This window comes from Hydractinia symbiolongicarpus, chromosome 11, assembly GCF_029227915.1.
Source record: "Hydractinia symbiolongicarpus strain clone_291-10 chromosome 11, HSymV2.1, whole genome shotgun sequence".
Lineage (NCBI taxonomy): Eukaryota > Metazoa > Cnidaria > Hydrozoa > Anthoathecata > Hydractiniidae > Hydractinia > Hydractinia symbiolongicarpus.
This window is the reverse complement of record NC_079885.1, coordinates 21,944,075-22,087,929: the sequence shown is the minus strand read 5'-3', so window position 1 is coordinate 22,087,929 and position 143,855 is coordinate 21,944,075. Positions and strand designations below refer to the sequence as shown.

At 33.6% G+C, this 143,855-nt stretch overlaps 11 protein-coding genes, 1 long non-coding RNA gene, 1 other non-coding gene and 1 pseudogene across 14 annotated transcripts; 6 read left to right on the top strand and 8 right to left on the bottom strand.

The window, feature by feature from the left end:
- Window positions 1-3,619: 3,619 nt before the first annotated feature.
- On the bottom strand, window positions 3,620-4,597 carry LOC130613527 (formimidoylglutamase-like). Its single transcript, XM_057434858.1, has one exon. It carries the CDS (start codon window positions 4,595-4,597, stop codon window positions 3,620-3,622), a length of 978 nt encoding a protein of 325 aa, XP_057290841.1.
- Window positions 4,598-19,362: 14,765 nt separating this feature from the next.
- Window positions 19,363-20,358, bottom strand: LOC130613526 (formimidoylglutamase-like). The gene has a single exon (XM_057434857.1). It carries the CDS (start codon window positions 20,356-20,358, stop codon window positions 19,363-19,365), a length of 996 nt encoding a protein of 331 aa, XP_057290840.1.
- A 973-nt stretch (window positions 20,359-21,331) lies between these two features.
- LOC130613911 (uncharacterized) lies at window positions 21,332-30,518 on the top strand. 2 transcript variants are annotated; one of them, XR_008975766.1, is made up of 3 exons: window positions 21,495-22,654; window positions 23,142-23,235; window positions 28,437-30,518. It is a non-coding gene; the product is annotated as an uncharacterized LOC130613911 (long non-coding RNA). The 2 variants fall into 2 exon arrangements; XR_008975765.1 differs by lacking the exon at window positions 28,437-30,518 and having other exon boundaries at window positions 21,332-22,654; window positions 23,142-23,243.
- A 3,125-nt stretch (window positions 30,519-33,643) lies between these two features.
- On the bottom strand, window positions 33,644-33,725 carry Trnal-aag (transfer RNA leucine (anticodon AAG)). Its single transcript has one exon. It is a non-coding gene; the product is annotated as a tRNA-Leu (tRNA).
- A 594-nt stretch (window positions 33,726-34,319) lies between these two features.
- Window positions 34,320-51,190, top strand: LOC130613909 (organic cation transporter protein-like). Its single transcript, XM_057435268.1, has 10 exons — window positions 34,320-34,504; window positions 36,582-36,921; window positions 37,312-37,415; window positions 38,345-38,668; window positions 39,083-39,298; window positions 39,645-39,779; window positions 47,377-47,465; window positions 47,757-47,865; window positions 50,191-50,390; window positions 50,851-51,190. The coding sequence occupies exons 2-10, from the start codon at window positions 36,604-36,606 to the stop codon at window positions 50,958-50,960; spliced, it is 1,605 nt and encodes a 534-aa protein (XP_057291251.1). The 5' UTR covers window positions 34,320-34,504; window positions 36,582-36,603; the 3' UTR covers window positions 50,961-51,190.
- A 7,064-nt stretch (window positions 51,191-58,254) lies between these two features.
- Window positions 58,255-60,330, top strand: LOC130613525 (angiopoietin-related protein 1-like; annotated as a pseudogene).
- A 2,147-nt stretch (window positions 60,331-62,477) lies between these two features.
- LOC130614235 (mitochondrial import inner membrane translocase subunit Tim21-like) lies at window positions 62,478-68,005 on the bottom strand. The gene is made up of 6 exons (XM_057435657.1): window positions 67,411-68,005; window positions 66,668-66,730; window positions 64,959-65,056; window positions 64,387-64,460; window positions 63,021-63,120; window positions 62,478-62,733 (listed from the first exon to the last, which is right to left on the bottom strand). The coding sequence occupies exons 1-6, from the start codon at window positions 67,613-67,615 to the stop codon at window positions 62,641-62,643; spliced, it is 633 nt and encodes a 210-aa protein (XP_057291640.1). The 5' UTR covers window positions 67,616-68,005; the 3' UTR covers window positions 62,478-62,640.
- Window positions 68,006-68,885: 880 nt separating this feature from the next.
- On the bottom strand, window positions 68,886-69,985 carry LOC130614236 (actin-related protein 2/3 complex subunit 4). The gene has a single exon (XM_057435658.1). The coding sequence runs from the start codon at window positions 69,893-69,895 to the stop codon at window positions 69,389-69,391; it is 507 nt and encodes a 168-aa protein (XP_057291641.1). The 5' UTR covers window positions 69,896-69,985; the 3' UTR covers window positions 68,886-69,388.
- Window positions 69,986-70,247: 262 nt separating this feature from the next.
- Window positions 70,248-105,854, top strand: LOC130614228 (CCR4-NOT transcription complex subunit 1-like). The gene is made up of 52 exons (XM_057435651.1): window positions 70,248-70,561; window positions 72,763-72,867; window positions 73,143-73,241; window positions 73,395-73,463; window positions 73,629-73,683; window positions 74,830-74,886; window positions 74,998-75,269; window positions 75,575-75,630; window positions 75,970-76,046; window positions 76,144-76,193; window positions 76,361-76,618; window positions 76,773-76,900; window positions 77,015-77,147; window positions 83,483-83,590; window positions 83,907-84,041; window positions 84,510-84,632; window positions 84,810-84,955; window positions 86,477-86,645; window positions 87,202-87,487; window positions 89,910-90,083; window positions 90,168-90,480; window positions 90,657-90,767; window positions 91,099-91,240; window positions 91,374-91,521; window positions 92,304-92,365; window positions 92,752-92,886; window positions 93,162-93,341; window positions 94,201-94,317; window positions 94,486-94,536; window positions 94,652-94,711; window positions 95,274-95,408; window positions 95,611-95,695; window positions 95,802-95,920; window positions 96,246-96,386; window positions 96,605-96,760; window positions 97,589-97,729; window positions 98,141-98,245; window positions 98,371-98,544; window positions 99,058-99,264; window positions 99,391-99,642; window positions 99,967-100,130; window positions 100,238-100,391; window positions 100,501-100,698; window positions 100,905-101,036; window positions 101,581-101,862; window positions 102,120-102,221; window positions 103,024-103,197; window positions 103,486-103,638; window positions 103,984-104,164; window positions 104,431-104,563; window positions 105,085-105,219; window positions 105,544-105,854. The coding sequence occupies exons 1-52, from the start codon at window positions 70,448-70,450 to the stop codon at window positions 105,620-105,622; spliced, it is 7,335 nt and encodes a 2,444-aa protein (XP_057291634.1). The 5' UTR covers window positions 70,248-70,447; the 3' UTR covers window positions 105,623-105,854.
- Window positions 77,156-82,135, top strand: LOC130614230 (uncharacterized). The gene is made up of 2 exons (XM_057435653.1): window positions 77,156-79,317; window positions 80,447-82,135. The coding sequence occupies exons 1-2, from the start codon at window positions 79,209-79,211 to the stop codon at window positions 82,084-82,086; spliced, it is 1,749 nt and encodes a 582-aa protein (XP_057291636.1). The 5' UTR covers window positions 77,156-79,208; the 3' UTR covers window positions 82,087-82,135.
- A 708-nt stretch (window positions 105,855-106,562) lies between the features above and the next one.
- On the bottom strand, window positions 106,563-109,819 carry LOC130614234 (uncharacterized). Its single transcript, XM_057435656.1, has 4 exons — window positions 109,442-109,819; window positions 108,244-108,348; window positions 107,277-107,546; window positions 106,563-106,803 (listed from the first exon to the last, which is right to left on the bottom strand). Exons 1-4 carry the CDS (start codon window positions 109,802-109,804, stop codon window positions 106,576-106,578), a joined length of 966 nt encoding a protein of 321 aa, XP_057291639.1. The 5' UTR covers window positions 109,805-109,819; the 3' UTR covers window positions 106,563-106,575.
- Window positions 109,820-111,522: 1,703 nt separating this feature from the next.
- LOC130614231 (DENN domain-containing protein 11-like) lies at window positions 111,523-124,714 on the top strand. The gene is made up of 9 exons (XM_057435654.1): window positions 111,523-111,719; window positions 119,665-119,764; window positions 120,009-120,167; window positions 121,067-121,220; window positions 121,990-122,128; window positions 122,528-122,653; window positions 123,162-123,312; window positions 123,438-123,494; window positions 124,098-124,714. Exons 1-9 carry the CDS (start codon window positions 111,611-111,613, stop codon window positions 124,288-124,290), a joined length of 1,188 nt encoding a protein of 395 aa, XP_057291637.1. The 5' UTR covers window positions 111,523-111,610; the 3' UTR covers window positions 124,291-124,714.
- LOC130614233 (hydroxyacyl-coenzyme A dehydrogenase, mitochondrial-like) lies at window positions 116,670-118,102 on the bottom strand. Its single transcript, XM_057435655.1, has one exon. It carries the CDS (start codon window positions 117,812-117,814, stop codon window positions 116,819-116,821), a length of 996 nt encoding a protein of 331 aa, XP_057291638.1. The 5' UTR covers window positions 117,815-118,102; the 3' UTR covers window positions 116,670-116,818.
- Window positions 124,715-124,863: 149 nt separating the features above from the next.
- On the bottom strand, window positions 124,864-141,074 carry LOC130614229 (splicing factor 3B subunit 3-like). The gene is made up of 23 exons (XM_057435652.1): window positions 140,818-141,074; window positions 138,867-139,037; window positions 138,473-138,787; window positions 137,714-137,826; window positions 136,999-137,061; window positions 136,304-136,378; window positions 136,102-136,205; window positions 135,235-135,406; window positions 135,015-135,110; window positions 134,802-134,874; window positions 133,073-133,224; window positions 131,945-132,256; window positions 131,216-131,356; window positions 130,911-130,975; window positions 130,460-130,517; window positions 129,759-129,913; window positions 129,104-129,278; window positions 128,679-128,890; window positions 127,880-128,483; window positions 127,533-127,676; window positions 127,201-127,305; window positions 125,881-125,976; window positions 124,864-125,286 (listed from the first exon to the last, which is right to left on the bottom strand). Exons 1-23 carry the CDS (start codon window positions 141,041-141,043, stop codon window positions 125,242-125,244), a joined length of 3,672 nt encoding a protein of 1,223 aa, XP_057291635.1. The 5' UTR covers window positions 141,044-141,074; the 3' UTR covers window positions 124,864-125,241.
- Between the last annotated feature and the right edge of the window lie 2,781 nt (window positions 141,075-143,855).

Sequence of the window (143,855 nt, the reverse complement as noted above, 5' to 3'; positions counted from 1 at the left end):
ATTAATTGTGTGTTATTGTTATTGTTAAGTAAGTATCTTAAAGGTATTTAAATATTATGAGATCTAATAAAATGTCTAGGTAAAAGTTTTTGCGAAGAATCTCTTTAATATTATTGACATCAAAGTGAAAGCGTAATCAAACCTATAAGGGTAGGGAGCGAAGCTTAAGTGGTTAGCCTGTAAACGTTTTTTTGCGAAAAATGCTGATTATAGTAGATTTTGAAAAGTTGTTAATAATATTAAGAAATGACAAACTTTTAGTAGTCTCATGGTTCCATGGTGAAGGTAACGTTAAAGTGCCTGGCGATATTTTTTTCGGTTTCAACAATATCTCTTCCGCGTTCACAAATGCAAGTAATGCCAATTCACTTTTCGATTATATTTATAAACTTTGTAACCTAATGACGACAATCAAAATTGTCGAAATGTGTCGTTAAAATTAAAATAATGTGTTTTATTCTTAAAAGTTAATTGACAAGTTATTTGTGCTGCTTAGATCTTCTTCTTGATCCAGAAACGCAACAGGACGAACAAGGAATTTTGCCGCATCACTTTTTACGTTATCTCAAGGTGTTAGAGATTTCAAATAAGCTGTCGATTTAATCGGTCACCGGTAACATCAAGCACACGTAACAGAGTATATTTCTTCACAACTCATCGCTTTGAAAATGTTGACATTTTTAGAGGAGAAAAAAATCGCAAGCAAAAATATTTGCTTCATAAGAGAACTTAGGTCCAGGATTGTTTCTAATCCTGCGGATTCTTTCCCAACCTAAGGACTAGTCTCTTATATTAATATTGATATTTATATTTATATTCAAAATGGTACCCATATGACTACTTTGCACTTAAGATGCACAAAATAGCTATGCCCGGGATATGAACGACTGCGATATGATGACCAGAATACAAACAGATCACAAATACGTATACCTTTCCACGGGTTAAGAACTAGTCTATATTAATAATACCCCTATTCAGTCCATTCATTCAACAAAATGATACAGAAGTAGCAATATCTCTTATTATCTTGCCGTCGTTATCTATATTAATAACAGCTGTTGTACTCTCTGCCCGATTTTAAATAGGGCCATGGGGATAGTGTTACAGGAAATGTTACGAAAATGCGATATACAAAGGACGCCCAAACTCGTGGGTTTTTCCACGAGCTAACTGTTTCATCAATATTAATTTGTATCAAAGTGGTAGTTGAATTCTTACTTTGCGCTTTTGATACAACGTTCGGAAATCTGATAATCGGGGTTCCCGTGGATTTTTCCCGTGAATGAATTCCTATGATTTTTTCCACTGACTAACGGCTTGTAATTTTTAATCCGGTTTTAGATAGAGAAGGCACACTTTTCATTGCGTTAAAGTTTTCTATTGAGCGTAGCCTTTGCATACACCTGACATGATATTTACCCAAAATTAGATTTCAATATGCAATGAAATTACTTCGTGTATACATGAGTTGATACATTGAGTAGTACGAACAGCACATGAGTCATAAAATATTGACAATAGAGTTTTAAATATACGCAAGAATGTTATTCTGGGTAAATTGTCTTGAAGACAGATGTGTCATTTTAATAGATCAATTAATGTTAAGAGTATACATTTACTACTAATTCTAAACGTTACGGTTGATTCCTGTTATATAGAACTCGCATCTGACCGGAAAATTGTTAAAGGTATAGAAAAAATCGAAATAAAGTAAACAAATTCTTAAGAGTGACGGAAATAGAAGATGTTCGAAATAAACAAAGTTTATATTGACCAGTTGTTTGTTTTAATTTCAATAGTAGTTATCAACCATGCTAATGCTTAAAGTGTCGGTAATTCGCTTTAGATTTTTTACCTATATTTTTGAATGTTTTGTTTTAACCTTGTCGGGCAAAAGAGTTGGAAAACGATTTTGTCGATCAAAATATACTTGCAATTGTCAATACCGCACGTAATTTTATGAACATGGACAAAATCACGTTTGAAAGAATGCTATACATGGTTAATTTGATTAGTTGGAAACGTGATCTGGGACATGAACAAAGTTTTTGTCGAACAATTTGCAATTGTCAATACAATTATAAAATGCTTGTTGTTGCGTCCTTTTAAATTCTGTCCTCTTTCCGAATATCTGGGACCGTAGACTCGAAAACATGTGTGGTGGAGCAAAGAAATTTACTTTTGTAAAAATAATCAAACCTTGTCCGTAAATCTAATTAGATTTTTCTTAAATAAGGAAAGAAGGAAATGGGTTCAAGTGAAGAAAGTCTTGGAAGGTTTAGAGCAAATATGTACAGCACTCAGAAAGTTATGTTATTGCTGGGTTGGCGTGATCATGAACACGTATGTTATTTACAATATTTTTGTTGTTATTGTTCTTTAATTCTGATATTTGTCTGCTTACAAACTTTATCAAATTTATATACAAAATTTATTACCATTTTTAAACTCCCTAACTTTATTTCTACGTTAATGCCCACAAGAAGACTGATATATGATAAATATATATTTACAAAAAGAAATCATGACTATTTTGCCGTGCCTATCATTTTTCGTTTCTGCTATTTTTTATGAAGATAAACACAATTAAAAGCAAACAAGAAGCCCTGGGGGCTCTAAGAATTTCCGCACGCTACCAAAATATTTGATGAAAACCTGCTAATTCGTTGTGTTATTGTGCCAAACATTCCAAGGGGTTTGGTGCATGAACCTCTGAAGATAAAGCACACCAGTGACATATCTTACAACAAACGCAAACAAAACGAAACGTGTCATAATAAACTCACATTTTAAAAGAAATTGCTAACAAAAAATACAGCCTATCATTCATGGTTGAAAGTCTTGCGATTGAAACGTTTATGGTCTTAAACGGCATTAGTTGACAAAAATTCAAAATTTTGATGTGACCATCATTTTCAGCATACTTTTTTTATTAACTGTGTCAATTTTTGTCGAAAATAAAGCAGTTTTAATTTTTGGACCAATTTTGGCCTAAAATGACATTTAAGGTGGAAAAAAAACAAAATTTTGATATCACCATCATGTTCACCATACTTTTTTTGTTAATTGTGCCAAAATTTGTCAAAAATAAAGTAGTTTTAATTTTTGGACCAACTTTGCCCTAAAATGACATTTAGGTGACAAGAAATCAAAATTTTGATGTCACCATCATGTTCAGCATACTTTATTTGTTAACTGTTCCAAATTTTGTTGGAAATAAAGTAGTTCTAATTTTTGGACCAATTTTGGCCTAAAATGACATTTAGGTGACAAAAATCAAAACTATTATGTCACCATTATGTTCAGCATACTTTTTTTGTTAACTGTGCCAAATTTTGTCGAAAACAAATACAAATTTTGGCCTGAAGCGTCAATACTAGACTTCCCAGTAGTTAAGGAGCGTGGGTACGAAGTTTACATCTGTGACGACGTGAAATCCCAGGGTCGATTTTTTCTCAAAAAATGCTCCGAAAGAAAAAAACGACGGTTTTAAAGAATTTCCTACGCCTTCGGGCGCGGAAATTCAATTAAAGAAAAGAAAAGTACAAACATCGCAGCAATTGCAAAAAGTAAAAATATCCCGTCTTAATCCGAAAAACCTGTAAATATAATCGGGTTAATTCCTGGATGCTACACCCATCAAGAAATAATATATTAGGTTTTTCATTAACCACCCTGTTCGGGTTTCTTCAATTTCTGGATTGTACTCACTTATGTCGAATACTCTAGTTTTCGAGTGGCGACCTGCTTCTAAAGCGACTGATAATATTTCCTCTGCTGTTAGACCTCTGACAGAGGACCATCCACCTGGACATACGCAACCTTGAATTGCATCGATATCAAGAGACACAAATACATCCTTGGTGTCGAACCAATTCAATACTTCCCTGAAGCTTTCAGTCACGCCTTTCTTCTTTAAATGCGAAAGCCAATAAATCCTACCAGATTTTTCTTTTACGTATTTCACGTGGTCTGGATCGCATTGATTTCCTTGACTTGCAAACTGAGAGAATTTTCCTTTAAAAGCTTTGTCTTCTAACAGTAGTCTAAATGGTGTACCGTGATGAACAAAGTTATCTTTTCTTACTTGGTCGACATCCATATGTGCATCAATATTAACTACGCCGATATCTCCACATTTCCTCGAATTCATAAGTCCCTTCGCGTTACAATAGCTTTGGTCCCGACCACCTCCGACAATAATAGAAATGTAACCTTGATCACATAAAGCTTGAACTTTATCAGTTAAGTATTTGTGATTTAAATTTAAATCGTTTGAGATATCAATATCGCCATGATCTATCAAGTCGATGTGTGTCAAATCGATTCCATGCTCCACGTTAAAAATTGGACCAAGTTGATAGTAGTACCATGGATTACTCGTGTCCCCTATTTTCTTCCGGACAGCTGCTGGTCCGCGTTTTCCACCAACTGCAACACCGTTTCTTTCAACACCTATATCGCATGGAAAGCCAAGTAATGCAACTTTAATTGATTTTCTTGTGTCAATCTCGAAAGTATTATATCCGTTTGTGTTAATCTCGAAAGTATGACATCCGTGTGTGGCAATTTCCATATCTATGTTACTGATCATGGTGAATGATCACTATCAAATGTTGGTAACTAAAAACTGAAGAGAAAAGATGCACAATTTGGTTATATATATTTATTATCACAACCGGTTTGACTCGTTATTCACCTTTTTTGTAAAATAATAACTATTGTTTTCTTAAGCCAAGTGGTTTTCTCTAAGTGCTGCTTACAGACACGTCAGATAGAACAAGACCTATGTCACAAAAGGTCTCTGACGTATAAACTTTCTCACGTCGAATGGACTGTCTAACAAAGCATGAACACATGTGTGAGACATACCTATAAAGATAATTACTCACTTATAGTATAACTGTGTAATTATTTGCACGTGTTTCTTTTAGCGCTGCAATGTCCTAAATTAAATTAGTTTTAACAAACTTGTTTAGCCAGCAATGCAACTTGACGAACACAAAATGTTTTGGCGCATCACTTATATTGTCTGAAGGTGTTAAAAAACTCAAATAAGCTTTCTATTTAACCAGTAATTGTTTCTAATTTACGGAGAAATGAAGCTTTGGGTTGTTCTGGCGTTCGAGCATTAAAATGCGTTCTTTTTTAAGAATGCCAAAATTGCAACCAGACTGATCATTGTTCTTTTTTTTTCTATTGTTCTGAATAATAGACCTACAGTTTATAACCTAAAACTTTATCCTGATATTCTTATGAAGGGTTCACTAACAGGCAACAATAAGGATTATTAATACCGCATGGTGTTTGTTCAAGCAAACAATTTTTTGCTTGAACAAACACTTAATTGTTCTTTCCAGGTTAGGTTCCCTTCACGTTCTTCGGTGCTCCTTTGCTTACCTTTTAAATCTTGTTTCTTTGTGCATTTAGAGCCGGCTAGGTCTATCTAAGCACTGCTGTTGTTATTTCGTTTTACTCTACTTCCTCTTATATTTCCCCTCTTCAGGTCGGTATGTTACTGGCTAATACTTCGACTTTTTAAAAGCGTTTATGCCTCGTGTTGCTCAAAAATTGTTGATTATAAACTAGCGCGTAGCAGAGGACGTAGAATATATATCATAAAAACTAAAAACACAAAATTTCAATACCGAAAGGTTCAAAATTAAAGATCGTAAGCAAACTGTCATATTTTTAACACAAACTTCTCTAAAAGTTCTTAAAAATAAAACTATACCTTTGTTAGACTAATAAATAGCTAAAGAACAATCAAGGGAATTGCCAATAGCAGTCTATTGCTTGTTTTATTTTCTCTTTTAAACACACATTGTGTTAATACTAATTTTAGAGGACAGTGGGTATTCACATGTTTGTCAAAATCCGTAAAGCAAGAAATCAATCATACTTAGAAACAACCGAAAAAAAGGAACGGGCAATCAAGCTAATCTTTACATAGAGTACAATGTCATGCACTGACGATAAGCATGCAGATTAGATTAGACCTCTTTCTAAAAAAGTAAAATTTTGATGAGGAGAATTAGCATCGCAAAAGCTACCTGTTAAATATTAAAACAGGTAGCAGTGTCTCCAAAGCTACCTGTTAACTATTTAAACCGGGGACATGATTTATTTTTCCAGTAGTGAAAAGGATACATTTAGCTAAAACAAATCAATGGTCGGTTGGAGCTTGGAGGAAAGAATACGGAAGGAGAAACAACTCTTTTAATTCTATTGAAACACTGCGTGAGGTTCTAGCAGGTGTCTGTATAGAAACTTAATTTGAAATTTTGGCGGTTGTGTGACTAAATTATTCGTGAATAACAATTCGCAACTATGATTGGTTATTAGATAATTTGATGATGAATTTGATAATAATATCAAAACAAGAAGCCATATTGAAATCGGTAAAATTTCTTTTGTTTTTATGTTAACATAATTAGCGAAGAAGCACATGCTCGACGCTTTTGTAAACAAAAAGGAAAAGTTTATATCTCGTTTTAAAACGACGTTCTGTTATAAGAAGTTATTTCTTTAGTTAGAATAAACATTAATCCAGCACACATTTTGTCGGCACTCGTCCGGCGAATATCTATCTATATTGTTTTTCATGATCAAAGTGGTATACTCAAGCCTGCAAAAATTGGTTAATATCATGGTTAAATGCTTATTTCCAAACGTATTGTTGAAGTTTTTAACAGCAATGTTTACCGACCTATATTAGGCACACTTTCCATACAATAATCACGTGCCTGCAACGTGTTACAGTCAGATTTCAATAGAAAAGAGTTAGCCCCTATTAAAGGAGAATATGGAATTTGATCATTTTTTTGCGAAAAAGACTCGGTCGAGCACCTCACACACTGATTCTTTTGAAATTAAAAACAATAGAAAATTCAATACATTTAAAGCGTACAGAAATGAAGTTGTTTCTCCTTCCGTATTCTTTCCTCCAAGGTTGGAGGTGTAGCAAAGGAGTTTTGAAGGGCATTCCACAAAAAAAATTAAACGCAAATATTGTGAAAGCAAACATTAGAAATAAAATGGAATTTTACTGGTAATAAGCTTAAGATGCTTTCACAAACAAATCATAATATGAAATTGATCAGTGAATGATTTTTTCTTTATTTTTTTTATAAGTAAGCAAGTATACTTTTTGTGTTTTCAAGTGTTTCACACAGCCTGTATCAACAGTAGCCGATAAGCATGCAGTTTGAAAAGCTTTGTTTTTTCATTGTGTAAATTTAGTCAAAATAGAAAGAGACAGTAACACGCAAGTAACATTTTTGGACAATGAAATATAAACGCGAGATTTAAACACGAAAATAGAAGACGGGAAATGTTTTAAAACGCAGTGCATGAGCTTTGTAACAACCGTAGTTCTTATTATTGCCCGACTGATACAAAACACCGGTTAGTATAAAAATTTGATGGTTTGATTGGTATATGGCTCTTAAAACAGGCCTTTTTATGTTACCATACTAATTATCTGCCTGTAAACCATTTTTACATTGGTATTATAAAAAATAGAAGAATAAAAAAGACTTTGATTGCGCACTAGGATCTGTTCTTCCGACCTCAGGCTTTGCAATTCATAATAGAGCAACAAAACTGGTCAGTATCTGTTTAGTTATAATTGATTAACCACGATTGTTAAATTTAAACATTACTTGGAAAAATAAAAGGCACGTACCTACCACCCTCTCCAATATTTTGTTGCTACGGGCGAATTCCTGGGAAGTGTAAAGGAGGGACGAGAAAACCATAGTGTTATCGCACCCATAATCATAGTAATAACACCGTCCAAGTAATTTTTATTACTTCATGCTAACAGGTGGGCAAGCTTGCACCAAATAGACTTGCAGGAAATATGCACGACGGTTAAAATCTAAGAATCGGCGAATCCGTAGATTCTGTCCCAGCCTAACGACTAGTCTGCTATATTTACATTCATATTAATATTTAAAATGGTAACCAAATGACTACTTCCTATTGAAGATGCACAAAATAGCTATGCCCGGGATATGAACGACTGCAATATAACGACCAGAATACAAACAGATTACCAATCTGTGTACTTTTCTACAGTCTAACAACTAGTTTCTATATTAATAACACCCGTATACTGTCTATTCGTTCAACAAAATGGTACAGAGGTAGCAATAACTCCTATGATCTTGCCTTTGGTCTTCACGGAGATAGTGTTACAGGAAATGTTACGGAAAAAGCGATATATAAAGGACGCGCAAACTCGTGGGTTTTTCCACGAGCTAACGATTTCATCAAAATTAATTTGTGGTACCTGAATTCGTACTTTGCGCTTTTGATACAACGTTCGGAAATCTGATGATCTGGATTCCCGTTGATTAGACATATAGAAAAAAATTGATATGAAGCAAGAAAATTCTTAAAAGTGTCGAAATAGAAGATGTTCGAAATAAACAAAGTTTACATTGACCAGCCAGCCAGCGTTAGTGTGTTTGTGTGTTTGTTTATTTGTTTGTTTTAATTTCAAGAGTAGGTAACAACTATGCTAATGTCAGAGTGTTGGTAACTCGCTTTAAACTTTTCACCTATATTTTTGAATGTTTTGTTTTAACCTTGTCGGACAAAAGAGTTGAACAAAGATTTTTTCGAACAAAATATACTTGCAATTGTCGATACACACGTAATTTTATCAACATGGACAAAATCACGTTTAAAGGAATGTTACACGCCATGATTACTGTGATTTAGTTACAAGCGTAATCTGGGACATGAATAAAGTTTTCGTTGAACAATTTGCAATTGTCAATTATTAATTGCTTGTGGTTTCGTCCTTTGAAATTTCGACCACTTGCCGAATCTCTGAGGCTGTAGACTAAAAAACAGGAAAATCTGTATAATGAGCATGCTTCCCTCACCCGTGCGGTGAAGCAAAGAATTTTACATTTGCAAAAATAATCAAACCTTGTCCGTAAATCTAATTAGATTTTTTTTTAAATAAGGAAAGAAGGAAATGGGTTCAAGTTAAGAAAGTCTTGGAAGGTTTGAAACTAGTATGCAACGTACTCAGAAAATTATGTTATTGTAGGTTTTGCGTGCTCAAGAAAATGTTTTAGGCGATACGAACAAATTGCATGTTGTTGTTTTTAATTCTGATGTTCGTCTGCTTACACACTTTACCAATTTATGTACAAAGTTTATAACTATTTTTTAAACTTCCCTAACTATAATTTTACGCTAATGCCAATAAGAAGAATGATATACGATGCATATATATTTACAAAAAAAATCGTGGACATTTTCTCTCGTGCCTATCATTTTTCGTTTCTGCTATTTTTTATAAAGATAAACACAATTAAAAGCAAATTAAATAAAAGAAAAGTACAAACATCGCAGCAATTGCAAAAAGTAAAAATATCCCGTCTTAATCCGAAAAACCTGTAAATATAATCGGGTTAATTTCTATTCATATCTATGTTACTGATCATGATGAATGCCCACCATAAAATGCTGGTAACTTAAAACTGCAGAAAAAAGATGCACTTGACTTTACTTTCACAACCGGTTTGTCTCGTTATTCACCTTTTTTTGTAATACATTATTGTTTACTTTTATGTTGTTTTAGGTATTTTGCTGACGTCAGCAGTGCATAAACAAAACAAAAATTGGCAATTTGTTGACTCTGTGCATGTATTTTCAAGAGCTTGAAACCTTGATAAATTATTGTATAGAATTATGTACTTTAGATGTGATTTATGTTTCGGACATTTATGTTCAACATAATTTCAATTTCTTACAGTTAAATTTATAATTTAAACGTCTGAAATTCAAATACATTTTTTTTTTATTTTATTTCTTGGCATTCATAATTGGAATAAAAAAGCTACCATTAGAGGCCAACCTCGTCCCCAGGCCCATTTTTCTCTTTCTGACAATCTCGGACAGCGAGAAGAAATGACCCTGGGCCACACTGGTCAGTTTCGAGATCTGATTGGTTTCTCAAGTTTCCGTTAATTATGAAGATAAATTAATTTATGCGTAAAAAATTGAATAATAACAGAAAAACAATAATGGCGGCTAAGTTTATGTGCGAAAGGGACGCTGGAATGTTTATGTTCTGCTGGACTGAATTTATTTTTGTGAAAAATAAAATATTTGGCATTGTTAGTATAGCTTAACGTGCAAACAAAATTAAATAGCTTTTAGTTGTGCTTAGAGGCTGTTAAAGTAAGCTTCTGTTTTTTTTGAAGTGCAGTTGAGGAGGTAGCTACTAGACTAGAAAGCTAGCTATACTAGCTTTTGTGCACAGGGTGTAGTAAAAAACACAATGAAGGTTTCTTTGAAGACATGTTTAGCAGCTATCTAGCTAGCTCAAATACAACACAAGGTATACCCAGGTATACACAACTAATCCTATTTCTCCTTAACAGACCTTCTTTTACACTCTAGCTAATATTCTTTCGAGGCAGAACACATAAACAAAAAAAAATCATATGCTGTTGATTTGGTTGAAAAAGATTACTAAATAGTTATACGCTTTATTTAATCGATTTTTCAGATTAAATAACAATTTTCTCTGACTGCATGAAATGCAACATCCTATGTTTTATGACTTTTAATCTCTTAGAAAAGCAAGAAACATAAATTCATTAAAAAAAGTCAATTGGTTTGACCATAGTGGCCATTTAGTTGTAAATGAGTTTCCAGGAACGCGTTTGATGAAAACCGAAAGTGTAATATGATAAAAAAAAAGGATGAAAAAAAAGATATTGAGTTAAAACTTGTTAGTAGATGCTTTAAGGCTGGTCTGATGGGATTAGCATAAAAAATGATTCTGTAATAGCTATACTTTTTGAATTTAGGCATTAAAAGCAGGGCGATAATATTTTTTTAAAGACAATTATAAATTTTGACCTAACAATTGTAAATTTTTTTAGACAATACAATATATTTAGGTGTATATGCACGTTACGACAATGGCTTTAAATGCGCTAGGACCCCCTTTGCAGGACCCTTGTTGATAGCAGTACCAACAGGAACTGAAGAGGCTAATCTCGGTAAATAATTTCAATAATAAAATAATAATAAGCATCTTCAGTAATTCTAATCACAAAACCCTCTGAAAATTCTGTGGCTTGGAAGCTAGCTATTGCTAGCTAAAAGTACTTTCACTCTTAACTATAATATGAAATAAAGTTCCTAAAAATCATAATTAAAAAAGTGTATAGCTAGCTACCTTGGTTTGCACAACCTTTGTAGCTACAAAGGTACGTCTTGGACCTTTGCTAGCTAGTTAGCTATAGATGGCTGAAACCTTTAAAATAAATATATATTTAAAATTTGTATGTAGCCAAAAAAAGCGAAGGCAACACTGCAATCATGTTTTCTCGAAGCAAAAACTCAAAACACTTTAACTAACTTGTTTCTGATTAAAAATAAAACTCTATCCATGATTTTGATCCAAGATTGTTTTGCATAAATTATTGCAATACGGTGTTCTCGTCGGTCCGCATGCAATTCTTAACAAAATGACCAAATTTTGAATAAATTAAAAATCAGCACGAATCGTGCTGATTTTAACCAGCCTGGCCCAGGGTCATTTCTTCGCGCCGTCTTGGATATCAAATAAGCGAAAAATTGCCCTGGGAACGAGGTTGTATTAGAGCCATGTCCTCTGGGATGTTTGCAAACTACAAACCAACATCATACAATGCAATTTAAAACAATTATGACCTGATAGAACATTTGTTAGTGAACTCAAAGAGATATGCACACGTTTAACATCATTAGGGCGAATTAAGTCACAAGAAATTGAACTGTCTGGACATCTAAGAGAATCCTCCAAAGGTTCTCCCAGCGAATTTGAAGCTCTCATTTGAGCTACTTAAGTAGCCAAACGCTAAATAGAAAGGGTCGACTCATGTCTCTGTCAGGGAATGAACCCACAACCTTTTGTACTAGAAAATGAAATTGTAAGACGACCCTGAAGCTAACACTCAGTCGTAATACCTCCTCCTTCTTTCTTCTTCCACCACTGCCTAGTTACTGATGCTGATGATATTCTGACAGTCCTATTTAACTTTTACCAGTGGCGAGCATATTAGAGAAATTTCCTGTGTATTAGTTCTTTCTTGAATTGGGCAAACAGCATTAATTGGCCAGTTTTCTGTAGTCGATAGGAGGTAAAGTTCTACTTTTGCAGACTTTTTCAACAATGTGTGCATTATGGAACAATCCGATGTAACAACCAGAAAATTCAGAAATATCGTAGAATTGGGGCGTGCTGACGCCAGCAAAGATTAGCACCCATGAAGATTTGGAATAAAACTAAGTAACCTAAGACTCTGTGAAAAAGTTGCTTCGATAGAAACGGCTTTTTTAATTGCTTGTGGTTGCGTCCTTTGAAATTCATCTCAAGGTCAGTGTGGTCACGCGTTACCCTCTTAAATAATTGAAGAATTTATTATATTTGTTTGGATGAGTGAGGCCATTCGCGCTCAAAACAAAGGATTTCTCAATATTAACCACGTGAGCATTGAACAATAGAATTAGTCAACCAAAAGCGTTATTTGTTCCACCTTAACTAATCCAATATCTTGGCGGTAGAAACCTTTTTCTGGCTAATGAATTAGCGTGATCAAGAAAACGTTTTAGTTAAAAATGTTTATTCTTTTATGTAGGTGATACAAATGAAATGTTATTTACAATAATTTTGTTGTTGTTGTTTTTTGAATCTGATATTTGTCTGCTTACGAATTTTACCTCTCTAATATCTCCGCATTGCTGCATGATATTCGTGGGTAGACAGCCCAACAAGTCAATACAGAAATAAGAAAAACAACAGACATATACACCATAAAAAATGCTAATAATCCTGCAATTGCAAATTTCAAATGTTTTCAATGCTATTGCTATGTCCAAAGCACTTTTGTGTGTTGTTTATATTCTGTACTGGTGGCTTGGTTTGTTCTTGGGGAGCTGCCACAACATTGTTTCATCCAATGTTTTCTCTTTCGACCAATATAAAAAATAGTGCCACCTCTAATGATCTGAAATTTTGGGGTTCAATTAATTGATGTGTTACTGGGGTTTTAGAGAGAATACAGTATACATATTTATACAATTTATACTTTATTTGAAAATCAATTTATAGGTCACTGAAACAGTAATAATGTGATAACATTGTCAATAAATTTGTATTTGATATTTTCAGATTCTTTGAACAGAAACAACCAGAAATATTCAAGTGTCTCAACCAGTTCTACTGTAGGAGGTAAGTATTTATGTCCTTTGGTTGAGTTAGGAAATATTTCATGTTCTAAATTTTATTTGTGTAACTTATACTATAACACCTTTTACTACGCAAACTACAACTGGGCTTCAAAGCAACTTGATAATGTGTGTGTGTTTGTGTGAAAATGTAAAGCACAAGTTAGTTTTGCTGATATAATATTCTCGATAGTTCATGCGTTCTGTGGTTTCACTTTCCTTAATTTTTGGTTATTCTAGTACCTTTATTAACCACCAATTCTACAAATGGAATTTCAACCTCAACAACTACTACTGTCGGAGGTAAAAATTTGTCATCTGATTTATGTAAAGGAGAAACTCAAATGTAATTTTATGTTACCATTTCCTGCAGTGTACAATCTTCCTACCCATGTAAAAACAAACACGGATCACAGTAACTTTACTTTAAGGTTAGTTGTTTTTGTTATTCTTTTTTGTTTCTATAATAACTAAGCTGTGTGTTTCTCCTTATTTGTTACTATGGCTATAATGTTTTGTTTATAATATTAGCTAATCAAAATATTGGACTGAGAATAAAAATTTCATATGTCGATTAAAAAGGCTTGTTATGATTTTAAAATATCCTGATTGGTTAAAATTCTCGAAAAAGCGGAAATAGCGGATCAACCGTGACTAATATAATAAACAATGGGTTTGTTCTTTGATCGCTGATTTCGCATTTCTGTATAGAAAATGCAGCAAACACTTTCAGTATTCAAAAATGTATTATACTTTTTAAGCTACGGGGACACGGCAACAATTTTCATGCGATTGCAGCGAAAAAATTGTTTTGTTGCAATCGCATGAAAATGTTTCACTGTGTCCCCACATCAAATATCCTCACTCTGCAACATTTTTCGCTCAACATTTTTGTTGCTGCAACAAAAAAAAAATTCAAATCAATTTGAATTTTTTTTGTTGCTGCAACAAAATTTTCATGTTGCAAATAAGGATCAGGAAAAATTCCTCGTGTCCCCGCACTTTGAGGAGAATTTTTGCAACATTTTTTATTTTAACCAATCAAATTCGTTTAAAAACAAATCAAAACAAAAGTTTTTCAATCACGACAAATTAGACAAGACTAGACAAGACTTCCACATGGCGGAAGATCAAGCGAAGCAAAAACTTTCGGAAGAAGAAAAAATGAACTTAATAAATTTTATACCGAAAACATATCGTTGTAATCATGGCCTTGTCCAAATAGATCGTATGGATTGTTTTTTCTTTGTTTCTTCTTCATCAAGAAGAAGTGCAATAGAAGCGATTATTATACTTCGATCAACTGCGACGGCCATCATTAATCACTGTCACACATGTTTTGGTTTCATTTTTATAAATTTTGTTTCATGTGCTGGAACTCATGCGACACGGAAACAACTTTTCATGCGATTGCAACAAATTTTTTTTTGTTGCAATCGCATGAAAATTGTTGCCGTGTCCCCGTAGCTTTAGGTACAGCAACGAGAAAGATGCTAAAGAAACTCAACTCTGCTGATCAAAATGTTCAAGAACATTTTTTAGGAGGAAGATGTATTATTAAGATTTGATTAGAACTAAACGATACGGCTTGATATTTACCTTATGTCGGACCTTGGTTTTAAAATAAAAAAATAAAGCATTTTTCATTTCAGTCTCTCTCCCTAGCGATGATTGAAACAAGTTTCTTATTTCAGAAATAGACATAGAATGTGGTAGTAAAAGTTTCTTAATTTTTGAAGATTTTACAAGTAGGTTTCTTATAAACATGTTTCTTATAAAAAAGGGGGGATTGTTTGACCTGCTAATCAATTACGTAATATTATCGCTTATTAACATTCGATTGTTTTCTCGGCCAATGAAATTTACTGAAACAGACACGCGCTAGAATTTAAAAAGACAACATGAATAGATTTGCAACTGATCGCATCACGGATGTTGGTGGATCACTAGTAAAAAACTTAAAAACTGAAATGAAAGGTTTTATCCATTTATTTTGATATGCTCTTTTTCATCATGTTGAAATATTATGATTCTAGCAGAAAAAAATTTAACTTAACTAATTAATTATGCGTATAATTAACTAGAAAAATGACTACTTCTGTTCTGCAGTAAATAACAATCTCTATTGTTAAAAAAGTGTAGCAGAACCTTTTTACACATCATCCAGAAGGCCTAATACATGTTCCCTAACAATATTTAAGCAAAATAACAAAAAATGGGTTATGCATATTTAAAATCATATATATGAAATTTTTGGGAATGTGAAAAAATTAAATGATCCATAAAACACAAAAACTTATGTTACATGCAAAAAAATAGTTCCGGGACATGCTTTCTAATAATAGGAACAAACCCTGAAAATTTCAAACAAATTCATCAAATCGTTCAGATTTTATTTTCTGCAGAAGCTCAAAGAATGTGTAAACGCAGCAAACCTTTTTTAAAGAAATAAACGATGAAGTTTAACATCCAGGAGTCTAAAAACACTACATACTGCCAAAAAAGGAAATTAAAAACCAGTTTCATAGGATTTTCTTTTTCTGTTCCTTATTTTTGTCTGTCCACTTTTTTTTATTGACCGGAGGTCTTTGCGCCTTTGTTTTAAGGCTGGCGTTGCCCTGTGTAACTTGACACGTTTGAAACGCTCCATTATGTTCTCAGTTGATTTCTGTTGCACTTCACCAATTACTTAGTCCAATCAACTTCATTGCATCGTAAATGCCATCCTTGCCATGATTGTACTCTTGCACAGCACTGGAAACACCGATTTCCAAAATTTTTTCCCCAACGTATCAGGTTTTGGACATTTCGTCCAAATCATTCCATTGAGCGACTCATTCACATTATGGGTTTTTCCGTGCAAACACTTTGATAAAAGCGATTCATCTCGTAACTGATCAAACAACTGCTTGATTTTTGGCTCATCCTTTATGTTCGTTGGTAAATTCAATTTGAATTCAGATTTCTTGGTGACATTCCAGTACGAGCACCAAGAATCTTCAGTTTGCGGACACCATTTATGTCGTTGTTCAGCAGGCGTTATATCTGAACAATGAAACAGTATAGCTCCAACATTCTTTTTTATCTGGTAAATATTGTTTGTGTTTTGCCTGATAGCTATTCCATAACAGTTTTGTATATAATTTATAGATGCATCGGTTAATTTTCCCTTTCCAAACCTTAGTTTACGGCGGTCTTGGGTAACTCCTTTCTAATTTTGCATAAGTTACTACCAACTCGTTTCTGTACATGGCCGATGCATTCACCTTTGGCCACAGCAACACCAGAATAGGGATCTTCTTCAACCACAGTTAAATAAGCAGAAGAGTCTCCATCACCGATAAATGTTGTGTATCGCAAGTTACGTTTCTCGACTGACCGTTTAAATATAGATACAATCCCTGTTGTTTCCATTGAACCGTCAAGTGATGCCGCTATATTTGTGGTATCATCATTTATACGAATTGCAGCTTTGAGTGCATTTTATTAATTATTGCACTATATTCAAGATTTGTCATTGGCGGTGGAATATTCATCAGACGGTACAAGATTTCAATTGACTGCAAACCTTGACCAAATTCACGAAAAGCTACGTACGAAGGTTTTTTCATTGCAGGGTTAATCGACAGTTCAGCGGTGTTTCTTTTGCAGTTAGGACATTAGCTGATCAACTGGAAAATAGTATGCAATATTGATATATGTTCAATATGAAATTCATATCCATTCCAGTACCTTTTTCATCAGCCACAGGAACAGATGTGGTTGATGTTCCTGGAGCAGCATCTTGGGTGACCGCTTGTTGTTGTTGCTGCGAATCATTTTCAATAACTGCTAGTTGCTGAACCTCCTCCTCTACGTTTTGTTGTATGGCATGGCTTTCCAGTTTCTTTCTCTTCTTTTCTTAGTATACCTGGCTTTATACCTTCTATCAGAACTTCCCATTTCTGCAAACTAGTTTTAATATAGACAGCAATATAATTTTTAATTATAATTTTACGATTCCTTGACAACGGCGACCCTGCGTCAGAAACGCCGAGGGGAAGGAAAGAGAGAGAGAGAGGAGCTTTGAGGAAAAAGACTCACTGATTCTCAAATTGTGGTTAAAAATGGAAATGGCATGTACTATAAAAAGGTCTATATTTCTGAAAATATAATTTTTTAGATTAAAAGACTTACATATTTAAAATCTACGATAAATTTTGAATATGAAATGTTGTGTTGCATGTATTTATAAAAAAAATTTAAATCTTAGTGATTTTTACCAGAATAGAAACAAAAGAGATCAATCTTCTTCTTTATTTCTACCACCATGGCAAGACTTAAACTTACTTCGGCTTTATCTACTTTAATTTCGATGTTTTTATCAGGCTACCTTGTACTAAATGACTTATTAATATTAAAGTTGCAGCAGAATTCCTAGCGCTTTTGATACCACGTTCGAAAACTGATAATCGGAATTCCCGTAGAATTTTCCGTGGTTGGCTTGCTGTGATTTTTTTCCACTGACTAACAGCTTGTAATTTTTAATCCGGTTTTAGATAGAAAAGGCAAACTTTTCATTAAGTTAAAGTTTCTTTGTTTTCTATTGAGCGTAGCATACACCTGACATGATATTTACCCAAAATGAGATTTTAAATTGCAATAAAATTACTTCGTGTATACATGAGTTGATACATTGAGTAGTACGAACAGCACATGAGTCATAACATATTGGCAATAGAATTTTAAATATACGCAGTAATTTTATTATGGGTAAATTGTCTTTGGATATTTTGAAGGCAAATGAAAAATTTTTGGGTCAATTTAATAGAACAATTGATGTTGAGAGTTTTTACTTACTACTAATTCTAAACGTTACGGTGAATTCCTGTTATATAGATAGAACTTGCAACGGACCGGAAAATTGTTAGAGATATAAAAAAATCCTTAAACGTAACAACAAAAATAAAAGATGTTCGAAATAAACAAAAATAAAAAAAACCAGCCAGGGTTTGTTTGTTTGTTTGTTTTAATTTCATTAGCGGCTACATGACCATGCTCGTCCATAGAGTGTCGGTAATGCGCTTTAGATTCTTCACCTATATTTTCCATTGCTTTGTTGTAACCTTGTCCGAGAAAAAGAGTTAAAGATTCGATCAAAATATACTTGCAGTTGTCAATACGCACGTAATGTTATCAACATGGACAAAATCACGTTTGAAAGAATGCTATAGCTACATGGTTAATTTGTTTAGTTGGAAACGTGATCTGGGACATGAACAAAGTTCTCGTTGAACAATTTGCAATTGTCAATTATTAATTGCTTTTGGATGCACCCCTTGAAATTTCGTCCTCTTTCCGAATCTCTGGGGTTATAGGCATGTTTTCCTCACATATGTGATGAGCAAACAAACTCACTTTTGTAAAAAAAATCAGACCTTGCCTTCTATTAAGTTTTTTTTCACCACAACCACGGGTGAGAGTGTTTAAAATGGAATGAAAGTTCTGCGGAGGTAACAACAAATTTAATTATTGCGCCGTATCGATCAATATCTTTTTCAAAAAGTTTATTTAACTGTTGCCTTAGTGTCAGGGTTAAAACCGTTTCGGTTTCTTGTTTTAAATAAGTAAGGAAGGAAAAGTTAAAAAGATCAGAGAAGGTTTAAAACAAGTTTTTAAAGCAGCCAAAATATTATGTTATTGTTGCTTTGGAGCAAGGAGGGGAGTGATCAAGAAAAGGTTTCAGTTAAAAATTCTTATTTTTCTCTGTAGACGATACGAACAAACTGTATTTTATTTACAATAGCTTTTTTGCTGTTTTTTTTATTCGGATATTCGTCTGCTTTTACAAAATTTACAAAATTTATATACAAAGTTTATAACTAATTTTTAAACTTCCCTAACTTTAATTTTACGCTAATGCCACCAAGAAGATTGATATACGGTGAATATATATTTACAAAAAAAATCGTGGCTATTTTCTCGTGCCTATCAGTTTTCGTTTCTGCTATTTTTTATAAAGATAAACACAATTAAAAGCAAATTAAAGAAAAGAAAAGTACAAACATCGCAGCAATTGCAAAAAGTAAAAATATCCTGTCTTAATCCGAAAAACCTGTAAATATAATCGGGTTAATTTCTGGATGCTACACCCATCAAGAAATAATATATTAAGTTTTTCATCAACCACCCTGTTCGAGTTTCTTCAATTTCCGGATTGTACTCACTTATGTCGAATACTCTAGTTTTCGAGTGGCGTCCTGCTTCTAAAGCGACTGATAATACTTCTTCTGCTGTTAGACCTCTGACAGAGGACCATCCTCCTGGACATACGCAACCTTGAATAGCATCGATATCAAGAGACACAAATACATCCTTGGTGTCGAACCAATTCAATACTTCCCTGAAGCTTTCAGTAACCCCATTTTTCTTTAAATGCGAAAGCCAATAAATCCTACCAGACTTTTCTTTTACGTATTTCACGTGGTTCGAATCGCATTGATTACCTTGACTTGCAAACTGAGAGAATTTTCCTGTAAAAGCTTTGTCTTCTAACAGTCGTCTAAATGGTGTACCGTGATGAGCAAAGTTTTTTTTCCTTACTTCGTCGACGTCCATATGTGCATCAATATTAACTACGCCGATATCTCCACATTTCCTTGAATTCATAAGTCCCTTAGCGTTGGAATAGCTCTGGTCCCGACTACCTCCAACAATAATACAGATGTAACCTTGATCGCATAAAACTTGAACTTTTTCAGTTAAATTTTTGTGATTCAAATTCAAATCGCTTGAGATATCAACATCGCCATGATCTGTCAAGTCGATGTGTGTCAAATCAATGCCATGCTCTACGTTAAAAATTGGACCAAATCGATAGTAGCACCAAGGATTATTCGTATCCCCTATCTTCTTCCGGACAGCTTCTGGTCCACGCTTTCCACCAGCTGCAATAGCCTCTGTTACAACACCTAAATCGCATGGAAAGCCAAGTAATGCAACTTTGATTGATTTTCTTGTGTCAATCTCGGAAGTATTATATCCGTTCGTGGTGATCTCGGAAGTATGGAATCCGTTTGCGGTAATCTCTGAAGTATGGAATCCGTTTGCGTTAATCTTCATATCCATGGTACTAATCATGATGAATGATCACCTTCAAATGCTGGTAACTTAAAAGTGAAGAACAAAATGCATAATATCTTTTTAAATGTTCACTTACAAAACCTACGTAAACTTGTTTGACTCGTTGACATGTTCTTTTGTAATACAATCTGCCTGGTTATTGTTAACTTTTGTTTTCTCATACAAATGCTGTTTATTCTACGTATGCTTATTGACCTGTCAGACAGACAGAACCTGGACTATGTCACAGTAGGTCTATAATTCTCACATTACATAGGCTGTCTAAGAAAACAACGGACACACGTGTAAGACATACCTGTTAAATGAAAGCATAACTGCAAAATAATTTTCACGTGTTTTTAACGGTGCAATGTGTTGCATAGGTTTGTTCAAAGTTTTTTTGAGACAGTCATTATTTACACTGTTGATAGAGTTTTAAAGGCAAAATAAATGTGATTGGTACATAAATAAAAGCCAAAAAAAGCTGAAGTTCATGTGGCATAAGTTTGTCCCTTTTCCATGCTAGGTTTTCGCTTAATCGTTCTTTCCATAGTCTCGCGTAATCGAACTTTTCAAGCTAAACTGTTGCTTATTCGTTCTTGTTGACGTTCTACTGGTGTTTCTTTGCTTACCTTTTTAATTTCGTTTATGAGTACATTAAAAACCAGCTATTTTTGGGAAAGTATTGCTGTTTTTATCTGTTGTACCCTACTTCCTCTGATATCTACCCTCTTTAGGTCGGGGGTGTTACTTATATTTTTAACACACGCTCTTCTAAAAATTGGTCTCGAGAATAAAACCATGCCTTTGTTAAAAAATTAAATAACTAAAGAGCAATCAAGAGGATTGCCAATAACAATTGCGTGTTCTATTTCCTATTTTGACAACGCATTGTTAAAGTAACTTTAGAGGTCATTGAGGATTTACAAGTTAATCAACAATCCGTAAAACAAGAAATAAATCATACTTGGCAGCAACCGAAAAAGAAGAACGTGCTATCAAGTTAAGGGTTACGTCGAGTATAATGACATGCACTGACGATAAGCATGCTGATTAGGTTAAAAAAATTGACTAAAAGGCTATTCAAATCCTTATCAAAGTGTTACTTTTTTACACCTCTGTCTAAAAAAGTAAAATTTTGATTAGGAGAATTTCCAAAGCTACCCGTATTTAATATTAAAACAGGTAGCAGTGTCTCCAAAGCTACCTGTTAACTATTTAAACAGGGGACATGATTTATTTTTCCACTATTAGAAATGACATTTTTAGCTAAAGCAAATTCATAGTCTGTTGGAGGTGTAGCGAAGGAGTTTTAAAGGGTGTTTCACAAGACAAAACTAAACCAAATATTGTGAAAGCAAATATTACAAACAAAATGGATTTTTCCTGGTATTTAGTTGAAGATGCTTCAATAAACAAACCAAAATATGAAATTGACTACTGAATGATAATCACGAAAAAAAAATTCAAAAGGGAAACGATTCAATTTTTGCAAAAAGGAATCAGTTCATTTTTATATTTATTTTTTACTTTTTTTTAATTATTATTTTTTAATCATATTTATGTTGTCGCTTATATTTTTAGATAGAAAAAGAACACTTTTCGTTATTAAAGTTTCTTTGTTTATTTTCAGCTAAGCTCGCCTTTGCATGCGCCTGACATAAGAATTTCAAATTGCAATGAAATTCCTTCGTGTTTACATGGTTTTTATTTCGATAAACATCATATGCATTAAATTGCACGGGCTTCATACTTACCCAAAAGTTCAACTAGCACATCGATTTCCTCACTCGCCTTATCTTATTTTTAAATGGGAGACTGATCTTTAAGAAATTGCTATAAAGAAAAGTCTTTACCACGTGAGGTTTATCACCTTCAGTTATCCTCCCAGATTTTGGGACCAAGTAATTCGTTTCAAGCTAACACCAGTGTCAAATACATCGATCTACCGTTCTTCTGTCTTCAAAATTTCTTAAATAGTTCTTAATTCACCATCCTTAATTGCAACTTTAAAGCTCTTTCAGGCGATATAAACTATTCGGTAAATTATAGCTATGTCAAGTTTATTTAAAATAGAATACTTCACGGAATAGTTAATAGTGTATTATACTAAAAATTATTAAAAAGTTTTTACCAAAAGCAAAAAAATAGTTTGGTTTAGCTACAAATAAAAAATAAATCATTTTGATTTTATTCAGCAATAGGTTAGCAAAGAATACCGACATACTATAGTACAGAATTATCATGGTGTAAAGTTTCATAAAATGAGTGAGAATGAACGAAGCTTTGACAAACTTAACAGGTGAGGAATAATTTATTGAATAAATAATAGTGTATTAAAACTTTAGATTGTTACAACATTTTTCTGTTATCATATTTAGTAACTTGCGCGAATTATTTATCGTCTGAAAGAGCCTTCACAAATCACATCATTTGCAAAAGCATTTCGCCTTGTTTCCTGCGGTTTTACTTGAACTTTGCTAAACTATTCAGAATAAAATAAAAAAAGATTAGATTTTATTCGAAACTAAAGTAAATTATATTTCTTCTTCGTTTAATAATTTTTTAATAGTTTATGAAACAATACACGATAAACTATTTTGTAGACTATTCTATTTTCAGTAACTTTGTGGAATACTTTAGCGAATACTTTACCGTCTATTAAGACCTTAATGATTTTAGGAGTTATGAAAACCAAAAGCAATTGGTATTAGAATTCCTGGAACAAATGATTTCAGTCCAATCCTACAATGTTGTAGTCATGGGAGATTGTTTTTTGTTATTTTTAGTTATCTAGTCACAAGATGTAATATGGAATCAATCAACAAATTTATACGAATATGTATACATGTATTTTTTAATGAATATTAAGATTCTAACAAGGTTGGTCATGATTCTTATTTTTCTATTGTTCTAAGCAATTTACCTAATGTTCTTAGCCTTAAACCGCAGCCTAATACTTCTATAAACCATCTTCTTGTAGCAGCAGTGTAAGTGTAAAACTTGCTCAAAATAATGAATCGTCAGATAAATATGGCGAATAAAAATTTCCAGGAGCATTTTGACTGCTGTCATATGTACGAAAATATCAAATACTAACTGCTGTGTATTTTCATGTCCTGTTGATCTCATATTAAATTCCTAAAACCACACCATAGCAACGTTGTCTTGCAAAGTTGTTTGTTTTTTCAGGAATTTCGTTAATGCGCGTTTTTTAATAAACAAGGTTGACTTGTAAGAGTTGTTTTATTTTTTTAAGGAATTTTGTTGGCGCGCTTTTTGATAAACAAGGTTGACTTGTTTTGGCAATATTTGGATAACATATTATTTCAACATTGTTCTATTTTTGAAAAAGTCTATCTTCTAATTTTAGGATATATACGTTTCACATGGATACACTCCTAAAAAGTCTAACAAAAACAAAATTCCAAAACGTAAATTCCAATAATAGAAAAAGAAGTAAAAAAGGATTCTAAAAGAACTTACATTTCGTATGTGACTTATGCGTACGATAAAAGGCTGTAAAATATTCTTATTGCAAATCGAAATTATTTTCCGTCCGACATAGAAATGCAAATTTTCGTAGAAAAAGTCATACCGAAAATCTGAAAAAATTAAAAAGAAAATATAATCAAATTTTACTCTCACTTGAATAATTTTCAGCCTCTTTCTTTAAAATTCTTAAAAACAGTTGCTGTGAAACCAAATTTTACATATTTGGGCATTAAAGACATTCTTCATTAACAACATATTCTGAAAGGCATCCACCCAACCTCGTCCCCAGGGCATCTTGTATCTTTTCTGACCCTGGGAGCATGGCCCTGGAGGAGGCTGGTTCGATATGAAACCTGATTGGCATGGATATGTCAAATAGTTATTGCGTCATACAAAACATTTTGGCGAGGCGGCGAGTCTGTGACCAACAGGAGGAAGCTGTTCGTATTAAAATGGCGGAGGAGGTGTATCAGCAGTATCAAGTTTTTTTCAAAGTGAAAAATTTAATAAAAAGCATTACTAAGCAATGAGAGTATAAAATAAGACATCATAAAGTAATACTGCTTACATGGAAATATTTCAATAGCTGGGAATGTTTAATAAACTAGAAAAGTATCTAGCTAGTACTATACTATACCTAGCAAACTATCAAGCTAAGAACAAAAGAAAGAAACTCAACTTGTTTCCAAGTGACCAGGTTTAATTTGCAGCTTTTTGCAAAGAATGACGTTGCATAAAATTGCCACCCATGTCTTTTATAGACTAAATAATTTTGCACAAAATATCGAAAATGTTTTTTTTACAAAATATGTGTATCATTACGTTTTAAATTATATCAGGTTGTTATTAGTGGGCATGTTTTATTACTTTATATGCTTTGGTTACTATAAAAAATTTAAAAAGCCAGTAGGTTAACCGTCGGAGCCATTTTATCATTGACGGCACATTTGCCCGGCCTAATTCTAGAAAATTTAAAGTGCAATAACTTCAGTAAAAAAATAAAGTTATTGACTTGAAACTTGTTATGGAGTACTTTTAATCCGATAAAAGATAATTTTACATAAGCCATAAAAAAATTACAAAGCCATTTTGAGGAAGAGAAAAAGGTAGGAAGATTTTCTTAAACTGATTCTTGCTAGGCCTTTTTTAACACGCTATGAAGAAATTTCAGAAAATCGAACTCAATCAAATTTGATTTAGCGCTCAATCAGGCATATGGTTAAATCCAGGATGTACTGAAGATGGTGGTAGATATTTAACAGCTCACCACTGTGATATATTATCTCAAGAGTTTTAATACAAATTACAAAGCAGTGAACATAAGAAATAACAAAAAAGTCTAAACCGAGTATATAGTTTATATAGCGTCCCATAACTTCAGTAAAAATTAAAATATTGACTTGAGATTTGGTATGATAGGGTTTTAGATTGGTTTGATGAAATTCAGTCAAAAAATAGTTCTATTTTCATCATACTTTCTGAGTTTCAGAATTTAGCCCTTTTCGGAGACGCCAATAAGCCGTTTTGACAGCATATCAATTTTGACCAAGATACAGATTCAGAAAATTTTAAAATTCTAACCTCAGAAATAGGTCAGATAAGATTGAACCTAAAATTATGCCAGTAAACAAAAAATTTAGTTGCAAGGAATATCTCTTTGCTGATATCTTTTTGTGATAGGATGCTCTTATGAGAATACTGAATTAATCTTCACGGTTAGCTAGTTTGGCATTTTAAATATTTTCCAAGCAGAATGATAACAATAAATAGATGTATATATCAATAAAAAATCGATTTTTGAACAGCAGCAGAATTTTGATGAGCTCTAAAAAGTGAGAATTTATGAAACTAATTTTGGTCCAAAATCCCCAAAAAAATTTCCTCAAAAAATTATTCCCGAAAGACTTTTTTCTCAAGGTAGCAATACTTTGCTGTTGGTAAAGTCGTATACCAATCCTTTCTAAACTATTAAGGCAGTGATACATTAAATCGAGAAAGCAGATCACACATAGACTTGTCGATTTTAATTTTCAAACCAGCATAATGCTTTTGATAAAATTTTTGGATTATTTATGTTTTAAACAGAAAAAAACCTTGTATTTGTATATCTGTGTGTGCAAATTAAATGTGAGCTTGTTGAGTAAAAAATAAAAAAGCTGCAAGGTGTTTTAAAAACATGTTATTAAGAAAAGAAAAAGCAGAATTTATCAGTAATGGGTGGCTTTTTGTAAATGTTAAGGCCACAAATGTAAAAGAAAAAAATACTTCTGAAGTAAATACGTTTCTGAAGCCTTTTTCACCCAATATGACTGCAAGCAGTGAGTCCACCATATATGAATTCAGTTTCAGTTAAGTATTGTTTAAATACAGCAAAATCTTTGTCATCATATAAAAGCAGTAATGCAGACACAGATATGAACTCACGGTAAATGAGAATTCTAAAGTTCAGCCAAAATGAATAAAAAATTTAAATGTTAATATGAGTTTAAATTTTTGCCTAGCTACTTTCAGTCAGGCACCTAGAATGATACGAACATTTGAAAATTATGTAGCCATTTTTGCACCTTAGAGAACCAACGAAGTGCTATGTTCAGATGGGCAAATCATTTACTAATTCCAAGTTTCCCCTAGCTACAAGTTTTGCGGCCCAGTGCTTGCTAGTCAACCAATTCAGTGAAATACACATAACTAAATTGCTTAAATTTCTTCAAGTAAACAGCAGCCTAAATAACATTATTGTATATTTATACATTTACACAAAACAATAAAGGGCAATATGCGAGAAGTTTGTGTGTTGCGATGAGAGGAATCAAAACAAACTCGCCGCACGTATCTGTAACGTGAAACGCCGATCTCGCTTAGCTCTGCAAGGTTATATATAAAACTTTGGTACATTAAGACAAATCTCATTAAATATTACACACAGAAATAGTGTGTATTGGAGGGTCACGTGACGAGGCCTCCTCCAGGGCCATGTTCGTATCGCCGTCCCGGGGTCAGAAAAGATACAAGATGCCCTGGGGATGAGGTTGGCATGCACCACAATGATTTTCATCTGAAACATTTTTTGGCATGACCATAAGCGCCCTCCTTATAATATTATCTATATTATAATAACCGTCTACGTCTGTCCGTCTTTCTGTCACGCAAAATGGTAGCTTAGCTGCGCAGGTAGCGAGACGCACGCAATGCGGTATAAAAAGAAGGACCGGCGAACCCGTGGATTTTTCTACGGGCTAACGACTAGTATAATATAAAATGACATTGGAAACATCTTTATAATTTCTCTATTGACAGTAGGATGAGAGTCCAGTTTTGTTAGGCCAATTTTAGAAATTATGTCGGACGGAATTTCTTTTAAAAAATTAAAATATATCGAAAAAAAGATGTATATATTTTAAAAATGTAATAAACTCCACAGCTCATAAACGAGATAGGAAGGAATATTTTTCAACTCTGGAAAACATTTTTTTGTATTGAAAATTACAACTTTTAGATTAAATTTTATGTCGGACGGAAAATTTTCAACTTTTTTGTAAAGAAGGCTTTCAAAACTTGTTTTTAGAAAAAAAAAGGATGACTTCTTTAACATACTGGTGTTGTTTTGAAACAAGGACAAAAAATAATTATAATTTTCCGTCAGACATAAATTTATCATCGTCAGCTAACAATCGTGGTAAAAAAAATTTAAGAATTAAGATTTTGTGACATTTTCTATTTTAAACTAAGAAAAGATAATTGTTATGCACTGTTAAAAACCTATATTTTGCAAGATTAAACAAAGTTGAATTTTTTTTTATGAGGTTAACCTATTTCATAAGAGGCTTTGTTTTTTTAAATACTTTGTTTGCATTGCAACTTACTCAACACATTTGTCTGACACGGAATTTTAACTCGTCTGACTATATCGTACGATAAATATTGGACAACGGAGTTAAAGTAACTTAACAATGTCACAAGAGATTGCTTGAATTTCTAAGCCGTTAAATTATTAGGAAAACTTAGCAAATTTTAGGCATAAGCAACTAAGTCAACAATTTTTTAAATTGCAAATATTTTGAAATGGTCAAAGCTCTTTAGACTTTGTCACATTCTCTGCGATACCTACGCAACAAAATAATTAACGTAGTGTTCCACGAAGGTCCCAAAAGAAATGAAAAGTAGTCATGCTGACGTTAGCAAAAATTAACAAATTTTAAGACTTCGGATTTGAACGAATAACCTAACTTCTAACTCCATTCTGGACATTGATAAATTCGGAATGCATGAGTCTGATATGTGCCATGTGCTATTAATTGTGATGACAAACCTTGAATGTGGTCGTTAAGTCTTGATATTTCTAAAAATGTCATGAGTTACTGCCATTTTAAGATCGTTTTAACTGTGTATAATAGGACTTGGTAATAAGGTTGTTTTCAAGTAAAGTAAGTAAAGTTTGGTTAAATAAGCTGCAACATATGATAAAGTGACCCTGCCCCCTCGCCAACCCCCTACTAATGAAAAATACTAGTCGTTAGCTCGTGGAAATTCCTCGGAAATTTGTACATCGAAGCAAATTCGATAAAAATGTAGCGTATTTGTTTTTTTAGATTTGGTGTGTAGTTAGCACGACCTGCTTTTGGCCCAGAGACAAAATACGGCTGTTATTATAGAGACGTGACTTTCTTTAAAATGGGACCACGTTATCTTGAAAAAAGACTTTATTTCGTAAAAGAGTGTTTGGAAGGGCGCTCATTTGAAAATTATCAATTAACGACTTTTATACAGCGCAGTTTCGGTACAAGTGAAGCGCTTGTGGGGACAAATTTTAGCTTGCTTTGTTTGACATAATAGCCCAGTCTAGTTCCTTGGTCACATTCTCACAAATAATTATTGTGTCATACGGAAAATAGGCAGAAATGTGTAATCTTCTGTTGCCCTTTTCTCAAATCCTTACTATTATATTAATGTTCAACGCTAGTCCTATTTATGGCATATCAACTTTATTAAAAGGCTTCAAGTAAGAACAACTCACAGTTATTAACTTTTATAAAGTTCAAAGTTGCAAAATGGTACATGGACATTTATGTGGCTGCAGAGGCAGTGAGCATGGACTGAGGTACTTGTTATAAAATAGATGACACACTGGTAGATATTAGTACACTTTTCCTTGTAATCAACATTCATGGTATAAATTAAGTATAGCTCTGGATGGCTGGAAACCACCATGTTTGACTATTTCTACCTAAAACAAGGACAACTAAACAAGAATTATAGCTAGCTAGTTAATTGTAGCGAAAGTAAAAGAAATGGATAATCGAATATCAAGCTTAAAGAATCAAGATATGGGTAATCATTAAAGACCATTGTCAAGTTAGGACAACAGATCGTAAAAATACTAAAAATCCTAATAGCATGATTATTTGAAAGTGAATATTTCATTCCACGGACTACATACCTTTATGGTTTAGCATCTCTTAAAATAACTTTAAAGAAATTGCGAGTGAATGGGATGTCGTGCCATATACTTTTGCGGATGACGGATTTTATTTTTTTGGTGAATCCAGACTTAAGGTAGATGTAACTAACAGCTAACAAAATGATCATTTAACAAAAGCATTTACAGTTCGTCATAATTTTTTCCCTGTCCCTGTGCACTGGTAAGTCAAACCAGTTTAAACTATACCCACCTTTCGTCAGCTATTTAGCTAGCTACACTTGCTAGTTTTTAAATATGGTGGTAGTAACTATTGTTTTAAAAATGACAATGAAAACTAGCAATATGGGGCCAACAATAACATTTCTTTCTTGTTTGACACTTGACTGTTTAGCTAGGCTAACCATATGACAGATATCAACAGTTTTTAATCCTTAACAACTTTGAATTTTGTGTCGTTTGGATAAAATACAGTCCATAAACCATTAAAGATTACCCTTTCTTTGATTTTAGTGTTATAATAGTAAAGATGTTAAATTTTTTGTTAATGTTGTTGTTTTCGTCTTGTTGCGCTACCATTATGAAAATTTGTCCCTACAAGCGCTTTACTCGTGCCCAGAATTTACTGTATGAAATTTAGTAATAGACTCAATATAACACAACCAATTTACCAACACCTATAAGTGCTCCTGGGTTCAAATCAGAAGCACCTTGGGCGTTCTTTATCATATTTTATTGCAAGGACAATACTATTCTGTCTAACACTATGTTATTTACTAACGTCTTTTTCCTTCTTTGATAAATAAAGTTCCTTAAACGACAAGCCTTTTAAAGATACTGTTTTTTTGAAGAAAAATCGCACATATTGGTTTCAACAAACTATTACATTCCCATAACAGGATGTCGTGGCAATTATCATACCTTTTTTATCATAAACAAAATCATGGGGTACAAGATTGAATACCCTGCAACCTTCAAACGTTTTCGAAATTCTCTTGTGGCTATAGATCCATAGAAATTCTTTATAATTGTTCTCAGATTTACGTTCGTCGTACATATTTCCCGCATTAACACTTTGTGTATTTTTATCCGCTGCGGCGCAACCATTTTAAACATGGCCAGACTATTATGGAGCTTCACACAAAGAATACTAAGGAATGTTTTTCGTATTGCATGCTAAACATGAACTAACTCTAAATACGAAGATACAGGTGTATGTACTAACACAAAGTAGAAAACACAGACACACGAACCACAGTACGAAAAATAGAACATAACACCGACGCTGAAAACCACGTTTATCGCTAAGGTACTTAGGTGAACAGTGTCGCATATCCAGGTGAGGTTTTTAGAGCAAATATACGGTGCGTCCCAAAACCATTGGAGAGTTCACAGTGATGGGGATTTAAGATGTAATTTTTTTATGAAAAAATAAAAAGTTTTTCGCAGATAAAATAAAAGCACGGCCTATAATATATTGTCACCTGTGATAGCCAAAAATAGCCGCTTAGCTCTTTTTTTATATTACTGAATAATTTCACATAAAAGTTCAAAACTTAATCGTGAGAGATGTTGTAGTAAACACTAGCCACGAAACAAATTTTTGTGATGCGCTCTGGGGTACGGGGTCCGCCTTGATTTCTTTTTCAAAATAACTTTCTTACGACTTTAGTTTAAATAAAAACACGGACAAAAAAGGACAGCCTGTATTTGGGCTGCTGAATAATTTGCACCATTTTAGCTATTTCAAGATGTCGATTTTATCAAAACGCAACGAAATTAACATTTGTGCATTCATTATAATTTTTATTGTTTACTAAACAGAGGATTTTTGCCCAATCCTAAAATTTTCATTGACTGACTTTTGTGGTATCAGGTGCTACATGGCTAGAACGTTTCTTTTTCTCTTTGACCTATATCTTGTAAATTATCAATAAAGTGACAAAATGTTCAGGACTTGGTAAATATCAGTTTTTAAAAGGCGTTTGCCAGCACTTTTCAAATTAATTTTAGTAGAAGTTTCAAATATTATTTTGGATTTTAAACAATTTGGTTGTTGGAAACGCAATATTTTGAAGCTATGAAATCAGTGTAGTGTTACACAACAGGTTGGTGAAAAAATAAAAAAAACGGAAAACGGAAAGGGAAACAAAAAATGGAAACGAAAAACGACAATGCATTTCTCCATGAACGGGCGAGTGTCACCCTAGCATTGTTGACCGGATTTTGAAATATGATTGGCTTTCACATTTTCGCATAATTATGATGATTTTTTTTTCTTTAGTTAGCACTTTTTAAGGTTAATAATAAAATGGTGCAGGAAGATCAATTTTGTAAATAAACGTTACAGAGCTGGCAAACTTTATGAAAAACATTTAGGTGTTACTTTGTTAGATTTATTAAAGTATAACTGACTTAGACTTGGTGCTGTGTTGTACATTAGGAAAAAATAGTAGACCGCTAAAAACACAACAACCCTATCTTTTAGTAAGTGCTTGTAGCCGGCTAGCTAGCTAAAACAAAAATGGTTTTTAATATGCTTAGTACGTAGTGGGTGACGAAAAACGGACGTGCTGATAACATCTATCTTTGTGTATTTTAGGTTGGTAATTTGTTTATATTTAGCTGTTAACTAGCTCAACTTTTTCATTGTCTGCAAATGTTTGTTTAAATGTTTGTTTCTTTTATTACTCAAAAAATCGAAATAACAACATATTTATTTAAAATAAGATGCACAAGAACAAATGATATGTATATGTCTGGAGTCCTTTTTCAAAAACTTATCAAATATTTACTCCAATTGATGAATCTATTAAAAGAAAAAGAATATAATAAAACTTGGAGAAGGGAAAATCTAGTGTCCCTGAGAAATCCATGAGTTGTATTAACACCTTAACCGTATTAATGCAAAGGCGGGTAAAATCAACCAACTCGCAGCTTAAAAAACGCTGTATGGTAAAAAATTGGCTATTAGGACTGAAATTTTTATTTTATTGACAGAGTAGCTTTCTGTGATGTATGAAAATATGAAAAAACTCGGTTGTACCAATCGAGCATGTCACATACTTTTATTTAGACTCTACCTAACACTTTCAGTCATGAAAATTGCTCATAATGTTTTTTGCACATGTATATTTGTCAAAATTGATTTACTGTCAAAAATCCTCCCTGTAAAGGACTAAATTATAAAATTAAATTTAGAAAACCTTATAAAAAATGCATGCTTTCATATGAGAAGCGAGCCTTGCCGAGATCTCGATTATTTCTACGGAGATCTCAACCTCTTGCACTTAAGTTCTTTCAACACCGAACACCCAGCTAGTTGTTAAAAAATGCGAAAAAGTGGGAGTGTTCCTAAGCGAAAGCCGATTCGTAGTCACATGTTTTTTTCCTGTGGGTCCCGGCGTCTTCCGGCCAATTTCCCCTAAACTTTTTCAAGTTAGGAAATGAGTCAATCGGAATGCTGCGATAAATATTTTATTCAAGTGAACGTAGCCAAATACAATTTTCAAATATTAACTTACAATTTACTGTAACGTAAAATGAGTTAAAAGTTTATTTAAGGAGATCACAAGTCCTGATAAAAATTAGGAAAAGTCACAAGATTGCTGAACAAATGTTATGTCCACTCAAAATAAGCCTCGGATACTTTATGCCACTTTTCTGTTTCTTTAAAAAAGGAGCAGTCTGTCTGGAAATAAGAGTTTGCATCTCCTCCAAACTAAAGCAGCCATTACATGAAGTTTTATTTCAAGGGGCATAGTAATAACTTCTTTTCGGCCCCCTGTATAGTCTTTAAAAATGTTCACATGATTTCGAGCGAAATATGACACTCATTTTGGTGTGTATTTCTTTTCGGTTTACAAGACCGGTTCATTTCATCCTCAAAAAATTCATGTAAACACGATTTACCCAAAATCAAACTATTGCACATGTGCACAAAGTTATGGCGCATGTGCAGTTGACACATCACAACACCGATATAAAAAACTCCATGCAAATACAATGAAATTTCATAGCGGTTTGAAATCTTATTTTAGGTACATCCCATGTCGGGTATGTGCAGAGGCAGCCTAATATGTTTTGACACGTCACTTGGTTTGATGTTAAGACTATTTTTAAAAAACATTAAAAAAATCCGATCTTAATTACAGTAATTAAGATTAATCAGTTCAAATTAAAGGAAATAGCTATGCTATAAATCCTTTCTAAAATTGGCAGAATCTTTAAGTGTAATTGACAAAATTGAACCAATTTCCAATTTCCATATTCTCGTTAGTCAATAGACGCACCAATTAGAATAACGATAGTACAGTACAAAAATTCAAAACAGGTTAATAGTTTAAAAAATTTAAAATAAAAATTAAAAAAAAAAAATTTTGATGGGGGCGGGATTCGAACCCGCGCCATCGAAATGACTGGTGCCTTAAACCAGCGCCTTAGACCGCTCGGCCACCCCACCTAGGGCATTATATGATCATGGAAAAAGAGTTTATAAACTTGATAACTTTTTAAGTATGCTTATAATTAAATGACATTATATATCAGGAGTGTAATGAAATATTTTTATTCTTAAGTAACGCCAACATGCACGTGCAATACAAAATTTTGTCAATGTTGCAACCTTGTCACCAGGATCCTTTTTCGCTTTTTTGACGACGCCGTCCCCAATATACATAAAAAAGCGAAAAGAGGTCCTGGGGATGAAGCTGTTTTATTTCTTCTATTCACTTATACTTCTCCTTAGGCTTTCGGGCTTACAAACTTCTTCATTTTTCGAAGAACTTAATTATGTAAATTTTAAACTGTTGTTTAAGCGGGGGAAAAAAGCTGGGTTAACTCAAGCATATATTTAAAATTAACACGTGACGCTTGAACTTTTATTTTGATTGACAATGATGAAGCCTAAAAATGAATCTTTTATTTTCATTCAAAATAAAACGTCAACCAGTCCATAAAGATTGTGTGTTTATATAGTTAGTAATCGTTAGAGATGTGAAAAAAATCTTAGAATTTTAAAATTGTCCTTTTTTTCTCATGTATTATTATTTGTCAATATTGGAATGAGTTTTTAGGAATTTCTTTTCTTATGTAAACTTTTTACAAGTCTAAATTACACTTTGTATTTGCTGACAAAACATGTAACAAAAAAAGTTGACAGTTTCTTTGATAAAGTTCACTGTGAATGACGCTGTGGTGAAGTATTATTAGCTAACAGAGTTGGAAGTCATTCGAAGCAAGGTAATGTATTATTATTTTTTTTATAATTTTTATGATTGCCTATTCTTACATAGTCAAAAACATTCCAAAAATGATACGCTAATTTTGGGTAATGGTGGGCAAGATATAAATATTGGAGTAGGTGTTACAAGCAAAATTAATTAAAAATACACAATCTCAAATATTCGGCTTGATTTTAAATGTTACTCGGGGTAGGGGGTGGGGAGGACGAATGGAGGGAAGGGGGTACTTAATTTGTACTTTGAGTGAAATAAAAAATTATATATTCGTATTCTGTCGTAAATAAAAGATCAATACTTCATTTGAACAAAAAATTTGGTATAGAGAAGAAAGACTCGCGAGTTTTTGTGTTAACGTGTGCGTACTTGGACAAAATTAAAGAAAATTCTAATTTTGCATGCGCTAACAAGAAAACTCGCGGACTTCTTGCGCGGCAAATGCAGTTAAAAGGAAACGGGCATTTAGACAAGTATTTCTCAATTAAGCACCCCTGACGATTAGCAGCCCCTTTAATATGACTTTCTCAAATGCATGCCCAGTCACTGGACGTTTAATCAAGCATTTACATTAGCCATTATAGTTCGTTTTTTTGTGTGTTAAGTGTTGGTTTAATGAACAGTACTGTTAACCTTTTGTGATTACGTTATTATTTGTTTGTTTGTTTGCTTGTTTGTTTATTCGTTTCTCAATTTACATAAGTCATTTTCAGACCACGCCCGAGCTTTACAAAAATATAATCGTTTACGTCATACAAGCAATATTTATAAAACAATTAAAATTAAAGTTAACTTACTGTTTATTTTTTCAAGTCATTTTGAAGCTCAAAACACAATCTTAATGCAATACTAAAACAACCTCGCCCCAGGGTTTTGTGGCGCCTAAGTCGTTATTACGAAGTCAACAAGGTAAAATGCCCTAGAAACAGGGTTAAATATTAAAACACATAAAAAAGGGTTTGTTGTTACTGTTCAATGTTACTGTCTGATCTAAAAAAATATCTGCTTAACGATTAAAATTTCGGTTCAGATTTTGTTTTAAATGGTTAGCGTATAGAAGTTCGTATTGAAATACGTACATATTTTTGCGCAGTGTTTTGGCTTGGTTGTCACAGCAACTGAAATTTAGGGGTCATGTTGGACCAAAAAATATCTAACTTTGTTTCTGTTACTGAAGCTATTGTAAATATTATAATTTCTTCACAAAGAAATCCTATGTTACTCTTTATTACTTGCGTGCGTTCTTTGTTCTCAAAAAACTTACAAGGGCTATATCCTTGTAAAAATTAAAATGTATATTTCTTTCCATCTCGGAGGAATATAAGGAGCTGGATTCGAGCACCAGGTCTGGCCATCATTATTATTCCATAGAGCCCTACTATATTATAAGTATGTTGTGCTAAAAGCGAACTGCGAAATCTAATGTCTATTTTGCTATTTTAAAGAAATATAGAGGGACTGGATTCAAGTGTCAGGGACGGCATCAATAGGTTAATAAATGTAGCAATTATTGTATCAGGACCTACTGTATTTTGAGCATTGTACTAAATTGCACTACGAATAATTGACATTTAAAGAAACATTTCCAAAACTATCGAGGTTATGAAAGATGTGTGCAGCATGATTCTTCTTATGCTTTTACAGATCTTTTCTTTAATAATAGCCGTGTTTTGTCAGTCTGTCCGCACGAAACAGTGCGTGATATGGGTACATGAAATAGCGTGTAATTTAAAGACGGGTAACCCTGTTGATTTTTCTGCGGGTTGACGATTAAACTATAAATCCACATTTTCGGAAGGTTTTCCACAAAATATCCTATGATTGTTTAAAAGGTAAAAATAATTCTACACATCCAAAATGTAACAATTTCAGGTATTGATCAAGTCGACTCGTTTCCTTAAAACTCGGGGTAGCACTGTAAATGTTCATAGTGTTCTTGCAACACTCTCGTTGTCATGGATTTTATCCTTTTTGTACATTAAAAATGTCTGGGAACGAAGGTGGGCTTTGCCATAATATTCCCCTTTAATTTCAATGTTGTATCAACTCTCTATATGTTTTTACATGCATATTTGTTGTAGAGGTTAAAAAATATCATCCATCATGTCGGAGGAGAAGGAAGCCAAAAATGTGCTACAGGGTGCGAAAGAATTAGACGTGGATGATTTTTTGGACAAAATTGGACAGTTTGGAAAAACACAAATCATTCTTGTCTTGATGTTTTGCTTGATTATTATACCAACTACATATCAAACATTAATCATGTCTTTTGTTGCTAGCAGCCCTCCGTGGCGGTGTGTGGAGAATGCAACAAACTGCCAGCTTAATGGAACGATGAAAGCGAAGAATGATGACAGGTGTGATATGGATCGCTTGTCATGGACGTATACTAAACCAAAGTCATTCTCGATTGTAACTGATGTACGTTCTTTATTTAAATGCATATGGTGAAATGAATGATGATGGAGAATAGAAAAGCATAATATATTTCTATCCTCCGAGGTATCAGGTTGAAGAGGTAAAAAAAAACTCAGGCCTAAAAATCAAAATTACCTAGTTCTCATAAAAATAATGCATCATCCTTAGCATATTCTTTTTTCTACAGTTGTTTTTTAACACTTACAGCATTGTTAACATATACTAAGCTGTACTGACATGCTCAATTAAGAACAATTTAAGAACATTCTCAGACTTCAAATTGAAAACGTTAAGAAAATTTGAATGCTTTCCCTTAATTTAAGTGTTGTTATAAAAGAAACGTATATGTTCAACAATGTCCCACCTGTTACCTTGCTTTTTAACTTCTTGTAGTGGGATCTTGTCTGCGACAATAAGGAACTAGCTTATCTCGCAAATTCTGGCATGTTCATTGGATGGGCGTTTGGTGCTGTTGTTCTAGGTTGGATATCTGACAGGTGAAATTTTAATATCTTTTTGTTTCTCTCATCCTTGTGTTAAATAATTAAATAAAAAAATAAATAAATAAACAAATTCACCTTGAACTGCATAAAAGTGAAAGTTCAGTCTCAACTCTTTCAGTACCTCTGTTCAAGGTACGCACATCAAAGTGATCATTATTAGAAATATTTAAGAACGCTTTCGTTGTTCGTTTCAAAAATCAAAATCATTTAGATATTTTTACGTGCAGACTATCATAACCTAATTTCATGATTTTAACCAATGGGTTTGCTCAAATCGCTGCCATTTTGAGTTTGTGCGCGCATTTCTGCTTTTAGTGGATATTGCGCCGCTCGGACGTAGTACTAAGATCTTAGATATTGTATATCATAAAAAGAGACAAGAATTATTATTATGTTTACATGTTGCAGTAGAAACCGTTTTAAAATGAATTTTCTACTGGGTAGCGTTCACATAAAATTTACCCGAAATATAGGAGGGAATAATTCTGCTTCAATACAAAAAATAATTATGCTCTGATGCGAGCGGAAACGACATCGTGTGAACAAAAGTAGTAAAACAAAATGGCGACCTTAAAACATAAAACATTAAGTTTTTACTTAATGAATCAGCTGAATACATTTTGCACTAAGTCTTCCTAGTTAACCTGTATGCATTTTTTAACGTTATGATTTATCCTCAAAATGTGTGAACCTAGTGTACACATAGCCTACGTCTTGCTTATTTCTAATGCATATTACAGTTTGTGTCATAAATATTCCCATCTTAACGGCTTCCCTTTTTAATAACACCTCTTCTAGGTAAATACACAAAGAGAAGACAACGTACACAAGAAAAACCGATGATATATTTACAGTAACACTAAATGTTAAAATCAGTTATGTTATTATTTTTTTAATTTATATCCATTTTATGTTTAAAACAGATTTGGTAGAAAGATTGTGTTGTTTCCCTCATGGTTAGCGGTCATTTTAGCAGCATTTGCAAGTGGTTTCGTCAATAACTACTGGTTGTTTCTCTCTCTCCGTGTTTGGATTGGATTTTTTCAAGGTGGTATAGGATTGACCTTATTCGTCATGGCAACAGAACTTGTTGGGCCCAAGTATAGAAGTTTTGCTGGAACAACTATTTGGTTCGCTTTTACATTCGCCTTATGTGCAATGGCCTTTAAAGCTTGGCTCGTTCCAAAATGGCAGTTGCTTGAAGTTATTTCGTCAATCCCATACATTATATTTTTTGCATTTTACAAGTAAGTGGCAACGTCTTTTTGACAATCTAATGCCGGCGCTTAGAAAGCCTAAAAATTTCGCAATGAAGCATAAAACATAACCTCGTTCCCATGGAGTTCTGAATTTCTGATTAATTTAATAGTGGGAAAATATTTCTTCGTTATAACGGCTCAGGGACCAAGAAACCCTAGGGACGAGTATGCATAGAACAATACGGAAAGTTTGCCTCAAGTTTTTGTCTAAAGAAACAGGAAAAATGAAACTGGTAAGAACTGCTTTTAACTTTCCGTAACATAGTTGTTTACTCTTACACACATTTTTTTTTGTTATTTTATTTTCGGCAGTAAATGTCATCACTACGGAACGGTTTCTACATTTTTGTCCAATGGGATATGCCCTTAGAACCCATAAATAAATATTATTTTGCATTTCAGATTTATTCCGGAGTCTGTGCGCTGGTGTCGTGTCAACAACAAGCTTGATCAAGCTGTGAACATCTTACGTGATGTAGCAAAAAGAAATGGAAAACCATGGCCTAACGTGAAGCTATCACCACCTCCAAAAAGTTCCAGTGAACGGCATGCGTCCTTCATCGACTTGTTCACACCTAATAAAATGTGTATTTCCACTTTAGTGCAATGTTTTGCTTGGTAAGTGCGTGAGTGTTTGTAATGATTTATCTCTGGTAAAATTGTGATTTATCCATCACACAGAATCGTATAGGCAGAACCCTATCTTTAAAATCTTGAATAACACAAGAATCGTGGATGTTGTCTATAATATTATTTACCTATTCGTGGGCGATAAAAAACTGTATAAATTCCTGTCAACAAATTTTTAGCAAAGAACTAGTGTATATTTTTATTTCTTGAATTCACTGTATGTACTTTTCCACAACCCTTTTGGAACTTTCCAACGCTCTCCACCTAGGAAAAAATTGTTGACGGCCAATTCTATAAGCGTAAATTCTTTTAACGATGTTGTGTTTTCTGCTAGGTTCGTAAATGGTCAAGTTTATTATGGAATATCTCTTGCGTCAGACGACCTTGGTGGAAATATGTATCGCGACTTTGTTTTGACAAGCTTGGTAGAGATTCCAGGGAATATCTTAGTCATTGTTTGCACAAACAGGTGAGTCCATTGATACGCTCCATAAGTGGGAGATTAATTGACCCCGTGTATAGATGTACAGAACATTTTCAACGGAAATTTAATATACTTTCGTCTTATTGTGTCAAAACAATGTTAGTCCACGAAAACTTCACAGAAGACCGCCGGTGGTACATATTTCCTGCATCGCAATCTTGTCCATCTTTGCCCGCTTGTTAACATGAAGTAATGAAATTTACGCGGACGAGGGTAAATACTACGACTATAGGTGCATTTAAAGTGCGGTTTTCGATTCAATAACCCCCATCTGATTTCAAAAAAACGCATAAAAGATCACAGTATTATAAGCAACTATTTTGAACAGACAGACAAAATACAGTTATTAATAAATTCTTTTTTAAAGAAAAATATTTTACATGGGATGTTTTGGAAACAACATAAAGTGCTGGAAAGGTGGTACAGCCTCACCGATAAAGGTGTTATCAATTTTGTTTAAATGGCAAAAAGCCGTTGAAACAAGATTTTGTTGATGTTAACTTATAAAAAGCCGGATGAATGTTATTGACTAATTGTTGAACGCTGTAAGCGACAGAAATTGTGCTAGCTTAAGAATATTGACGACGGTGGTGGAAAAAAGTGACGAAATTTTTGCCAGCTAACGAAATTTTTTATTGACCAATTTCTCACCAGTACCACCAAAAAAAATTAGTTTATACACTTTTCCAATGTTGTTTTTTTAAGAGCACGTTAAATTTTTTTAAGGCGGAATATACTCGTGATTTCACTAGAGCACAGCTTAACGAATGTTTTTAAAAATGTTCAAATTAATACATCGTTCGGTTTTTTTATTAAAAATTGTTTAAAAAAATAAAACGCCATTATCTCATTAATTTTAAAACTTGTGTGAATAATAGAAGTCTCCGCTTCAGTTAAAATATATATATATATATATATAAAAAGAAGGATGGGCTATGGAGAGAAATTACAGATAAATTTAAAATTGCCAAACACGCAACAACAAATTTATTCGCCCAACGAAGCATGGAAACTTTTAGGGTCATGATCACCATCACATTCAACGTGGAAGTCACCAAAAATCGAAAGCTATCAACGGTATAATCTACTAGTGGTACAAAGAATGCGGTATGTTAGGCATTTATGTTGCTGAGTCAATCTTGGAAGAGAAACTATGAACATAAAGCCATCGTTAAACCAATTGCATTAGAGGGTGTTATACCTTCTGATGTTTGGCTTCACAAGTGGATCTTTAACCATGGTATTAAAAAGCAACAAATATCTTGAGAGTTTTTGAGCTTATCAGGAACAATATGGATGGAGATAATAAAAAAATGTGTGCCTTTACTGAATAGATTGCCAAGGTATTTAGAACATTTACAAGAGCGGTTGTTTCTTCAAAGCACTCCTAAGTAAAGAATTGGCTGGAAAAAAATTGAAACCGAAAGAGAGATTGTCGCTTTCTCGATTGTGCTGATGGTTAGAAATTGGGCAACATATTGTCATTTGGAAAGCAAATGCCTTAGATGTTCTCGTAAAGGAAATTCTGCTGGAGAACTGCTAGCCAAGTCTTATTTCTATTTCCATGTTCAAACCCAACATCATGGATGCAAGTTGACATCATAGAAAATATCTACGAGCGCCTGAACCGACAAAAAGTAGTCAAAGAAGAAATGTCAAATTATTTTTACAATACACCTTAATTTCTCACGTGTTACTGATGATGCAGCGTTGATTTTTGGTAGACATATGCACTGAATATAAAAAATTTAGCGACATTTTTTCATTACAAACAAGTCCCAATAAAGTTATCCATTGTCAAAGAGACCGCATGCCCCCTTACCCCATCCCAGGTGTAGTAGGGTATGTAAAATGTAGAAAAACTTCTTGCAAGAATTTCTATATTTAGCCGTATTTAATAGGTTGGAATAGCTGTATTTTGTGTGTTCAAAATAGCTACAAGTAGCTTAATTCCAAGTCCCCTGTAAAGTATATAATTTGCTTTCAAGCGGACCCGTGGATTTTTCCACGTGTTAACCACTATTATTAAAATTACTAGTCGTCAACCCGTGGAAAAATCCACAGGTTGACTTCTATTATTATGGAGAGTAAAAGAGTTGCACGACACTTTTCGTGCCAAAAGAAAGACAAAATACGGCTATTATTATATAGACTAGTTATTTGCCCGTGGAAATATCCACTTGATTGGAGAGGGAAACACCTAAAGAAAGAAACGTTAGGAATGAGTTTGCTATAATCAAAAAAATTATTAAGAAATTTACGTCCCGTCAAAAAGTCTACTTGGTCAACTAGCTATGGGAAAAATATTTAATTTTGAAAATTTTGATGAAAGTCTTGAGTTGTGAAAAACGTATTGAACGGCTTTAGGATAACTGTAGTATTATAATTGATCAAGACAAGATAATACAAATTAAGGAATAAATTGAGGCGTCACGAAAGAAAAATAAATAAATAAATAAATAAAACAAAGTGAATAAACAAGAAAAAATATTGTACTGTCTGTAAAAGGACGACTAGTTACATATTATATTATTTTCAATTTAACTACATTATCTAATCATTTCTACGATTTGTATATCTTTTTACACCCACAGTAATCATTTTCTATAATGTCAGATAACACCGTCAGTTCTTTTCATTCCAAATGAGGAAAAACTTCATCTCGGTTGCCATATCTCACCTTTTCTAAATTACATTATTCTTATATCTTTTTTTGTTTCTTATTTTTTATGATTTTATTATTTATTATTATTATTATTTCTTGATAACAAGCATCTGCTAGTGCAAAAGTGTTACTTAAAAACTTTCTAAAGTTTCTAAATATTCTTCTATCACAGCATATCAAACCTGGTATAGACGTACGGAATTAATACCAAAATATCCCGCTTTGATTAAATGAGTTTGAATAATTAAGTGCAACTCCGCCTCACCATCATGACAGACTTTCTCAAGTCTGCGTACCAGGATTCCCAAGGTGAAAGTGACCAAGCAATACCATGGGCTCCTGATGGGTAAAAATAGTAACCTCCATTCATATTAAAAAGCAGGCAAGTGTTATACCACCAGCCGCCTGCATATTCTGCAGGGCATCCGGTTCCAGGTGACTTATCATAAGTGTAAAATGGCTGATCTTTGTGGTGTAGAAAGGGAAAGCACACACCATCAAGACATTCGTCGTACGTCCATCTGTACATTAGCGCTTCATTGGCGAGTTTGAATCCTGAATGTAGGGAAAACACTGTTTCAGAATTAGAAGAAGCTTCAATGTACATCTCGTGATTATCAGCAACAACCAAATTGAAGATCTTCTCAAGACCAAGCCAGAACTCTCCTCCGCCAACTTCACCAAATCCGTTTTTGTATTCAGCCCAATTTCGATTGAAATCAACACTTCCGTCAAATCTGTTCTGTATTTTAACCCACCCTCCACCACGCGTCTCCATGTCGCAGAAAACTTTAGTTTTTTCACCGTTTACTTTGATGAAATATGTCGTGCTAATCGTGTATCCTGCACGTAACCAATCCAAACAATCTCTTTTCACAACATGTGAACATTCACAAGTACACACACTTCCGATCTTTTTAACTTTACAACCAGGGCACAACTGAACTTCGTAATAGTTACTGTTCTTCTGCACTGTTAAAAATTTGTCGTTACCGAAGTTTGTTGTATTGAATAATTCACATTTGACGGTAGATCCTTCTTGAATTTCATTAAGAGATAAGCAGTGGCAACTTTAAATGGATTTTCATTGTACCTTCTATTTCTTCCTGTTGATTTTATGATGATTTCGTCCTCCTGTCGAAAACATGGTATATGACACCAACATGTTGCTGACAATAAAACACATGCGAGGATGTAAGCTGTCATGCGAATCATACTGATTGTGATTGTTTTGATGTGAAAGTTTTTTATGACTTGGCAGAAATATGCACGTAGACTTCGTAACTTTTTTTCTTGTCGTATTACAATTGTTTATTTTGATGTTAATTTTTTTCTGACCTAATAGAAAAATAAAGTGAATGTGAGCTTTTGTTACTTATACACTTAGTTACAAATGTTAAGCATTAAATACATCTTAAATAAATCTTAAATTACTATTATTTCCGCTTATTATAAATATTTATTATTAATATCTTTATTTCAATATTTTAATATTTTATCTCAACATTTCTACAATTCAGTGTGTTCCACAAAGATTGCTCCGCTTTCCAGTCTCGTTTCAAGGAATTTTCGTAGCACGTTAAAAAACTCATGCCATTGGCGAAAAAAGTTTGGGCCAAAGTTTATTTTTTTGTTGAAAATTCTATTGACAAGAGAGGGTGTAAGAATTCAACTCATTCTCGACCCCGGAGCTTTTTGATATAAACTCGAAAGTAGCTCTGGACCCGTCCAGACAAGTGGCCTATTATTAGAGGTTTATGTTTTTCCGCCAAACATTGTATTTAGCATTTACATGTAAACAAACATGGCGGCGGGAGAGACAAAGGATCGAAATATGCTCCTTTTGATTATATCGTGACTGAACTTAAAGCAGATGTTAGGGGAATTGTTTTTTAGTAAGCCAGGTGAAACTCACAGCTTCGTCTTGAAAGTATACGATAAAAAATATAAATTGGTGTTTCTTTTTGACGTTCAACGATAGATCTTATTTTCTTTTTTATGAAATAAGACGCAGTAAAGAAATTTGTATTCAAAAATAGTGTGATTTAACCATATTGTACCAACTTTAAGAGCATAATCTTTTGCAAGGTTTAAGTACTGAGAGTCTTATTATTTTGTATATTGGTATAACTGACTAATTAACCCTGTCCCAAATAGTCAATTGCAACGTCACAGATTTAAACTTCGTACCCAAACTCCCTAAGTACTGGGAAGTCATCTAAATGACGTTTCAGGCCAAATTGGTATTTGTTTTCGACAAAATTTGGCACAGTTAACAAAAAAGTATGCTGAACATGATGGTGACATTAAAATTTTAATTTTTTTCCCACCTTAAATGTCATATTAGGCCAAAATTGGTCCAAAAATTAAAACTACTTTATTTTAGACAAAATTTGACACAGTTAACAAATAAAGTATGCTGAATATGATGGTGACATTAAAATTTTAATTTTTTGCCACCTTAAATGCCATTTTAGGCCAAAATTGGTCCAAAAATTAAAGCAACCTCATTTTCAACAAAAATTGGCAAAGTTAACAAGTGAAGTATGCTGAACATGATAGTCACATCAAAATTTTGATTTTTTGTCAACTGAATGCCGTTTAAGACCATAAAAGTTTCAATCGCAAGACTTTCAACCATGAATGATAGGCTGTAATTTTTTGTTAGCAATTTATTTCAAAATGTGAGTTTATTATGACACGCTTCGTTTTGTTTGCGTTTGTTGCAAGATATAATGTCACTTGTGTGCTTTATCTTCAGAGCTTCATGCACCAAACCACTTCGAATGTTTGGCACGATAACACAACGAATAAGCAGGTTGTCATCAAATATTTTGGTAGCGAACAGAAATTCTTAGAGCCCCCAGGGCTTCTTGTTTATGTAAAAACCAAAAATTGTGGCAGTAAAATAATTTGTTTGAAAATAAAGTTAGCAGAAAATGTTTAGCAAAATATAAAGCATATATTATATTTTTTTCAAAAAACCGGATTTAAGTCACTTTTAGAATGACTGTGCAACAATTATATAAATTGTAATGAAATAAAATTAAAGAGAACAATGAAAAAGTAAAAAAAAGAATGGCAAAATTAGAAATCTTTTGTCTTCTACAAAAATTTGTGCTCTTAAATAACACTAAAGTTATTATAAATAAAAAGACATTTTTGGGTACCGTTTTTTTTTTTTTTTTTTTTTTTTGACCCTATATATGCAAAATTATGTTGCAAAAAATTTGCAGAAATAAATTCTACAAAACAAGATGAAAATTTTTGTGTGATATAAACATTCCATTACTAAAAAATAATATAAATAAAAATAAAACATTTTTCTGTCATTATTTTTCTTTTGAAAAAATATTCAAACTGTAATTTTAGATCGCAACTTTATTTTTTTATGGCATCCTGATTACAAGAGTTTACAAAAAAAAAATTCATGCATCTTATTCCAAGAAAAAAGCAAAAATTTTTTGCACATCGGTTATTGAATCTAATTTTTCTGTGAAATGTCAAATTCAGTGAGGCTAACAAGTCTATTGTGTATCACAAACCTAATTATACGATGCAGATTAGCTCCGTATTGGCTCAGTTGGCAGATCAACCTGCTTTAAAAAAAATCATTTTTTATGCGAAAAGTCAACCCAGGACCTAACCCACTGTTCTCTGTTCTTTTAAAAAAAGAAAATCAAAGGTGCAAACAAACCAGCAAAATAAACGTAAAATTGTTAATGAGTATCTGGTTTAGCTACCAAATGGTTTGCTAATTCAAAGGGCTTCTCGTTTTTGTCTTTGCTTCAACCAAAGTCCTTTAATACAGAAAATATTCATATTTTTTGAAAAAATAAATCTGATAAGAAATTTAAAACGTAACATGGTTGTTTCTTTTTTGTTTTAGCTTGCATTATGCATGTTTTTGTTTTTTTCAACCTGACACTGGCTTGTCAAAGTGATTTTACATGAATCGAGTCAACCCACCAATTCAACTTATCCTGTTGTTAGGAGAGTTGACGTTAGGAGAGTTGACCTGCTTTATATAATGTCAAAAAAATTTTTAATAGTAGTCTACTTTATGCCAGCTGGTTAACTTAAAGGGTCATCCATCTTATACAATCAAGCTCTAGACTGGTTAAACAAAACAGTTTTCAAAGAAATAACTAGCTATGTCTATATAATAGCTAGAGATAGATAGATGGCATCTCTTTCGGAGTATTGCAGTAGTAGAAGCCACTCTGATTAAACTTATGATTAAAAATATAACCTCGTGATGGAAAACGGCAATATACTGGATAAGTAGTTAGCTAACTAGTGTGCTAAATTTGTACGTATAGTGAGACTTTTACTTATAGCTAACTATATAGTTATAGCTAAAACTAGCACCTAAGCGACAAAACAGAAAATGACTACGCAATTAAGTTTCAGATTTACATGTAGCTTACACATTAAAAAGTTTTTTAAAAACTTTAATAAGTGCTTTGGACTTAGAATCATCAAATTAAATTTCTTTTCAAGTTGTGCTTAATCGCGAAACCAGCTAGGTCTCCACAAACGATAAGTCAAATTAAAAACGGCTAGTTTGCAAGCACAACATCAAGTAATCGAGTCACAAAAATGTGCCTCGTATGGTGGCATATTTTCATCACGTGACCAGACCAGTCCAGAACTACTTTCGAGGTTTTAATCTCAAAGAGCTCTATGGACGAGAATGAGTTTAACTCTGTCAATGCCAATGTCCAAATTTTTCAGAAAAATTATGTTGAGTTTAAGTATTCTCTTCTCTTTGCGCAAAATAAGTTTTTGGGCTCTTAACTTTGTATGTTTAAATAATGTGTTTTTCCACGTAAAATAAAATGCAGACACATGACCCCGTAATATTCTTATCACAAGCAAGCCGGGCTATGAATGTATGTTTTCTTCTGCATTTAGGCTCGGCCGGAAACCAGCTGTAATTGGTAGTATGGTTGTGGGCGGTCTTGCATGCATTGGTGTAGCCTTCATAGATCCAACAACTTCAGGTAGTTGAACAATTCTTATATTTTTCGATAAATTTTGTTGTCAGCATTTCTTGTCTTTTGTAAATAACTATGACGTTACTCTATGAGTATGGCCAAGTATGTAATGCAGTTTTCATCATGAACATCACTGGCTGTTAAAACTATTTTGCAGTTTCACTATCTATGCTATAACCTAGTTTCCAGATTCTCTTTTCGCTTTTTGATATTAGGACTGTCTTAATATCAAAATGCGAAAAAGTCCTAGAGACGAGGTTGGTTTGTGCAAAAATGTAGTATTGTGTCGTTATTTAGTGTTGACCTGGTCACGTGTCAGTCTGGGCATGCTGGGTAAATTATGCATCACATTGTCTTTCAATTCATTGTACATTTGGTCTGTAGAATTGTACCCCACAACAGTAAGGTAAGCATTTTTAAAACGTAAAAATCTGTAGATGTTTACACTTTTTTAACCATCCAAGCGTGATTTTTGGTTAAAATTCTGTTCAACTGATTTGTTTTGAGCTTAGAAAAATTTTACCCAGCCCCCCTTAGCCCTTACACGACTGTTTATAGCGTAAATAGGGCAAAAACAGTCACACAATGGAACCGCCATAATTTCAGAAAACTGGATTGTTATTAGCCAGGAAACCCAGCATAATTTTTTTCACCACCAGGAAATCTGAAATGCTAAAGATGGGAGAAATTACGCTGGTTCTCAAACGACTTATCTGTGGTCAGAATACTGACTACGATTTTAGATTGTTTAATTTTATTGTTTTTGCTCATGTGGCCAATATCAGAAAATCCTTTGTTTTAAGTGCGAACGGCCCCACTCACCTGAAGAAATTTAATTAATTTTTGAATTATTTAAGAGGGTAAGACGTGTCCACGCGAACTTTATGCTGATTGGACGATTGTATTTTGGGGTTTGCAATAAGTTGGATTTATATTTTAGGCATTTGCTCTGGCATTTGTTTGAGTCTAAGCTTTTTTTTGTGAAAAACTGAATTTGATATCCTCGAAAAAAGCTTAGGCTAGGTTTTTATGAAAAGTGCTCATGTTTTTAAAAAAGATAATAAATGCTACTTAACTGTACCCAGCATGAACCAGGTTATTTCCTCAACAACAAAAAAAGCAACTCAATTTTCCGAAAGTGAATTATTTATTGAATAAGTGTTTTTGAAACGATTGAATAAGTGTTTTTGAAACGATTGAATCTTTAAAGCTCGGCTTGCACTAGGTTTAGTGACTCAAAGTATGTTTAACTGGTTGTTTTTAACTTAAAATCGCAGTGTGTACATTTGATAAGCTTAAAATTTGCTGTATAAAACCAAAGTCAAATTTGCGCATCAAAACATTTTGTTCTTTGTGTAACTTCATAAGTTAAAGCGTAATTTTAAACTTACGTAAAATTATACATGTTAAACTCAATTAAATCCCTAGTGCGAACCAGGCTTAAGGACGGAGAGCACCGTGTACGCAAGAATAATCATTTTTAAAATATGTGATAGGATGCTAATGAAATTTTGCTTTCAAAAATATTTTTCATACGTTTCTTTCAACTGTGGTGATTCATACTGTGATTTTAAACAGTTTCAAAGAGTCGCAAAAGTATTTCACAAACAAATTATTTTTATTTGAATTTTCTTGTCGAATTTTCTCGACTCGCCCGTCCAATTCGAAGCTGTTCATTTCATGTATTTTTGCTAAACCTTTAGAAGGTTGACCTTAAGGGGTGTTCACATGTACCCAATTAGCTGGGCTGGCTTAGTTTGTTAGGTTAAAATTAGCGCTAAAGATCTCGACTTTCCTTAAAAATCCTTATAAAAATCAACATTTCATATGGGTCGATATTAAAAATGATTCTTACCCCTAAGAGGAACTTAGGGATAAGAATCAAAAGGTAAATAAATTATCTTATTTCGTAAATATTTTTATTTGTTAAATGCCTCAATTCCGAGCTGAAAGGTACAATCAAACCCTTCACATAGCCAAGCTTCCTAAGAATAGCCTCGTTTTCAAAATAATTATTTTCTTCAAATCTAAATAAAATCCAATCAGAATATTACATTGCTCTAAAAACTTCATTTTTGTCATGATAATTTAATATTCTATCTCAATATCCTTATTTGAAGAGCGCAGAACCATTACAAAATTTTGGATGACATCATTATTATTATAATTTACGTAATTCGGGAAAGGTGTATCCTCTTTCCTGTATGGTAGCTCCACCTATTTCGAATCCAAGGCTTCACCCAAACAAACTGTTTCTTTTTTTTCTTTTTTTTTTCTCTGCAATGTTATGGCACGCCTTCAAACATATAGTTGACACTAAAACATGTTGATGACTGTTAAAATTTAAAAACGCTTTTCTTTACTTTGTGTATACACGAGTCATCCTCGTCCCCAGGGTTTGTTGCCATTTTCAAAGCCGCTAGCGCTTACTTGACGGTTAAACAAGTTTTTTCGCCGCCGGCCTTGATGCTAAAAAGGCAAAAGGGCCAGGGGACGAGGTTGTACACGAGTTGACATATGTCAAAGACCAACTGAAAGAAATGTTAAAAAGTATTTCTGAAATAAGAAATTTCACCTGGTAACGGCGCCTTTAGAAATTACTACTGATGAAATTGTACTGTGCTATACTGTACAGCAGCTCAGGTTGCTTGCCGTTTGTTGTATCCCCATCTTCTCTGTTATGCTGTGCATGATATTACCAAAATAAATGTTGTGAAAATATCTATTCTAGGTCTCAGGGTATGGGTTTGCTCTCCGTTGTCAGCCGTATTGGAGCGGCAACTGCACCATGGATCGCACAGTGGCTCGGTCACATCAATAAGATGTTACCATTTGGTGTGATGGGTACATTAACTCTGATAAGCGCTGGATTATGCTGGAAATTAAAAGAGACACGTGGTCTGGCTACCGCTGAAACTTTGGAAGATACAAGTGAGTCTTTTCATGTTAACCCTATTTTGCCACCTCTTTTTCAAAAAGATTCTTTTTTTACCAAATTATGATTAACTTCTAAAACTTGAGTCGCATTTGGTAGCCAAGCAGAGGATTGAGATGGTTCGTATTTGGTACCGTTGGGTAGCTCGATTCATTTAGTTTTTTCAAAAAAGTAATTTAAGGTTATGTCAGAAGACGTGTTTCTAGTCACCAATTTTCATAATTCTGTGACAAGCCATACTTGCTCCAGAGTTATTTTAGATTAAAACCTCGAGTTTATCTCAGAGAGCTCTTGGGTCGAGAATGGTGACAAGCTTTTTAGAAATGTGTTAGAACTTTCTTTGTTCACTTAACATTGTCATCTGATACGAACGGATAGCCTGTTGCAGCAAAATCGTATGTAATTTTGTCCAATAAAAATACACCGTCCTCTAAACAGCTAAAACGCTTTTTTTAGATAAACCAACCGATAGTGGCGTGGAAGAACGCGAGTTGGACGATCCATTGGCGAGTAACAGCTCATATGCGCTAAATAATCACATGGAAATCGACAGCACAAAACTTTGACTCGTAAAACAGTCGAGGGAAACGAATCAACGAACAAACTTATGTAATATAAAGATGTAAACAAACTTCAAACCAGTTACCAGGCCTTTTTAGGCCTGAATTCTGAGTTATTGCGGGAAAAGATGTGGATGCGAGGTCAAATAAGCGTCGCGGAATCGACCAACATATTTTTCAAAGACAAACTTAGAATTAAAGCAAAATATATAAAGATGAAGCAAGGGTTCTTAATACTTACTCGAATCATCCTTATTGTATAGAGTGCATCCCCACACACCACCTCCCTCGAATGAGCTTCCAACTTCTAATAAAAAACATTCAATGCTCCCTCGACTGAGTGCTTGGACTAAACACCTCCTCTCGAATGAGCACCTCTCTTAAAAAAACTTCTCTTTTAAATGAGCGCCTCCCACGTATAAGCACCTTTCTCGAAATAACACCTCCCTCAAAAGAGCACCTGCCGTGAATGAATGCCTTTCTCAAATGAGCACCCTCAAATGAGCGCTTCTCTCAAATGAGTACCTCTCTCAAATAAGGGCATCCCTCGAATGAACACCTCTCTCGAATGAGCGCCTCCAACGAATTAGCATCTTCCTCAAATGAGTGCCTTCCTCGAGCGAGCACTTCTTTATTTTTAAACCATGCCGTTTATTCGATAAAGTAGTGAAGTATTTTACCGAAAACCTCCTAAATCAAATCAGTGCCACAGTGCTCTTTCAAGTGGGTCAAGTACTTATTTTTCAACCAATAAAATACTAATATCGCATCATCCGTGGCATAAAACCCAACTAACGCCTGTTATCTATGTCAACTCATTCTCTATCCAATCTGGCAAATACTGTTGAACAACGTTTGTAATAGGTAACAAATTGAAAACATATACATTCATGTTGAATGACTGTTACCAGTATTACCCAACCTTAATCGTCCCCAGGGCAGGAGAAAGTCCTAGGGACGAGGTTTCTGCATTAGTGAGACTAGTTTTTTAGTAGTGGCTTTTTTGTATATACAAAATGTATACAAAAAATGTAGTCATTTAAGTGTTTAACAATATGGCAGGGGCAAGCATAAGACATTATCTGTTTGTCTTATTATCAATCCCCTTGAGCGAGCAAAATTTAATTACAATCTTTGGTTTATATTAACTAAACCGGTATTAAGAAAAGAAAGTTGAAGACATTTTGAATTAGCAAAGATTTTTGATGTTTTGATTTAGAAGAAGTATTTTTAAAGTATTGTTCACATAATTATACGGTTCCACATATGAGGTGCGCGAAAATGTGCGGGAAATTTTGAATATGAGAATTTAGGTGTTGGTGATTTAAAACCATATTTTAAAATTCTGGTCTCATACCTATGATTTGCAGTTGAGAATTGGTCCGAGAAGATTCCAGGTGTAAGATTTAGTTTAAATTTATGTTAAGCTTATACACCTTCAACATTTTAATTTTTGACTGGTGTACCTATCAGCATTGAGAATTATTCTTACAGCATGTTTCTGTTAAGTATATATTTATTTACATTTATTTCTACTTGTCGATGTCCATACTATATTTCCATATGTGATGTAACTATGTATAAATGATTTTAGACATTTCATTCAAGTATGGTTTAGCTTTATACAAAATATTTTTTAAAATTTTATTTTCAGCTTCATGAATATGATTTTTCCAGGTAGATTTTCGTCAAGTATTATAACAGAGAACTTTATAGAGCTTTCACGGTTAATTAAGATTTTGTTAAAGAAACGTTTAGGAAGTTTGCAAACATAATAAAATTTAAAAGGGTTGAGGTTTTATAAATATGGTTCATGTAGGTCAAAAGAGTAACGGCCTTAAATTTAATCCCTATGGCACTCTACAACTAATCATTTTAAGTTTTGAAAGAGATTGTTTAAGAAAAGCACATTGTTTTCGATTTGTTAATTAATAACTAAAATCATTTCATTGTTATTCTGTCTAGACCGTAATGTTGTAACTAAGGTAAAAAATTTGTGATTAACTGTATCAAAAGGTTTCGATAGGTCCACAAGTACTTCAAGCGTAAGAAGATTTTTATCGGGTGTGGTAGAAACTTCCATTGTAAGTTAAAATATTGTGTCATTAGTTGATTGATTTTTTTGAAAAATCAAACTGTTTATCAAACAGAATTTCGTTAGAAGAAACTTGTTCATACAGTGTATTTTACATTATTTTCTAATTCGCTGCGCTCAAACGAAAATAAACTTACTTATTTTCTTATTTTTGCGACAGAAAAGACTCAGAAAACTTCGACTTGTAGTAGTAGTTAAAGTTTCCGAAATCGTGGCTAAGCCGGATGCAAAAAAACCCATTCTATAGGGGAACATATCCTTAGACCCCAGTACTACAGCCACTCACCCTCCAAGGTTAAGAAAATCGTTAAAATAAATACACCGTTATTAACAACAACATTATAAACTATTCAAAATAAAACTGCTTATCTTATAGGTAATCAAACAGTTTTAACGTGTATGGTTAAAGAGCCTCGTGCCTTGTACCCCCTTTACTCAAACTTAAAAACCACGTGACCTGCCTTGGCCATACATACGAAAATAAATTCAATTATTTGTTCTTAAGGTTTGGAGAAGCACGGTAAGATATAGATTGGTCTATAATTTGACTTAATTATTTTGTCTCGGTTTGTTTGTTTTCCTATAATTTCTTTAATAATATCCCAGATTTTTTTTCTTCGTGTTACCAGTTGATGGTGGCCGATGAGTGCCAAGCAAAAAAAGATTAAATGTAATTTTTTATATTATGAAAAAAATAAAAAATTGTTTTGACCGAACAGTGCCAAGTTAGCAATAAATTTTAGATATAAAAATTTCAATTAAAACGAAATTTAATTCTAGTCTGAGTAAGTCAATTTCATCGACCTCGGATTTACTGCGTTTGTTTTTGTTTGCAGTTACACTTGTAATAGACTTTGCTACGAAGGTTGAGAAACTAGAAGAAAACAGAGAAGTGGTCTATGCGTAGGCTAGCCTAAGTAGGTTAATTAATTCAGGTCTGGACAATGACGATGGCAATCCCAAGGCATGCAATAAATTGTTGTAGTAAAGAGAAGATATACAAAACGTATTTAAACTCAAACTCAATAGATTTCCTATTACAAACTCAATATAGCGAATTTTCGCTAACGAAATTATAGTGCATTTTTCTTTTGTTGTAGCTATCGAAATATCGCTGTCTGTATAACCGACTCTCCACATCCCGAACTATTTTTGACTCGCCAAGTTCGCTAATTAAGATTCTGCTCGCAGGCTATAACGCGTTTCTAAACGTGGAGCAACTCTACGCTGCATTAAGCAATAACGTTGTTTGCTGATCTACGGTCTGAATCGTAAGTTTTTATTGGTTACAATTATAGGTTTCATTTGCGAGTTCAACAATTGTTGCATTTGGTAATCATAGTACAAGGGGTGGGGTTTATTAAACACGTGAATAACTTATTAAAAGTTAAAGAATTTTAGAACAAAAGAACATATATTACAATCACCCAGGGGCGGATCTAGAATTTTCTAAAACTTAGTCTAAATATTGCTGCTGCGCAGCAATATTTTGACTAAGTCTTGAGTTTAAAAGCCGGGGGTCTTGCGGGACTCTGTAAGCCCCCCTAGTGGGTCTGGCAAACCTTCGCTAATTTAAGTTTTGCAGGTACAAAAATCGCCAAAAATTGTCTTCCGATTTATCTAGTTATTTATAAAATTTATGAAAAGAGACGCTAAGCTATAAGAAAATCTCCAAGAACATTATTTATAAGAATCAACTCTCCGTCTTACACGTCTTATTTTAGATAGATAAAAGCACTAAAATTAACAGGGATTAACTACAATAAAGTGAGACAAATGTGATTGTATTTCAATATTTATAAACTTTTGCTATTTCTGCCAATATCAGGCTTCATCAGCATGACTAGGTGAATCAAATGATTACACCAGTCATGGACAGCAAAATAAAACACAATCATAACAAAAACAATAAGAATATGGTGATTCACCATATTCTATAAAAGATTTAAATCTAAATAAAGGTTACAAAAAACAAATCTGTAATGTTTTACGGAATTTTAATATTCGAAGTATTTGCCATGATAAATTGACGGTAAGAAAAGAAGCCAAAAGGTTTCCAACCAGTATATAATAATGCTAGGTTTTTTATTTAAACAATTTTTACCTGATGTAACTCATCTAAAAACACTTATTCATCAATGGGTCATAATAATGATGTTATTTCAGCCAGTTCTGTTTTCCCATCTCTCATGCAGTCTTTTCCACTACCGTTCTATCTAAAGAATATTTAACCCTATTCCGTCCGGGGGGGGGGGGGGGGGGGGGCGGATTCCGCCCTTCCTGACGGGTTTTTTTTAATAACTCCTTATAGCTATGTTATATGGCTATGAAACTTACTGAGTTTCAATATTTATCTATATGACACCTGCATGCTATATTTTCAGGTCCCATACCTTTCAGAGGCCTTGATATTAGCCATTACTCCAACCTACTCCAAAAAATCTCTATGAAATCCTTATAATGAGGAAAATCTAATAACTCCTGCTAGGATTATCCTTAGAACTTAAAACTTGCAACACAACTTTGTTTTATTAAGAAGAATCATTTTGCATAACTTGGACACGTGATCAACCCGATTTTTTTTAACAAATTTTAATCTTCTGATGACATCACAGAAAATGTGCTGATGCACAAGATGATCTTTTATGACGTACTATAAGTGTGCCAAGTTTGATTCAATTGGAACAGCCTTATGAGAAGTTATTGATTAACCTTATTAGCCTTAGTCGAACCATTGACCCGCACGGACAACATCGCATCGAAGGTGCGGTAATAATCATCTGGGGGTTTGGGGGCGTTGTGAGCCCCCCAACGGGTCCAACGCCTTTTTACACCCTTTAAGCACTGAAACGCCGTAAAACCGACTCTCTGGCATACGCGATAGATAAATGACAACATAAAATACATTAAAATCTTTATCATGAAGGTTGTAATCAAACCAGCAATAAGACAACACAACACCATCATGTTTTTTTATAGACTGACAGTTATTAAAGCAATAATTAAAATGTTCATTCTTCTTTCTTCATATTTAGCACCAAAATAAAGTTTTCTGCAGATTGGAGGTCATTAAAAAATAACCAAATCAAAATCTTCTTCTTCATAAATATAATGAAAAGTTCAAAAATATAGTGAGATGGAGCCACCAAAAATGCCTTCATACAAATCATTGAAAACCCTCATGTTAATAGAACGTTCCACACATCGTGATACAAACATTAAAATTATGGGCATAGTTCGGATTATTAGTTAAGTAAGGAACATTCTTGCGTAAAAATTTTAACCAAATTTTGGAAAATTTGTTACATTTGATGTAATGTATAAAGCATGAATTACAGACAACAAGGATATATATAAAGCTTATTTTTTTTTTCTATAAAATGTTAGCATGACTACTATTAATTTTAACAGATACATTGCCAACATCATCATAACATTGACCTTATCGATTCTGTATATATATCAAGAGAAAGGTCATAAGGTTTTTAAAATGAGCTTTGAAAAAGACAAACCTGAGAACCTTCACTACAATGAATAAACCTTAAGACGTCCTCTCGCAAGTAACAATGGGAAGAATAATCGTGATTACTGAGGTGTGGAGCTTATCGTAGTGACATTATATTTTCCAATACCGTTAAGTAGAACCTGAAGGGAATGAATCTACCAAGGTTCTGCAGATAAAACTTGTTTAGGTTTAATAGGTTTCGATTTTAAGTTAAAGAATTGCTTTTTACAAATGGAAGAAATCTCGTCATTAGTGCTAGAAGAACCACATTGATTAACTTTTGGTTAACGTTTGGTTAATGCAAAAGGAACAACTTCGAGATGATACACACGTTTCCTTTTTCCTTTCTTTTGCTTTGTTATCATAACGCATGACAACCTAGCTTAAAATATTGAGCAGAACGCTTTAACGTAGCTTTACTTAAACTTAAAGAAACTGAAAGGATTTTGTCATTATCGCAAAATAAAATAGATACTGGTTGTAAATTTTTATTTGAAGGCAGATGCGGAAAAATCGTCTGATTTAAAACCGTCTTGAATCATAGCTGACCACAATCAGGATAAAAAGTTAAAATATTTCCCTTAAATAAACTGTTTTAAGGGCTTATAAGAATAGCTTTATTCTGTATAGCTACAAGATCTGCTGTCTACACAGAGTCACACAGAAGAGGAATGGCTAGCTAACTGAAAATTGAAAGTGCTTTCTACACAGGAAAACAAATCTGAAGATTTACATACAGATACAAAAATTGGATGGTTCGAGTATAGAGAATTTTCGTGAAGCTCTATACAAGTTAAAGCTAAATACGGATCCACGTTTGACATCAACATCATGCTTTCTTCACCTTCACAACTTCGCTAGCCTTGTTTTTATTTTCGATTTTCTTGCGTATTTTCTATAGCCATATATGGAGCGAATTTTTAACCTGTCTGCGAAATTTACTAGTCAATGGGATGCATCCAAAATTACCATAAATGGAAGACACAAGACCGTACATAGGCATAATTTTCGCAGGTAATCCTGCGAAAATTACGCATTGTAGCCCATTACCTTATCATAAACATCAGGTGAATTCACCATGTCAGGAACATTTAGTATAAAGTGTCCTTTTTCCTTCTTTCCCTCTAGATCAAGTATCATGCAACAAGTCTCTTGGCACATTCAAATTCCAGACTTGTCGTACCTTTTTCTAGGCTTTTTAACTCTTCTTTGATTGCGTCCCTGACAGCTTTACCTGATATACTTATGTCAGAGTATCATATACCAAGTGCCTTTAATCTTCTGGCAAGCGTTCTCCGAGCTTCACTTATGACAAGAAGTCTCTCAACATATATTCCAGAATTTTCATTCGTTTAAAGGGGCTAGTTGAAGACATGGAGTACGCCAACTGGGATAGTGTTTGGGGTGGTATTTGAGATATTTTATTCGATGATTAGTTTTGCAGATGGAAACCGTCCCAAAAGAGTTGGACTGGATGGTTTTTATTAGCAATAACTTGACATGTACACAACTTGAAAAAAAGGCTTCCTCCACCATGCAATTTTCTCACAACAAATATTCTAGCTATAATGACCAAAGAGCATGGTAAAGAAGCTAGTTAATTTCAAATGTAGTTAACTTTAAAAGGAGGCCTCTCCCCGTCAAGGCTCTCGTGTCAATTTTTTTACCTTATAAAGCTGTCTTGACAATGATCAAATAACATGGAAACCAGGCTGTGTAAGAGTTTCATTACGCCACATGCAATGTACAGTCAAACCTTTATAGCTAAAAGATTGATTGCATTATACATGTGGCAACCCAACCTTGTTCCCAGGGCTTTTTGTCTCTCATCGGCGCTACGCTTGCCGTCCGATATGCGAAAAGAGACATGTCCTGGGATCGAGGTTGGTGGCAACTATCCTAGAAACCGCACCGTACACTGTATTAGTCGTTTTCGTTAAGGACATTCCTCGTAAATGTTCGTATAAGAAAAATGCGAAAAGAACTACCTTATTCCATGAAATTAACAATTCATGAAATTAACGTGGTTTTTCAAAATTCGCGTTAATTTAATGACCTTTAATTAAAAGCAGTGTTAATTTCATGGCTCGTTAATTAAAATACTGTTAATTTGGTGACTTTTTTATAATATATAAAAGCCTAAAAAACATAAAAATATATTTTTTACAAATTTACTAATGTGTCTCAACGGTTTTTAATGGCTTTTCAACGGGTTTTTTCTCAGCAACATTTTTAAATTAGCTTTTGTATCACCTTCATACTCTTCCTTTCATACTAATCCTAGTGGAAACTGATCTGAAAGCGCTTTTTTTCCAAAATTTCTATTTCGAATTCCAAACCACCTTGTAATAGAGGAGACTACTTCATATATTCAGATTTGACGGAAGTGTTGATTTCAATCGAACTTGGCCTGAATACAAAAACGGATTTGGTGAAGTTGGCCGGAGGAGAGTTCTGGCTTGGTCTTGAGAAGATCTTCAATTTGGTTGTTGCTGATAATCACGAGGTGTACATTGAAGCTTCTTCTAATTCTGAAACAGTGTTTTTCCTACATTCAGGATTCAAACTTGCCAATGAAGCGCTAATGTACAGATGGACGTACGACGAATGTCTTGATGGTGTGTGTCTTCCCTTTTTACACCACAAAGATCAGCCATTTTACACTTATGACAACTCACCTGGAACCGGATGCCCTGCGGAGTATTCAGGCGGCTGGTGGTATAACGTTTGTGTGCTTTTTAATATGAATGGAGGTTACTATTTTAACTCATTGGGAAATCATGGTATTGCATGGTCAAATTCAAATTCAGGCTGGTACACAGACTTAAGAAAATCTGTCATGATGGTGAGACGGAATAGCACTTAATTATTCAAAATCGTTTAATCAAGGCGGAATATTTTGGCCGTTTTTATGAATTTCGTACGTCTATACCAGGTCTAATGTCCTGTAATAGATGAACATGTAGAAAGTTTGTGAACGTTGACAATGTTATTATTATTAAGTAATAACAAGAACCATTGGTCTGACGTAAGAGAAAATGATTAATAAATAGGCAAATCTTAATAAAAAAAGATGGATTTTGCGATACAGAGAAAAAACAGTATTTTGCGTACGGATCTAGACTTTTTTGTTTTTTCTTGTATTTTTACGCATAATAAATATTATTTCCACGATTTTTCTTGATTGTGTTGTGAACACGTAGAAAGCAAGGTGGTCAAATAGCTGACTTTCAAATGTTTACAAAAGTTTGCAAATCTGCGGGGTTTTTCCAACCTCGTCCCCAAGGCTCTTTTACCCCTATGATATCCCGACTGGACGGCTCCGTAATTTTTTTTCTACATGCGCACACATTCTTGCAGGTTTAAAAGCAGGGCAAAACGAGGTAAAATGGTTACTATTGAAGTTTATACAGAATTTTTTAGAAGCATAAAATCCAAACGGGACTAAAATTAACTTTTTGAACTAGTTTTTTAGAGAGAACTTCGTTTTTAAGATGGATTTATTTGACTTGTGTGGTCTGTAGTTTATACATATACAGTTGAACTCATGTAATTCGACTCTTCAGGGGATCTCACGATTTGGTCGAATTACATGAGTTGTTGAATTAAAGGAGTTTTGTTTTAAGGGTTTCATTCTGAAGGGACCGAAGAATTTGGTCGATTTACATGATTTTTCGATTTATGGGATGTCGTTTTACATGAGTTCAACCGTATATATATTTTGGCTCGCGTAACCCGCTATAGGGCTATAAGGTGCCTGTGGGTCATAAGGTGCCTGCAGGGCATGAATACCCAAATAATTGTGTTTATATGACGAGATACGTCTTGGTATAGTTGTATAATTTATTACAAATTCATTCCATGTAAAAAATTAATTAAATAATGTCATAGGGATCTGAAATGACGTCAAGCATACCATAAATAGGCCATTCTCCTCATTCTACAAACTCTGTGTTATTAATACCTTTTATCTGTCCGTGATACGAGCTGATTATGTGTTATTAAGAATGCACGTAATATTTTTGGCCGAAGTAGCAAAGGAGATATATTGTTAAAGATTCCCGCGGATTTACAACGTGCTAACGAAACTTGCCGGTTAACATCGCGCATGTAATTTTTTATTATCTAATCCACCGGATCTGCTAACAGTGCTATAAATAGACGCATTTTGTCTGTCTGTCTGTCTGCAAGAAAAGTGTCGTGTAACGGGCACACGAAATAGCATTAATTTAAAGACGGACGGCCCGTGGATTTTTCCACAGGTTGACGACCAGTAAACCCGGGGATTTTTCCACGGGTTGACTCGTAAAGGACGGGCGATCTTTGACTAGTCTTTATTAAATTTTCGCTGTCTGTCTGTGAGACAAAGATGACAGCTGCATGTAGCGACAGGTAAATTCTGGTGGAGTTTTAATGGGCTTATTATTAGCTTGCTAAACTTTCAACCACTACAGAACTTATTAGTTGAGACAAAACCTATATGATGGAACTCAAAACCGTAATTAAAAGATGTCGGGGGAAAATAACCTTATTATTATAAAACCCAGGCTAATCCCACAAATATAGCAGAATATACTGTTCTGTATACTGTGATAGAAGCAGATTAAATAAAAGCAGGGCTTTTTTGCAAATAATTTCGACCTTCTTTAAATTTTTTAAATATTTTTTTAGTTGATATATTTTGCGGCACATAATTCCATGAATTCAGCAAAATCTGCGAAAATAGCAAACGTTATTATCCGTGAAAATGAGTAACACTAAGTTTGAATTTGACACATGTCAAATTCCGTTTCTACGGTTCGATACGGTACTCATTCCGTCTAAGGTCGACCTAAAGCGCCGACGCTTTAAATTATTCTCGCTCTGCTGCTGTTTTTTAGCCCTTATTTTCCGAGATACATTAGAAATCAACATTTTCGGACGAAAAAACTTTCGGATTTTTTTTTGTCCGAGAATTTTGATTTTTCTAATTTTTTTTAAAGAGGATAAGTGCGTAGAAATTATATACAAGGTAATCAGAAAATCAATAAAAACTGCAGTTATTAAACCTTTATTTTCGTTATTTTCACATTTGGCTGAGGCTCTATCTATAAAGTTGGATCCTGAAGACCCTTTCTGGATTTTGATTGAATATATGTACACTTTAAATGTTTTTAGGCTTCTTTTTGTGTCATTTTCCGTAATCATTACTTTTGAAATGTGGTTAAACTTCGTTCAAAAGACTTACCCATACATTTTTTGACTTTAATTCTAATCCGAAAATTTTCCGCTGAAATTAAAAAATTGTGTTCGAAAGTTTTTCCGCCGAAAATTTTAGTTCTTAATGGACGCTCATTGGCGTCACTGAAAGGACGAAATACCGTCATGCCATTTAGTGGACATTACTCGTAACCACTCAACTTTTTCATATACACGTCGTTATATAAAAAACATATTTTTCAGCCTGGTTATTTCTTACTTTAAAAAGAAATTTTCGGGAAATTTATGGAGTCAGAGCTCAGTTTTACACAAAATTAAATTTGACAAGATCCCCGTTAATCAATAAACTTTTTTCAATTTTCTCAATACTTTGCGAGTTAGCATTTAAAAGTACCTACCATCCCAGCCGCAAGTGTGCATCATATAAACAATAATATCAAGCAGCAGTGCCCAACCCGGATATGGTTAAGATGCCTAGTGATCACAAACCCGCGTCAACCCTATCAAATCAAACAAAACATTTTGTAAAAGGAACACTCCATCCCTCCTCTTTCTTAGATAAACGCATTCTTAATAACGGTAAAGCCACCTAGGGCAAGCTTTTAGGAAAAGTAAATTTTTTATTCCTTTTAAACTTAAGAAAAGAATTAAAAATAACCCTTCACTGTGCTGTGTGTACGCAGATGTTCTGGGTATAAGAGAACAAAAGATTCTTTATTGCATGTATAATTATATGCTGTATATTCTTCTGCTTTCTCTTCTAATTTACAGACCAGATGTTATATAATTCTCGGACCATTTTTTTAAAAGAATTTTACCAATGCCAAGGAGCAAATCCTTCTATATACATTCAACTTCATACAGCTAATCAAACCATGACACCGTTTCTATCTGTTATCCATGATAATGATAGGTTCGCTAGGAGGGTATCCTTGCAACTCCAAGAAGATATATCGAAAATCAAAACGACCACCAGAAGTCTACAAAATGATACAGATCATTAACAAAACTCAAAAAACATCGTAAAAACACAGGAGACAAACAATTATACCCTTCTCCCTTCAGTATTATTAATCCTTATGTAAATTAAATAGAGAAGAGAGGGGGAGGGTAACATTCCCTGGGGGGGAGGGGGCCTGCCACTTAAAGGGATCAGTTTTGCTTGATAATGACAGAAAACGGAGAATTGAAAAACAGAGAGTTATAACAACGAAAAAGAGAAGTAGATTTCTCTATACAAGTCTTCAGTCAAAATAACCGTCCCTACCTCTCTAGCTTCAGCATGCACTGTAGCTTTTCTCTTGCTTCCAGATACATAAAACTGTATTCTCATATGATTCACACCGTCCACAACATACTCTTGAAAGCTAAAAGACGAACAATAACTATACAAACTGTTTACAAAATGATTCTTCATGACTATGTTGTCCAGTGATCGATAAACTAGATTTAGTGATCGTAACACAGTAATGTAATTAATGCTTTATGAGCAGGATGCACTCTCTTCAATAATAGCCGTATTTCGTCTGTCTGTCTCTGCGCGAACCCCCCGCTGAATTAGAAAATCGTGCTACGGAAACACGAATATCAAATGCGACATATTTTTATCAACTTTGTTGCGACGGGTTAATTTAAGGGACGGGCGAACCCGTGGATTTTTCCACGGGCTAACGACTAGTCTATAATAATAGCCGTCATCTGTCTGTTTGTCTGTCTGTTACGGAAACACCCAATGCGATATATAAAGGACAGGCGATCCCGTCCACGGGTTGACGACTAGTTCTTTATATCATTTTAAATTGACGCGCACATAATTTGTTTTACTTTATTTGCCTAATTAACGCAATTTTTGATGCAAACAACCCCAATTGTGAATTTGCAGACAACACCCTGGTGGGCAGCCAACACATTTGCATGTATAAGAAAATACAACTTTTACCAGCAAATGACATTCGAAACCTATTTTATTATTGAAAATCAAAAACAAACAACAGCAAAAAAATACTACAAAGCAAGACAGTTCTAAAAACATGGCGAGCGATAAAAAAAGTCTTCAGAATGTTGTTTCAACCAACAGCAACAAGATTGTGTCAGAAAGTTAAGGCTGATCTCTCTGACACAATCCTTCTGAGGAATATCTTTCTTCCTGTGGCGTCTGAGGAGTGCAGCTAGTTTTCAAAAAATAAATAAAATTCTTAGGATTTAACGTAAATTGAATTCACACGTGTAAACGAAGCACTATTCGAAAAAATACTCATTACAAAAAAATTACGTACATGTAAATGAGGCCTTAACGACAAATGACACTATTATGGAAAACATACTATGTGAACTCGGCTGTACTAATTACTTTATTCAGAAAGATAAATATCATTGTTTGTAAACTAATAATTAGCTGCTATAAGGTTTGATTCGCAAACTTGTAGTATCGACTTTTTAGGGAACAACATTAACGTGTTTCGATATTGTTTTGATATGATAGCGTAACTTACTCGACATTTCGATATGTTAGCGTAACTTATTTCGAAATTGTTTTGATATTATAGCGTAACTTCCTCGACAGTTCGATATTGTTTAGATATTATAGCGTAAGTGACTTGACAGTTCGATATCGTATCGATTACTTGACTTACTTGACATGTCTGCGTCTACCTCGTGATGTTTCTTCACCATAACCTTTCATACCATCCCCTACTTCATAAATTGCCTGAAAAGAAAATCCGATAACATGCGATAAAATTACAACTGCGGTAAAATTAAATATAAAAAACAACTCCTGAGAATTTTTGAACATTAACCCTCGAAATTGAATCTGGAGAGTTATCGCACTTTAAAACAACTGTTCTAATATACAATTTGATATAAAGGAAAACTGTTCATGGAAATATAAACATGTTTAAAGAAATTAGAAACTATAAAACTAAATAAGCATCTGACACAAATGTATAAAAAAAACGTGTTTAATATTAAAATAGTCTGTTTTTCCCAGAATTTTCTTTTCCACATGAATGACACAATAACACATACAGCATATACTACACCGACACTAATAGGATAATAACAGTATGGACAATCGAAACATATCTACACAGCAGGTTTTATTGTCCCTTATATTTTACTATAACTACTATATGTTACTATAACTTTCCAATAAAAAAAGACATTTTTATATCATATAAGCTGCTAACAATAAAATTCATCACACCTTTAGGTCTGCTTTAACAATTTTGAAAGCTTTAGAATAGACAGCATTAGAGCTAAATCCAAATAACAACTCATTTGCAACATACCAAACCAGTGCTCCTAAAAATCAGTGAAAAAATATTTTTTGGTACCAAAAGTACTTTAAGTATTAAAGGAAAAAAAGATGGAAATGTGAGACTTGAAAGGCTACTGTGTAAACCACACAGTAGCCTTTTAAGTGCTGCAAAGATCAGGAAAGGAGTTAACCTAGTTAACCCTATTCAGGCCGGGGAGGGGGGCATTTTTGCCCCAGCCCCAGCCCCAGGACTACACTCGCCCCCATATACCCCGGTCTGAATACGGTTAACTGAACTAGATATCCTTGAAGAAAGCTTTCTTCAAGGATATCTAATTCAGTTTCTCTCAAACGAATGCTTAGACGCAGATAAATGCCAGAGTAAATCCTTAAAATTCAAATCCATCTCATTACAATTAACCAATGAGCACAAAGCCAGCATAGTCACATATTACCCTCTTAAATAATACAAGAATTAATTTGATCAGGTGAGTGAAGCCATTCTCGCTAAAAACAAAAGATTCCCAATATTGAACACATGAGCAAAGAACTAAAGAATTGACTAATCAAAATGTGTGGTTAGAATTCTGACAACAGAAAAATCTTTTGAGACCCAGAGTTATTTTTCCCTCTTAACTATTCCCATTTCCTGGTGGTAAGAAAAGTTATGCTGGGTCTCCCGGCTAGAATCGAGTGGGACTAGACAAGACAAGGATACTACCTCCTTGCAATAAGCTAGATGGCAGCCATATATCCTCGTTGCAAACACCTTTCTCTTAACATGTACCAAAATGGTATCAATCAATGAATAATGCCACAAAAAATTTGCCACACCTGTTATGCTGTTTTGAACTGGGGAGAGGCACAACATGCCAAACGGTTTAAAATGTTTGCTTAGGGTGTTTTTTTAGTAAAATATTAGAAGCTTTGACAGTTGCTCTGATTCTATTCCAGTCCAATTACCACATTATCATATTATATATTAAATAAAACCAACATCAAAAACATAACAGACAAAGCTACATATAGCATCACTACAATGCAGTAATTTATATAATATGATAGTATGGATTGACAATTTTTTCTTACACGTAATGACGGCCAAATGTAATGAAGGCAATGTGATTTAATACAATCATGATAAAGAATGTCGCTAAATGAGTTTTTCATGTCAGAATTTATTAATGGCAATACAGTGGCATATCAGTAGCATTTTTTTTGGCAGGCCCTTTTTAGAAGAAACAATACTGCAACAATAAACAGTAGACCTGTAAATGCATCAGAATTGGTATTCTGGAAATGATTTACATTGAAGTTTAAAAATCTATTTGATACATCGTATTAATAAACAACAAATATGTGTTGTGCTTCAATGCAGATACATGCTGGTCATAATTTTCTATTAACTTGATGGAACAGATTTTGAATTCTGAACTGCTAAATGTTCTTTAAATCTTTTTAGAATGTGTATGACATTAGAAGCGTTTAATGTTCGTCCAGATTTACATATGGAGTATATACAGTTTAATTAAAAAATTCGTCAATAACAGTTAACTTACACAAATAATAAATTCCTATATTTAACTTTTTTCTTATTGCTTATATAACTATATAAATAAAATACTCAATATATACTATAATTAATAAAAACTAACCAGTAACACCAAAGCCAAAGAGTAAAATTCCAACATAACTTGCATCCTTGCCAGCTTGTTTCACTTGCCAAAAAAAAACAACAGCAAATACAAGTAAGTACACTGCACCCAATACCTGTTGAATATACTTTTAAAGAATGCTTACTCTTTGCTGCATAATAGAATAGGTTGGACTAAACAGGGCGTGGAAATTGTTTTAGAAATTTAATAGCATAAAATCTTTCTTACAGGTTAAAATCAAGCACAAGAGTCACTATGCATGTGTTAATTTTTATGCAAAGCAAATATATATATTACTAAATTTTAGGCAATAACAATTTTTTTGCTCAAATGCACGAAAGTTCAGAATGTGCAAAAGTTAATAACGAATACATGGTTTTTTTAAAATGCATGACATTTTTTAAGCACGTGCTAAGCATTATGTAAAGCCTAAGAAAAAAGTTTGTTTCGTGAGTAGTTTTTCTTTATTCTGTAAGTCTGAATCAACCAGTATGTGGTGACATGAAATTTTTTTTTCAAATAAGCATGTTTTGAGCCTGATTATTTGTTTTTCATAAGCATATTCCAATAAATATTTTTGTTATTAAGCATAACCTTAGCATACTTTGAGCTTAAAAAAATACTTTTTATAAGCATTCTTCAGCTTCATTTTAAAATTTCAATTGTTTTTAAAAAAACATGTAAAAATTTGTTTTTCAATAGAAAAGTTTTTGCAACCTAAACAGGGCAAATTTACTACATACCTTTTTGTCCAACAGTAACAGCTCCTGCATCTGGTTTTACATCCTCTGATATTTGACTGTCTTTTCCATGAAAATTTCCACTTTTAAATGTTATTCTTCTATCAAGTCTTTGAATATTAGGACGGCAAGTTATTGATAATATATATCTTTGTGTAGGAATGTTTAGACAACTGCGAAGAGTTTTTGTACTATAAAGTTTTAACATGATACCATTTCAACTTGCTTTAACTGCAACACAAAACAGTTCTGGAATTAAACTGACAGTTTACAATTTGAAAACCGAATACATTCTATACGTGTATAAATTATTTTACAAAGTGTACCATTTTTACTTACTCATATTGCAACACATTTTTTAACAAACCTGACAGGGAGTCTATTCCAAAATTTCTTACCCTGATCTTATATTTTAAAACCAGAAGTTTTCTAAGTTTCTTATTTCAACGTTCAGGTTTGGTGGAAGTATTAGGTGTGATTGCCTAATCAGTTATGTATCACATTATACTTGAAGTTCTGACTAAAAACATCATTGAATAATATGCATTAAAATTGTTTTTGTTGTAGTTTGGAATATGTAAATAAGTAATCAATTGAAAACACACATATCCTCCCTGTAATGGTTTGTTTGTTTGTTTCTATAGTTTTTCAGCTCAGGAAACCTAAATCACCCAGGTCAGAAAAACAACACAATGTAGATTGGGAAACTGTCATTTCATGGTAGGCTTAAAGTCAGCAGTTTTATTGCCAAACTGAGATTGCTGGGCTGTTTCTTTGATTTTGCACAGTCTTCAAGGGAAACGAATCATAATTTTTATATGTTATAGAGAATAAAAAATCACTTATAATTTTTTTTATCTCATTTGGTTCTGAAGATATACACAAAGATTTCAATCTGACCTGATCACATCATTATTGATGTTGTAACAAGGTAGTCACCATAAATTAGTACTTAAAATATCTTGCAAAATTATGCAAATAAAAAACTTTTTCACAGTGCGGACTTATGCTCTTGATCTTAAGCAAAGTTTGGAAGTTTATGATCTGATCTTTATCAACAAATTCTGGCAGCCAGTGATGTACAGCGCGGGAAAGTGTGGAAATGGCTAATTTTCAGTTTCCATATTTTTTTCAAAGCCATTATATGACATCACAAAAATATCATCGAAATATGTCAAAAAATAAAAAAGATTGTTAACAAACTCCAAAAGACTTCAAAGTAATGTTTTGTCCACTATAGCATAATAAAAAAAATATTTTTTTGTGTTAAGATTCCTTTAATGCCAAATTTCATAAAAACGGGTATAAAACAGAAATTCTTCTTAAAAGTGAAGAAACATCAATGCTAAATTTTTCTTGTTTAAAAAATGTGTATAATATAAATGTCTTGAAAAAGACAGTGAAATATTTTGCATAAAACATCATGTCTTTTTTATTGTTATATAAATACAGATGGGAAACTAAAAAAATCAAAAAAATCAAATGGAGAAAAGTTCTTTTTCACAGGAAAAAAACAAACAGAAAAGTACAATATTTATGACTTCTACAAAACGTGCGTGACAATGAAACTGATCTGATGAAAATACAAGCTATGAAATTCGAAGTAAGCTTTCAGGTCTAAAATTGAGACACAAGGCACAGGTAACAATTATTTGAATTTTTTAATCAAACAAGTTCACTATAATATATATACCATAAAAAAAAAATTACAAAATAAAGAAATACAAGTTAAAATTGCATTATTTCATGATGGCACGTAATTATAATTAATTGACACTTTCATTTTGTACACTTTAAGTAAAAAACATTATTTATATATATAGTTAGCTAGCTGAGCTAAAGAAAAAACCAAGACCTTTACTGATAGGAACTAGTAAAAAACAACTAATTAGTCTTTGTGAATGGTAAATCTGTCAACATAGCGAAGCAAATAGGTCAATAAACACAATAAACCATTACATATAATTTACTGTCAATCTCTTTAAAAATTCTTCAAAAATTCTTCTGCGGAAATACGAGCTCTGGCATTCACGGACAACTTCATTTCACTGATTTCTTTGTCTATTTCCTCCATAAACTGAATAACGAAATCAACCAACTTATTTTTGAACATTTGCTCAGTATGAAAATTGGTTATCAAAAAACTTATATCGTATCCTTTAATTGCTTTACGTCGCAAAACAAAGAAATTTTCTGCTCTCAACATCATAAAGCGCATGAATTTGTGGCATAATATTTTTTCAATTTCATCAGCTTGTTTCACAGATATGCTGACTCGTACAGAATTTACCGAACCTTCTATCAAAACCTTTTCTTTTTCGTTTCTGGCAACACAAAGAGGGGCGAGTAAAAGTTCTTTACTGCTTCGTACTTCTACCTCTGGCTTGACGTGTCTTTCAACGACTTGCGAAGAAAAATTTTCCAGGCATAAAGTTGCTTCTAAAGTTGCTCTAACAGCATTAAGATACGGCCTTAAAGTCGCAGCCATTGCAAGACAGTAAAAATAAACAAAGTTGTTAATAAACTTGAATTCCTGTTTACACCCCAAAAGAGCAACTTTCGAACTCGGTTTATTTGTCTGACGATAAAAACTCTCGCTTCAATCAAAAGTACTGACCAACATTCACGTCTTCATTGACTTTATAAATGAAGTATAGCAAAAAGAAATACATAAAATTTCGCCCAAATGTTAGAAAATTGAAAAAAATAACTAATTAGTTTTTTATTCATGTAAATGTTTTATAAATATCCTTATGTATAATTTGCAACATTTTGAGACAGTCAGTTTTTTATCACACTTTTTTCGCTACCGGCATAATATTCTTTTTGAACAAGAGTCCAGTCTTCTTCACGTCGGACAATTTCAAATTCGCCAAACAAGTATCGATCACGCTGTGTTCTAACTCAAAGGAAGGAATACATTTTCATTAACCTGATAGATAAGTCCGTAGTTTTCCGAATTTCTCTTTCAAGTTAGGTTTGTTTAGGCCAAATGCGCCTTAGAGTGCAATGCGCTCATGGTGTTAGCTAGAATTTGGAAATGACCACAGGAGGTTGTTTGGATGGTTTGTCACTTGCTTTGTCACAAATCAGTTTTACAGTTACAGAATTATCAAAGAAAAACTATAAAAATAATGTTTTAGAACTTAAGGCTGTAAGTATATTTCCCTATGTTTCTGCATTTAATTTAATTTCTCTGAGAACAACAAAACAACAAATCAAAACCCCAGCAAGTCATTAATTTTTGGCAGTCAATTATAAAGCAAATATTAACGCAGATGAGATAAAAATGATCTTATAACATTGTTGGAATAAATTTTCTTTTACCAAAAGTTTAAGGCGTAGCAAATACTGTCCTTAGGGCATCATATTGGAAGCTATATTCGCATCCTAACCTACTCACGGTATTTAAAACCTGAGTCTAGCGTATGATCCGCCAACTCCGTGAATCCGATAACTCTGTGAAACTGCCTTCGAAGCCCACAACAACTTACCACAGCTCTGTCTACCATTTTTAATGAATGAATTCGATTCAGGGGGTTTGATACTATCACTTAATCATTTTAGGGGTGTCGGAACTCCCGCATGACAAAAATTTGGCGGTAAGTTCAGCTGGCTACACCTTTTTGTGATTTTCAAGTCAAGCGCGACGGTGGTCATTTTTTATATATATTGTTATCTCAGTTAATTGATTATAATTATGGTCATGTTATATATAACTTTTCTGAGGGTCCAATGATTTGAGAATGTTTTCTAATGAATATTTTAATTTTTAAAATATTTTTGCTAGTCATCAGAAAGCAAACGTGTTTTTCAAATTTCACGGAGTTGAAGGATCCATCACGGCATTATCGGATGATAGTACATGTCGGATCCGGCTTATTTGTCCACAAATAAATGTATTTTTTTTCTTGTCATACCCCCCGAACGGTCCGCGACAGATAGCGCTACGATAATAAAAGTTTAAAATAACCAATGTTGACGATATGGATATAAGAACGTTAAATGTGTTTTTTTCACAGAGTTGGTGGATCATACGCTAGATGAGATGACGTGCATATTTTACATTGCTAGCCTTACAAATATCGAGGGATATACCCTGTCTATTATTTCCAGGAGGGTCATGGCTTAGATGGAGAGTCCTAGAGTATTTAATGCTCATTTTAACATCCAACAGACCCATACAGTGTGCCATATTCCCAATTGCCCTCACATAGCTTGGGTTAACACCCAGGGCTTTAGTAACATTCTCTCGCCCATGTTGAATCACAGTAAAGAGGAATCGAACCCTGGTCTCCCGCACAGAGTATGACAGCTATAAGCACCCAACCTGTTCACAATATTGCCTTGCAGCATACAGTTTGTGTGGAGTGGCGTGGTGGAGTATTACGTAAAAGCTTAAGCAGTGCTGATAATACAGGGACAACAGGGTGTCGACTCACCAAAAACACATGTATATATGGAGGCGAGTTCAGGCAACTTTATAGATAAAATTTGCCCTTTTTCGTCTAATACCCTGAACTCGCCTTATGCGAAACATCGCTTTCAATTTTTTCAACTCTACCAGAAAGAAAGATAACCCTTGATAGGTATATCGTCTAATATTTCCAGGAGGGGCCATGGCTTCGATGGGGAGTCCTAGAGTATTCATTGCTTATTGGAGCTATGCAGACTCAATAGGTTCCGCGCTCTGCTAGACAACTCTCTGCAACATCCAACAGCCAACCCAGTGAACCCATATTGGATTACCAAGGGAAATCGAACCCTGGTCTTCCACACAAAGTACCAGAGTTATAACCTTTAAGCTGCGGTGCCACTTAATTAACTTAATTTTTTTATAACGGAAACCTTTTCGAGGAATATATGCCAATAAACTCTTTACGAAGTTTTTTTATGATAATGCAGCATATCATTGCATTTTTTTATATTTAAGTTATGTGTAGGCTACCATTAATATTGATTAATAAAACCCCACTAGGAACTGCATGTTTGACTAGTGCAATTCTTGTTGCTAGACGAAGTAACATAATTTCTGTGTTTGTCTTATAGTCTAAGATAAAACTTTAATGCTTTACTACAACTGACAAGTTTTTTTTATTTTTAAAATAAGTTTTTTTTAAAACACTGAATTGTTGCACACCTAACCTGAATTTATTGACAAGACTTGTATACAGTATGGAGAATGCATTTCCTATTTAAGTTATGTTACTTTATAATACCAAATAATGGCGATATTTTAAAGTCGTGATATTGAACTAAAACAAAACATAAGCATGAAATCCAAAACAATTGGAAAAGATAACATAAACGTGCAAGAGAACACTGGCCTTTCTATTTCTTTTTATTTACTTTTAGATTGTCCAGAAGTACGGTCCAGAAGCTGAAAGACATTTATTCCGTTGTCTTTTGTCTTATCTTGATTTTAGTAGTGATAACAGTGTCAATCGAGAAATACTACAGGTGAAACTTTGTTTAGAAGAAAAAATATGCTGTTATCAAAAAGTCTTAGATTATTCTTAAACGTTTTATTATTAGACGTTTTCAAAATGTTCTTTTTCAAGCTCTAAGATTTTGATGCTTGTGTAACAAAAAGCGTTTGTCACTATGTCTTTAAAATAACTAGTCCAAATTATTAAGACTGTGCATTCTATCTCACTCCTGTTTTTAAGAAGCCTGCACTGCAAATGCCAAAGTTTAAATTGTATGTCCAATTACCTTTTTAACTATTTTTTTAGGTTCAGCTATTTTTAGAAGGCTGTCAAGAATTAGTTACTAAGCCAAATTTTGCTTCAATACTCTGTTATTCGCTTGAGAATCCTGAGGTTTTTCAAAAGGTATTAAATTGTTGACTTTGAAGGATATCGCAAGAAAGCCTGTATCTTATACTATAGTCCCAAATGACTTTAAATTTAATAATTTGCTTCCTTTTCATTTTTTTTTTTGGTTATGTGATTAGATTTTGCTTTTATGCTTTATTGTTGTTTTAGTCCGTCAAACCGACTTTACAGTTTCTCTACCTATTTAGTAAAAGTTTAAAACTATCAAAAGTTCAGGAGGTAAGAGCCTTTGCATTGTGATTTTTATTTATTTTCTATTTGCTGATAATGACCCTAGTGTAAATGTACAGAATATATTTCACCTGTCAAATTTTAATTGAATGGGTGCTATCTGCATCATTTGATATCATTCAAAATACATTGAAAGTGATTTTTTGTTTCTAGATTGTTTTTGGTATTGGCTTACAAAGCTCATTTATTCCAGATTTCAGATCAGCTGGTATGTTTTTTTATGTTGTTATGTTGAACTTCTGTTTACAAAGTAAAACTGCACCTACATGTGTTTTATAATGTACTAAGTTTAGGGTCCCCACAGCTCCTCGAAACTCCATTAAGCCCCCTAAAATAGAGTATATATACTCCTTGGAAAGTTGAAAATGGGAAATACAACATTTTCTCTGATTTTAGTTTTTGGTTTAAGTCTGTTTTTAGTCACCTGGGCAGCTGCTTATGAGTTATTTTGATCATTTAAATTTTTGTTTTTGTCCAAGTAGTTCATTCTAAGAAAAAATTTAAAAACATGGCATACTCTTGGAAAACCCCTTAACTTTTTGAAAACAATTGGCCTCATGATATTAAAAATGCATTTCAGTTAATTTTCTTTACTACACGCCATGTTGTCATGCAGTAAGAAAACAGTTTACATCACTTTCAGGATGTTTAAAACAAACTTTTTATATATTTTACTCTGCACATCCCTAAAAAAACTTTTAAATCTATGAGATTTTTTTCCATATTGTGCAAAAGAAAATTGGCAACAATATTCTTTTCCACAGTTTCACATTCGAACATACATTGTGTTTAAAGTGCATCTACCTGTCAAAATGGTAGCTTTATCCTAGGTTTAAATTCTTGTTGTTTTTTATGAGCAACTATAGTGTTCGAAATTTGATAATTTTTTTAAATTCAGACAAAATGTGACATTTGACCATTAGTATACTGAACAAACAGTTAAGTTGACCAACAACTTATTGTGCCTTCCACAAGCGAAAAAACGCTTTCGAAATGTAACTAAGGAAAAAATAACATATTGCCAATCAAGAGTGTAGCTAAGTTTATAACCACGAAAAATTCTGAGCAAGTAAACAATGTTACATCGCGCTTCAACTAGATAATTTAGAATAGTTTCAAATCCTGGTTAATATTTCTCTGCAATAATTTTGATATTTTTTTCGACCTCCAAAATTGACTTGCACTGTCATTTTATATTCTCAGGGATCATGGTAAAATGTAATTTTAAGCACTGTCATTGCATTCAAAAACCCAGCCACATTTTATCTAAATATCTATGCAATGTTTGCTATGTGATCATATTTTGGTGTAACCCTCAAGTTAGCTTTTCTTCCAAAATCATTTGTCTTTATAGCTCAGACATTCGTGAAGCAGAAATTACCTGAACTTTTAAGATCATATATTGACTCAGGTAATTACCAATTTTTAGTTAATAGTTCTCTACATTGTTTGTTTTTTAAAAGAATATATGTATCCAAATAAAGAATATAGTTTCATAAACAATCATCGCATATGTTTTTAGAACTAAGTGGTTCAGTTATACAAGAGTCAGTTGGACTTGGTGACGTTGCAATAGAGGTTTTGCATTTGTTGCTGTCGTATTTATTAAATCCTGTGCAAGAAGAAAAAATTGTACCAGAAGAACAATTACAATCGTTTTTGAACTCTTTGCGTAAAGACTTTCCTAGGGAGCGTGTGCCTGCCGTTCTTGCACCTTTACTTTACCCGATAAAACAACTACAGGAGGAACAAATCGTGTTGAACCACGAAGTTGGCTCTATCGTAAAATTCATGGTATGAATTTTTTTTTTTCACTACAGACACATCTGAAATAAAAAATTACGTTGGTAGTCAAACTGTCAACATGACATAGAAGAACATGGGCACATAGTGATTTTTTTTATTTTAAATTGTAGTTAAAGTCTATTTTTTAAGAACTTTTTTTATAACATCAGCAATACATTTGCTGACGTGATTGCTTATTTTATAAAAGCACGTTAACCATTGTTGCCAACTGCTGAGTTTTTTTAGCTGCACTTAGCAGCAATGTTGTAATAACACGCCTATGTTGTAGTCAAAAAATTATTTTAAATTTGTAGATGGAGGGTAACATGTGTGAAATTATAGAAGAGTTGGGTTATACATGTATGACTACGTAAGTATGATGCAAGTAATTAAAGTCAGACACTAATTTAATGCATAGAAAGGAAATGTTTTTAACACAATGTTTGTACATGGCGGTTAAAACAGGTGTCCACAGGGTATTAGCAATGAAATAATAATTTTTAAATATTGTTTGTTTTTGTTTAAAGCTCTATGGGGAATAATAAATGACAAAATTGAATTGGGCACACTTTAACCCAATTAAATTTTTGATTGATTTTTTATTTCATTTACTTTATAGCAGACTACTTTTCATTTTTTAAAAAGTACGTAGACTTAAGTAAACCTATAATAAAACTTTGTATTATAAACACAACCTATAATTTTTTAGAAAAGATGATTGCAGGGAAACTCTTTTAAACTTTGGTATTGCGGCCCTAAATGCAACAAATGTAGCCAAAGTTATAGGTACTTTTTTAGCTTACTAAAGTTAATTTACACTTACTAACTGTATTTTTTTATGTGCATATGCTCTAGTGTTTACATTTTGTTTATATGTTTACAGCTTTAATGGCAAGGACATTATCTGGGCTTGAAGGAAGTGGGGGGTTGCAAGTAAGTATTATATCATTATGCATTTACCAATAAGATGTTATAAACGAATTGATTTCAACAATTACAATAAAGTTATTTGCTAATTTTATAAACAATTAGGGTATAATATTTTTTTATACCTAAAACTAGTCGAACAAAAGTTAAGTTAAAATTATGACTTGTTTAAGAATTTTAGCAACAATCGAATGAGCAGTCTGGACAACCCACCACAATCGTGGAATGTTGACGTATTTGTAGAAGTCATTAAAGAGCTGGCCCCTGCGTTAAACTGGAACCAAGTTATTCAAGAACTTGATCATCCTGAATTTATTATCAAGGATCCTAAAGGATTGCAGTTAATTATGTTTGCCTACTTTAAAGCAACTTCAAGCTCTAACTTTCCAATCCAGTATGTTTATAAGCCATGGAAGAATGCCCTTGGACAGGTAAAAGAATGAATATATATTTGGATCAGTGTAAAGTAAAAAAATCATTGTTGTTCATAAAACTGCTTTACATTGAAAGTTGCAAGCAAAGCTTAACCTTTGAAGGTGATTAATCTAGAATTTGTTTGTTTGAATAATTTTTTTTCTATTTTAGCTTTCCTGGGTTGAATGTGCACTATACAATCCTGAAGTGTTTTCCTTCTGTGATTTTCCATGCCACCCAGTTGTATTAGACATTTTAAAGTCATCACCAGACGAAACAAACCGAGAAATTCGCACATGGTTAGTGTAATTTTAGTTTGATTTTTTATCCTTTATTTGACTTTCATTTAATATTTGTTTGTTTTTAAAAACCAGGAAGTGCTTTTGTGTTGCTTATGGAGGTTTTTTTTTTAGGAAATCACTTGATTTGGTAGAGCTTTTGCTTAGTTTGTCCGAAACAAGCAACTACGAAAGTGTGCTGAAGCTATTCGCTTGGCCCGTAAAGAATTGTCCAGATGTTTTGATCCTTGCTTTACTTCAAGTGCAGGTAAGGTTTGTTTCAGTATTTACCACATAGTGTCATTTGGTTACATTTTAAGCAGTAAGCTCCCTTTGACTTTGACAATAAGTGGAAGACAAAGAATTTTCTTTTACAGAAACACTGACTTTGTTTGTCAAATTTTAAACTACAATTGAGCATAGATTTGTACCCTTAGGCAAAAAATAGATTAATTTTATTGCCTGTCACTAGTTAATACCAACATAACTTACCACTCCCACAAAAAGCTGCATGTGAAAAATAGTTTATCTATACAGTACAGTCATTTTTTCCAAAGACCCAATAACTCGGGATCTGCAACTTTTTTTGTAATAAAGTTTTCTGGGTAAGCTTGTATAGGCCATACACGTTTACTCACAAAATTTGATTGCAAACCGACATCCCAAGTTATGGGGTCATAGCAGAAAATTAAGATTAAGTGATTTAACAGCTTAAAAAAGTTTTATGCACATGTTTTCTGTTTTAAAGACTTTTTGTTATAGTTTTTAAAAAATGTTATCCTTCTAAAACTTGCTTTAGCCGTAAAAAAAACCTTTTCATTTCAACAGGTAGTTATTTAATGTGGGATGTCCCTGTGAAGAAGCCATAATAAACTTTCTATGGTACTGTTTTGCAAATTTTTAATCAAACTACTGCACCGTCTTTGATATTTATGTTTCTGTTACGATGGTTTTCAATTTTTACTTGAAGTCCCGTTTTGACAGGTTTTAATTGAAATTGACCTGTTTGATAGTTTAAAATAATCTTCAGCGATATTTTACCATGACAAAATGTCATTTCTAGAACAATAAAAAGTTTCTTCTTTTAGCAAACATCTATCTTAATTTTAAAATTCCTCATGTGAATCTTTCCGCATTGATGTCACAATTACATAATTACACAGCTATACAAAAATCATCATTTTCGGCTTAACGTCCGTTTTCCATGCTAGCATGGGTTGGACGGGGTATATTAATGACCCTCTTCCAATCTGATCCAGACTCTGTTGATCTAAACTCAACTTCCTCTGTATCAAGTCTGTCCTTATAACCTCCTGTCAAGTCTTACTTAGTCTGCCTCTGGGCTTTGCTCCAGGAACTATCAAGTCTCTACACTTTCTTACCCAATTATCCCCCTCCATTTTTTCCAAGTGCCCCAGCCAATTCAATCTTTTTATCTGGATAACATCTTTAATTCTACGGATACTTAGCCTGCTTCTTAGCTCATCTGAACTCTTGTCTCTGGGACTGGTGTTACACATCCACCTAACCATTCTCATATCATTCCTTTCTAAACAGTCAAGATCTTCCTGCTTCACTGCCCATGTCTCACTACCGTACAACATAATGCTTCTTACACAGGCCTTATACAACCTACCTTTTAACTCAATTGACAAGACTCTGCTAGTCATCGAAGGAAGTAACTCTCTGAACTTTTTCCAAGCAGAACCTATCCTGCAAGTAACACTTCTTCCAACACCCCCTTCACTGCCCAACATATCACCTAAGTAACAGAAGTTCTCAACTATCTCTAACGAGCCACTGTTGTACATTATTCAAGCTGGAAATACTTCATTCTCTATAATCTCATCGACAGCACTTCTAAGACTAAAACAAACAACAAAGGACTAAGTACAGAACCCTGATGTACACCAACATTTACACTAAATTCATCACTAAGGGATCGTCCACAAATTTCGTCCCATTAACGAGACGCTATAAGACGAAAAAGTTAAAAAAAATTCGTCTCGTTTTGTTCTTAATTGAAATTGAGACGATTTAAAAATCGTCTCATAAATATCAGGAGACGATATTTTGTCAATTCGTCTCAGAATAAAAAAAGTGGAACAAAATATTTTAAGACGAATTGAGACGAATTGAGACGCTGCGGTAAAATCACGGAGACGAATTGAGACGAATTAAGACGCTGCGGTAAAATCACGGAGACGAATTGAGACGAATTAAGACGCTGCGGTAAAATCACGGAGACGAATTGAGACGAACTAAGACGACAGGGTTTCTTAAACACGAAAATTTATTTAAAAAGCTAGTGTTTTTTAAAGTGGTTTTAATGTATTCAGATATTTCAGATAGCGACAGCGACCTAGATTGGTTGTTTACGGACGATTCTTTGTCCGATGATGAAAATGAAGATTACATCAACGAAATTTTACAATGCGGTAAATATTTATTTTTATCTCGTCGTAAAATTTTCAGCAACGGTCTTGAAAACAAAAAAATATATAATTGCCCAATTTATCTTGTGATTTTTCCGTAGTCATGAGAAAAAAACTACTATAATTATAAAACTATATATTTTCTTTATTCGTAAATTTAAAGCTCGATGATGCAAAATCTTTAAAAGATTTGTTGTTTTTTTACCAACAACACACAAATATTCGAAAAACCTCACTATTTTAACTTTTCTCTTCGCACATGCCGGTGTGAGCATAAGAAGTAAATAATAGCAATTGAAGTTTGTTGCGATATTGCTTCTGAAAATTACGAAAAAAAACTATTTTTGCTTTATTATTTTTGTCAACTTGCACTGTTATATTAACTTAATGTATAATTATACTTATACAATTGATTATGGTGGGCTGCACATTGCAAAAAAAAAATTATTAACAATTTTATGTGACAGAAACGGCTTGTCAGAAGCAAATAATGTTCCGCAAAAAAACTGTGTGACGTGCGGTTGCATTACGTAAAATGATTTCAGACAAATTAGATAGCCGCTTGTTTAGACACTCAGTTGAGCAGCCTAGTGCCCATGGATTAAGATTTGAATCATTTTTTGTAAACTATCACAAAAAAAAATCAAATGGATAAACTTTTTTCCTTTAGCCTTCAATTTTGTCAATTCAATACGCGATTTGTTTTATAAAAACTGCGTTTTTAAGAGCGTTGAGGCTGAGATTTTGCCAATAATTAAGAACATATTAAAAACGTACTCAACCTGAATTCCTTCACAGATTATAAGAACAAAATAATGTATTCCAGTAATCTTTTTTTGTTTGCTTGAATTTTTTATATTTTGTGCTGGACTTAAACATATTATCTCATGTATATAAATACATAAATTTCAGAAACTTTGGGAAAAATATATCAATAAGAACAAATAGAGGCTAAATTCTGAAGTCGTGTTCTTACTATTAAGAACAAAATAAGAATAAAACAGACTGAAAGTCTCAAAAGTAAGAATAGCCAGCCTCAAGTCAGATTTTACTAAATAAACATTAATAAACTTGTTTAGTAATCACTCGCGTCATTATTTGCATTTATAGAATAGTCTTTTTCTTATTTTAGCTTCAAAAAAACGAGGCAGACCAGCGCTACACGAGCAACATCCGGGCTTGGTTCCATGTATCGCATCCTACATAAGTCAGAACTCGGCCGAGGCCCATTTGAGGCGCAGAGACAGTATTATGTACACAAATGGTGTAAGCTTAAAAGATATTGTCTCTCACATAAAAAGTACGCTCGGGTTAAATGTGAGTAAGAGCGCAGTGCATTACCTCATGAGACCGAGGAGAAAAAAAACCACTTCGAGCAAGCGTCACAAATCGTTGGTTGATGCACGTGTTCCGCCCAAGCGCAACACGGGAGAAAAAAAGATCCATGAAGATTTTCATTTTTCTTGCTCCCAAGTTAACTTGGTTAATGAGTTAGCGCAGTTATGCAATGAAAACACAATCTCCTTGTCAGTTGACAACAAAAACAAGGTGGATGTTGGTATTCCCGCCACGAGTAGACGTGCGCAAATCCGACGTTATCACATCGAAAATGAGGCTCCCATTTACAATGACCACGACTTCCCCTATCCGAATAGTAAATTAACCCCAGCAGGTTATCAACAATTAAAGGTGAGAATAACAAGATCACGCTCATTATCTCCAACCCGCCAGCCTTTAAAAATAAATAGAAAAAGGTCTTTGTCTGAAGGAAGCAGTTTTCTGGTCCTAAAATCAGAAAGAACCAAGGACAAAGTTGGTAGAAGCAAAATCAAATGGTCCCGTAAAGGTCCGCTTTTCATACATTTATATCCTTCACGTTTAGTAGAAGCCACCAACGTCATGCATGTAAACTATCTTCTTCATCTTTTGCAACAAGAAAAAAAAATTAAAAATGTTTATAACGTCGTTGCAATTGCAGATGGAGGCCCCGACTGGTCAACAAAAGCAGTAGTTAACCTGATGTCGTTGGGTTATTTGTGGTTGAATTTACGTTTAGATTGTTTGATCGTTCAATGTTACGCTCCGGGGCACTCCCGTTTTAATCCTATAGAAAGATGTTGGTCTTTCCTCACCCCGCAGCTGGTAGGAGTAACGCTTCCCGTTGAGGTTGATGGAAAAACACCTAATCCAAATGATTCTGAAAAATGGTTAAACGTCCTCGACAATGCTGCAACGGTTTGCTCAAAGTTTTGGAACAATAAAATATATGATGGTTTTCCAATAAAAGTAGAAACCTTCCTATCTACAAATCCGTTGCTGAAGGATATCAAGTGCGCGCACGATACTATCAAAAGATTTTGTGTTGCATCCAGAAAATCGATAAAATCATCTGTTGAATTTACAGAGCTACAACAGAAATACCGCTTTTTCGTGAAGCATTGTACGAGGAAAGCGTATCAAATTGAGTTTGTACGTTGTACTAGCACAGATTGTGACCATTGCTCATCCTTGCCACTTCGGAAGAACCAATTTTTAGACGTGATAAGAGAATTTGGAGGCACGTGTCCAACACCACAACATAGTGATTTTTTTGCAGGTCACTATAAAACGCTCATCGAGATGGTACAGTCACAACTATGCCGAAATATTTCTAGTGCATCGCGCATCATGCCCTGCCTTACAACAAAATATGATGTCTGCAATCATGGCTGCAGATACGCTTTTTTTTCAGAAGCAGACAAAACCCGACACATGAGGTTAATGGACCATTAATGGACATATTTGCTACTCGGGCTACTTAAGGCCAGTCCTTTTTTATTTCGGGGTCATTTTCAATATCTTTTTTTTCTGCGGCCAAAATCTGGCCGCGCTTTTTGATTGGCTAATTCTATTGTTCTCTGCTCACGTGATTATTATCGGGGAAAGCCCTTTTCATCCCGAATATTCCAGCGAGTGGTTTCACTCACCCTAACAAACATTAGTATTCTACAAAGTTTTTACCAAAGTAAGATTTGACCAAGCTTGGTAAACAACTCACAGATAAATTAAAATGTCCTCCGAAGCGATTAGTCACATTGTTCGATTTAAACTCGGGGTTTCCGCTGAGTCATTCGTTCGCGTCTAAGCTTTAGTTTGAGAGAAACTCATTTTATCAACTGAAGAAGAAAGCTTAGTTAACTAGGCTATGCCACTGCCGTTCCGCTAGAACAATGGAATAATTTCTTTTTCACGGAACAAAATCACGCTGGGTCTCCTGGCCAAGATTTTTAAAGTTTCGTGTTAAACTCACGGAAGTGTTCGAAAATATTTTTCAACTTTTGAGACGAATTTATTATAGCAGAGACGAATTGAGACGATTTGAGACGAATTAAGAAAATTCATAGACGAAATGAGACGATTCGGAGACGAATTTGTTTTTAAAATATGATATTCGGAGACGAATTTGTGACTATCAGGAGACGATATGAGACGAATTAAGACGGTTAAGACACTACAATGTTATCACAAAAAATCGTCTCGTATGAAAGAGTTAAGACGAACAAAACAAATTTACAAGACGATTTAAAATGAGCCGAATTTAGACGAAATTTGTGGACGATCCCTAAGTGATTCGTAAATCCTGACACGACTCCTAGCATTGCTCTACATAGACTGTACCATCGTAACTAGCCACTCATTCACACCTAATTTTCTCATAGCCCACCAAATAACTTTACCTGGAACAAAACCAAATTGCATCTTATCTATATCAATTCTTTCTCTAAGTAACCTATCAATTAAAATAGATTGTTTTAAAGCAATGTATGTATGTACTAAACGATGTATGTATATTGTGTTCTAAAAATTATTGTGTTCTGAAAATTATCCTGCAAGATAAAAATTAGGCTTTTTTATATCATAGCACTGTAAAGTTTGTTTTTATATTTTTAATTGCTGTTGTTTATGAATTCTATACACTTTGCACTGAAAGTATTCTTAAGATTTTGTCATGCTGGTTACTATTGATTCAACAATACGTTCTCCTTACCTATTTATCTTTTAGCGGTGTAAATATCTCTAAAAAAATTGACAGGGATCAGGCATTACCAAAACAAATGCTATTTGATATTGCAAAAATAAAGAAATAAAGAGTACATTGTTTTTACTATACTATATTTTTGATTTACAGTCAACATGGCGTACTCTACGCAATGATCTGGTTTCGATGCTGATGCCGCTGTTTTTGATGAATCATCCAAACTCGATGAGTGTTCTGCATTATGCCTGGCATGGACAAGTAGGCTGTTGTTATTTTCCACACTAATTTAATAAGTGATCAAATTAATGACATGCATTAGTCACTTTTAATTTTCCAAGAGTACTTTAGTGAAAAAAAGCACTGTCCACACAAACAACTTTTAAGACAAAATGTCTAATTACATTCTAAGCATTAGCTAAAATTTGTTTAAGTGTACAAGGAGATGCAGAGACAAATAAGTCTTAGAAATAGCAGATAGAGATGCATATTTATTTGTCTTTTAAATAAGCCTATTGATGTCAGTGTAACATAATCTTATCTTTTGGTTATCTAAGGACAATTTATTTTAATTTAGGGCCAATCTCCCACCATTAGACAGCTTGTAATACAAAGTATGGCTGATTGGTATGTCAAAGCAGACAAAATGGGTGATCAAGTAGAGCAGCAGACTAGATTGTCACGCATATTGGATGTTGCTCAAGACTTAAAGGTATGCAAATTTTTCATTTATTAGCTAGGAGTTTAACTAGGCTAGTTTTGATTCTTCTACCAACAATTAGAAAAAAAACAGGATCTTGGAAGAGTACCGTGGAGAAAAATATGGCTAAAAATAAAATTTTTACTGGCATGGTCAAAAAAGCCTTTTTATTTTCTTGATGTTTCGGGTAAATAGTTTTACTCATCAAACAAACATAATCCTCACGCTTATTACCATTTCATTGCACTTGCATGCATGTTAATAGAAAACACATACTTCGCTCTTGTAACCTTTCCACATCAACTAAAAATTTGATTTGCTTAGTTGCAGTTAATTTATATGTATCAGAGAATATTTTTAAAAGTTGGTTCTATTACCGTTATAATGTATTTTTACCAGTGAATAAAACTTCTATCATGTGTGGTCTAAGACCCAGAATATTGTGTTTATGAAAAAAAATGCTCTTCTTGTTTTGTTTAGGCTTTGTCTATGCTTTTAAATTCTTCACCATTTTCGTTTGTGATTGACTTAGCAGCTCTTGCATCAAGAAGAGAATATTTAAAATTAGACAAATGGTTAACTGATAAACTTCGTGAACATCAGGTAAAGTATTTTTCAATTAGAAATTACCTTATATGATTTAATAATAATTTGCCAGGTAAAATTGTCTCTAGACACCATGGTGTGAGAATAATGGATTTTTTTTCAATTGATATTTTGAACTGTTGTTATCTTATCACTTGGTTTTTTGGGGGTAATAAGACATCTATCTAATTTCAGGAGCCATTCGGTCAAGCTCTTGTTGGTTTTCTGAAGCGTAGATGTCCACAGTTATTTGGTGTTCTTGATAAAGACTTACCGAAGGCTGTTCAACTTCCAAACGAAACAATTACAACAACACTATCATGTTTACAAGGACATATTGGGTAAGAGAAGCATCTCTGTTGGTTGACTTATGAAATAAGATTTGTCTCCTCTCACCATTTTAAGCTATATGATAGCAAGACAAAGATGTAAGGAGATCCCTAATTTTCACAAAAACAAAAAAATATCAAGCAAAAAAGTTTTAAAGAAAAAAAAAGAAAAAAAATAAATTCTCGTCCCATCTGGTGAAAATATAATGAGCATAGAAGATAATCAATGATGTTATTTTTTGTTGGTTGAATGTCAGCAAGGGGAATCGATAACGTTACTTTACTTAGGACCACTGTTGTTAAGGCCACTGGAAGTTGATTCTTTGTTTATGGTAATTTGTTGCGATAAAACTTAAATGCGCGATGCGCTTATGTGGTTAACAGAAGTTAAATTTTTATATGATTTATACCAAAAATTAGCTAAAATAGTTATAATACAAGCGAAAAACAAGACAAATTATTGTCGTGACACCCTCCTTCGTTATGTACGCTAGCTAAACTGTGATACAGTCAATACCATTTAGGAAAAATAATTAATACAAGATAGAATACGCTTGTCGTAACACCCTCCTCCATTATGAATTTAAAGAAAAGGATTTTACCGCTGCGAAAGACTTTAAATATTCTCAACTAAACAACTGTAGTCTGAAAAAGAATTTGCGCTTAAATTTAGATCTTCCCGTAAAACTGCGCAAAAAACATTACCAAAAATTACCAAAAGTTATTATTTTTGAACTTCTCAAAGTTCACTTTTTAGTGTTCACAGCAGACTTAGGATCTTATGTTATTTAGTTAAAAAAATCCATACTCTTAAAATATGCTGATACTTGCTGATGTCAACACAGCCATTTTTCTTGAATTTCTTGACCTTTGTGTGGCCCCACATGGATTATTTAGTTGTGGCGGCATGTAAGAGAATGCTACTAACAAATTTTAAACACTGTCCACTTAAAAATCAGCAAATTTACAGCCTGCTGTATTGACCATTTTCAAGCATATTTGAGCAAAAAATGCCTTTGTTTCATTAATTTTGTTCACAATTCTAGTTTTACTTAGCCTGATGCTGCAAGCTTTGTAAGGTTGCTCATAGTGCGGTAGTGTGCACAGAAGAATGATTTCATTGCAAGTATGAAACTGAAAAAGGATGTTTTCGTAAATGTATTTTTTACTGCGAAATTTATTGCGTACATGTCAGTTTCAAACCTTTTGCTCTCTTTCTCCTTTTATTCAAATTTTGAAAACTAAAATCTAAATTTATATATATAATAGAGGAATCATAGGCTTTTTGCATTTTTGTTTTAGCAATTTTATATTTTGTTTGTGAATTTTATCTCAAGAATTCACATCGGTATATTTCTTGTTGAACCTTTTATGCGGTACTTGTCTTTGGCAGTAGTATTTTTATTTAATAGTTATTTTACATTTTCTGCATTTTCTTAAAAAAATCACTTCTAAGTTAGTCCTTCTTCTGAAGAGTAGCTCCCTTTATCATATTACAATACTCTGACCTGAAAACTTCATATCTATTTATAGTGCTTTTGGAAAAGAAATTAATGAGGCTGTCCAAATGATGTTAAACAGTCCTTTCATGAAAACCAGACCTGGGAATCCCCTGATAATGCCACCAAAACGATCTGATGGCTCTACAGCATTTCCAACATCATCATTAAGTGGGTTGAGTTCTTCACCAATCGGTAGTCAGGTGAGTTGTATAAGAACAAAAAAGCTGTCTGAGCTTGTAATTAATCATTTAGCAGTTCACATAAATGTTCCTATTTAAAAAGAAAGTAATAGTTGTCATTCTATTGACTTCTCAAATTACAATGTATAGTGTTTTTAAATAATGTGTAACATCTTGTCTTCTTTTGTATATATAGTTTCAAATTTAGTTAGCCTGCTTGAACTTGTGTTTTATGTGCTTATTATTGTTGGAGACGAAACTCAGTTTTCTGATTTAGGAGTAAAAGAAGACTAATAAAAAAATTATTCTTTATTTATGTTATTTTAATTTTTTGTTTATAAGAAGCTCTATATTTTCTAAACAACTTTGCTTTAATGTGTTTATCTAAGTATCTATAATATAGTAGAGGAAGTGGTCGTTGTTTTGTATCAAAACATGTGATACAAGTATCTTGAATTTTTACGTTTCTTGTAAAATTTCTGTTTTTATTTCAACCTACACCCTCTTATATGAAAAAAAAGTTTATTTTTATCAAACTGCAATTTTTTTTATACAATGATTTTAATACATCTTACAGCCTGATCCATTTTCATCATCTGTATTTGGTCTGTCATCAGCAGCATTCAATTCCAGTGTAAATACTTCACAACTTCCTGGTTTCGGTGGTGGTGGTTTAAGTGGATTTGGAACTGGATCTTCTTTTAATGGCTTAGGTGGATTGGCGTCTATGCAAGGATCAAAAGCTGGACCTATTGGTAACTTGTTAGCCAGCTCATCAGGTGCAGCAGGGACTATTGGTGGTGGTATAGGAAGCACATCTTTAACGCAGAACCCACTTATTCCACAATATAATTCAACGCAAGGTAACTCACACCCTGCTTCTTTATATTTGTTTTTGTTTAAAACAGGGTAAAATTAGGTTTTAATAGACAAACAAAATTTAGGCAAATTTAAAATTTTTAAATAATGTTGGAGATAACTTATAGTGTTAGTAGCCCTACTTATTCCACAATATACTTCAACGCAAGGTAACTCACACCCTGCTTCTTTATATTTGTTTTTGTTTAAAACAGGGTAAAATTAGGTTTTAATAGACAAACAAAATTTAGGCAAACTTAAAATTTTTAAATAATGTTGGAGATAACTTATAGTGTTAGTAGCCCTACTTATTCCACAATATACTTCAACGCAAGGTAACTCACACCCTGCTTCGTTTTTTTTTTTTTTTGTTTTTTTTTTAAACAGGGTAAAATTAGGTTTTATAGACAAACAAAATTTAGGCAAACTTAAAATTTTTAAATAATGTTGGAGACAACTTATAGTGTTGGTAGCCTTGCAACGAATGATTTGAATTAGGGATCAAGCAATCCCTGCAGTGTTGCAAAGTCCAAATTAGTGGTCAATCATGCAAGTCACTCATTTTTTGTTGCAGAATAGATTTACTTACTAAATATTTGCAGTTCCCAATGAAATGTGACGTAATAAAAAACACTTGCTTAGGAATTTGTGCACTCCAACCCTAATAATTTGTATGAAGCCTGTACAACCTTTATCACTTGTCAATCACAGAAGAAAACTCTAGAAAAAGGAGTATTGAAGCTGGTAAATAACAATAAATACCTGTCTTAAGAAAAACACAGCCATCACTAAAGCTATGACATAAATCAAACAACTTTGACTCCACATAAACCTCAACCTCGTTCTCACAGCACCTTTCTAGCTCTCTCATATCAAGAAGAGCACAAAAAGTTCTGGGAGCAGGGTAGCATGGTAACTGTTTTTAATATCTATCCTCTCATATCAAGAGGCAATTATTTATAGAAATTTCTAGAAATGGCCAACCAATACTACTTAGCCCAAAATTTTTACTTTAGCAAGGTTGTTGGCCAAATAAGCAACGTCGAAAACTTTCGGCAAAGTCTGCATTATGAAACAATCTGCTCCACAACCCTGAAATGTCTAAAAAAAACGGAAAAACTACTTCTGTAGTTTTTGGATCTAACCAAAAACTTTAGTCCTAAGTCTGCTATCAATTTTCACAAGTTCAAAGTGCGTGTTATGTACATAGAAACAGCTTACTCTATTTCTTGTGGTTACAGGATTTGATATTCCGCTTTACCTTGCAATAATTTCCAGAGTTGCTTCATTTCATCATGCCCAGTTATGTCCAAAAAAAATTAAAGATGTGCCGGTTACGAGGTTGATGAAAGAGCATATGTTTGACAATGAGGTTTTTGTAAGGGATAACATTGATAACTACCCAAGTTGTTTTTTTATTACATGCTACTAATCAATTTAAAAATCAGTGAAAAATGTTGTTTTATTTTTTAAATAACAAAAAAAGTTTATTTTTAAAAACGTTTTTAATAAAAATAAAAGTGTGTTTAATAAGGTTACTAAGAATGATGGGTTGTTTCATCAATTCCAGTGAGTATGTCTGGTCTTAGTTTCTACATCAATGACATATCGCATTTGCTACCCAAATTAAATATATATTTTTTGATCCTTTTATGATATCAACTTATTTACATTTATTTGTTTGCATTAAAGGATCCCTTTAAAGTTGCATAAAGAGGGTTTTTTGGTCCAATACTCTGTATTTATTCAACATTCCAGCATGCGAAAAGGTCTAGTTAAGATTGTATTCTTCATACGCTTTATTTATTTGCTTGATTCTTATCAGTTGCATGTATCATATTCACTGTTTCTAAAACAATGAAATTGCAAATAAAATTTTGTTAGGTGTCAGATCTATTGAATGTGTAGTTTTTTTCCAATTTCTGTTATCACTTGAAGGTTAGAAGGCTAATCTATCAAGACTATTAATAATTAAAACTGCAGTACTCAGTTTCATGTATTCATATCAATCTTCAGCTGTATAATAAATTTGGTTGACCTAAATTCTTTATATAAAAATAAAATTGAAGGCAATAAAGGGTGTCATAAAATAAGTCATTTACATTGTGAAAATGAGATTGTCAATTCTTTTGATTATAATTGGCCAATAGGTATTTGTTCATATGGCGACATTTTGAAACACCAATATTGTATAAGTCAGCCTCATTCAACAAAGTCTAACACAATTCCATTTCATGTATGTGAAGGAATTTAATATTTAAAAATTTTAAGAGCTGAAAAACAACCTTTAAAACTGAGGTTTTTACTTTTCATATTTTTAGTTTGTTCTACACAAACTTTCTTTTACTAGCTCTTTTATTTTGAGAAGATGTAGGTAACTTTTTTCCAGTACGCCACATTTAAACTTTTTTGCTTGCTCTTTTTTAGGTCTAGGTTCCAGCAGCTTATCAGGTACTGGTTTAGGCAGTATGTCTGATGCATTTTCAGCACGAAGAAATAATCCTTTGACAAATCTTGGTGGAAGCAGTTTCTCTGCTTTTAACCAACCATCATCTGCTACGCTGGCTGCCCAGAACAGACAAGCGGATCGTTTAAAGCAAGGTGCTTATGAAGTTGTTGTTTTTTTCGAATAGATTGTACTAAATTTTTTCAATAAAGTAAATTAACTTTTAATACTCCTTGAAGCTGCTGCTGCTGGCGACATCTCTGCAGTTGTACCTGGAATGGACCAAAACTTTTCCAAGGAAGTGGATGATGAAGCAAACAGCTATTTCCAAAAGATATACAACTCACCGCCCAACCCAACAATGTCAATTGAAGAGGTACTTGAGATGCTAAGAAGGTTTAAAGACTCTAACGACAAGAAAGAAAGAGATGTGTTTTTGTGCATGCTAAGAAACCTCTTTGAGGAATACCGATTTTTTCCACAATACCCAGAGAAAGAACTTCATATCACAGCATGTTTATTTGGTGGGATAATTGAGCAAGGCCTAGTAACGTAAGTACTTATTGATGATCAAATGTTATACCTCATTTTCTACTGTAATTTTAAGTGTTTTTTTTTTTTGCTTTAAACCAACAGTAGAAATATATGATATCTTTATACTAGTGAATCAAAATATTCAGTTCCATTAACCTATGTAATTACTGTTAAGTTTATACTTTTTATTCCAGCTACATGGCTCTTGGAATTGCACTAAGATATGTGTTGGAGGCTTTGCGAAAGCCACCTTCTTCTAAAATGTACATGTTTGGAACAACAGCACTTGATAGATTTAAAGCCAGGTATAAATCATTGGGTTTCCTAATTTAAAGTTGCTTATTTATGCTTTTAATAAAAGTTAAATCTAAGTTTATCTAAGTTTACCATTCACATAAAACATAAAAAACTTTGCCTTTTTGATATCAAGATTTACATTTTTAAGATTCCGCAGGCAACTTAGGCAAGAATGGAATCTCATTGCTTTTAATTTTTTGTTAATAAAAGGGATGCTTATGTAAAAGAACACTTATTCCAAAAGTTATTTTTTATATAAAATAAAACTTGTCAGTAAAGAGAATTTTTTACGCTACTACCATTTTGTGTGCAATAATAATGATGCACAAAAAATTTCAGGTTGAAAGATTATCCTCATTATTGTCAACATTTGGCATCAATTCCTCACTATAAAGAATTCCCGTCTCATCTGGTAGAATATATTGGCTTTGGACAAAGGAACCAGGAACCTCCAAGTTCTGTCATTAGTCGAAGTAATATGGTATGTGTTTTGTTTCATTCCTTACTTAAAAATTTTGCAGTGAATAATATTTTATTAATAATATATAATAAATTAATATAATTTTAATAATAATTCTATTTAAACTTTGAGATTCTTTATTGTTCTGTTTCAGACCAACTCGCCAAGTCTAATTGGAAGCATTTCTTCAGTGGGAAGAATGCCAGGTGTAAACACACCAACAGATTCTGTAACACCTCCACCTCTTGCACAAGGGCCAATTCCTGTCACCACTGCAAAGTCAACCGCCACTACTAACACAGGTATAGAAAATTGGATTAAGAATTTTCCCACACCCTCTAATTAAAGTGAACTAGTGCTAAATAGCGTTACGATTATGTTCTGTCCAGTGTGAACGTTTCTTTTTTCTCTTATTTTGGTGCTACTTAGTGGCAGTAAGAAAAGGGTAACAAGTGAAATACATCATTTGTCACAAAATTTTAATTACTTTTAATAATTTTTTGAAATTCACAGTAGTGTGAATCCTCAGAAAATTCACTCAAGGTAACAAGAGGGTTAACTTTTAGCTGGCTCACATTTTCTTCTGTTATGCTTGTTCCTAAGCAAAAGTATCCATTTACACTAAAGTTGATAGTGGAATAGAACTGTGTCAGAAACTGAACCCACCATCTGTTTGGAAGATGTAAACTTTCTACAACTAAGGTATCAGTTATAGCAATGTCTGAATTTTAAATAAACATGCAAATTTATTTCCTCTTACGCTGTAATGTTGTTGTTTTGTTTTTGTTATTATGTTGAGTGTTGTCACTTTTCTTTTACAGATCACGCAAATTAATTATGTGTCAAGTGTTTGTTGAGACTTCATTGAGCTTGAAAAATAGCCTTTGAAATGTTTGAGGAGTGTTTTAAACATGAATAAATACAAACTGTAAAAGTTTGAAAAAATTAAGTCTGAAAAATTATGCAAATATAATACGACTTCATGTTTGTATATAAGTCTAGTAAAAATTTTTAATGTAAGTATCTTTTTTAATATATTTCCTTCTTGATTTAGACCTTTTTTTATGAAATTTTTTTTTTGTAGTATCAGTTACATCTTCCTCGGCAACAACATCGACTGCAACATCCTCTTCAACTAAAAAAGAGGTATGCATTTCTTTTATCAATATCTTGTTCTCATCTCTTTGTTTTTTGTACATAAATATCTTTTATATTTTTTTAAAAGGTTTTCTCCTTTTCACAATATTTTTAAAAAATTGTCATAATGTAATGAATCTGGACGCTTTCACCTATCAGTAGTTTTGGTTCTATACAGGGATATTTATGCAGACTATGCCAAGATGGTCTAGTTTGTTCTTTTCAAATCTTCTGAGTTTTCGGTGGTGAGCTAACATCCTTGTCGCCTTGAGAACTGTTAACGTCCTCCTAAAAATTACTTTACGTGTTATTTTACGTAGTCACAAGACTCGTGTGTTCATATTTTCACAAGACACCTAGTGCATAATGTGGCTATACATTATCTTCTCTATTAGCTTTCGATTGCCACAACAAACATAGACACATTGCTAGATGCTACAGAGGGAGAGATGAGCCAACCTAATGAAGGGATACAAGATAAAGTTCACTTCATTTTTAACAACATTTCTGCTACAAATTTAGAAGTAAAGGTAATGTAATTATTTGATGTGATTTTATTTAAGAGAATCCTGTAATTTAATGTGACCCTTCATTAGTTTTTAATCATGCACACAACTTGAAATAACAACATTTTTTAAGCTACTTATTTTTCATCAAAGTTGTGGAATATTAAATGTTGTTGTGTTGAGGTGATATTTATAGTGGTAGCCAAGATAGCTCAGTAACCTAAAAGGTGTAATGTGGTTTTAAACCATGGTCATATTGTGCAGCATGGTTTTCACATTTTTCGTGCTTTTTTTGCTAGGCAGCAGACCTGAAACAGGCTATACAGACCGATTTTAATCCTTGGTTAGCACAATACCTTGTCATGAAACGAGTGAGCATCGAACCTAACTTTCATCACCTGTACTCAGATTTTTTAAAAGCTGTTGCAATTCCAGAACTTAGCAAACTTGTTTTAGATGAAACATATAGAAATATTAAGGTAATCTTTTCATGTTTGATAGCAAATTGAACCCACCTGGCCACATAAGATCTGACCCAGTTTTGGGCAAGACTATAAAAACTCTCTGAAAATAATTCTCTTTACTTTGCGATATTCGTGTAGCGTAAGTTACTATGGTTAATATAAGTACAGTGGACTCCTACTAAATCGTACCCTGGATAAGTTGGACTGTCTGACTAATTTACAATTCCCCTTGAATTTTGTTTGTTAGCTGAAGTTGTACTGTGAATAAGTCGTATATATTTTTGAGTCCCTTTGACCTAAAAACTCTGCTTAACTAGGACTTTTAACGTACAGAAATAGTGAGTTTTTATGTTTTACCTACAGAAAAGTGAAGCTTTAAATATTAAATTTTTTTTTCACTTGAGCTTTAATAGTTATATGCTTTGGTCGTTGACATAACTGTCCTCTTAATTACTGTTAGAAAAACGAGTCAGTCTAAATGGGCGAACTTGTATTGGATTTAAATCCCTGACATCAGATGTTTGAGGCTTGGATTTTAGCAATTAAATTTTATAGAAACTTTTCTTTTTTTCAGTTTAAACAAACATTACATAAAATATATTTCTGAGTTTTTTTAACTGTTTTGAATATTAAGGGCGGCCTTTAGTGTAGTATAATATAATTCAAACTCAAGCATTGATTTCAAGGATTTATTGCAGAAATATTTTTCATTAATTGAGATCAAATAATGTGATAGAAAAATTAAATTTTGGGGGAAATGTAAGCAATTTTAAGGAACGGTTTTATGTTTATTAAAGCTACTGTAATTGTCACACTTGCTGTGTGTTTAAGTTGTTGTTGTTTTGTTGATAAATTTTTTGTTCCTTTTTATCAGGTGTTGCTTCGCTCAGATAAAGGACCTGCAAACTTTTCTGACAGATCTTTGTTAAAAAATCTAGGCCATTGGCTTGGAATTCAAACACTGGGAAACAACAAACCAATTCTTTATAAAGTATGTCATTTTAGATAAATTAAAACTCTCATTTCCAAGATTCGTGTATGTGTTCATCATTAGGTCATCTAAGCACCATAAAAAGTCTGTGTCAATGTTAATGATGTTTCAGGGATATCTTTGTATTTTTTGTTGTCGATGGCCATTAACTAATTTTGTATTTAACAGGACCTGGAAGTTAAGTCTTTGATAATTGAAGGATTTTTCAAGGGACAGCAGGTAAATAGATTTCTACTACACACTAGAAACACACCATGCTGTATAATACTGTTTTTAAAGTTTAGGCCAGCTTATTATGTTTACCGTACAACAGGACACACTTTTTTGTGTTTAGGAGTTGCTCTATGTAGTTCCATTTGTTGCAAAAATTTTGGAAGCTTGTGCAAAAAGTCGGGTAAGTGAAGTGTATGTTGTGCGTTTTTCCCTGACTTATAGGTTTCTTCCTGAATCGTGCTATTCTGTGATTGACTCTCCATACCGAAGAAGATTAGAATTTCACTTTTTTTTTTTGAACCCTTTTCACACACACTCAGTATATTTGAAGTACTTTTAAAAGAATATGTTCTAACAAATGAAATTTAACATAAAACAAATAAACAAATTCACTACAGGATGTAAGGAATTTCTAAGGAATATACCCTCAACTTTTCTCTTTGATAACTCCCCTCAGAACGGTTTTATTTCACCGAAAATGCTATATTCCGAAAATATGACATTTTTTCTCTTTCAAAAAGCTAAAATGTGTGAACATGATATCATTGTTTTGGTAGACATAATATGTTTTCCTTATGTTATCCCACTTCTATTATTTTTTTGTAATTTTTATTTTAAAATTTTTTACAAAACATTTGGTTATTTTTGGTTATTTTTTTCCAATATCCTTGACATGAATTCGATTGCATAAACACTTTTAATTTAAATGTGCTTTTTAATTAATTTTGTTGCTAATTTTTAAGGTATTTAAACCACCAAATCCATGGCTTATGGCGACGATGTCTGTAATGGCTGAGCTACATCAACTTCCCGATTTAAAACTAAATCTGAAATTTGAAGTGGAAGTGCTTTGCAACACGTTAACATTAGATTTGAAGGTAAATGGTTTTTTGCTAAGATAAATTACTAAATTTATGTAAAGTTCTATTTATTTTGTATTACTTAAATGGACATTTTGTGCCAATCAATGAAACACTGTTGCATATTTAGAATTGAGCTGTTTAAAAATCTTATATAATTTTGTTCGTCTATAAGCTTGAAAATTTTTCTCATTATTACCTGGTATTTATATGATTTTAGTCCATCCAACCAGCTGATTTACTCAAAGATCAAGATATCTTAAATAAGATTGAACACCAGTTGACTCCTCCTGAAAAAGATAAAGGTATAATCTGTTTTTTGCAATTTAACACTGTTTAAAACGAACACTGGTCAAAAGTGATAGTTTGTTTTATTGTTGTTTATTTAATTTGGGCTGTATTTTTTTTCAGGTGGCAGTAATGCAGAGCAACAGTTAGCAATGGGACCACCTGTGCCCATGTTCTCGTATCATGACATTACCATTGGTGCTCTACAATGGCTTGCACCTCACATACAAGTCAATCCAAATGTAAGTATAGTATTACTATCTCGGTTCAGTTGGTTCATGTCAGCAAAAACTTACCAATTTCCTGCCTGTTTGATTAACACGTTGATATTCACATGGGCAATTGCCGAGTTTTGGTGTGAATGACAAATGATATGCTTTTACCATTCCAATATGACAAAACACCTTGAACTGGTGTTGTAACAAAAAGTTTAATGAATAGAATTTGAGGGATTTTCTTAAGGTTTAAAACAATATTATACCCAAAGATATTATATTGTTTGAATTTTCTGTAAATAATTGTTCTCGTTGCATGCATCAGTAATGAGATTTTTGTTTTGTTTTTCAGATCCCTCTATTGCTGCAATATCCTCACTTGAAACAGAGCATTCGGCCTGCCATTGAAAGAAGTGTGCAAGAGTTGCTGTTTCCAGTTGTAGAAAGATCTATTAAATTATGTCTTACCACAGCTGAAATGATTGTGAAAAAGGTAAATTTTGTTTGTGAAATACAATTCATAGGAAACAAATGTAAAAAGATAGATTCTTGTAACTGCTAAGTAAAATATTTATAAAAATTGGGAAACTGATTTTTTAAAGGGCTCTACTGGGAAAGCATTCTAAATATATAACACAGGGGATTAGGGGGGTGTTTTTTTATTTATTTAGTTTTCGTTTATGCCTTAATATGGTTGCATTTACTTTTTAGGATTTTGCACTGGACCCAGAAGAGACGCGGTTAAGAACAGCAGCTCATCACATGATTCGCAACGTCACAGCTGGCATGTCAATGATAACATGTCGAGAACCTTTGCTGGCTAGTCTGACAAATAACATCAAAAGCAATTTGTTGGCGACACTAAGGGTAAGGTCTTTACATGCAACTTGCCGTCAGAGCTCTTTTATTATGTAACATATTGAGGACCAACTTATATTTTTAGTTGGCTTGTCAATTCGTAATCTTTTATTGTGTGATCTACATCTTGGATTCGGTTCTTGCCTCTGCACTTACGCAGAAGTTCTAAAAATGTCAACTTGTGTGCTAAATAAATTATATTTTTCTCATATTAAAGCACTAGTTTGTCTGATTATCTGTTACATGAAGGTTTTTAGTTTTCAAACACTGTTGCACATTTAGAATTGAGCTGTTTAAAAATCTTATATGATTTTGTGCTTGTCTTGCTTGCTTGAAAATTTGCTTGAAAAAGCTTGAAAATTTTTTTATCTGTTACATGAAGGTTTTTAGTACTATAGGTAATGAATAAAGGTCTTAAGATTAAAAATATTACGTAACAAGGTGGGTGGGAGGTGCTAGATATGTTACCATTCGTTACAAGGGGTTGGGAGGGGGTGTGTAAAAAAATACCGAGCTTGGGTGTTACGTGATTATTGAATGGCCTCTTATGCATAGATGCAATGATTAAGATAAAATATAAGATCAGATAAATGTAATTAAATAAATAGTTCTGTTAAATGGCTAGTTAGTAGTCATCTTTCGATTTTATAAATCCTTTCCAAATTTGTGAAAGTATCTAATCTGCCTCTGAAGTTTACCTTCTTTTAAATATGTTACTTGTAAATAAAAGATTCTACCCTGCATAACCTGCAGGAATAGATTTTTCAAAAGAGAGTCTTGTTGTGAAGTCCCAAAAGTAAATAAAAAGCAGCTTTATTATTTTTCTTTTTTTTTTAGAATGCTAATGCGCAACAGAAAGAACAATTGGAACAAGTAGCCCAAACCATTGCTAACGACAATTTGGAATTGTGTTGTGTCTTTATTCAAAAGACGGCTGTTGAACGAGCTTTGCATGAGACTGATAAGCGTTTGGCAACTGTAAGTTTTTTACATGTAACTTTCATGCGTGCAAGAAATTTTCAACATCTCTGTTTTGTTGAATGAAGGCGTAGTTATTTTTATCAACCTCCTTTATTCCATTGAGTAAAAGAATTTAGAATATCAAATTTGTAAAATCAAGAATAGTCTGGTCAGAAATTGCCAAACGACGACTTAGATTAGATATAAAAGCACTGTAAATTAAGTTAGTATGTCGGGTGAGGATGCAAGGATTATGAACTGTATTGTCTAAGATAGGTGTTTCAAATATTGACCTTACAGCATTCATTATGTCGAAAAATACCTGAGAATGCACAGTTTTGTAATACTTTTTTCGTGTTAAGGACCAGACAAATTGTCGAAATTTAATTTTGTGGTAGATTTTTATGGCTTTATTTTTATATTTTGCAGGAATACGAACTGCGAAAGCATGCCCGTAGTGAAAACAGACGATACTGCGATCCATTCGTATTGACTTATCAAGCAGAAAGAATGCCAGAGCAAATCCGCTTAAAGGTGCGTTTCTTTTTGTTCCTGTAAATTAAAGCAGCGTTTCTGCCAATTGTAGATTCAGCCCTAACAGTGATGCTACTTCAGAATAAGTTTCCTGTTAACTTCTTTCTATTTCTTCTGGTAATTAGGTTGGAGGTGTGACTGCAGCACAGATGACCGTGTATGAGGAGTTTGCTCGCTCCATACCTGGATTTGTTGCTCCACAACCTGGCCAATTAATTGAACCGTTTCCCAAACCCATACCAGAATCTCAACCCACGCTACTTCCTCAATCTGACGTTCATGTTAATGATACTCACAAGGTAGATTCGGTTAATAAACATTTTTTAATTTTTTGGGTTGGTAATAGAATTCTTTTGCTTCATTTCTAGATATCAGTTTTTTTGTTCGTAAAAAATTAATTTTAATTTAACTTGCTTATTACTGGTAATGTTGGATATTTCTCCATTATATAGATGACTTGTCAATGTGTACAAAAGTTTTTGCAGATTTTGTACATTCGTACACCTTTAATATGGGATAAAATGGCTATTATTGAAATTCATACGGATTTTTTCGAAGCGAAAGATTCAAAAGGCACTGAATTCAACTTTTTCAGTTATATTCTCAATTATTTATTGAGTTCTGTGGTCTGTTGTTCACAATTTCTACCGAAATAATTGTGCATGTCCATTGTTCTCAAATCATTACGTTGTACATCATTACAAGTTACAACGTCGTACCAACTGTGCGTGGGTCTAGTAAAGTAATTTATTTCGTTGATTTAATTCATCTTTGACTATTGGCTATTTCTTTACATTCAATTTCACTTTCAGTCTTACATGCCGGACGATGTTGTACACATTCTGGGAAAATGCGCTGCTGAAATAGAACAGCATATCCACCACATGGAACAGCAAGTTCAACAAATGATGCTCAACCCCGCTGCTCAGCATTTGGCACAACTCCATAACTTGCTGGACATGGTTGTCAATGCTCGTGTGACCAGAGATAACCTCTCTTCGTTGAGGCTGATAAGAAAGGTAGGTACATGGTCATACATGATCAATTTAATTTCATATTAGATTCTTTCAGCCGTCATTTGACAGCATCATACGTTATGGATTCTATCATGTTTAATCTAATTTTTTTATTTAATTCACTTTTAGGCAGTTGAAGGCGTTCTCGAAACAGTGCTGCCCAACGACACCGAAATGGCGTTGCGATACAAAGATTGTCACCTAATAGTACTGCGAGGATTCCAAGATCCTCGTGGATATGGACCTCTCTGGACAGCTCGACAGGTCTTAAAAGTCCTTGCTGACTTGCCTCCTGAAGTTCGTTTTAATTTTGAAGGAATTGACATTTTATGCAGAGCACATTTGCTAACAATGAGAGAGTTCGATCTGATGTTATCACAGGTTAGTGTCACTGAAACGATGCATATCTACAACAAATTGCTTGCAAATATCAGGGGTAAAATCTGAATATCCACGACTTCAGTCTTGCAGACACACTATTGGGGTATTAAGAATGTCACTCACTTGTAGGCTACAATGTTGATTCTCATCCATTGTCTCTTGTGTTGCTGTTTTGTTCTTTTGTGAAAGCACTTTGCCTTAAAAAATCTCAAATGTAAATGTACATATTATCTAACGTTGTCTTTCAAATCCAAGCTTTCATATTAGCACAAGGAATGGTAGTGACTAAAAAATAGTTACAACTTTCATGTTTTTTGATTACAGTGGATGGATCATGGCCATTGCATTCCAGCATTACAACTTGCTGTTCAGTTATGTCGCTTATACTTGATCGATGAGAAACATAGAACTATAGTGACTGAGGTCGAGTTCAGCAACACTCTCGAGACATTAGCACGTGTGTATCAAAACAGACAAAACCCTGAAGGGTAATGATTTATTTGTGCATATTTGAACATATTCACGTACTCGTCATGTTCAAAGATTTTCCAATGAAATCATATACTTTTAGTTACCAGTTCTCTTTTTCGTTTAGACTTGCGGCGTTACTAGAAGGTATACACGCTAACCAGTCAACTCCTGCCACATCAACTGCAACCGCTAGTGGCAGTTTATTTGGAAGAGCGGCCAGTGGCACACACAGCAGTTTCACACACGATTTTGATGACGTTTCAGGATTGCACGAAAAGGTAGCTAGCGATACATCAAATCATTTAATGTTTCTGTAACGTGGAACCTCTCCCTTTTAAGTACTGTTTTGAAATCATGTGGACATTTATATAAATGTTTTTGTTTCAGGTTGAATATCTTTTACGTGAATGGGTAAGGCTATACCATCACCAAAGTGCTGGAAGGTACAGCGAAAAAGCTTTTCAGGCTTTTGTTCCACAGCTTCATCAGTATGGTATCCTGAAAACAGACGACCTCATTACCCGGTTCTTCAAGTATTGCACAGAGATATGTGTGGATATCACGTACAGAGCATTGCAAGATTATGTAAGAAGAGTTTGATTGATTTGTTTTTAGTGCGTCTTTGTGTCGAAGGCGTTTTGAAATTTACTTAAAAGTTACATATGTGTTAGCTTCTAGTATCTGTAAATATTTTTGCTGTAGCTTGGTTGTTGTTTAGTCTTATCTTAATATTTCAAATTATATTGATTATTACCATGTCAGATAGCAAGCATCTACTTTGCATCTTTCAGGCGCAAAGCCCAACAATGGCGAGAACAAAATGTTTCCCAACAATTGACGCATACTGCCGCCTAATCGCTTTATTGGTGAAGCATTCTGGAGATAACACAAATAGTGTCACCAAGATTAATCTCCTTAATAGGGTACGTGTATTTACGCTTGGTAGATTTCTCTGTCTTGAAAACTGATGTTCTGCTCTAATACCTCTATTCCCTTAATTTTAGCACCCTTTAAGTCTTCATCCGGACGCTCGCGCGCGAATATTATAAGGCACAAAATAGGACATAGTTTTAAACCACTTAAGAGATAATTTATTTGCAATTACTACATTACATTGTGCAAAAAAAAAATTACAAAAAAATTTTTTTCAAATGTCTTAACCAAATTTAGACGGGTTCTTGAAAATCTGGGACGCAAATATTAAAAGAATTAAAGGGCCAGGGTGCCAGAGGTTTCTCATCCGTTTATAACAGGAAGGGCATAAACCCTTTTTTCCCTCTGCATTTAGTCCCATGCACTGAAAATTTCTCTTTTGGTCAAGAAAATGCTGGTGCTCTTGTGTTCCGTGTTTTCTTTTCGTCTGAATAAATTCTGAATAACAGACTTCAATCAAATTTTCTATCCTTTTTTGCAGCAACTACTAATGTGTTCTACTACTTTTATTTTAACCCTTTTATTTATTTTTAGGTACTTGGAATTATCGGCTCCGTCATTGTGAAAGATCACGAATATCGTCAACACGAATTCCATCAGCTTGCATACCACCGAATGTTCGTGATGCTGCTACTTGAACTCAACGCACCAGAGCCTGTATTAGAAGCTATTAATTTCCAGATTTTGTCGTGTTTTGCTAATGTTTTCCACGACTTGCGGCCGTTTAGAGCGCCCGGTTTTGCGTACGCGTGGTTGGAGCTGATCGCACATAGAACATTGATGTCGAAGTTGCTGTTAAATTCGCCCCAACAAAAGGTGAGTGGTTGGAGTTCTTCTTTGCTTTTTTTTTTAGTTTAGCCTGAGAAATAAGAATTCATCTAGCAAAGATAAAATATAGGTTGTTTAGTTCGCAAAGTTTTGATATTATAAAGTAATTGTTAGAAAGGAGAATCGCTTATACTGCGGATGTGAAAAAGGTTAAGATGACTAAATATACGTTTTTTGTGGGATTCATGGGATATGGATATGATCAAAATGATATGACTATTCTGTTTTGTCTCTTCTTGTTTTAGGGCTGGGTTTTATATCACCAGTTATTGATTGATTTGTTTCAATTTCTCGCTCCGTTTTTACGCAATGTGGAACTGGCAAAGCAGACTTATCTTCTATACAAGGTGATTATTACAGCTTTTGTTGTGAACTTTTATCGCAACTTGAACTATCCAAAGCTTTTGTCATTAATAAATCGTTATTTAATATCCTCCAGGTTTCTGCCGTAAATAAATCGTTAATTGAATTTCTCCTGTCGTAAATAAATAGTCGTAAGCGAGTTAAGAAAGCGCAAACAATGACTAAAATGCATGTGTGATAACGTTTAAGTCACTTGACGGTTTTGTTTTCTTTATGCTGTGCTGCATGCCTTAACCTGTAGAGTACCCAGACTTCTTTAAAAAGTCACGATTCAAAATTAATTGAGCCAAACCTTAAATTTCACACCCAACAATTTCAACATGATGCAGATAAAACAACAAAAATGCGTCATATTTAAGTTTTATATACTCTACCGCTCCTGTCAAAAATATCGTTGGAATTTATAAATTTAACTGTGGTGAAGTCTGGGTACTCTGAAGGTTATGTAGAAAGAATTAGATTCCATCAGTATAAAAAATCGATGACATATTTAGACTGTAAACCTAATTCATTGGCCTAATGTTTCGTCATCGTTTTTGATGTTTTAGCTACCGAGTTATAACAGAAATGATTTGCTTTTAAACGTTACGCTCGATAATGTCATGCTAATTAACTTATTCAAATATAATTAAACATGATTCAAAATTAATTGAGCCAAACCTCAAACACACGTGTATATACGATAAAGGTTTTCAGTACAATATTACAATAGTTCAATCCCATTCGTGAACAATATTAGGCTGAACAAAATTAACCTTCAAGATTTAATCACACTTTCTATTATAGGGCACTCTTCGTGTTTTGCTTGTGCTGCTCCACGACTTCCCAGAGTTCTTATGCGATTATCACTTCAGTTTTTGTGATGTGATACCGCCCAACTGCATACAAATGCGAAATCTAATATTGAGCGCCTTCCCAAGAAATATGAGATTGCCCGATCCATTTACACCAAATCTGAAGGTAGGATAAATCTGTGTGATTTGCTTGTTTGTTTGCTTTTGTTTGTTTGTTTGACAATGCTGAGTTGCGAAGAAGTCGTTCTTAATCTGTGTAGCTTTACCAAAGTTTGCATTTTGAAATTTCTTAGATTTGAATCCAAATTTTACTTACAAAAGCTCTGGTGGAGACCTTTTGATTGCTTGTCAATAAAGGGAGCCGAATGCGAACCAATTACTTTCTTTTCCTAATATATTTTAGTCAGGTTTTGCAGTGTGTTCTGTTTTGATATTCTTGCGCTATTTTCTTCAGGTTGATCTTTTGAATGACATTGCGCATCCACCGCGAATTTTAACTAACTTTGGTCAAGCAATCCAGCCAGCAACGTTCAAGCGAGATTTAGATTCGTACTTGAAAACCCGAGCTCCAGTTACATTCTTGTCTGAACTAAGAAGTCATCTCCAGGTAACCGTTTTGTTGTCTTGATGTTTCAGACGTTGGTTTTGTATGTTTTGAAGTGTAAATATGGAGGCCTGGTAACGCGTAAAAATATGTTCTAGTTGCCAACTCTTCGATATTTGATAAATAAAAAACGTATTTACATAAAAACACTTAGATTTTTTTGAAGATAGGTAATAGGGTGGTGGGTCGGGAAAGTCATTTTGCCTATGTAAGAATTTAGAAGCAATCACTGCAAAACCCCAGTACACTATTTCAAATTTAATGTGTTTTGAGCCTTCTTTGTTGATAATGCAAGAGTTATTTTAAGTTTGTTTTTATGACGACCCCTAATAACATTCTCACATTTAGACGGTGAATGAACCTGGAACTAGGTACAATGTACCGCTAATGAATGCATTGGTATTGTACGTTGGTACGCAAGCGATCGCTTACATTCAAAGCAAAAGTGGAGCTCCGTCAATATCTACCATTACCCACTCTTCACATATGGATATATTTCAAAATTTAGCTGTGGATTTAGACACCGAAGGTATAGCTTACGAATTCGGATGACAACAAGGTTTCAATTTCTAATGTTACGCTATTCAAAATAGTTCTGTTTGATGCTTAACATTTTCCGTCAGTGTTTTTTTCTCGTCTTCCCTGTAATTTAGTGTTATAGGATAAGCACGAGCTGGTAAAGTACTGGACCTCTGATGTTTTTAATACCTGTATTAACGTCTTTAAATACTGACCACAACTGTCTCTATCATTTTATTTTAATTTTATCTTCTCAATTTTCTCTTTCTTCCATAGGTCGTTACTTGTACCTAAACGCCATAGCCAATCAACTGCGCTATCCGAACAGTCACACGCACTATTTCAGTTGCACGTTGTTGTATTTGTTTGCAGAAGCCAACTCGGAAGCTATACAAGAACAAATAACAAGGTAAACACGCAGAACAGGCTGGCTTTGTATTATGAAATTAAAAGTGACCTTCAAATTGATCATTCTCTAGATAAAAAACCTAGAAGCTCTAAAATGTGTTTCTACAAATTGTTATGTCTAGTTATAATGCATTGCCCCGTAGTAACTCGTTTTGTTTGCAACGTCTTGAAGTAATTCCCTACCCATCAGTATAAATGATATACTATGTTCTCCTCTATGCCTTTTATTTGTGTTATGTGCTGAAAAACCTAGCATTACGGAGAAAAATTAGAAAAATGTAGGGGAAAGGCAAAATTCTGATCGTTCTTTTCAATGCAAGTGTTTAAAAAATAGTGGCAGACATTCTTGATGGACGTGACTAGCATCTTGTATGCAAAAAAAGAAAACCAATTCTCGGTAATGAACGTAGGGTTGAGGCTAAAAACTGATAATGGTGATGCCATGTTTTGCGTTTGGAAAAGAGTTGTAATTTTTGTTTTCTTGTTTACAAGTTTAAGAAAACTTTTTTTCGTCTTTTATAGAGTATTGTTGGAACGTTTAATTGTCAACCGACCACACCCATGGGGACTTTTGATCACGTTTATTGAACTGATCAAGAATCACAACTACAAGTTTTGGAATCATGACTTTGTTCACTGTGCTCCAGAGATCGAAAAGTAAGTGCTTAAACTATATTATTACAACTATATTATTACAACCAGCGAAGTATGTTATTTGTGTGTGTGAAGACTGGTGCACGACCTAGCAGACTGGATAGGCTGATCTATAAAAGTTTGAATGCTGTAAAAGTCTGGCAAACAACCTTGCAAATTGCATGGGATTTAGCAGAGCTGTGAATATTTGGCTTCCTTATTTCAAGCAGGTTCTTAAATTTGTCCCAGTCTTTTCTGGTAAATAGGTATTGTAAGATTAACAACCTGTTTTTCTGAACTTTTGCGGTTTACGTGTCACCTATTTTGAATTTTTATGTAATTGTGTAGGTTGTTCGAATCTGTCGCTCGAAGTTGTATGCAACAAAAACAACCCTCTTCAGGGAATGGAAGTGAATCAGGAGATTAAATGTAACATGAACAAAAACGATATGATGATGGAGGCGAAAAAAAGCTGTTTGCGGAGTTTGTTGTTGTTACGGAGGACAATTTTTGTATTGTACAAAATAGACATACTGTTGAAAAAACATTTTTGAATATGTTGATATATATTTGAAATTTAATATTTGATGAACAGAATTATTATTTTTTTGTTCTTACGATGTATTTTATAGCAGACGTTTAAGTAGTAATTGTATTTCCTCCGTTTGTTTTACACTTTCTAAGTTCCCCTCTCCGCTGCAGCTATGGTACCATCTTTAGAATGTCTGTTCGAGATGGAAAGCCATAGTTTATGTTATTCTTAACATGGAGAAATTCCTAAGTAACTTTTTATTACACAAATAAGAATATTACGAGACTTTCGAACAACTAACAAGTTTCGTGTGATACAGAATGGCTAGCTGCTCAGGTGGTTGGAATAGACAAAAAATGTATGGAAATAGTTAACTTTTATTTTACTACAGTAAGGCCTCTCTCTCACGTGGTAAGTATGCGCTATAACTGTGATCTTATGATATAAAGGTTCCTTTCGTGTGAATCAAACAAAACAATTTGAATATTCACGTTACCAACCATTGTCCCAGTACCGTTTTATTTTTATTCTCATCCTCATGCCCAAAAAGCCCTGGAATCGAGGTTACCCTTAAGAATGACTCGGAAATGCAGTCATCCGACTTATAGTACCGTGAAGACAAACCTCACTATTTGTACAAACAAGGTAAGAAATCCCCCGGCCTCGTCTCTACCCATTTTTATAGGTCTTCTTTATAGAGGTAAAAAAAACGTAAGAAGGGCTGGGAAGAGGTTGGAAAGTTCGGAAATGGGAAAATCACGCTCCAGGTTACTTTGTTTGATTTTTGTCAGAATATTTAGTCTCGGAAAAAGTAAGCGTTAAATAATTCAAGATAACCACTCATCAATTCATTCTCTCTTCCATGGAACAAGAAATTCTTTACTCTCAGCTAACCTACAACCAACTTTCAAACTTTTTGGTAAAAGCGTTTCAGACGGAGAAGTTGGCCAACGTCGTCGAGTGTATATCGCGTCGTCACCTAACCATCTTGTTGCCATGACAATACGTTTATCAGGGTTGAAGGATTTTTCTGTTCCGTGTATGGTCTTCATATTAAATACAATGCAATCTCCAGGCTAAATTAAAGGTTGGATATGCAATCGTGTATTATTTTTTAATTCTAAAGAAAGGGAAGTGAAAGGGGATTCACATTTTCTTGAATGTCAATTTGTGTTAGAAACACTTCGGATACAACTATTTAATTTAACTTAATGAGATAGTAGTCCCCCACCCCCACGGGTTTGCCCCTTGTGTATCAGATTTTTGCCGGTCATATAAATTTTGGGTGCCACTTTTTCGTGCATCTTTTGTACAAATTAGCGGTCTGGTATCCATTTTGGACAAAGTAGAACTTAACGCGTTCATTTGAGTAGACTAAGCCGATTGAAAACTGTAACACAATGGAAACTGTAAAACACGTAGAAATAATTCTCTTTTCTAGACCTCCTTGAGAAAAGTTGATTTCAAAAAGCGCATAAATAAATAAATAAATAAATAAAAAATTTAACTTCTTTTCTAGACTTTTCGGCAATTGACAGAAATTACATACCTCCAGCTCCCATTGAAGTATTTTATAATCCTGGATATTTTGAATGATTTCTTCAATGTCACACTCTCTGTAGGCAGTGTCTGTGACAGCCTCTTTCTCAAAATTACTTGGGACTCCCTGTGGCGACGAGTTTGGTGATCTCATCTCGTAGTTTTGATTGCTTGCAAAAAGACGAGGGATAAAATACTTTTTCAATTTGTGTGAACCTTGAATGAATTTTAAGCTGGATTCTTTTTGTATTTTTGTTGTAGGCATCCATACTGAACAATTCTAAAGGAAGAAAGAGGACATTTTCTTATAATTAAATCTTTTGATCCCAATTATCCGATATCCCGATTATTATTTTTTACCCTCCTCGGATGACTTTTGTGGGCGTGACAAGTGGGCGTTTAGTATCCTCTTTAATGTGGAAGGGCTTAATGATGACAGAAATATTTTTGCTCTCGCGCAAGTGAAAAAACCTTTAGACGTTAGACATAACATTGACCACAAGCTCGTCCTCAGACCTTTTTCGCAAGGCCAATGATTTAAAAACTTTTTGGTAATGTATATCCGACGAATGCTTTTTTGTAGCCATCCAGAAAATTAGGACGAAAATCTCGATGTGCAAATATTTTTTCTTGTATTACTTGTATGTTTTTACGTTCACAGGAGTGGCTCTAATGGGAGGACGGCGATATTTGGAGGGCGGCACTTAATTAGTTTGCAAAGTATAAATGTAAAAATACATTTACAGGTCGTAATGTTTTGCATAGATAGTTGGACACTAACTATTGGACAAAAGAAAGCGCAACTAAGAAGAACTATCGATTTGTGTGTAAAAACATTTTAGAAGTGAGTAAAAAAAGTTTCATTCAATGTGATGATTTGATTGGGATGTGTTGCCACTGTAGAGTGGAACTGCGGCTTTTTAAGTACAAACTATTTGATTAAATTATACACAATAATCTACTTTGCTTTGACACACCTGGTTTCCATCGATAGGATAATACGCCTGATCATGATGCCACGGTGTTTCTTTGGTAGAAGCAGCTTCTTTATAAAACATGTGTTCATAAAAGAATATGCTTTTCTAAAAAAAAGACTCTGTACTGGCAATTTATCTTGTATACAGCCTATTAACACGTTATGGTTAAACAAGGCATTATAAACTTCGAGATTGACAGTATAAGATTTTGCGAACAAAAAGAAATGTCAACTTCGTCCCCCAGGGCGTTTTGAACCTTTTCTGACAGTAAGACAGCGTCTTAATGAAGAAGATGCCATGGCCATGGAAACATTGTTGTTAACTACGTTCATATGGGGTTTGTGAGACAAAGGAAACAAGGATCGAATTCGTTTCCAGGGCGTTTTACCTTTTACCTCACGTGGGGGAAGTAAGTTTATTTGCATGTTTTATCAGCAACACTCATTGGCTAGAACAGTAGCAACAACTTAGTTTTAGACTGCTTTCTATTACATAGAGGAACTGCCGGACAGAAAATTGCCAAACGTGACTGTAACATAATGTGTATGTGTAATGTGTGCTGGTAAATCGATACCTGGTTCTGTGTTTGTTATTTTTCCACGTATAATGTCTATGTTTTTTTATGTTTTATGTTATAAGAACGTATTTACTTATTATAATAATTATGTAACATCGAGTGAAAACTCAATTTTGTTATCATAAGTTTAAGTTTAAGTATCTTGTCAGTACAGGACATGAGCTTTTACTTTATATAACTCTTATATAGCTCTGTTATCAGGGTCAAGACATTTTTTTATAAGAATATCAAAATTTAACCAGGGTGGTAGTATAAAAGAATAAGCGTCTACCACAAGTGCAATATATAGCATGCTTTTTCAGTTATTAAGCAGTGTAAATATAACGTTTGTTAAATTTGAATTTTTACAAAAACCATTTTGTGTTTCTATTTATAAATTGTTATATGAGCATTAGTACTGAAACAACTAGAATCGTAAGAAATAAAAAACCCGTCGAAGACAGTTATTAAAGCTTGTTGAAAGTTTATTGATTAACTTAATTTATCTTTCTAAACCTTTTTTTGTCGATTAAGATTTTTTAAAAAACTTTCAGTTGGACAGAACAATGTACAGACCTCGATCTACCTTCACGGATATGCACAATTTTAAAATAAAGAGCCGGGGAGAAGAACTATATATACCTTGGATTGCATCAAACGTCCTGCAATTTCAGCAGCTGGGGAACACAGCACATATTCTAAATATTCTGGAATTTTTGTGTAGTTGTAATAATCATTGAAAAATAAGCCTTTTCCATTGTCATCAGTCAGCCAATCATTGTATTTACTTGGAGTTCGTAGATTTTTCTCCAATCCTTTTTCGATTAATTTTAACCACTTTTCATCGAATGCTCCGCGAATGCATATAGCGCCATTGTCATTATACTCTTGGATTTGCGCATCGCCAACCAAAGTGGATACACTCGAAACACTGGAGAACCATTTTTGTTTTGTGTGTTTCGTTTGTAAAAATACGTCATGTACCAATCTTCGCAGGCTCATCATTTTTTCACAAAGTGAACGTATAAAAACATTCTTTGTGTACGCTTGTTGACTTAGCAGGCTTTTGACAATCGGCGTATTTGCTTTCTCCTTGAGACAAAACAGCGACAACTTTGTACCCAGTCCAAATTAAACTAAGTTAGAACGTGTCCACCATATCTTCGACTACTATCTCGTGGCAAAGAGTCTGTGCTCTACTGCAAGAAAAAATCCAGATAAATTTTTGTTTTAACGTTATCAATTTTATTGCCCTGCCTCTAGATATTTGAGAAAACAAGATCGTAAAAGGAACTGGAATTTTGATTTTGTTTTTTTTCTTAGTATATTCTTCTAGGGTAGTTTCAACTGCTACAGTACATTGCATGGTATATTGTACAATTAATTTTATGAACTGATATATCAACACCAGGACTTTTTTTATCTTTTTGCTATCAGAAGGCCGCGAGAAATAAATTTCGCCTTGCCGTCCTTGTATAAAAACGAGATAAAAAAGAGACAAACAGCCCTGGGATCAAGCTTGCTGGTATCCAATATGTGTGCATTAATGTATAAGAACAATATAAACAGTTCATGCTTTATTTTGGTCATGCTTAAATACACAGAAAACAAAAGAGGTGCTCGATAGATTATTAAAAAAACTAATCAGTGGTTTCATCTGTGCAAAATATTGTACACCACGTTGGAAAATAGTGTCTGGAAAATATAAGATCGTTGAAGTGATACGTGCAGTGGTCTCTCCCTCTCTCGAAAGGGCAAGGAATCGAAAAATCTGTTTAAGATAAAAAGGTTTGAGACAAAAAAGGTATTCAAATCAACCCCATATGAAGCAAAACCGTTTTGGTTGTGGGGGTGGGTGGAAGGGGAAAGTATTAATTATTGTACTCCGAAGGGAGGGGAGAGATTTTGCAAATCTTGTACATCATGTAAAAATTAGTTAGATTAGTTAATAGAAAAACATTAATAACTCTACTAAATAATAAAGTCAAAATGTCTTTATAGTTATAGAAAAAGAGATAGTTTTGAAAGTGCGGCGACATCAAAGCGTATACCTTCAAATGTATGTTAAAACAAGAGGAGGTCACGAAACACTAGTCTGAAAAACATTTTGAAAGCAGTGAAATAAATGCTGTAAATTGTTTTTTTAGAGGATAACTTTGATTTTTGAAAATTTTTTACAAAGATGAAAACAGTTAGATAAGGGTTTCTTGACTACACTGTCTTTTAACCTTTTTTGGTATCAATTCATTTTTTGCAGTATGTGGAAAATAACTCCAACTCAAACATATCCCTTTTGTTTTTTAGATCGATTCAAAAAGATCCTCCTTTGAATCATTTTTAGACTTATCGCCGTCCCAGGGTCAAAAAAACAAGATGCCCTGGGGGGACGAGGTTGAAGAATGTGATAAGAGCTCACTTATCGAATAGCTTCAAAAATGCTAGATCAAATAGCTTTAAAAATGCTATTATCTCCATTCTAATCTGCTAAGTAAAGTTTTAGAACTACTTGAATAACGTCCGTTTTGTCATTTTGAATATTTTTTAAGACAGCCCAACTATTTGATGTCCAAATCAATTTGTCGACCCTGGTTCAAGGATCATTTTGTTTAACACTATGAAATGGGATGTTCTTCTTGCAACATCTTGGGAACTAAGTTGTGATCCAGTGGCCTATTTTTGCCTAGTAAGCATAAACATACGTCAGCTTCGTGAATTTTTTACTGGAATGCATAATGGTTAACCGAATAATAAACAAACCAACACGATGTCAGTTCTTGTTTGGCTTAGTGGCAAATTCTGAACCTTAGTTAAATGAATAACCCTAATTTCCAAGAGAGGGCTGAAGGAGAAAGAGTGGTACCTATTGCGAATTCAGATTTTATCGTTGCAATATTTGTTGTAGCATTTGACACAAAGAGAGGTAGCTAGCTATATATTTTTCTTTTCGAAAAAAGAGAAGTGAGAGTCATAATAGTGATAATAGTGATACAGGACCATCAACAAAATATGTTAGTCCCCCTTACGAACGATGGCCTCTATGGCTCACTTCTCTTCTTTGTCGAAACACTTCTGTTTTTTAGTCAGAACCTTTCAACAAAGTGCGGAACTCTTTTATTTGCTGGTTGCATTGTGTTTTCATCGAAAGAATAACTTAAAACTTAACTTTGTTGATAGAACAAATAGTTTATAAAATAGCATGCTTTCAGCCAAGTTATTGTTTAATTTACCTGCAAATAACCATATTAAATTGTATAGCTATATGCAATTAAATAAGTGGTGGAAACATTTATTCAATGTTGTTTCTAGCAGTGCAAAAACACATGCTCCCTTTATCAATATTTTATTAGTTTAAAAAATTGGATTCACACATGGCACAAAAAAATGCAAATTTCAGTCATCATCATTCTCATCATTCTCGGCTTAACGTCCGTTTTCTAGCTAGCATGGGTTGGACGGGGTATATTAATGACTCTCTTCCAATCTGATCTAGACTGTGTTAGTATGTTCTTATAACGTCCTGCCAAGTCTTTCTCGGTCTGCCTCTTGAGTTACTACTAACCCCTTTCCTGCAAACTCCACAAGGCCACTTTCCAACTACGAGGCCACCCTTGGCTGCAATGCTACTAATCATGACTTTAGACTTTGCTGTGTTCACGCTCAGGCCTTTCTCTTCTAGTCCTTTCTTCCAATTCTCAAACTGTTTAACTAATTCTTCCATCGACTGTGCTATGAGAACCAAATCATCTGCGCACAATAACTCCCATGCACAACCTGTTCTGAACTCCATCAACAGTGCTTCTAAAACTAGAACAAACAACAAAGGACTAAGTACAGAATCCTGATGTACACCAAAATTTACACTAAATTCATCACTAAGTGAATCGTTAATCCTGACACGACTTCTAGCATTGCTGTACATAGACTGTACTATCAAAGCTAGCCACTCATCCACACCTAATTTTCTCAAAGCCCATCAAATAACTTTACGTGGCACTCTATCAAAAGCTTTCTCTAAATCTACAAAGGCAAAATAGAGATTCTTTCTCTTTCCTAAATACTTTTTCTAAAGCTGTCTGAGTAAAAATATTGCATCTGTAGTGCCACACCCTGGAACAAAACCAAATTTCATCTTATCTATTTATGTAGTTCTAAGAACAGAAAAATACAGTGGCATTGCAGTATTCCTAGGGAGTTTTTTAGTTTTTTTGCATACTCCACTATATTACATACTGAAAGTTAGTTCAATAAGCTATAGCAGTTGAACGAGTTAATATCTTGAAAAGTTGAGTTGACTTTTCTTTGACTTTTTTTTGGTTTTCGGTTTAATGTATTCCTTTAAATTTTTCAATAGTTTGCTTGGATTCTGGCAGTTATTTTGTCATTTATTGTGTCTATTGATAAATAGCTAAGATTGAGCCGAATTGTATTGGCATTATTTTATTCATGCCTCATACTCACTGCAAAAACACAGGCTTTCCTTTTCAAAAATAAGTGAAAATTTTGCCTCAAAAAAAGCCTGTATCAATTTTAGAAAATAAAATAAAACATGCTTTTAGTTGTAAAGCACCAGTCTGTGAAAGTTGTAAAGTTTAGTTGTTTGTGAAACCCTACAGAAAACCACAAATTTATTTGAAAAGTCTTAACCTACCCTTCTATATGTGGGATTTTTGACAAGTGATTTTGTTGGACCTCATGTTAGCTCTTATCATTATAAGTCACAAAAAATTGCTTATAGGTTAATTTACACAAAACTAATTTGACTTTTAGGAAAATTCCAGGCAGGGGGGCTAGCATATTTTTATTTTTGTGATGGTCTGGAAAGGGCCTTCCAAAGAACAAAAGACATCTTGACAGCTTTTTTCTACAATAACTTACCTTAGTAATAAGACCATCTATGTTTAAAATTTCGTTTAACATCAAGTTAAGTGACATTTTCTGTCATCATTAATTTTAAACCTGTTAAGAAATGTGCATTCAAACTTTATCAATGCATAGACATTTAAAGGTGAATTCCTTCCAATCCTCTTAATTTAAACCGACTGATAGCCTTGTGGTAGAGCGTTCGCTTTCAGTGCGGGAGGTCTTGGGTTCAAACCCCGGTCGAGTCATGCCAGAGACTATAAAAGTGTGAATCTATCCTTTCTGCTTAGCGCTCAGCATGAGAATAGGATTGATATCTTAGGCGGTTGTCTAGTTGAGCGATTGCTGTGCTTGCACGACTTTCGTAGCTCAAATGGGAGCTTTAAATGCGCTAGGACTTCCTTCGCAGGACCCTCGTTGATAGCAGTACCAATAGGAACTGAAGAGGCTATCCTGGGTAAATAAAAATAAAAAAAAAATAATAGTGATAATTATTGCTGACGACCCATAACTTAAGATCTGTTTGTCGGTTTGCAATCAAATTTTGTGAGTAAACATATTGCAAACTGCATGAACCTATTAAACAGATATTTTCTAACTGCTTCAAAACAAAACTGTTTGTGTGGATTTATTTTTTGACTTTAATGATATAAATAGAACACAGTGGATTTTAAAACTATAGCTAACAAAGTTTCGGATTTGTATATGTTGTGTTTTAACTGCATTTAACCACAGAATTTTTTTCACAATAATAAAGGAATGAGAAAAGTTCCCATTTGCGTGATGTAAACATAAGTACGCATGCTCGCCAGTTGTTTGTTCTATTCCATAGAAATTGATAAGGTGGTAAACAACCCTATCTCCTAATAATGGGCGATATTATTCTGCTGTTAAAATTTGCTTTCAATTGATATATGTGTATAACATTTTTGTTCACCAAAGATTTATTTGTCTCATGGACTAGTAATGTTAAAGTGTACTATGTTTTACTAAGGCTAAATTATCAATAATAAAAAAAGAAAAAAAAGACAAAGACAAATCAGAGTCATTCAAAAAAAAAATTTATCATCAAAAACAAAACAAACAAGTGACAAGACTAATACATCTGTGCTAAAACCGTAGAAAAATAAGCTGGAGAGGGTTGTTTCATCGAGTTGTTTGTCTTTTTTTTAACTAAATACCTTAGGAATTAATTTTCGGGAAGTTGGCAAATCCTATTGTTTCGCGAGAATATGCGAACGTCGCGAAGAAAGAATAATAAATAAATTTGATAAAATTTACATAGATACGTATCTGTTGTTTGAAGAGATGAATTAGTATAATTGGTTTTTCAAAGATGAAAAAAGATCAAATTTTGTGGTAATGAATTTTCGCGAATTTATAAGTAATTTTAGTGGAAACTAATTTTTGCAAAAATGACCAAAAAGATCAGGATTTGTTATCTTTGCAAAAATTAATTCCCGCGAAAATTATCACCCTTAGGTAGTATAAATAATATACAGAAACATGAGTATTATTGTTTAGAAGTGTAAAAACAATATTTGTCATGTTGTAGGCTGGAACGCTTTAATGCAAAGCATTGCAGTGAACGCAAGGTTTAGTAATGGCAGGCTACGCCAACAATTGTTGGCGCGAAAATGTTTTTCGTGCATTTAATTGTAAAATTTGATTTGCGCGAAATTGGAGAAAACGAATATCGAAAATTTTTTTCACACAAAATGAATCAATCTTATTACTTTAAGGGCAGAAATTTCGCGAAGTAAATTTTCGCGAATTCCATTTCTAGAAGTGATTTTACAGAAAAAACTTTTGGGAACAAATCTTTCGCGAATGACAATAAATTTCAATGAAAAAAAAATTGATTTTAAATCGATTATCTTTGGAGCCATTTTTAGAGTTAGTTTTAAAGCCATTTTTGGGGCTGATTATTTTATTCGTTGTGATTCTATTATTTTTACCTTTGCCCTTGGAGCCCTCGTTAGTTTAAAGTTTTCGGTTTTTAAAACTTAAATAAAACTTAAAAAGTTGATTTTTCGCGAAAATAATTTTCGTGAATTTCAGGTTAAATTTCTTAACAGGTAGAAATTTTCGCGAAAAGGGGCTAAAATCGCGAAAATTTTCTTCCCCTAAAGTACCTTAAGGTGTGCGCGGAAATTAAATGCACGCTAAATCTAGGTAAGCGAAATTTTAACGTGCGCAAAATTTTATGAATTAGGGTACGTTCAAGCTTTGTCAATATCTCCAAAGTGGCACCGTCATAGCTCTTGAGAACAGCAACCATCCACGTAGGTGAGGCAAGGTGTCAAATTTCAAAGGTTGGTGCCGCAGGTTATTTAGGATATTTCTATACTAAGTTGATGCATTTGAAGTTGTCAATGTTTCTTGAAATAAAGAGGATAACTGTGCTAACATGAAACATCCCTTTCTTTTTCTTAGCCACCATTTGCAAATCAATTTTTTGAAAACTAATTTTTCTGATCAATTAGCTTTTTTTAAAAATCATTACTGGGTAAATACTTGATACTTAGCTACAGATAAGTTTTCTTTTGGCAAATCAACTAATTTGAGAGTGTAGCATAATTTTTTGTGTGGGAATTTATTTAATTGGCAAACAATCGAGTTGACAGCTCATTTGCTCATTTAGGGGTAACTTTGTACACAACCCAATCCAGTGAAAATAAAAATATTCATCAAAAAATAATATTTGTAAACACTATTGAATTGCAAAAAATTAAATAGTTGAAGAGAATACAGTTTAATTTTTATGTATTTTACTTTAGAAATATTGTTACTTTGTGTTACAAAAAAAAAAAAAAAATTTCTCATGAGAGTCAGTCGTAAATATAATTTTGCATAAAAAACATTGAATTTGCATAAAAATAATCCCCAAAATTTTTGACTGCAAACTTTGGAACACCACTTACCCATCACCTGCACCCCCAGACCTTTGACACACACCCACCTTAACAAGGTTTTATTATTAAAAAAGAAAACACATTGAAGGAATAAATAGGAGTAAGGCACAATACAAGGCTTATTTTACATTTGTTATGAATATACTTTTTATATATACATATTAGACTTCCTATCAAATAAGTATGGAATAAACAGAAAAAAATACTTTGATACAGATTATAATTTCGCACAGAAATAAATACTTTAATACATTGTATGTTTGTACTTGTAGAAACCAATTCCAGTTTTTCGTCCCAGCTTCTGTTCAAGTACTAAGTTATTTAATATCTCACTTGGGAAAAATAAGGGATTTTCCGGCTCTTTGCTGTGCCAACCATCAACAATAGATTTCACTATATCAAGGCCAATGATATCAATGATTTCAAATGGTCCCATTGGGTATCCTGCTCCTAATCTCATTGCAGTATCTATGTCTTTAACAGAGGCATGTCCACGTTCTAAAAAACGCAAACTTTCCATTAAATATGGTACCATTAGCCTATTCACGATAAAGCCTAGATTGTCGTAACTAATCACTGGTGTCTTTCCAAGATCTTTGGAGAAAGCAGTAAGCTTGTCCATGGTCGCATTGGAAGTTTTTGATGCTTTCACAACTTCTGTTAATTTCATTTTCCAAACTGGGTTAAAAAAGTGAAGACCTGCGAATCGTTCAGGATAAGAAATATATTTTCCAATTTCGTCAATACTTAGTGACGATGTGTTGGAAGCGAAAATTACATCTTTGTTGGCAGTAATTTCATCAATTTTTTTAAATATTTCCTGCTTGATGGGAAGATTTTCTAAGACAGCCTCCACAACTAAATCAGTGTTTTGCAATCCATTTTCTAAATGCTGAGTGGTTTTAATATTATTTAAAACATCGTCTATAAATTTTCTGCCCCCTTTTGGTTCATCAGGAAACTTTTTCTTAGCTATAATGTTCAAAGATTTTATAATTGATACCATGCAAGACTGTGTGTATTCATCAGTATCAACTACAACAACTTTAAATCCACTTTGTGCACTGACTTGGGCTATGCCAGAGCCCATTATACCTCCACCTACTACAGTAATATTTTTTATGCTGCCATTTTGAATTTGGAGTTCGTTTCTTGCACATGTTGTTGTAGACAGTGTTTTTGATAAAATTGGTGTTATCTTCGCATTTTTCAATAATCTTTTTCTGCACAGCGACCACATATTCACCTCTCGTTAAATGAAATATATCTATTTTCAAGCTTCACTCAAAATTCTGTTGTCTTAACTGTTAACTCTTTTCACTTCTTCCCTTGTCACAGAATAGATCTTTGCTCAGCTGCCTCGATTGTTCAAGATTATTTTTAAGAAAGAACTAACCATCAACCTACATGTTTTTCTGCATAAAAATTAGGCACAGCAAGTCAACACACATTCTGCATAAAAATCATGTGTTGGTAGGTAGACAACATTTTATTTTTGTCTTGTATTTGATCGACGTCGTTAATTCTTTTGTCTATTTGTGTCGGGATCACCCTCCCCCGTCGATACTGAATTGAATTATTGAACGCACGTGATAAGAATGCGTAGAAATTGTGACACGACAATGAAAAACGTGACCTGATGCACGTTTTGCAGGTTTATTAATTAAATCAACGAAGAAGGGTGACAAATTGCCAAAGAGGCGTCCCAAGGGCCGTGTTTTTTTTTAAAAAAAACTGTTTTAATTTCATGTAATATATCACAGCGCAGCAGATCTTGGTAGAACAGGCAGCAAAGTTCTAAATTTCTTTTTTTTTCTTGCATCGGATAAGATCGGAAAAAAACTTATACTGCGCATGCGTGAATACATTTTAAACACGTTATTTTTCCCTTCCGTTCCGAATTTAACTTTTTTTAAGAATCCAAAAAAATTAAAAAATAAAAGTCTAAGTAACAAAACTAGATATTATTTATTTAAAATCGCGTCGTTAAAAAAGATTGTTTATTAACTTGATAGAACAGTGGGGAAAGTAGCTATCAACAGTTTCTTTCGGTTCGGTTAATATACACAGTACACTCGCATCTGGGACACTCAAGGGAACCGTAAAAATTCGTCTAGCTTAGTTTTCCAATAGAGAAACTTTCCAATAGAGAATATAAAGGTTAATATATTTAACAACCACGTGACCACGTGTCTTTATTGGAAAAGTATAAAAACTACGACCGTTGCATAAAACCAAATCAAATAACAACATAAAATATCTGTGTAAGGACGAGTGAAAAGGTCTCAACCTCGATCCCAGGAATTGTTGTCTTTTTTTGCATATCGGACGGCCAGCAATAAGCGTAGCGCTTATGAGAGAGACAAAAAGCCCTGGGAACAAGTTGAAAAGATCCGTCATTTTCTTCTGTTTTGCACAACAACGATATTGTTGGAAGTGGCTTTTTCTTTTTAATCGCCCTGATCCATAGGATGTAAGTCTGATGTAGTGTTACGAGAAAGAAAAAACAGGTCAATTGAGTAAAGTCCTCCAATTTTTCGATTCCCTGTACAGTTATCAATGATATGTGCAACTTTCTGGTTCTCTTTTTTTCAAAGCGGCTGTCGAGTTCTCTGACCCATTCTTCAAAAACCGTCGAGATCATCAAGTTTTTCTTTTGACCATGGTGAGGAAAAGGTAACTTGGCGACATTCTTGAATCCTCAAAGCTTTTGTGATTTTGCAATGATTGTTTATCCCCACCCGATATTTTTGTATCTCCTTCCAACATTTCTTCCCGCGCCATTTTTCTTTTTTATTAGCATACTTTCTTTGTTACCGCGACCCTCTATCTCTCCTTATTTTTACCTACCGGGCGTAAAAAGGAGCGGAGGAAACATATACACACTTTTTCTTTTCTAAAGAATATGCTTTATATGGATACCAGCCTGACAATTTAGGTTAAAAACAATAGATCTATTATTTAGAAAAATAAGAATAATCACCCGTCTGATTAGAATTTTGGTATTATGAAAATTTAAAAACTAACGCTTGAAGAGCTAATAAAATGAAAATATGAAGCCTGGTAACTAGGTTTACTTTCTTGTTTCAGGTAACGAAGTGGAATGGCAGATACCTGATGACGTGGACATAGCTGGTGTCGAATTTAAAGCACTTGTCAGTGGGTCACATACGATAAGTGAAGATTTTGTGTAAGTTTGTATGAACTTCGTACCCAGTCCTTGTTTATAACCAGGCAAGCTTTCATGCAGATTTGTATAAACTTCGTACGCAGTCTTTAGTTACGACCGGGAAGTTTTTATATAAGTTTGAACGAACTTATTACCCAGCCCTTATTACAGTCAGAGAAGATTTTATGATAGCTTGTATAAACTTTGTACTTAGTCCTTGTTTACGAATAGTGAAGGTTTCGTACACGCGTAATTTCTCGTACAGATACTTTCGACATCAGCAGTATTACGGCTTAAGCTGCTTTGCTTTGAAATCAGTCGACAATGAAGAAGAAAGAGGCGCGCGCATGAAGTCAGTTGGCATTATATGCACTAAGTACACATCACTACATGAGCATCAAGAGTTTTTAGAAAAACAAGTCAGGTAAGTAGTCAATTTCCGGATTAATTCGGATACAAGTAAAACTTTATTTTAAAACGTGACTATATTTTTCAAAAACGAAATCTAAAATTAACATGTGCGAAAATATAAATACATAATAAGAGCAGCTAGAGGACTGGGGAAGATATAAACAAATATGGTAACCACAAGTAGCTCAACTGAATAGTTTTTGACATGCTACTCGCACAACGCGAGAATTCCTACACGAATAAGCTATTACAAGCTCTACGCATCATCCGGATAAGCTATCTGCGTGCTTCGTTGGCGTATTACAATTTTGAAGATCAGTTCTTCATCTGTTCTTCACTTCTAAGGGTTAGAGATTTCTTTCGATTGACAGCTGGTTGCTTAGCACCTATTCTTTTACCAAAACAGTTCTGACGTCGTGGAACCTACCCTGACTTCAATTCGTTTTATTGTTTTAATTGTGGCAATAGTGAAGTCAATACACAAAATGTTCTTCCAGCACAACACGCTATGGTACTGTTTAAATACTGCTGCGTGTTGCTTCTGAGAAGACTCCGCAACAATCTAGCTAAGAAGGGAAGGTTCCTACATGGGGTGGTTTTCATGAAATAGGTTTGCGACCTAAAGTTGCTTTATTTTGTGGTAAATATTTAGGCATAGATACGTAGCAACTGGGTTGCTTTTATAAATAAAAAACTGTTGTGAATTTGCAACGTCGTCCCCAGGGCTTGTTAAGCTAAGGCCGTCCAAATATAAAAAGCCTAACAAGCCCTGGGGACGAGGTTTGTGAATTTGGTACACCCGCCATTTATGATTGTACTTCCATTCAGACGGGCCAAAATATGCTTCACATCTACAATCACATGCCCTGCTTTGCTCCATCCGAAATTTCAAGTTATTGTTCAAATTTTTAGTCATCATTTGGAACAACCACGTAGCTATGAAGATTTAACAAAGTATTACGTTAAATATCGAAATTGTCCACACCAAAATAACACGTTTCTGGTCACACCAAGAAATCACACTGCGGAAGGTTTCCTGGGCATCGAAGAGCTGACTGTTATGAAGGTAAATGTGGCCACGGACATTTTGTAGCTAATAATAGTATTGTATCTGGTTTGTGTTGCTAAAGTTAAAGGACTTCCATATAGGGAGTGTATTATTGCTGGTGACAATATCTTAAACTTTTATCCGCACCATGCTAAAAAATTAGTCGTTAGCATGTGGAAAACTCCACGAGAATTCGCTCATCGCTACTCACAGCTACCATTTTGACTCACGCACAGACGTATGACGAGCCTTATTGTAGTGTTCTTTAAGGAGAAAATTTTTCTTTGTTTCTTGTTTAAATTTGCTTGCATGCACAAGTTTATATACAAAAAATCGGACCATATAAGAACAAATAGAGCATAAGACTTTCGGTCCAAGTTAAAACGAGTTGTAAATGTGAGTTTTTTAAATGAATTCGAAACAATAATAACTTTTATGTTTGCCCGTGTTGTCATTTCCGAGATTCTAAGAATTTTTTTTAGATTTTAAAACAGTTAGGAATGACCCTACATTTTCTGTTTAGGACCTTAAAGAAACTAATTTTTTACGGGATGATCCCCCCCCTCAATTTTACACTTCTTTATTTCCCTAAATTTAATTTCCCGGAATATTTTGGGGCACGTAATTTGCAAACAGAGTTCCGGCCAGAATTCTGAAAGTTTTTCATTTATACTGCTATATAATTCGCGAAATGCGCATTTAAATTCGCGAAAATAGATTCCTAGACACATCAGCTCTCTTAATTTTGGTAAGTCTAGTGTCTTCACATCATTTTCTTCTTTTCCAGATCAGTCATCCAATTGGTTGCTTTTCTCAATTTTTGAATTACTTCGGTGTAAATATTTTCGTCTTGTGGAAATTCGTGCTGCTCCAAAAAAGAATCTTGTATTTTGCGCCACCACCAGTTGGTGTTCAGTGCTACAGAGGTATGTCATTTTGCAAACTCGATTTTTTGTCACCACAGCTGAAAGTACAAAGACTGTTCCACACTTGCCTTCGACGCATAACTTTCGCTAACGTTACTTTTGCTTTATCAATATTAAATTTCGGGATATAAATTTTTGCGCATCAAATTTTTGACATTTTTTTTAATTTTAGTTTTAGATATCTTTTTAATGATTATTTTCAGGAAACTTTCTTTGTTTATATCTTGACACCTTTAAAATGACATTTCGCGGATGCTAAACTTCACAAATCTAACCAAACAGCTAATTTCGCGAATTTAATCAAATTTATTATGAAAACTTGTTACGACAATACGACAAATTAAAAGCAATATCGATTAGTTATATCTTAATATGTTATCCAGTCTTTTTATATTTTAGTATACTGTACCGGCCTTCTTGGAAGTAACGGCTTGGGTTTACTACGATCCCTGTGTCCCAATCTTTTATTTTGCGTTGGGGTGTCCAGTTGCAGTTCACTTAGTAGCATGGATTCTTTTGTAGCATGTAAGTATAAAGCTGAAATTACACCGGGCGACAAAACAAAGAATCTGGCTTGCTGATAGAAAGCTAGCTGTGAAGATTGAACAACAAGGAATTGTTACCTTGTTTACACCTAGCTTTTGTATAAAGTGTGAACTGGACAGATGAAAAGTTATTTTTCTTTCCGATTTAAGATTTATAGATTGTTCGATAAATAAACACAACAAACTTTAGATGTACTGTCTCGCTAAAGAGTAAATTTAAAGAAAAAAGATCACGAATTCTCGATTTTGAATATATTATGGTAATTCTCATTTGCTTAACTTCACCCTGGAAATCCCTCTTGCTTACGTGCAGCTGACCTCCGGTAACACGCCCACTTTTATAACCTGGCATTCTCGACCCTAGGTTTTAATCTCACATTGCTCTGGGCATGAAAATTATAAACTAGAAAAATTTCTATTTGCTCTTAAACCTTTTCGTAAAATTATTTTTAATGATCTCATTTTAACTTTTTATTTGTGTGATTTAGGTACCACGGAAAGCATATTAGCCACCAAACCGGAAACATACGATTTATATTTAAACAAACAAACCCTTCAATGTCCGAACGAATACCTTCGAACTATTACGCACATTAATTCTGCTGACTCAGCAAGATTTACGAGACTTCGAAAATATAGGTGATATTTTAGCGATATTTTAGTTATTCAACGTAACTTCTCCTTCGCGGGTGATTTAAGCTGTCTTTTGTAACGGATCGCCCAAAGGTAATATAGATTTTTTTGTGAAATTATTTTATTCATAGCAACGAACAGCTTATATCTGGTGGAGAGGTTGTGGAGGATGAAAAAATGTACACAAGGTATGATATTTTAGAACGATGTGCCCTGTGGGCTGTTTACATGAGGTGAGATCCAAGCGAACTTTTTCCATGAAAAAGGGGGAAAGCATCATCCCGGCAAGCGTCCCGGTAATTGTCCGCCCACCCTGTCATTTTAACAGCTTTTCAAATAAAGATGAATTCTGTTATTAAAAACTTTTTTTATTGAAAACCTTAATTTTATTGACAGTGTTGTTAATGACTTACCTCCAACGTTAAAACACTAGCTGCTTTACGCGGGAAATACTATTCAAGATGGCAGACTCACTGTGTTTAGTTTGCATAAAATTAACGTGTTTGGCTTATTCTTCCTTATAATTTTAAATCAGGCGAAAAGAAATAGATTCTGTTACATATATACTAGTGTTGTAAATGTTTCTTAAATGTCTTTCTTACGTATTCTAGAAATTTTTTTTTTCAAAAAAAAGAACATTCTTTTTGGAGGTTTTTAACGAACATTTACGATAATCTTTGATTGTAAAAACAAGTAGTTAATGCTGGATGTGCCACAGCGATTACACCTTGTGTGTGGATATTTCTGGTCTCGATAAGTAACATGTCTTTGTTGTATTTTTTCTTTATTAGATTTTTTATCGAGCAAAATAACAGGCTGTTTAAAATTTTATACGAGATCTCAAGCCGCGAAGATCGAACATTAACCGTTGATCACGTGCATGAAATGGGTCTGGACCCGAGTGGCGATAGAGTGTTTCTTACAGAATTAGCGGATTTATATAACATTAGAGTTAATTTTCCTGACTTATCCTGTTGCCAGTAAAAGCAGATTGTTAAATTTATCTTCGTAAAAATATACTAACTTCGATCCCAGCCCCTTTTCCATTATTTTGAATGAAATGCGTCAAATTAACATTGAAAGAGCTGGGATCGAGGGAACCTCTCTTTCGAGGCTAAAGGTACAGTAAATAATATGATATCTTTATGAAAAAGCATTTTTTGGATATAATTTGGTGTACATATATTTTTTAATATTGACTTTTATTTATTAAAATGACATTACTTTTATTAGCTGAACTAAAATGGTCTATTTTCTTGAAGGAAAAATTGAAAACAACCCATTTAACTACAGTGCATTTAATTAGGCGGTCGTGGCTAGTGAATTTTTTCGTAGACTTTATAGCGCATTATATTATACACAGAAATTTAGATGTTAGAATTTTTTCTCTTGGATATTTTATTTAGATTTTAAATTTTAATCAAATTTCGTTTTTTGTTCAACTTTTCAGTGGTGTCTGTTCTGGTTGAGGTGTCTGCTCTACTTCACAACGTGGTATCCACTGATGGGAGAACAGTCTAAAAAATCACTGGTTCACACAAGAGCTAGAGGCTATAATTTTTATTGTGACAATATATTTCCCATTTTTTCACAATATACAATTATTTTGTAATTTTCTCATTTCTTGGTAAAATTTCGAATTAATATCGAACTTTTTGTAACGGTTATCAATCCAACATTTTTGACATTTAACGAAAACCGGGACCCTCCTTTCGATGCTAGAACTCTAAGCAGTGCTAAGAATAGCGTTTATGATTAGTTCAAACAAATAAAATAAGAATAAAAAAAACTAGACATCAAATTATGCCTGTTTAGAAATGTCTTTCTGTCTTTACCAAACTGGTACATCGAGACCAAACCGATACATCGAGACCAAACTAATCTTCTTTTCGTGCTCACATTTTTGCTGCAAAAACGTTCAGACGCGAAGATCGTTTAGAATGCGTATCGTGTACGTATATCTTCGAGCTTTTTCGAAACCTGTAAATGAAACGCCGAATAAAAATATTAGCGAGAGAAAAACTAAGTGCATGAATTAAAAGTTGAACTCGATAACAAAACAAAAATCATTGCTAATTTGGAATATGAGCAAGAGTTTCATCAGACGTAACTAACTTGTAGGGACAGCCTGAGATTGTCAAGAAATAAAAGATGTTAGGCGACTAATCAGGCTGAAAACTTGCAACAAGCAACCAATAAAATAGTTCTTTTAAAGAATGCAAAATCTGATAAATAATAACATTGAAGAAGTGCCAGGCTAAAAATTTGAATGCTATGTTTACTAACTTCTCTTTTTTAAAAGAGACGGACACAGAGAGATAAAATTCCAACTCTCCTTGTAGTAGAAATAAAAATGTGAATTTTAATGTCGACTAACACTTTCGTACAGGATAAGCATTCAGAAGCTCTACATTTCTGATTTGCTGTTTTCATGTACAAAACACAAGCGAGTAAAGAGCGAACTTTATCATTCAGAGCAAGAAGGACAAAATCCCTAAAAGAACATTGTTAAGATCACTGGAAATACGTATCCAGGGATAAGACAATTTACAGTTCTAACGGGTACACTTTTACCTCAGCTGGAGTTCTATCCAATTCTTCCGCGATTGTTTTTCGTTTGCTGTATTCAAGTGAATTAAACTGCTCACACAGATCGCCATCCACAACATTCTAATGTCAATGAAAATACATGGCATTTTTTATAAGCAATTAACATTCACAAATGAGGCTTAAAGATTCTCGTGAAAAAGTGCTTTTTCAGGCTTTAAAATACGCTTAGGGTATGCTTAATGGCAAAAAGATTTATTGGAATATGCTTATGCAAAAACACATGATCAGGCTCAATATATTAGGCTTCCCATAATGCTTAGAATATGCTTAAAAATGACCAAATTGAAGCCTACGGATGCTTATGTCATGCTTACAAAAAACAACATGTACGTAGTCTAGAGAGCGAAACTTTCGAAAGTCAAACAAATCGCAACCAAGTGAAATAACTTTTGGATTGGCCTGATCATTTTTATAATTATTTGGAGAATTAACTTTCGCGAATGTGTAGGTTATTACATGTTCAAGAAGCTCCAAAAATGAGTGCAAAGTTACTATAAAAATGTCATTAACGATAAAAACAACAACACGCTTTTGAATAAATTTAAATAGTTGGTTGACAATTATTTCATGAAGCTAAACAATAAGAATGATTATCATATAAATAAAAAAACACGAGATTTAACCGTCACGAATGATTTGTTTCGATAACTTTTGCAAATTAGTCTTTTCACAAATTCTCAAGATGCCTAACCAGGGTTCAGACAAGGGCTGACAAAATAAATTCCCTGAGTTTCCCTGAGTTTTTGGTCGTTTTGAAGGCATTTTTCCCTGAAACTGACCTGGTTTTGGTACCTTTTTTCCCTGAACAAATATAAGTAGATCTTGTAAATCTAATAAATCTTGTTACTCTAACAAATTGTAATAAGCAAAATTGTCAGATATAAGACCTACATTTATTTATTTGTTGAAAACAGTACATAACTTGTCATGACCAAAATATTAGAGCTGCTGATGATCAACAGGTAAAATTACAACCCATTTACTTCTTAGATTTAAAGAGATTTAGGGTGCAAAAAGGTGGTAAACCTGACAAAAAAATTCCCTGAGTTTTCCTTGAATAAGGGGAAATTTTTTTTTTCTGAGTTCACCTGAAATTTTTTAAAAAGACCTTCTTTCCAGGTTTTACAGGGTCTGTCTGAACCCTACTGACGTTTCTTTCACAAAAGTTTAAATACTAAGAAATTCATTGCTGCAAAACTAGTGCCCATACCCTTTCAAGCACTGGTACACGTTATTACGATTAAATGAATTCAAAATTAATTTGCACCGTTACTTCTTACTTACCTTTAGAGGGGCGTATGATGAGCGATACCACAAATGATCACGCCCACACAAGGGCGGATTTTCTTGCCGCATGTGCATCTCCAAATGTTGAAAAAAGTCGATATCCTATAAATAACGAAAACAAAAATAAAAAAAGTTTTTCTCCTTTCACCATCTTCTCGGCAACAACAAAAGAAAAACAAAAAGGGTAGCAAAGTGAGAACGTTGAAAACAACAACAACAACAACAACGACAACAACAACAACAACAACAACGACGACCACAACAACAACAACAACAACGGCAACAACAACATCAATAACAACAACAACAATGACATCAACAAAGCTAACCTCTCGTCCAGTAAAAGGGACTAACATTCCGACACCACCAGACAACGTGGTGTAAACAAGCGATTCCGAACCGCCAGGTATCAGTGTAGATTTTTGTAGAGAGAGAATGGTTTCACCAACGTGATATATGCATACGGTGTCAGCCTAAATATGAAATGCAACAAATGTATTTTTAAACTGTTTTGTTTAACGTTACAACAGACGATTTATATCGTGATTTTGTACAGAGAAACAGGTTGAAAAATGTTATTAGAAAAGCACAAAGTAAAATCAGGGCAACGAATCTTCACCTTACTCGTTACATCGCTGGCTTTTAGCCAAAAGAAAACCCTGCAAAAGAAACTAACCTTTTGCGAAGCTCCATTTAACAAGCCCCTATCCCATAAAGCTTTAACTCCTGTCGGATCTTCCTCAATGTCATCTTTTACGTCTTGTGGTAATCTGACGAAAAATACATTACCGAATTTATCGGCGCCGGCCATAGTGTCGTAATCCATTAGACAGCCGCAGGTCAAAAACCGCGTGCTGACGTCGTCGGCAAACAGGACGAGTTGATTCTCTTTGCGCTTGTACTTCAAGAAGTGAAACGAGTCTTGAATGTCATGGACAATTATACGGTAGCCAATCGTGTCAATTCCGTTGATGAAAGAAGAAATTTTCTTGTTTTCACACTTGCGTAATAATTTCTTTTTGCCCATGTCGTAGATACGCAGAATACGCCCGACGCCCACTAAAATCCGTCCTTGAAACGGAGTGACCGCAGATGGAATATCATCCACGGGTGTTTTGTGCAGAAATTCCAATTGAATCTTTCCACGATCGTTTTGATACATGCGGTACGTGTGTATGGAAGCCGTTAAACAATTGTGTGGCGTCAGCGTCATTTTATATGCACAGCCGACAATAACAAAACGCTCGCCAGGTCGAGTTAAGAATTCGGCTACACAAACTCTATAATAACAAAATTAAAAAAAGAATTCACGATAGTATAATTAAAAAAACGACAGAATGAATAAATACACAACAATACGGGTAAGGTCTATTTAATTCATGTAACACTTCGCTATATATTGTTCACATCAATCATTCAAGTTGTCTGTATGTGATAAGTCAGGTCTTGCGACTTAAAAGGCAAAATAAACATACGAAAAGGCTGCTTCATCTTGCTCCAGTTGTATCTCGTGGTATGTTTCTCCTCGTATTGGATCCATTACGCGAATGATAGACGCCCACTTCCCGAGGCCAGCTTTGGGTGCACCAAATTGCACCTCAGGCATGTCAGTGTTCAAGAAATTTGCAGCCACTTGCGATTCTGCAGCCCGCGCGGCCTCGTTATCACCACAAGCATCCACCATTTCCTATATGAACATAAACGACTTAATAAAAATAAATAAATAATCAAGCCGCTTAAACGTGCTTTTATAAATACCAGTCCGTGAAAAATCCACGGGTTCGTCTGGATATCAGATTTATGTCCGTCACACTTATCCCGGGTAACGCTTTTTCTTTGGTTACCATTTTGAAAAAAGCACGGTTAATGTTGGTTATAGAGACACAGACAAATACTTTACCTGAGCTAAGGCCATCTTTCGGTCAGCTTTCGCAGCTTTTGTCATAGCGTTGTGGTCGGTTTCGATTAATATTAACGTGCTTGTCTTCATGTCGATAGTGAATTTTCGCGGTGTATAGCTCAAAGGCGTGGTTACTTGGTTAAACACTGCGCCCAACTTCTCTAACGCCAAAATCCTGTTCGTATAACGTGAAAATAGTTAAATAAAAATACACAGCACTCCGTAACGTAAATCCTACAAGGTAACATTAAATATAAACGTACGCTTCCTGCTACACTTGTAATGAAGCATTAACGCCAAAGCCATTTTCTCCCAAATCTCTATTTTTGTCAATGCTTTTCTATATTTCCACCTCTTGCTTAAAACCGCCCAAAATGCCATGTAAAAATTGCTTGGGTGTCCGCTAAATTTATTTCAAACGTTCAAGGTTTTTTGCTACATATCAAGATTCATGACAAAAGAAAAAACATTCTACCATACTTTTGCCAATGCTGGGAATGTTTACATTTTAAGGTTTTCAAAGTTTCTTACTTCAGAGAATGACGGGTACCCGGGGTTTTCAAGGCCTCATAGTTTTATTTTAAAGTTCTTAATGTTTACAACGCCCGACAGACACAACTATAGTTATTAGAAAGAAAGATACAGTTTATATTACCTTAGCGTGTTTGCTGAAATTGCCACAATACCCTCTGGACATTGCTCTGAGGCAAAGCTTGAGGCGTATTCCAGAGACTCGTACGAGAGTGGAGTGAGATGAAAACGGGATTGGTAGGTGTAACTCAACCATGTTCGGCTCGACATAGCTAGAACCTAGTTAAATAAAAGTCATGTTAATTTTACATCATGCTATGCCAGGAAGAAAAGGTTTAAAAAATTCTTCAGTTTTCAGTCTAAAGGTGGCCACTCGTTTTTGAACAGTAAATTCCAGAAGTTTGCAGTTGTATGCCAGAAGATTTCACATCTTTTTTCAGGAGTAATTTCGTCCAACAAAAACAAGCAATTTAATGACAGAAAAAAAATGAACCGCTCCTATATCCTGACAACTAAAAAGCTAAGCCTACACAAAAATAGATCCACAAAGATTTTTTTTTTGAAGAGTTTTTTCCCATCTTTATAACTTTACACTTCTTTTCAGGAGTATATCATATTTCTAGGAGTTGCAAGAAGTAGTGACCACTCTAAGTCCCTGCAAATATTCCAGATTTACCTGTTCCTACACTTCTCTAATTTTTTTAAAGGATCCCTTCAGAGCTATTAATGTAGATTTATTAACTGAAAATCCCGATATCGTAATTGCCAACCTTGATGCGAAGCGGAGGCCCGGCGAACACGCGAAAACAACACGAATTGACTTACCGAGCTTGAACCATAAGTTCTTACATTAAACAATTTCACAGGTTTCGAACCCAAATACCTAAAAACAAAATATAAAAAGATTTAATATGTAGCAGAAAACTTTTAATGCGCCATGATGTGTCAGTTAACTAAGGCACGTGCCTAACAGTCTAGAATGAACGACTTATGAAAAACAAAGCAGATATGAGCGATTTAATATCGACTTTTGTTACGTCACGCACATTGGTGTTACCTTCCACGCGTTACAAAATTTAAGGGTAAAAAGAGTAAAAATAGAAAATCAAAAGTATGACTGAAAGTTCAAAATACAAAAAACAACTCTACACACAACGCATAGTATCTTAGACTTATCGTAGGTTGAACTTAATTTTTGGCTGTTCGCATAAAAAAATTCCCGGATGCAATTGAACAAAAAATTAAAAAAAAACAGGCCAAAGCAAACTATTCAAACCTGATTCGTGTATCAGAAAGATCACCCGTCACAGTATCTAACACTGTTCGCAGCAAGACACCATTCTTAAACACAATAAAACAATCTTGTACATTTTACTGTTAAACAAAACTAAAGCAAAAAACCCTCACTTCCAACATCGAAAGTTAGTTTGGCGATCGATTCTTGCAATAGAATTATGACTTAAAATTTCTGATTGGCAAGAAACTGTCGGCCATCGCAGCCTTATGGAAATAGACTTAATACGATCTGCATTTTACACTTTCCACTATGTATTTTGTGAAACAAACACGCAAAACACTTACTGATAAGCCAATATTAAGAAAATGGCCGCCCACATTACCAGTCGTTGCTTTGTCGCCTGTTTCTGCACCACCCATCTCAATGATGCAAAGTGATTCACCAGCTGCAGGAAGAGCCTGCATACTAAGTGGTTCTAGACAGTCCTGAAATTAGCATAAGTAATTCTACACAGTCCTGAAACTATCGTTAATGGTTTTAGACAGTCCTGAAATTAGCATAAATAATTCTAAACAGTTCTGAGACTATCGTAAATGGTTCTAGACAGTCCTAAAATTAGCATCGGTAATTCTAAACAATCTTGAAACTATTGTTAATGGTTCTAGACAGTCCTAAAAATAGCATAAGTAATTCAACACAATCTTGAATTTATCGTTAGTGGTTGTAGACAGTCCTGAAATTATCGTCAGTGGTTCTAGACAGTCCTGAAATTATTGTTAGTGGTTCTAGACAGTCCTAAATTGGACACCAGAAATATAACATGATAACCCTTATGACATACATTTACAATAGCCTGCAAGCACAACGAGGGAAAAATAAGACTTAAAGCTTACCTAATACATTTACCATACAGGTGGAATGAGGAACAGGTAAGCGTATCTAACTCACAACGAGAACAAAGAGAGGCACTATAACCTTGCTGATGGGCTTTCTTAGAAAATACCTTCCTCACGGTACTAATAAAAAGGCCACAACCCGATAAAATGAAGAGAATAAGGTGAAAAGCATCTTACATTCGGATCTAATGATATAATCCTGACAGTGTTGTCACTCAACCCAACAGCTAAAAACCTTGATCTTTGTTCGCCTGTCGGTACTGGCCCTAACGCCATGCAAACAACATCAGCGCTCATCTCTTTTCGCTCAGTGTACTCGTTCAGTTGACCAGACTGATCCAGCTCGAAGTAAACAAGCTCGTTTCCAGTTAATGCAATGACAATTTGTCGCTCGTTTACCGCACTGCGAATGATGCTCTTCTTTCCAGGTGTTTTCCATTCGTTTACTCTTTTGTCCGAACGAATATGACGAATTCCATCAGGATAGATCTATTAAAGTAAACAAATTTTATTATCCAAATGTCAAATTTTATTATCCATGGAGAAGATATACATTGTATCAGTACTAAAAATCAACTTTCTCACATTCTGACTACCATGAATGCAAGAAATCATCTATAGTTTTAGATTTCGAAAAACAAATTAAAAAACAAACTGTTGTAAAGGATAAAAATTGGCCTGCAACTGATTTTGTATTTGTCAATAACTTTAAGGTGTTTTTTAGTTATTATTCTGCTTTTATGTATTTTTCTAAATTTCTCTTGGGTTTTTAGTTTTGCATAATTTCCTAATGCTAAAGAACTTTACTCCAACTATAAAAGAATATTTTAGAGAAAAAAAACTATTTAAACGATTATAATAATATAGATAAAAACACAACAAAATAATAACTCTCTGAAATAATTTTTCTACACTACTTTTTGAAAATTACACCAATCATTTTCTAAAATCCTGAAAAACAAATTGCCGACATGGTTATCTTATTTGTATGTCTGCTTTGTTATCACGTTCGCACTCGTATCAGCAACTGCCATATATGCCGACCTGAATTAAAAAGGCTGTAAGAAAAACAATCACTGTACGGTATTCAAAACAAACTCAGAACAAACATGATATTTGTGTGGCAAAGATTAAAAATTCTAAAGAAAATCTCAGTAGAAACATACAAGTTTACGCTCCCATATTTCGTACATTAAATTTTATTTTTCGTGGCTTACTCATAATTCGGAGATGACATAGTTTAATAACAAAAGAATAAATAACATAATGTCCACTCTTTTTGTCCTGAAATTGATTAAATCCTACCTGAAGTAAAGCATCTTCACCGAGTAATGAACACGAGAGGGTAGGCGTGGTCCCAAGAAAACCACTATCTGTCACCTCTTCGACTGTTTCACCAATACTTAACACCAACGTAGCATTTACAAAAGACACAACAATGTAAGAATCTTGCTCGTCTAGACAGTAAGAAATAATATTAAGCTTGGTACAGGTAATAAAAAAATATTTCTCTGTTTTCTTTTCTTTAGTAATCTAATAATTTAAAAACATAAGTAAAGAGACATGAAATTTCCTGTTGAAAAAAAATTCTGCTCATAATTCCGGAAAATTTCTATATGCATGCAATACAGAAAAATAATAAAAAAATATATTCGTACGAAATCTCATAAGAACCCTAAAAATATATCTTTTGGCCAAAAATTGCAATGTGGGACTTTTTCAATGTGGGACTCCCACAATGCAAATTGTTCTAACTGAAGCAACATCTTCCTGGCAAACTTCAAAAATATTAAAGCCAGGAAAATAAGTTTTTTGACAGGCTTTATCTGCAATGAAATTTGGAAAAATTTCAACTTAATATCGTTTTTGCCTCAGAACAATGGTTTGCGATCAAATTGATCTGCCACATAGATTCAAGAATCATGCATCACAGACAATATTCAGATTCGCGCAGTGTTGGTCATCACTGGCATTTTTTTGGAAAGCACAGCCAGCAGAGTAGCTACAGCATGTCAAAACAACATAACACCTTAACAATCTTTATTTTGTGACTTTCAAGCAAAAAGGTTTATCTATTCGACCAGTTATACTTTATAACCACTGAGTCCATTGATTCTGAATCTCTCTTTATACAGTACAGTACAGATGTGAGCGTACGCGTACGCTCAAGTTTCACACCTTTTTTTCGGAGGCGGTAGTTGTTTGTCTTTTGTTCTTATTAATTATCTTGCGAGTCTTGTAAGTCATTAACTTGCGCGTAATAAACAAAAGATTATTAAAAAAATAGCTTATTATAACTGCGCCTAACTATTGTTAAATAGTGTTAACATAACTATTCCCAATAGCATAATTGCAAATGTTATCAACTCTATCAATGTGACAGGAAGAGCCATTGTTTAATATTTTTATTAAACAAAAGTTTTGTGTGGAAACTAAATAAACTGGCGAGAAGGCATTGTTGGTTGCGCGGGTTAAATAAAGCTTTTAAGCGATAGAAATTATTATATTTTAACAAAGATTGAAACTATAATTTTGATAGAAAAGCTATTTTAGATCGTGTTTTAGAAGTTTAAGAACGAAAAACGGCGATAGAAATGTTTTTTTAGATCGCATTTTAAAAGTTTAAAAACGAAAAACGGCGATAGAAATGTTTTTTTAGATCGCATTTTAAAAGTTTAAAAACGAAAAACGGCGATAGAAATGTTTTTTTAGATCGCATTTTAAAAGTTTAAAAACGAGAAACGGCGATAGAAATTATTTTTTAGATCGCATTTTGAAAGTTTAAAAACGAAAAACGGCGAAAGAAATGTTTTTTTAGATCGCATTTTAAAAGTTTAAAAACGAAAAACGTCGACAGAAATGTTTTTTTAGATCGCATTTTAAAAGTTTAAGAACGAAGAACGGCGATAGAAAAGCTTCGTTATATCACATTTTAAAAGTTTAATAACGAAGAGCGGCGATAGTTCAGTTGAGTGTACGCGTACGCTTACATCTGGACTGTACTGTAAACTCTCAAACAAACACAAAAGCTCACCTGTAATATTTTTCTTTACTGTCCATACACTTGTTGGATTTCCAGGTAATTCTGACACTGCCATTTCAGACACCTATCAAGGTGAGAAAACAATATCGATATTTTTTTTTTATTTTTTTATTTTTTTAAAAGACTTTTTTTATTTAAATCTGAAATATTTATCGAATATATCAAACCAAAAAATAAACAAACATAATATTGATCAAAACACACCTCCAAACCATGCCTTAAGACACGAAGCGATGACCTTGGACCTCTTCCACAAGCTGCATACAATTGAGGAGTGTCTTCGTTAGCCAAATCGGCAACCTGTATGGACGAATAAAAGCATGTGAAGGGTAATTCTATAATCAATTGAGTCCATCCATGGCAATGTCTAACCAAAACCAAAATAACTCAAAATTAACGAACCGTTATAAACCAAACTCATTACCTGACAATGCATGATTGGCGCAAGACTTTCCATTTCATCAACCAAAACCAAGTTTTGTAAATCTCTTGCGTGAAAGAAAAATGTTTCACCCTCATCCAATTCAGATGCCATTACCGAAGAAAACTCCGGCTCTTCATCGTCATCACCAAGATGAGTAATCTGATACAGAGCACTGGAATAAAAAGGACATAATGCAAGACACAACATTATAAGTTTTTTTCTTAGGTTTTATTTAGTTAAACACATCCAATTGATTATTCACTTCTCATATTCATTTTAAGGGCACACATTAACTGTAATATTTTAATTTTTTAATGATTTCAGCCTGTATATAATAATACACCAACACGGCTGTCTGTATGCTTGCTTATAATGCACAAAGTTGAAATTCTTCGCAAGTTAGACCTTATTTTGACATTAAGAAAAAAAAGAACTTTCAAAATCAGGAAGCCATTACAATGCACTCTTAAGTTTAAGGACAAATAACTTGAAAAAAGTATTTAATTAACAGACATGATTTCCTAGGTTGGCTTCTAAAGATCACCATGGGCCAAAATTGGTCCAAATCCCAAACGCTGGATCAACCAACAGATTCTGGAGCTGACTGGTTGATTATGTCATTAAAAAACCTTTAGATTCTTGTATCATCATAACCATTTGTCAAAAGCAAACAATTCTATTTATTTATTTGACATTCCAAGCTCTGCAGGTAGCAGGTAAAAAAATCAAAATAAATCTTTGACTCCAAGTTGATTTTATAATAAGCCTAGTACTATTCGAATATAGATCAAACTTAATGTCAGTTGTTACTGCTGATCCGACAATGTGAAATGGTCATGTAAATGTAATCACAAGAATTCTACTTACTGGTTACCAAACTCTGATGCACTGAACAAAAAGCCAGTCTTCAAAACGCATAACGCAGAAGAAACCGGAATTGTGTCGAAATATTTAATGCGTATTTCTGTCACCTGGAACAAAGTTAATTAAAATAAATAAAAACAGAATAGCAAAAAGATAAAGAAAGAAATAAAGTAAAATGAAGTAATGTATTGTGTTTTATTGTTACCATATCTTCGTCTGTCTCTAAAGTAACTTTGAAAATATCGCCTTGCTCGGATTGCACCAAGAAGAAGAACATGGACTAAATAAATAAGAATGCAGTCTTGAAAATAACTTGGAAGTGTAAAAAAGATGAGATAACTGCAACTAATTGGCGCAGTTATTTTTCTTAAAATACACTTGAGGGTTCGAACTAGCAGATCAAGTATTGGCAAGTCACTTAGATTTACTTATTGAACATAAAATTTGCAGATCGTAACAACATACAGTATGATTAAAGCTTTTTTAACAAAGATGGCAAAACATTTATGCTCTATAATAAAGCTTTTTACAAATTTTATATATACTTGCAGAAGAATACAGTAAGACAAAGCTTTGTAAGGAGGTTAATTTATTACGAAATACTAAAGCTATATGGGACAGTGTTTTTACCAATTTTATAAGGAAATATGGTGATATTTGTTAGACTATGTGAGAAAGTTTTGTTTACAATTTTATAAAAAATATGACTAGGCCTTGGTAAATTTTTTTAACACTTGTATAAAGACAAATAAGCTGTTATTTTTGGTCATTTTTCTACTTTAATAATCACTTTCATATATCACTTGCATATATGCAAAATTATTCCTGACTAAATAAGATATCCCCATTAAATATCAAAAACAGAATGGTAATTAAAAAAACAAAAATTAACTTTTTTACCTTTGTCTTGTATGTTGCACTACATACAAAAATCATGCTGCGCTCATTGTCGTCCAGGTCGTTCTAAAAAAATAAACATTTGCAGCATTATTAATCTACTTTTAGCTGTATTTCGTCTGCAATATGGCTTGTAACATCTTTACATAATGATAAACATATACAAAACATGGGTTTAGTTTAGTGATACACTTGGCATGTAACAACTTGTTTTTTGACTACACTTTAAAAAATTATTCAAAACTAATAATATTAACTATTAATAATCTTCACCCTTATCAAAGAAATTATTATAGTAAATAATTTCCGACATTACTTTAAATGAATATATGAAAGAGAGTTGTACGGACTGTGAAAAGGTAGAGAACAAAACATAAACATTACGAAATTCTGAAATGGTTGAGGTTGCCTAGGTTTAGAAAATTAGCCCCAATTTGGTCCCTAGTTACCAGCGCGGTAAAAAAAAACTGATGTCACCACCCTGTTTGGATGTTATTTAGCACTGTAATCCCTTCACTAATCAAAAACATTGATGTTAATCTGATAAATGGATGTTGTGGCATTGCATCAAAATAACTAACTTGCCACAATTAAGATTAGTGTCTCCCTTATTTTTAATGGAAAAATGTGCAAGTCAGAATTTCCCTATACAAAAGTTATTATTTATTTTTTGATAATTTAGAAAAAATGGTAACAAAAAACAATAATACAAACCAACCTTTCTTCTTGGGATTGGGCATCTTATATCTTGCTGATCACCAAAATTTTTGTAGGTTAGATAATTCTCAGAACAGACTAGGACACCACTTGGACCATCATTACCACCAGGTACTAAATATTAATTTGTATTAAACATAGAAACAAATCCAGCTCTCAAGTTATAACAAAAACCTTTTAGCACTTGTAGAGGATAACTTTCCAGCAAAATATATAGTATCACAACACAGTGAAAAAAATTGTAAGCAGCTTGAATGTACATTGTAGAAGTTTGTTATAAACTACAAACCAAATACTTAAAATGCATGTATGAACCTTGAATATTATGTCAAATCATTGCAATGCATTTAATTCCTAATTTTAAGCCTAGAAAATTGTGATGGAAAAATTTTGTAGTTGTAAACTTTAACCATGCTAGCATTCACTACAGCAAATATTGATTTGGCATAGATGAGGTAGCAAGAGAAAACAAAGTTTAATCAGCAAATTTTTTTGTATGGTTGAATTGCTAGTATACTTTGATATAGTACAGTATAAATTTTTTTTATTTCTCCTTCACAAAGGTACTTCTTTTCATAACAATAACCAGAGCAATGTTTCAGGGTTTAATAATTTTTTTCTGTGAACTTATTCGTTCTTATTCATTGTTTGTTTGTTGATGACAACTCACACAGATATTGAACTCCATGCACATATATATAAAATATTTTATTCTTAAAACAAGACAATACAAGTTGAATTACTCGAAATAATTTTTTACCTGAAATTAACAGATTTGCAAATTCTTCCAAAGGTTCACTATATTTTCTGACAACATGGTTCAAACCAAGATCAAGTTCGTAGAAGGTTAGTGTCTGTTGCGCAGCCTGTGCAGCTTCACCAGTATGGTCCACATCTGCTTCTTCGTAATCCAACTCTAGGCATGCAAACATGGGGTTTTCAAAGCCAACATCAATACCCACAGTGTGGAAGACGATGTTGTGTGATTTGTGTGCATCAAGAGGTGAAGAAATAGTCAACCTTGCTTGTGCATCTCGATTTAAAATATAAACAAATTTTTGTTTCTCAACAGCACCTGGAAAAAGAAGCATTATTTTAAATTTTGAAATGACATCCTAGCATGGAAAAGGCAACGCATTGTTAAGTGTCAATACCTATCATGATAGCTCGACCTTTCGGATCAGCAGCGAGGTATTGACCTGGGACAATCCTCCTGCATCCACTTTTTCCAAAGGTTTCTTGATGTACTTTTTCAAAACAATTCTTTGCTGGAAGATATTCCAAGATGACAATTCGTCCAGAATCTGAACCAACTGCAAGGTAATCTAAAAATAACTTATCTGAGTTATTATTTTGTTATTTTGTCTGTAAATCCAAATTGTATATGCTAAGAACGAGTTTTTTTAAATCGAACAAGGTGTGGTAGATAATTAAAAGCGTGCAACTACAAAACATTGACAATGGTATAACAAACCAACTCTTATTGTTTTTATTAACATTTAAACACTTAGTCCATACTAATTTTCACACGATAAAGAAAAATGCATTAAAATGATTCAATCTCCTACAGTACAGTCTGAATGTAATCTACACGCTAATATCACACCTTTGCGTGGAGGACGGCAGTCGTTTGTCTTTTGTTATAATTAAATCCCTTGAGCGTTTTGCGAGTTTATATTTGCGTGTTAAAAAACAATGTGCTCGCGAAGAAATATCGGAGCAATTATATTTCTTGTAATAGCGAGATGCATTGTGTAAATGTATTGATAAGTTATTCCCTTAAGTATTAGCGTGAAGTAATTAAATAATAAAAATCTTTCGCGAAGTACAAATACATTGCGCGAGAATGTATTGTTGATTTAATTACTTAAAAAAATTCCAGCGCGTTTAATCTAAGAAACATACAAAAAGCATTGTTCACAACTATTAAATGCTGCTTTTCGTTTTTAAACTTTTAAAATGCGATCTACAAAAACATTTCCATCGCCGCTTTTTGTTTTTAAACTTTTAAAATGCAATCTAAAAAACATTTCTATCGCTGCTTTTCGTTTTTAAACTTTTAAAATGCGATCTAAAAAACATATCTATCGCCGCTTTTCAATTTTAAACTTTTAAAATGCGATCTAAAAAAATATTTATATCGCCGCTGTTCGTTTTTAAACTTTTAAAATGCGATCTAAAAAAACATTTCTATCACTGCTTTTCGTTCTTAAACTTTTAAAATGCAATCTAAAAAACATTTCTATCGCCGCTTTTCGTTTATAAACTTTTAAAATGCGATTTAAAAAAACGCTTAATTACTGCAAATAAAATTTTCAAAAGAGTTCGCTCAAAATAGATTGCTAAAATTGATCTTGCAACCTATTGTGATTAAACAATTGATCGCGTGGGGTCATTGTTTATCAGCGAGGCAATTATTTTCTTAAAAAAACAAAAGCTATGTAACTATTCGTGCGAGTTTTGCGTCCGCGGTAGATTACATTCAGACTGTACTGTAGGCTCTAAACTGACACTTTTTTTTATCTATTTAAACAGATGAAACACAATTGAAAGTTTTCTGCAGTCCTTGTAAAATAAAACAGGTTTGTTTAACATGGGTGGTACAGTACAAGGTGCAACATTTGCAGCTGGTGTGGCAGTCATGTAAAGAGAGAAAAGATATAAAATAGCCCAAGGGGAATTTTGGTAAAGATCTTTATTTCAATTTAAAGATGAGTACCATTAGTTGTATAGTTGTGTTCGTGCTTGTGTTATACTTTATTGAGTCATAATTTAATTACTAATGTCTAGGGAACTGTTTTTCGTTGTGAGTATTAGTGATGCACATTGTATCGTTTATCTGATAATCGTGCATAACCATTTTCCGTATATATTTACTGTATTCGTGTTGCAAGTGTTCGGTACCTGTGTGAATTTGTAGGAGAACAGTTTACTACATTTATATCATTAAATAAATTTTAGACAACTATTAGTATTAGACAAGTATTCACACATTTTAAAAAAAATCCATGCAGTCACAATATAAAAAAAGGAGAAAAACAAACTTCGTTGAAAACAAGTTATAAAGATTCTTGTGTTAAACTTAAATTTCTCCCCACCACATACCTTTCGTTCCTCCTGTCAATCTGAAAGCCATTAGGTCACGTATAACTCCAAATATTTCTGTGGCAAACAGAGGATGAACTTTACCAGTATTTGGATCAGGTCGTAAAAGCTCCAATACCTTTCCTCGAGAAACAGCTATTTCCTGAAGTTTAGTGCCAGAAAAGTTGCCATGGACAGCATTGTAAATTGCTGATGACTTCTGCAGTGTGAGTTGGTATAAGTGCATTTTTTATTCTTTCTAAAAGAGCAAGATTTGAAATTGAATAAAAATTAGACAGTAAGAACAGACCTTTTTTATTCCAAAAGGTCCCATTGACATTGTCGTATTATGTTATAAGTAGCTAAAGATCATCATGAATAGAGTTACATTTTACGCTTATACTTGCATTTCTAATTGACTTGTTTTTGCAAGAAGTTACTTTTTCCATAAATATTTAAGGATCGTCTTTAAGATTGTTTCATTTTTTATACAAATTAAAACAATTTTTATCTTATGGAAATCGTTTCATATATTTTTACATTGTTTGATAATCGTATCATAAACGAATTAAACGTTTCATTTTTTTTTCAGGATTTTATAACAGACTAAGAAAAATAAAATGATTAGAATAACATTCAACACAAAAGAAAAATTGATCTCCAGAATGATGTTTTATAGAGAGCAAGGAAATCATTTTTGAGAGAGAATATTAAACCATGTAAGTGAAGTAAGGTAATTATTGTTGTTATTTTAATAAACTTTGTTCAAATTAAATTTTAAATGTGTGTTATTCATGTCATTTGTTATAAATATTGTTAAAGGAATATATACAGCAATCTTTATATGTTCTGTTCAGTAGCGTTCTTGTGATTCTATAATTCAAGCTTTAAAAACTTACTAAGATGTTTTAATCTTTTTATAATTGTCTTTTGGAAAACAAAAGTAAAAAAGTAAAAAAAAACTAAGATATTAACAGAATATTATTTAGGAAGAAATTTCATGATCCATCCCAGTAATGTTAAATATCGTTATTAGCTGCCCTTCAACTTTACGTAATTTAATTATCATTAAATATTGTTTGTCCCACAAGTAGTTATATAGTTTAATTAATGGCTTACTCACAATTTCAATTTTTAAATTTCTGGCCGTGAACTTTTATGGAATTTGCTCTTTGTATGTTCCCACACCAAAACGATATATAGTCCCTTTACAGATGGTAAAGGAATTTTGTTCTAACTTTTGCACCCCACACGCACTGATGAACAAAATTATTGAGGCATTTGATTTATCTTATGAAATGGAAAAAATATTTCGTTGTAGACGAAACCTTTTGTTGGCTGTTTAGTTGTTTGCTTTTGGATTTTTAAATATACATATTTTAAAATAATGCAATCTAAAATACTAGTTTTGATCGTGACATTTTATAACTAAATACTGAGATTTTTAAGCACCACAATTTTAGCACTCCATTTAACATCTTGTATTAAAGGTAATGATCCTCTTAACTACTTAAAAGAGATATTCTTTGAGTATATAATTTACCTCATATTTTTCTTTTTTGAAGAGGAATGTTAAGACAATGAATTTTTTTTAAAATTATATACATGATTTCTTATAAGAACAACTTTATAAGAACATAAACCTAGGATTTTGCTAAAAATTAAAAACAAAATAAGAATGGCTTTAGGTCCACTATTCCTGCGGTCAAATGTTCTCATTCGAGCTCTCCGATGGGGTACAAAGTGGACTTTTCACAGTCAAACCTTCACAGTACCAACCTTAATTAAACAGAACTATAAGTAAAACAGCGTTAAAAGGTCGCAAAATGGCAAAAATTAAGCAGTATCTAAAACATATTAAAGATTTGACTAAAAAAAAAGACTTCATTGAAAAATCCAGTATTGTATTTATAAAGGTTTCACCACAAACACATTATGATTATGGCATTTGTACACCATTTCATATGGCTGCTTAACCTGAATACTGGCCCGTGATTGGTTCAACAAGTATTATGACGCAAATCTGACCGCAAGAATTGTTGTTTTCATAGCTAAAAACAATTCAGAATGTATTTTTTACACCTAAATTAAACTAGAGCGAAAGGAAACGATTTAATGATGTTGAAATCAAAGCGAAATGGTTATTGTGTCAACAAAAACGTAATTTTTACACAAATAATAAAAAAATTGTAGAAAAAATGTAGCTATATATATACTTGTTTTACACGGATGCTCAAATGCATGCAAGCAGTGGGCGAGAAACTATGATGTAATTTGTATAGATAGCTAGCAGTTTGGGATAAGGTAGCTACACATATCAAAACAGTTTTATGAATACGAAAACCAATTTTAGTTTTTCCATCTTTCGCATCATGTAACCTTCTTGGGGGCCTTCGAAAAAATTTTTCAGGCCCCGTTAGCGGGATATCGCCGCTAAGAGGGGGAGGGGGTCTGAAGCTTGAAAAAGAAAACCGCTAAGGATTGAGAAATTTTAAAAATTTGTTAGTGGCCTGAACATTCTTCATCGTTGGTGAGCATAATTCCTCTTTTCATCAATTCCGATAACTTTTATATACAAAACATGCCCTTGAGCCTTCTAAAAATTTATCCGAATGTGTGTATTTCACAGACAGAAATCCACTAAAAAAGGGGGGAGGGGGTCTGAATCTAACTAACGGAAGGCCCCTTGGGTTTCCGCATTATAATTTTTCGATCAATAGAAAACCTAAGTTAAAAAAATATATATTATATAGAACCAGGGTGTTCTTCGGAGGTTCTCTCACTATTATACTGGAGTTTTGATTAAATTTACTCCTGTCTCAAAAAAAGCTATTTTACCCCCAGTCAAACACAGAAATGGATATTGAAGAATGAAACAATTTCTGATTTACAGAAAAAACATAAAATATGGTTTCTGAATTCTTTTAAAACAGTTTCCATATACGGAAACTGTTTCTAAATCTACTTTGTTATCTATATCTAGCTATCCGTGGTGACTGTGCGCTTAGGTGGCTAATTTCCCATGTTAGCAGCTATAAATAAGGAGGACAAACACATTT

Coding starts and splice junctions, on each gene's coding strand:
- LOC130614235 (XM_057435657.1), bottom strand. CDS start 67,615: ATGTTAAAACTTTATAGTACAAAAACTCTTCGCAGTTGTCTAAACATT. Junction 66,731..67,410: donor TGTTACTGTTGGACAAAAAG/GTATGTAGTAAA, acceptor TTTTTTGGCAAG/TGAAACAAGCTGGCAAGGAT. Junction 65,057..66,667: donor CTTTGGCTTTGGTGTTACTG/GTTAGTTTTTAT, acceptor ACTGATTTTTAG/GAGCACTGGTTTGGTATGTT.
- LOC130613527 (XM_057434858.1), bottom strand. CDS start 4,597: ATGATCAGTAACATAGATATGGAAATTGCCACACACGGATGTCATACT.
- LOC130614236 (XM_057435658.1), bottom strand. CDS start 69,895: ATGGCTGCGACTTTAAGGCCGTATCTTAATGCTGTTAGAGCAACTTTA.
- LOC130614234 (XM_057435656.1), bottom strand. CDS start 109,804: ATGATGAGCCTGCGAAGATTGGTACATGACGTATTTTTACAAACGAAA. Junction 107,547..108,243: donor ATCCTATCGATGGAAACCAG/GTGTGTCAAAGC, acceptor TTCTTCCTTTAG/AATTGTTCAGTATGGATGCC. Junction 106,804..107,276: donor TACTTCAATGGGAGCTGGAG/GTATGTAATTTC, acceptor CCTTTAATTTAG/CCTGGAGATTGCATTGTATT.
- LOC130613909 (XM_057435268.1), top strand. CDS start 36,604: ATGTCGGAGGAGAAGGAAGCCAAAAATGTGCTACAGGGTGCGAAAGAA. Junction 39,780..47,376: donor GTCATTGTTTGCACAAACAG/GTGAGTCCATTG, acceptor TTCTGCATTTAG/GCTCGGCCGGAAACCAGCTG. Junction 47,866..50,190: donor TTGTACCCCACAACAGTAAG/GTAAGCATTTTT, acceptor TATCTATTCTAG/GTCTCAGGGTATGGGTTTGC.
- LOC130614229 (XM_057435652.1), bottom strand. CDS start 141,043: ATGCACTTATACCAACTCACACTGCAGAAGTCATCAGCAATTTACAAT. Junction 138,788..138,866: donor AGGTCGAGCTATCATGATAG/GTATTGACACTT, acceptor TTCTTTTTCCAG/GTGCTGTTGAGAAACAAAAA. Junction 128,484..128,678: donor CAAGATGAAGCAGCCTTTTC/GTATGTTTATTT, acceptor TTGTTATTATAG/AGTTTGTGTAGCCGAATTCT.
- LOC130614233 (XM_057435655.1), bottom strand. CDS start 117,814: ATGTGGTCGCTGTGCAGAAAAAGATTATTGAAAAATGCGAAGATAACA.
- LOC130614230 (XM_057435653.1), top strand. CDS start 79,209: ATGTATTCAGATATTTCAGATAGCGACAGCGACCTAGATTGGTTGTTT. Junction 79,318..80,446: donor CAACGAAATTTTACAATGCG/GTAAATATTTAT, acceptor TTCTTATTTTAG/CTTCAAAAAAACGAGGCAGA.
- LOC130613526 (XM_057434857.1), bottom strand. CDS start 20,358: ATGGATATGAAGATTAACGCAAACGGATTCCATACTTCAGAGATTACC.
- LOC130614231 (XM_057435654.1), top strand. CDS start 111,611: ATGAATAACCCTAATTTCCAAGAGAGGGCTGAAGGAGAAAGAGTGGTA. Junction 119,765..120,008: donor ACGATAAGTGAAGATTTTGT/GTAAGTTTGTAT, acceptor TTTCTCGTACAG/ATACTTTCGACATCAGCAGT. Junction 122,129..122,527: donor TGGTGTTCAGTGCTACAGAG/GTATGTCATTTT, acceptor TTTATATTTTAG/TATACTGTACCGGCCTTCTT.
- LOC130614228 (XM_057435651.1), top strand. CDS start 70,448: ATGACCACAGGAGGTTGTTTGGATGGTTTGTCACTTGCTTTGTCACAA. Junction 94,537..94,651: donor GATTTTTCAAGGGACAGCAG/GTAAATAGATTT, acceptor TTTTGTGTTTAG/GAGTTGCTCTATGTAGTTCC. Junction 94,712..95,273: donor AAGCTTGTGCAAAAAGTCGG/GTAAGTGAAGTG, acceptor CTAATTTTTAAG/GTATTTAAACCACCAAATCC.